Source organism: Diadema antillarum, unplaced genomic scaffold (assembly GCF_040938485.1).
Source record: "Diadema antillarum isolate AM-2024a unplaced genomic scaffold, OU_Dant_1.0 seq00001103_RagTag, whole genome shotgun sequence".
Classification (NCBI taxonomy): Eukaryota; Metazoa; Echinodermata; class Echinoidea; order Diadematoida; family Diadematidae; genus Diadema; species Diadema antillarum.
The window spans coordinates 1,346,216-1,490,394 of record NW_027271919.1 but is presented as its reverse complement, the minus strand read 5'-3'; the positions used below and the strand labels follow the sequence as shown (position 1 = coordinate 1,490,394).

At 37.7% G+C, this 144,179-nt stretch overlaps 6 protein-coding genes across 6 annotated transcripts; 3 read left to right on the top strand and 3 right to left on the bottom strand.

The window, feature by feature from the left end:
* Positions 1-4,726: 4,726 nt before the first annotated feature.
* LOC139743700 (uncharacterized) lies at positions 4,727-6,040 on the top strand. The gene has a single exon (XM_071654159.1). The coding sequence runs from the start codon at positions 4,727-4,729 to the stop codon at positions 6,038-6,040; it is 1,314 nt and encodes a 437-aa protein (XP_071510260.1).
* Positions 6,041-44,444: 38,404 nt separating this feature from the next.
* Positions 44,445-48,086, bottom strand: LOC139743699 (5-hydroxytryptamine receptor 4-like). Its single transcript, XM_071654158.1, has 2 exons — positions 47,331-48,086; positions 44,445-44,816 (listed from the first exon to the last, which is right to left on the bottom strand). Exons 1-2 carry the CDS (start codon positions 48,084-48,086, stop codon positions 44,445-44,447), a joined length of 1,128 nt encoding a protein of 375 aa, XP_071510259.1.
* A 7,265-nt stretch (positions 48,087-55,351) lies between these two features.
* Positions 55,352-58,842, bottom strand: LOC139743698 (G-protein coupled receptor moody-like). The gene is made up of 2 exons (XM_071654156.1): positions 58,087-58,842; positions 55,352-55,723 (listed from the first exon to the last, which is right to left on the bottom strand). The coding sequence occupies exons 1-2, from the start codon at positions 58,840-58,842 to the stop codon at positions 55,352-55,354; spliced, it is 1,128 nt and encodes a 375-aa protein (XP_071510257.1).
* A 5,050-nt stretch (positions 58,843-63,892) lies between these two features.
* Positions 63,893-65,963, top strand: LOC139743697 (carbohydrate sulfotransferase 11-like). The gene is made up of 2 exons (XM_071654155.1): positions 63,893-63,905; positions 65,005-65,963. Exons 1-2 carry the CDS (start codon positions 63,893-63,895, stop codon positions 65,961-65,963), a joined length of 972 nt encoding a protein of 323 aa, XP_071510256.1.
* Positions 65,964-73,708: 7,745 nt separating this feature from the next.
* On the top strand, positions 73,709-86,886 carry LOC139743696 (NADH dehydrogenase [ubiquinone] iron-sulfur protein 2, mitochondrial-like). The gene is made up of 12 exons (XM_071654154.1): positions 73,709-73,812; positions 78,285-78,388; positions 78,595-78,704; positions 79,430-79,631; positions 80,426-80,538; positions 81,181-81,255; positions 82,993-83,070; positions 83,716-83,921; positions 84,590-84,719; positions 85,058-85,153; positions 86,145-86,286; positions 86,849-86,886. The coding sequence occupies exons 1-12, from the start codon at positions 73,709-73,711 to the stop codon at positions 86,884-86,886; spliced, it is 1,398 nt and encodes a 465-aa protein (XP_071510255.1).
* A 3,424-nt stretch (positions 86,887-90,310) lies between these two features.
* LOC139743694 (uncharacterized) lies at positions 90,311-121,957 on the bottom strand. Its single transcript, XM_071654153.1, has 17 exons — positions 121,659-121,957; positions 121,264-121,300; positions 120,589-120,686; positions 119,315-119,590; positions 112,618-112,779; positions 111,564-111,725; positions 106,824-107,050; positions 99,760-99,923; positions 97,789-97,938; positions 96,754-96,896; positions 96,112-96,236; positions 95,326-95,489; positions 94,555-94,624; positions 93,985-94,077; positions 92,550-92,712; positions 91,253-91,396; positions 90,311-90,465 (listed from the first exon to the last, which is right to left on the bottom strand). The coding sequence occupies exons 1-17, from the start codon at positions 121,807-121,809 to the stop codon at positions 90,353-90,355; spliced, it is 2,442 nt and encodes an 813-aa protein (XP_071510254.1). The 5' UTR covers positions 121,810-121,957; the 3' UTR covers positions 90,311-90,352.
* Positions 121,958-144,179: the final 22,222 nt, after the last annotated feature.

Genomic DNA, 144,179 nt, shown 5'->3' with positions numbered 1-144,179 from the left:
GTTTTTCAGAAATGAAAAAAGGATTCTAAAGACACACCTAATCACACTATTCTACCAAAAATGTTCGAGATAAACTGCTAAAAAAACACACTTTCCTGCCCGTTTTATGATACCAAATTTTAGCATAATGGAAAAGAAGACCCGCTCTTTTAGAAAATATGAAAAAGTCAAGTTCGGCTAGGTTGACCCATTTCAATTATTTTCAGTCCTCACGCAAAATCAGTGTGTGCGACTTTATGTTCGTTTTGAGGTGCACGGTCACATATGGACTTATCGGTTTTTGCGAACAAACTCTTCAAATGTTACATAGACTTCTGAGCAATGTCTGGGATTGAAACTATTCACTGCTTATGATGGATTGTGAGGCATTGTGTTTTCAGTTCAAGCATAGCCTCAAGATACAGATTTTTTATGATCCGTGGCAAGCAAAGATTGTGTACATGATGACAGAAAGCAAGAAATACATGCACAAATGTGTACATTCCAACATCTCTCACATACTCACATTCACAAAACGTGCCAGTAAAGTCATTTCTGCAGTAACAGCTCAACACACTACCAGTGGATATACAGGTTCCTCCATTCATACAGGGGTGACTGTCACAAGGATCTTCAGCTACTGAAGCTGCCAGTTTGCAAAGCAATGGGAAGCAAGAATGATGATGAACAATGATAGCAGAATGATGCAATTTTTCAAAGCAATGAAGGCAGGAATGCAGGTGAAATAAGAAATTACGTCTTCAGAAGAATCAAGAATTGTTGCATTCTGAGTAGAAGCTATGGATTCAAGTCGAGGACTTCCCTTGGTAAGTATAAACTAGTACTTCTTCTGTCTTATAGTTGGACCCTTATTCAGTTTGGATGCTCAAGGTAGACGAGCAAGGTTCTTGATTGGTAGAGCATATTCACAAAATAGAAAAGTTGACACTATAACAATTAATAGATAGCATGAAACTGATTACCAATCAAGGTAAAGTCTTTGGGATGTCTCAGGTCAGCTTTACGGATGTTGCAGAAACACGAATATGAGTGAAATTTAAATGCATTGAGGAGAAGAATTGTTTTTAATAGAAAATTCAGAGTTGGAAATAGGGAACATCATGTCGGCAAGATTTAACCATTTATGGCAGACAATAAAGTTATGAATGTTGCACACACTTCTGAGCAACATCAGGGATGGAAACTACTCAGGGTGGATGATATTGTGAAGCATCTATTTGCAGGGCAAGCATAGCCTCAAAATATAGAATTTCTATGATCTGCGGCAAGAAAAGCTTGTGTACATGATGATAGAAAGCAAGAAATACATGAACAAATGTACATTCCACCATCTCTCACATACTCACATTCACAGAAAGTACCAGTGAAGTCATTTCTGCAGTAACAGCTCAACACACTACCAGTGGATATACAGGATCCCCCATTCATACAGGGGTTACTGTTACAGGGGTCCTCACCTACTGAAGCTGACGGATTGCAAAGCAATGGAAAGCAAGAATGACGATGAAAAATGACAGCAGATGTAATTTTTCAAAGCAATAAAGTCAGGAATGCAGGTGAAATAAGAAATGATGTCTAATGAAGAATTGAGAACAAAGAATTCTGGGAAGAAACTATGAATTCAAGAGTAATACTTTCCTTTTCATCGAAGAAAATCTTTTGTCATGTAAGGCAGACACTCACTCAATTTTAATGCTTCAGGCAGACAAGCAAGCTAAATGTCATTGATTACTGGTCAAGGTCAGGCAAGTCTTTGGGATGTTTCAGGTCAGCCCTATTGCAGAAACACTTGTGTGAAATTTGAATGCATGGAGGAGAACATTTGTTTTTGATAAAGTATTCAGAGTTGGAAGTAGGGAACATCAAGTCAGCAAGATTTAATCATTCATGGAAGAAAATAAAGTTATGAAAGTTGCACAGACTTCTGACCAACATCATGGACTGAAAAGTATTCAGGGCTTATGATGGCTTGTGAGACATAATATTATGTTTACATGGCAAGCATAGCCTCAAGATACAGAATTTCTACAATTTGTGGCAAAGCAAAGCTTGTGCATACGATGATGGAAGGCAAGGAATACATGCAAAAATGTATATGCATTCCAATATGTGTACAATAACATGCAGGTTTTTTTTTTCTTTCTTTTCAAAGCAATGAATGAATGCGAGTGAAATAAGAAAAGATTTCTGCAGAAGATCTAAGAATAAAACATTTTGGATTGAGGTAACAAATCCAAGTCTAATATTGTCCTTGCTGTTAAAGGAAATCTTCTGCCATTAAGTCAGACACTTCAACATCTCATACATACCTTGGTACTCACATAAAAACTGCCAAAGTTACAATAAGCGATATAATAACAGTTTTGACAAAATGCAAGTGAAAGAAGAAACATTATGTACTAATAGAACAAAGCATTCTGGGTAGATATGATGAATGCACATCTAATATTTGCTGAAGAAAGTTTTGCTGTCTGGGTTGGAACCTTTCAGTCCAACAATGCTTAGGTACATGTAGGGCAGACAATAGTAAACCAAGTGGACAAGAGACACATTAAAATCATGGAAAAGATGTTGGTAGGAAACACATGTCACTGATGATCACGATCTAGGTCTAGCAAGTCTTTGTGATTTCCCACGTCAGCTCTGAGGATGTTGCTAAAACATTTGTGTAAAATTTGAATACATTGAGGAGAAAAAACAAAAAAAAAGATTTTCAACAAATTGCAAAGAGTTTGAAGAGAGGAGCATCATGTCAGCAAGATTTCATCAATTTATGGAACTCAATGCAGTGATGAATGAACCTACTGTATAAACTTCTGAGCAACATCATGGATTGAAAATGGTAGGTGATGAATTGTGATGCATATACATTTGCCGGGTATTATTTGAAGGGTTTGTTTGCAAAAACCGATAAGTCCATTTTTTAAGATTTTGAAGTACGATCTTTGTCATAAAGTACAAAATAATACCTTTTAAATGATATATTGATCACTTCATATAAAGGTATTTTTTAATTTATGGTCAAAAGAAGCAAAAAATATCTTATTATTCTCTTTATTCTTCTTGACCTTTAATCGCAAATATCTCCATTTGGCAAATATGGACTTATCGGTTTTTGCAAACAAACTCTTCATTTGTATAAGCATATTCTCAAGATAGTTTATTTTTATGATTTTGGGGGCAAGTAAAGCTTGTGCAGGCCTTTGTTGGTATTTATGCAAGGCCTACACTGCACATTCCATCATCACACATACTCACATTCACAAAATGTGCCAGTGAAGTCATTTCTGCAATAACAGCTCAACACACTACCACTGGATATACAGGTTCCTCCATTCTGGCAGGGGTCACTGTTACAGGGGTCTTCGCTGACCGATGCTGCCAGATCGCACAGGAGCAAGGAGCAAGGATGATGATGAGCAATGACGGCAGATGCAATTTTTCAAAGCAATGAAGAATTTGCAGGAGAGAGAAGAAATGATTTCTACACAGATAAGAGCAAAGCATTCTGGGTAGAAGTGACAAATTCAAATCTAATATTTTCATTTCTTTATCTGCAGAAGACTTCTTCTGCCAATCCCCATTTCAGTTTGGTGATGTCTGGAAGGGAGGCTAGGAGGCAATCAAGCAAATGGGTGTGAAGCATTGCTATTAAAAAGACTAGCAAGGATGTTGGTAACTAGCAGAGATTATGATGGTGATTACTGGCATGTCAGGCAAGTCATTTGGATGTTTCAGATTAGCTTTAAATACGGTGTGGAAACATTCACTGATCTAAGCATGATCTCGAGAGCTGGTCAACATTTATAGGACAATGCAATGATGAATGTTGTACAAGCTTCTGAACAACATCACAGATACAAAATAGTGCAGCAATGAAATATGAGGTACATACAATATGCAGAGTTGTATTTGCAGCTTGCAAGCAATTTAGTCAACATTTTACATTTGAAGAAAGGTTAGACATTTATACAGAAAAGGCTCCTTTTTCATGGTTGCATGTGTGTAAGCTTACATCAAAATTATATACTAATTAATTACTTTCAAGAACCTGCAACATACAACTTTAATAGCGCTTTGTATCAAGTGGAAAAGGCACTCTAAGAATATCAACTATTATTACATCTACATGAGAGGATGAAAAGTTATGCAGCAATGCTTTTTGTATTTATAACGTAGAGGATTTAGTGTTGACAAGTACATGTATGATATTCCCACCATCTTAACAACATGCATACATCTGTAAGTCTTTAAATACCAGCATGAATTATTTGGGTTTATACAACACCTCAGAATGATGTTGAATTGTGATTGGCCAAGAACATGTCACATGACATTCAATAGAAAATACCTATCAAACTCATTGAGAGTGACAGCCATACAATAGGCCCCTGGCATGGGCCTATAGCACGGCTCGAAGGTACTATAGCACGGCTTCGCAGGGGGCTACTATTGCATGGTTCACTTCCGCAGGTACGGCGTGACCTGTACCAGCTTGCGCTTAGCTACGTCCTTTCACATACAGGATGCGCGGCCGGGCACCGTATCGCGTAGGCTACGTGTGCAGCTGACCTACATTTTGCGTGGTATGGTTTGCAGACGTACTTGTGTGTACAGAGTAGTTCGTAGTGGGTGTAACGTTAGAACCGAAACGTTAGGCCTATTTGTAGCGTCAAGTTTTAGATCATACAATCTTGTGTTAACGTTAGCGTCCTAACTCTGCAAAATGGCGACCAACTTTGTACTACTAACTGACGAGGAATTAGAAGGTCTTCTGGATTGTGATGCTTCGAACACGAAGAAAGTAATAAGGTATTTACTTAAAAAACTCGAGGAATTTGCCAAATTGGTTGGATATGAATCGATCGACGTTGTGAACAGTTTGACAGTAGTGGAGTTGGACAAATTCTTGTGCAGGTTTTACGCTGGCCTTAGGAAGGATGATGGTACCCGTACTTTGTATACAAAGAAGAGTATGCAAAGTATCAAGTACGGGATCTCCAAGCATTTCATCTCAAGAGGTGTGGACACTACTTGTTCTGAAAGCTTCCCTGAAAGCCAACAGCGTTTCAAAGCCATGATGAAAAAATTGAAGCAAGAGGGAAAAGGCTGTGTAAAACACAAGAATCCGATCAGCAGGGAAGACATGAAGAAAATAGCTGAAAGTGGACAACTTGATATTGATACACCACTTGGGTTGCAGAACAAAGTTTTCATGGACGTCATGGTCTACTTCGGACAAAGAGGTAGAGAGTCCCTCCGAGATATGAAGCCTGATGACTACGTCTTGAACACGGATGAACTCGGAAATCGTTATTTTGAGCGTCGCGACACTTTCACAAAATCCAGGAGAGAAAATGAAAACGAAGAGTTTGGAGGTCGGATGTACGAACTCAAAGGTTCTCGTAAATGTCCAGTCAACAGTCTAGTCAAGTACAAGGAACTACTCAACCCATCTTGTACAGCATTCTGGCAGAGACCCAAATCAAAGCCAACAGAAGTGGGTCCGTGGTACGACAACGCTCCTCTTGGAATAAATACAATTGGATCCAAGATGAACAAAATCGCAGTAGGAGCTGGATGCATCACCAAGTATACCAACCACAGTCTGAGAGCCACGACCGTAACTTCGCTGAACGATGCAGGTTTCGAGAGCCGGGATATTATGACCGTCACTGGACATAAGGCCGAATCTTCTCTGAAGCATTACGCCAAGACCAGTGCACTCAGGAAGAGAGAAATGAGTGCCAACATAGCAAAGGGCCTAGCAGAGGGCGGAAACGAAAACAAAAATGCAGGACCAGGGGATGTTGTGTCACATGCAGGAACGGTCGTTTCGGCTGTGTTTGACCTACAGAAAGTCCAAAACCAAGGTGCTGTTGATGCCGACGGCGAAGGACATCTGACACTATCCCAAGAACTGCAGATTCAGTCCAACATGAACATTCAGTCGTCATCTTCATCGACCACCAAAATTGCCAAGAATACAGTCCAGCACTTTCATTTCAACGGGCCAGTGACTTTCATCAACAAAACTTAATTTGGGGCTGAAGGAATTGTGCGTAGTGTACATATGTTGACTTTGTTTTGCTTTCAAGTTTGGATTTCAAAATAATTAACTGTTCATACTTCATATGAACTAGAACTTCAGCTATTAAGATTGAGGTCTAACGTTTGTGGTCTAACGTTAGATAGACTCTAACTGCTAAATATGTTCAGCATCATCAATATTTTCACATGGATCCTGGATTTTTACTATTGACTTGTTGGATCTTGGATTTTTAGACCCTACTTGGAATTGACTTGACATTGGATCCGCTACATTTATCATGATATGTGGACTCCTAATGGACCAGTGACCTCAATACCAAGCCTTCGTCAAAAGGTGAGAAACTGATTTGTTTTGTTTTCTAGTCTAAAACCTCTTGTCTATGTTTTCAAATACAAAATCATCGGAAATGGGCTATTAAAAGTCTATAGACGGTGTAGGCCTAGACGATCTATTATTTATTTACAGTTAAAGTTAAGTTAGTGTTAACGCTAGCTAGGCCTAGACTACTACTAGAAAAACACTACTAGCAAGTTAGAGTAGGACCCGTCTAGTGCGTTCTCGATCCACTGCACTAGAATTTAGAAAGTACAATGTAACAATAGTCTAATAAAGAATGTCGCGGCTAGATCTAACAGACCAGGCTCTATTGATATAGGTCTAATAGAGATAGAGTCTAGACCAACTAATTAAAGAAAAAAAAACGGTGGGACAGGACAAGGTGTTGTATAAAACGAATAATTTATGATTTTGTTCGTGCATTGGGGCACGTAATATCGCACTCGGCGCGAGATTCGCCACTGGTCTATTCAACGCGGCGCTGCGCGCCTTGTTGAATAGACCAGTGGCTCATCTCGCGCCTCGTGCGATATTCGTGCCCTATGCACTCACAACTCATAAATTATTTGTATAATCATCATTTTGCTACATGTACACTTTCATAAATGTAATAATATTGTTATATATATATATGCATGCAATATACATTGTAAAATTTCCACAACGTATTCACCAGCAAAGAAGAAAGTGTTCAACAAAAATGCACATTACACAATCCAAGACTGCCTTAAAAAAGAACATAAATGTCTATATGTAATAATTCAGAGTCTATGATACTCCAATTATATAAACTATTAAGGCAGTATTCTTCACATTATAGGCCTAAAGTACTACAAGTGCTGCATATTATTGGACCACTGAATGAACGCCTTCATACTCTCAGTAAACATATTAATCTGTTTGCTTTTTTTTTTTTGGTTTTTTTTTATCCTACAGGTCTATTGATCTCCACATCAAACCAGACCGTTCTTCTGAGTCAGAAGAATACAATGTAGATCTTACTGTTTCCTTTTAACTCAACATTTGTGGGTTTCCTGCGACCACACCTACAATCAATCATTTAGTAACTGAAATTCTTTGTCCCTGGATCTATATCTCATTAACCAAACTCCTATTCCTTGAATGAAACAAATAAACTTATAGTCCGGGAGCCAGCGGGGGTCAGCCTAGCTGAAAAGGTTACCAATTTTTATGTGTATAGCAATTTAGTACATATGCCCCTGAGTATGGAAATGCACGTCTGGCTGGTCATCGGTGGTGGGTGTGGCCAGGAGGGCCACAAAAAGGACCCCCCAAAATTAGGCTAGCCTAGCTGGAAAAGTAACCCCATGAAAACAACTGGAACTTGTTCGTTACACTTACAGGATAAATGAATGACCATTGCCAGACGTTTTAAGTGGTGGGGGGTAGCCGCCAGACGCTCTTAAAGGCCCAACTCCAGCTAGGCTAGCCTAGCTGAAAAAGTAACCTCATGAAAACCACTGGAACTTGTTCGTTACACTTACAGGATAAATGAATGACCATTGCCAGACGTTTTAAGTGGTGGGGGGTAGCCGCCAGACGCCCTTAAAGACCCAAAAATTTCCAGCTAGGCTAGCCTAGCTGAAAAAGTAACCTCATGAAACCTACTGGAACTTGTTCGTTACACTTACAGGATAAATGAATGACCATTGCCAGACGTTTTAAGTGGTGGGGGGTAGCCACCAGACGCCCTTAAAGACCCAAATTTTTCCAGCTAGGCTAGCCTAGCTGAAAAAGTAACCTAATGTAACCCACTGGAACTTGTTCGTTACACTTACAGGATAAATGAATGACCGTTGCCAGACGTTTTAAATGGTGGTGGTGGGGGGGGGGGGGGGGGGGGTAGCCGCCAGACGCCCTCAAAGCACAGAACTCTTAGAGTTCTGTGCCTCAAAGACCCAATTTTTCCAGCTAGACTAGCCTATATAATTATAGCTGGAAAAATAACCTCTTGAAACCCACTGGAACTTGTTCTTGTGATACACTCAAAGGATAATTGAATGATTGTTGCCAGACAATAGCCGCCAGACGCCCCAAATTTTACCAGCTATAAGGTTCACATATTTCAGAAATGATAACAGTGTAATTCCATAACAATACCGCTTGCTTGCGAGTTCACCCGTCTATAATCTATGCATGCCTTATTCTTTTGTTCTGCTTCCTTGAGCCCCAACTCATGCATTCTTATGGTGACTCTCCCATGTCATCATCCTTGTTCATTGCAATTTGTTCTATTTTTTGAAAATATTCTTATTCTTCATCCCAATTATCACAAATTCTGAAACTCTGTCCTGAGTATAACTAATTCATAGTTGTACAAATGTAAAAATCTGAGAATCACCCAGAGGTCTCCTTTAATGGGGGAGTTTCTTGAGCGCACAGGGAAACATGCTTTGAAATATCAATAGGGCAAGTGTTGAGACGAAATACTGTAGAAATATGAGAATATACAGTGCTGTGGTTTTGGTAGAAGAAATAGGGTATCTGTATTTGTCCTCAGTGATAACCAAAAAACTTATTAGGAAAAAATGATAGACATCAAAAAAGAATTGCCCAACCAAACATGTCGGGATTTTTCTCAAACATCAGTGTTCTCATTTTCTTTGCAGTGTAAAACAAAAAAAAACAAAAAAACAAAAAAACAGGGCCGGGTACAGTATCCGGATGGAAATTGGTGGGATGCGCGTAAACCCGCGGGTATTACAACATAATGATGTGAAAAAAAAAAAAAACCAAAAACTACTTTCTTTCTGTGCCCTGGGGAGAAATATTCATCAATTGCATTTTGGAAATGTTGAAAATCACAACTTTTGATGAAATTGTCAGTATCTCTTCTTATATGAAGGCTTTTTTATAATTAAGTTTCTTTCCTCTATGACCATGATAAAACAAACCCCTGATGATTAAAACAAAAGACAATCAAAACTTGGCAAATGAACTCTTTGGACATTAGCAAAAGGGAATACATTAACAGTTTTCGCAAACACTTTATACAATTGTCTAATACTCCATCAAGCTCATAAAAAATACAATTCTACTGCAACAAGAAATCCATTCAGTAAGACTCGTCCTCGGTGTACATAGCTTAAAATGCCAACTTTTTAAAAATAATTCCCCAGCTCTTAAATTTACTTTAAAAAGGGGAAGTAAAGCTCAACACCTTTGGCCTATGACTTTTTAGGTACCGTATCACCTTACGGTTGAGGAGATGGGTAAAGAAAAATTATTAACGAAACAAAACTTATAGGAACATGCTTCACATGACCTCACCGTTTTCTTCTCTTAAGAAAGAAACGAAATCTGAAAATTGTTCAAGAGTGTTTTTGAACATAGTACATTGCAAAAGCAGAAAAAAATCAGTGTTTTTAAGAAACATAACTCACAACAACAAGGAATTCCTGTCGTGTCTAGTATTGCACGTTTTTGGTTTGGAGGGTTTTGGATGCTAATATTTCAAGACAAGTTTATGCTCCGGCACTTCAATGAACTTAAATGTAAAGTAATGATCAACTCTCTTGCCAATAAACTAAACATTTGCTGTTCTTCAGTAAAGCATATGACAGAAACATATGAGAAACATGTCTAAAATTCATATGAATAAGCTCACAGCAACAACAAAAATATTATGTTATCTATAAACTAATACTGCATGTACTTAGTTTCGAGGGATTAAGATGCAAAATGTTATGACAAAAGCCCCTACGTGGCTACCAGCAATTAAACATCCTTCAACTTCTTTAGCAAATGAGCTCATGTGTATCATCTTCTTGTTGAGAAGACGAAGGTGAGTAATGATAAAATAACCAAACTATCAACTTTCCTTAACATGTTTTACATGAAATCATTATTGCCTTCTCGTAACGAAATTGAAAAAACCAGAACATCTGAAATTTTTCAAAATCGCTTCTTGATAACGATGAAAGCAAAGGAAACTTAGTGTTCGTAGCCACTATGACACGTGTCTACAGATCTGTCATGCTCATAAGAAACGTAACTCACAGGAATATAATTTTATACAGTAAGTACTTGGTTTGGAGGACATTACAGATGCCAACTTTTCAAGAATAATACACCAGCACTGACATTAACTGATGAAAAAAAGGAATGCTCAGCTTCTTTATCCAATTAGCTCATAGGTAATTCCTTGTAGTTGAAAAAAAAAAAACGAGTACACATAAAAATATAGACTTTCCGTAACATATTGTATCACAGGTCATGATCTCCACATTTGCTCCTCTTAACTTAAAAGAAATAAATATATATTTAAATTTGTTTTAAATGACCTTTAAACAATATGAAGAAAAAAATTCTGTGTCTGCAAAGGCTTGACACGTGTCTAATGCTGGGTCACGCTCATATTAACCGTAGCTCACAGGAACAAGGAATTCACGTGTGTATAAAATAATACTGCAGAGAGGGTGCAAAGTTGAACCCTTTATTGAGGGTGCGAAAATGTTCCCTTGGGTAACATCTTTCCACCCACACTAAGTGGTGCTAGATTGCACCTCTTCTTGAGGGTGCATCTTTCCACCCACACTAAGTGGTGCTAAGTTGCACCTTTCTTGAGGGTGCGATCTTGCACCCTTTACCTTTCGGCGCACCTTTGCACCCCGTGTAGCTTTACATCTTGGTGCAACTTTACATCTTTTCGTGAGGGTGCAAGGAAACACTCAAAGTTCCAAGATTGTGCCTTGTTTTGAGGGTGCAATCTTGGAACTTTGGGTGCTACTTTGTACCCGCAAGAAAGGGTGAAAGTTACACCCTCGGGAGCAACTTTGCCCCCTTGAAAAAGGCGCAACCTCGTACCTTTAGGTGCAACTTTACGCCCGAAGGATGCAAGAATGTACCCTCTCTTGAGGGTGCATTCTTGTGCCTTATTGGTATGATGTTGCACCTATGTGGTGCTTATTTGCTCCATGACTGCTGCAAAATTGCTCCTTTAAAGGAGCAAGTCAGTGTCACTGCCTGCTCCTTTATAGGGACAATATTGCCCATCATCTCTAGGTGCAACTTAGCATCACATAATCGGGTACGATTTAGTTCCTTAACTACTCTAAACCTTGAATAGTGCAAACTGATGTAAGCCTATTTGCTCAGTATATAACTTATGTTGTTGTTGCACTCTGCAAAGTAAATAGGATTAGTGTAACTTGGATCTTGAGAATCATGAAATGTGTGTGCGTGTGGAATTTGTGAGTTGTGAAAATGTTAATGTAAAAGTTAACTTAGTTGTGTTTGAATATTATACTGAAACCAAAAATTTACCCAATTACCTTCTCAATAAGGTGAGCACTATATCTATAGATCAAACAGTTAACCTTCTCGGCAAGAGTATACATCTGCATGAAGGAAGAGGTGAAAATATGATATGCAGTAGTCTGGATACGTTTTATTCAAAACGTTCTTGAATGCGTACTTATTCACATAATAAGAATAACATATTATGCTTCTTACCAGTAGTCAAAGCCTCTAAAACAAGAGCATGCTTCTTACACTTCTAAAGTATACACCATTATCTTAAAAACAAAATGTAAGAGGATTTAAGAAGCTGTTTGTATACATTCAAACGAATCCATATTTCTATCTAAAATCTAAAGCGTGTCTTGTAAAATGGGAATTCGTTTTATAATGACGATGCCAATTGTCTTAAAGTCCTTATCACGACATGTCTTGGAGTTCACGCTTATTGAAAACATGAGATTCTTGGCACGTAGATTACAACTATGGTTTAAAGAGTTAACTGAGATACGCATACCGTATACGGGCAATTCGATGAAAACATTTAAATACAAGGTACTGTAAATGATATGAATATCAAACTTGATACCAGCCCTTATCGGCAACCAATACAGACTATGGAGGACTGCAGTTATAATTGTGTTCAGATATTGTTTTGGGTGATACACGCATGCCGACTGATTTGGGATCAATTTGAGTCCCTCGAGCTGAGATTCCGGAACTGCAATGAGCAAACCATCATTATGCATAACAGAGTGACTGAGAATAATGCATGCACCAGTTTCTGTTTCGTTGTTCTATACACAGAAAGTTGTTTCGTTTTCCAATCCTGTGCAGGCACACAGAGATTTACAGAATTCAATCATCCTTGGCTATAACGCCATGGTCGCGTGCAAAATGAATGCAGCTTATCTAACTTAACCTGTAGTTACTGAATAGGGGACTACTGTATATTCAATTTATACACTATTAATCGGATGATAGAACCTGTCAAAGAGTAAATTGCGGATATCATATTATACCATTGTCAAATTCACTTTCTGTTCTATACATAGTATCAATGGAATGTTATGAACCACTTCAGCATTACAATCATCATAATTATTTCCCTGAAACGGCTGCATTTGTATGAGCGGGAAGAGTTTGGCATCATACATAGCAAGAGTCGTGACTACAAAACTAAATAGGGCCTACATGTATTATACAAGGTTTTAGAACACTTTGAATCATGCCCCCCCCCCAAAAAAAAAAACAAAACAAAAACAAAAACAAACAAACAAACAAACAAACAACTTAGTGAAATGTTGTACAATGTATGCCCTACTTCCATTAACCTATGATCTTTGACCTTCGAATACATGGCCCGCATTTTTTCAACGAATAGGCATTTGGATGCAACGTAGGTATTATATAAAAGAAAAAATGTTTTAGGAAAATACATTTAACCACTTCAGAAATAATTATGGAACAAATAGCAAAATATTGACACGTTCACTTCTTCCGTAATGACATGACAGAAAACTTTCCTCACCGAATCGTTCTGCCGTAATTCATGAGCAAGTCATGGATATAATTATACTTAGTTCGATTAAAAGTATACATTGAGTCATTGCAAAAGCATTTAATGAAAAGTATGCTTCAGAACTACATCATTGTCATTTATTCTATAACACTAATAATATAGAGCTATTGGTCCGCCATATTGCCTAATGACAGGTCGTTGTCCTCCTACCACATTTGTTTAGCAAATAAGGCACAGAATTTAATTTTGCACTTCTTGCCAAAGACTCTAATCTTCTTTACCGCTATTTTCAGACATGACAATATTGTATGCTGGTGCTGTATGAATTAGAAACGGAAGCTTACAAATATTCACCATCTAACAAGGCAAAAGCGAAGTGATGTCTCGTCCACGTATATCGACTTTGTGATTACAGAGATTTTCAAATGGAATAGGCCTAGTTCATTGACTTTTTGACTGTTGTCGTAGTCAGACTTCACCAATATTAACACTTGACAGCAATCATTAGATGATCTGAGGAGTGAATTTGGTGGTCTAGCTCAAAAGTGTGGAAAGTTATTGAAAGAACACCAGAATACTATGTCGACAGTGTTTATCAGGTGAGATACAAACATAGAACAAGTTCCAGTGGGTTTCAGGAGGTTACTTTTCCAGCCAGGGCTATAGTCTAGCTGGTAAAATTGGGTCTTTGAGGGCATCTGGCGGCTACCCTCCCCCCCCCCCCCCCCCACTTCTTAAAACGTCTGGCAACAGCCATGCATATATCCTATAAGTGTAAATAACAAGTTCCAGTGGGTTTCATTAGGTTATATTTTCATCTAGGCTAGCCTAGCTGGAAAAAGTTGTGTCTTTAAGGGCGTCTGGCGGCTACCCCCCACCACTTAAAACGTCTGGCAATGGTCATTCATTTATCCTGTAAGTGTAATGAACAAGTTCCAGTGGGTTTCATTAGGTTACTTTTTCAGCTAGGCTAGCCTAGCTGGAAAAAGTTGGGTCTTTGGGGGCGTCTGGCGGCTACCCCCCACCACTTAAAACGTCTGGCAATGGTCATTCATTTATCCTGTAAGTGTAACGACTAAGTTCCAGTTGGTTTCATGAGGTTACTTTTTCAGCTAGGCTAGCCTAGCTGGAAAAATTTGGGTCTTTAAGGGCGTCTGGCGGCTACCCCCCACCACTTAAAACGTCTGGCAATGGTCATTCATTTATCCTGTAAGTGTAACGAACAAGTTCCAGTGGTTTTCATGAGGTTACTTTTTCAGCTAGGCTAGCCTAGCTGGAGTTGGGCCTTTAAGAGCGTCTGGCGGCTACCCCCCCCCCCCCCCCCACCACCTAAAACGTCTGGCAATGGTCGTTCATTTGTCCTGTAAGTGTAACGAACAAGTTCCAGTTGTTTTCATGGGGTTACTTTTCCAGCTAGGCTAGCCTAATTTTGAGGGGTCCTTTTTTTTGGCCCTCCTGGCCACACCCACCACCGATGACTAGCCAGACGTGCATTTCCATACTTAGGGGCATATGTACTAAATTGCTATATACATAAAAATTGGTAACCTTTTCAGCTAGCCTGACCCCCGCTGGCTCCCGGACTATTAACCCACATCTCACAAAAGCTCTAAAATATAACAAAAGTTCTCAACAGCCCCAAAAATTTGTCATCACAGTGCAACTTCCACATTCCAACAAAATATTTGTTGCCCTTTTTGATAGCAACCCTTCGGCACTACAGGAAAGAAATAATTACTCAGCATAGAATTTCAAAAGGCAATATGTTTTCGTGGCTCTGCAAATTGTTATGTGATAGCAGTCCTCTGGATCAGTAACTTTTAACAATACAGACTTTTTGGTCTCTGGCGGGACATGGTGCAATGAGGGTGAATATATTACAATTTGTGTGTGTGTGTGTGTGTGTGTTTGCATTTTTTGTGGTTTGTCTGTGAGTGTTTGCGTGTTTGCATGCGAGTGTTTTGTGGCCACATCAATAAAAGCATTGAAAGTAGATCACTGGTCAGAAATCTAAAATCACCGCCTGTGAGATTCCATTCCAATAATAGTGAGTGCGAGTCAAGGGCTACATGCACTGCACTCTGCCAATAATTGGCTTTTGTGATAAACTTTGTAATACCCCATGTGTCTACATGTACACGAGACAGGCTCATGGGGCAAATTATTTGTATAGGGCTCCATTTTTCTCTCTCCTCTTTCTTTCTATAAAACAACAACGACTAGGCTCATGCAGTTATGTTGTGCAATGGACTGGAATTTGATAGAAAACGAACTAGAAAGATACTTAAAAGAAATTACTTTTGGATAATGTGCAGAAGTATGCAAACACATACATGTACATAATATACAGACATGAGTATGCAAGCACACATAAATATGCACTAACTGTTCAAAAGAAACAGACACACATCATATGCATCATCATCATCAGAAAAAGAGCAAGAAGTATAATCTCTATGCTTCCATCTTTTTTCTATGGATCACTTAAGTATCTTTTTTTTTCAATACAAATTGTATTTTGTGTGTGAAGACAACTTCCTGATATGAATGGTGAAATCTGCCAACTACAGGGCCTTAAAGGACCCACTAGCACTGAAATATGATGGAGCTGGAATTAGGATGGTCCACCTCAGATGTATCAGATTATCAAATGCCCATAACAAATTTTGTACAATCAACTTTACCACTGATCTCTATGTAAGTACATGAACATCGAAAGAATTTCGACAGGAGTTAGCTGTTAGCCATGACCGTAATTCATAGATGCACTCTTTCACTGACATTGGCTATTAAGCCAGAGCTACATTTGTTGATTTTTTAATGGACTGCACTGGGCAATGAATGAATTGGGCCTCCCATGATGTATGAATCCTACTTTCTAAAAAAAATCGAGTGAAAATATTCACTCTTAAAAGAGTGAATACAAAAAAGAGTGAATTTAGAGTGAAATTGGAGTGAATTTTGAGTGAAAATGTTCATTTTCACTCGATTTAGAGTGACCTCAGAGATCACTCCAAAATCTTCGAGTGATCCCTGAGGTCACTCCAAAATGAGTGAAAATGAACATTTTCACTCAAAATTCACTCCAATTTCACTCTAAATTCATTTTTTTTTGTATTCACTCTTTTAAGAGTGAATATTTTCACTCGATTTTTTTTAGAGAGTATGCTACTGGGTCATTTATAGAGCAACAAGAGCATAGACACAAAAATACAAATACACATACGTACACACACTAACAAATATACATATTGTGCATCATAAATAATCTTGATCACTCACAATCACAGTATGGGCCACTGAAAGGTTGAGCACAAATGCAGGTCCCATTTCTCATCGGGTCACATGTTCCCCCATTCTGGCAAGGTGGATTGGTGTTATCCTCACAGGGGTTTATATCTGTTCACAAAAACCACAGATGGTAAAGAAAAGTAAGCATTCAAAGAGAACATGGAAAATAGAATATCATCATCACTTCAAAAGTTAACATTTTCTTTAGTTTCACTTTAGCATACACTTAAGGTCAGACAAGCTGTACTTAACATGTGGAACCCTGCAGCTAGGATTTTCTTCAAAATGGAAATTATTTGTTTGATAATGCCTTTTAGGTACATACAAATGATTTGCACACGAATAATTACATTTTGAGATTTAAGCAAGCAAGAAATAGGAATAGCAAGATATCATGCATAATGATACATCATGCTACTTGTACATTGTATTTTGTATAATAAAAGTCTATTGGTAAAGCAAAACCTCTTGGAACAAGACCACCAGTACTCAGTTCTGTCAATTTTGCCATCTTAAAAGTGTGCTGCCATTCAGTTCATCACAGAAATATACTCATACATATATGTACAATGTATATCTCAATTCAAACAAATTTCAGGACAAGCTACAATAAATTTGGCTCTCTGACACTTCCACAAAAAAGAACTTACAGACAGTGTAATGATATTGCACTTAACTTATTGACACACTCAATTTGGTGTAAAGCAAATTGACTAGTAGGTTGTATGCCTAGTGCAGTAATCCCCCCCCCCCCCCCCCCATCAATGACCTTGTATGGGTAAATCTGATACTCCATTAGCCACTCAGGTCTGTTAATAACACAATGCTGATGTAGGCCTTACACTTATGACTGTGTGGCACCAGCATGTCCATCAACTGAGCGGGCAAAGGAAATCCGGGTTATCTTCATTCTAAAGAACTTACACTGCTTTTTTAATAACTGTTGTTTGCTTTTAAAAAAAAAGGAGGCAGCACTCTCCACTTTTGTTTGCAAACAGACATTTACATGTATGTTCGCATGGCATCAGATATTTCATAATTTCATCTCATTTGCTGTCACAAAAAAAGGCCATAATCTGCTGCATTTTTTTTTCTTACCCAGGCAGAGGAGCCTAGTATAAAGTTAATAACTACAAGGGATGTACACCACGTGTACATAATATATTACCACTAATTTTCATTGGCAAATGTTTGAAATATTACAGTTGTACATGTACATGACAGTTATCAGCAAGCACTTCATAGATGCTTCAAATGTAGTTATCTAAGTAATGTCTCAACATTTGTTATCATGGTCAGAGGTGACATTTATAAGCAAAAAATACAAAATAAAAAGAAATTGAAAACAACAATGAAGGGCACTTTGCTTCCACAGTCTTATATCACACAAATGCAATAGAAAAGAATATACCGGCAAAGACGAGACAGTGCATTTTCAATGAGATAACAACAACACAAATAAGATTTATAGATCACATACTATTGTACATGTACAACTATGGTTTTACCCTTGATCAAATTGCAATTTTAAAAAGAACAATCAAATAACTCCCAAAACAACGTAACTGAAGGGGCAAAAAATCACCATGCATTTTAGCATTACTACATGTACATGTACATTGTATACTGAAAGTCATAGATCACATAAAATCAAATTCATGAAGAGTTCAAAATAATTATGTTCCTTATCATCTCTGTCTCAAAAAAAAAGAGCTATAGCTCTGCATTCTAGTTGCATCCAGTTAGCAGTTAACACCTGGATAAATTCAAGAAACTGTTTAAAACCTATTTGTTCAAAATGTCAGATCTCTTTATAGCTTTGACTTAATTTCATTGCATACATACTATAGCTGGTTAAGTGATCGGACAATTTTAACGTCACTGTTTGTTCCATTTCACTGCACTGTCTTATTACCAATGTCCACAAGATCATGCCTAGATCAGTGAGTGTTTCCACACCATATCTAAAGCTGATCTGAAACATCTAAATGACTTGCCTGACATTTTTAGTTCTGTAAATATTGTTGATTTCTTGCATTTTTATCAAAGTTGTTGAAGCACTTTGATTCTGTGTAGAACAGGCACTAAATAAATATTGGTTATTACCACTTATTATATACATGTAGCTACTCCCTCATAATAGTGTGGTTGACTGTGAAAAAAAGGGGCCTGTCTAATATCAGATTCTCGCATTTTGAGAATGTGAATTCTGGAAGAAACACACACATTAGTTGACTCAGTGTCAATAAAGTTGACTCAACTCATATTTTGTTGCCTGTATGTTTTAACAGAGAAATGGTGCCCGAGGGAGGAAAAATCTTGGAGATACAATGTATGTCAAGCTAAAACAAAATGACTTTTCTCATCAATCTCTGTTAAATGAAAACTGACTACTCACACAATCACTTAGTAAAAACACAACTAGCACATAGTCAGAGGGAAAAAGGAACAAGTGCCTTATCGCTTGGATGAATAGAAAAAAAAATATAATATACAGCAATGTATTGATACAGACCTGTGTATATTGCATGCATACACACAGCACATAGAATTTTAAAACATCAATTGGAAAACTTTTGTAAAGGGATGTAACAAATTATAAGCGCAGCTATGATCATATCATGCAAAACTATTTAACTAGAAGCACAAAATCAATGCAGCAGATATATACATATGTACATAAGCAAAATACTGGTGCTCCTCAAACATGCTACAGTGTATGTTCACATGAAATGCAATGAAATACATAAAATCATGAAATTTGAACACAATAAACTATAGAAACAAAACGGAACACAGAACATCAAACACACAGTATAAACACATTTGACATAAAAATCATTGCATTTATTTTCAGAGTAACAGAGGAGTTACAGAGGTAACAATGAAATTGTGTCACAGTCGGTTGACAACAAATAAAAGAGGTATAGAATACACTAAAACCATGGAAAGATGCTTTATTGTAAAGACCGTTCTAGATGAATAACTGTGGAAATTGCATGGGATATACATTACATGTAAAAGCCAATTCAAGTATAAACATAGTGTAGCAAATTCAAGTATGACATGTTTGATTTTACTATAACTAAACATTTAGAGGAACAGATTCACAAAGACAGTGTTAAACATACAAACAAAGGTCAAGTCAGAGAATAAAAATATTTTTGTCCTATGTCAAAATTTCAAGCAAATGTATTTGAAGCAAACAAAGAAAAATCAAATTCAAGATTCAAAGAATCATATCTATTTCCATTTTCAGCAAATAAGCATAGAAATTATATACCATTTATGCAGAGGATATTTGTAATATCTCCAAAATGTGATTGCACAAAGTTTATGTGAAAATGAGTAAGAGATGGAGAAAACACAATTTCTCAATATATATTATGCATAAAAAGATACATAACATTACAAGTTGATTAAGGATGGGGATGGAAATTGAGGGTCCCACTAAGAACTAAAGCTTGCACAATATGGAACCCTCAGAAAATACACAGGACAGCGAAATTAAGCTACAAATTGATATAAATCAAATATATTAATTGATATGAAATCAAATTTGGAAGGGAAAAAAAGAAGAAAAAAGAAAAGAAACTACAGCAAGTCAAATCAACTTTACCAAAATCAAAATACACAGTTTCCATAGGAGACCATGTAAATAAAAGAAAATAAATGAACATGCAACATCATCCCTCATGACAGCAAACAAAGCACAAGTAGATCACTGTTTCACAAAGAAACAAGATACATGTACATACAGATGCATGATTGTATTGCATATAGACTATACAAAATTTTGAAAGAATACCATAACACACTCACACCCATCTATGGGTGCGTTTATAAGATTTTGCGAGCCTAGAATCACTGTTTTGAAACACTGTTTTGAAACACTGTTTCAAATCACACTTTCATCAGGAGAGCGTTTATAAGATTTTTTTCTCCGAGCGTGTTGGGGCTCTCGCTCAGACTGCCATTGCGCAACTCACTCTGCGCAGTTTTTCCTCGGCAAAAGGCCAAACAGGGTGCGCGCAAGGCATTGACGTCATTATAAACAGTGTTTGCCATCGCGGTTGCGTTTATAAGATTTTTGAAACACTGATTCTACAGAAACACTGTTTACAAACGCACTATTTTGTGCGATTTGAATCAGTGTTTCAAAACACTGTTTCAAATCACGGCGAGCGTTTATAAGAATTTTTTTCGAGCTAGAATCACTGTTTGGCCAGAAACAGTGTTTCAAAGCACTGTTTCTGGCCAGAAGAAAAATCTTATAAATGCACCCTATGTACAGTATAAAGACAATCTTGTGATAAACATACTGTATAGACTTGAACACCGAAAGGTGGACCTGTGTGCTACACAAGATGTGCTACACAAGACAGTTACCAGCCACTATTAATATTCTCATTATTATTATTGTTATCGTTATTATTATTATTATCATCATCATCACCACCATCATTATTAGTATAATCATTATAACTATTACCACCGTTAGCATTATTAATATCATTATCATTATTATCTATTGAAAAAGGTTCAAAAACAATAATGAAATCTATGAGGTAGCAATTACTAAGGTCTGCCCTTAATTTGTGAAAATTTCTGTTTTCAGTGTTGTCAGTATTTCAAAGGCAACTTTCATCAGGATAATTGTTTGACATCATTTTGCAGTTTGTCTGAAATAGCAGCAACTGATATCAATTTTCCAAGTTGCAATACAGGAGTTTTGCAAAGTGATAAATCCATTGCCTTTGATGAATGTCAGGCAGGTTGAAATACAAACTTCAGTTGCACCACATGATGATTGAAATCAAGTTTCTTATTTTTTATTATATTCTACAATGATACATGTACATTTTCTACACATATCACTTGTTTCAATCTCCTCTAAAGAAAAAAAAAATACTGAATTAGTGTATTGCTGCTGGATTAATTTGAAAAGATTTGTCAAAAGAGCTAAGTATTGCCAGCATGATATAAGAATCCTTTTGATCAAAGTCACTCAGAGAACTGGTAGTGGTAGAATTTCTTTCTATATATTCTATTACAGCACATACATACAGGTACATTTAAGTATGTATAGCTTCCACAGTTTTTCCTTATGCCCTATCCACTGCATCCCAACTAATGCAAGCAAAATAACATTTCAACCACTGACCTGATGTAAGCTGGTGTGATAATGATAATGTATCAACATACTAAACTGAAAAAAAAAATAAATTGATTAAAAAAATGTCACTTTTGAGATCACTGGCCCAATATATACTGTATTGAAAATGACAATTTCTATCAATGACAAGTGCATTGCAACATGTCTTTATTTTAATAGTAAAAAAAGTACAAAATTAGAAACAAGGAACATTGATTTTCATTACACTGACCAAGTTTTAACACTGATTTTAACCAGAAAGGACAAAATCAAATATCTTGCTGGTCTTTATAGAGAGGTGGACATCATGCATGTATGATGTGCATTAAACATTCCTGGGGGTGTTTCATGTTCTTAGAGTTACGAACGACTTAAGAACAACTGGAACACGTTCTGGTGTGCTATACTTATCAGAATTTTGATAATTCAGCACAAGAACTGATCCCCAGTCATTCTTAAGTGGTTCGTAACTTTTAAGAACAGCTTAATGAAACACACTCCCCTGGTTCCGTGTCAGCTGAAATATGGCAGGTCTCTCCAGTCCACTGAGGAGGACAAATGCACATCCAGTCGTTCATCCAATCATAACATGTGCCACCATGCAGGCAGGGGGAAGAGGGACAGCCTGTCACTCCTGTTAAAAGTGTGCCACAATTCAAGAGAAAAGTCAGGTGGTACGTGAGAATATTTTATAACCATGCAGTCATATATCTACCTTATGAGCTCTCTTCTTGTCATTATTGTTTTGTCTTTTTTGTTTTTGTTTTTTATTTGAGGCATCAAAGGAAAACTTCAGCCCATTACAGCCTTGATTTCTACAAACAGGGTACATTCATTGCTGCCTTATGCTTTTGAACATGATATCATAAAGTTTTGATGAAGATACCGCAGTACGGTAATCCTAACATGTCTGAAATTAGATAGATCACAGGTGAATGACCCATTAACCCACCCAACAAGACTAATTAGAATGCATCATTTGCATCACTTTAATTTTCTTTTCTTTTTTGGCAAAAACTTTGAAAAAGGTGACCCAGTTAGAAGCATGTTTAAAATAATAATAGGCTATCATGATTGAAATCATCATTACATATCATCTTATAGTGGTTGCAGCTGACATACTATGTATCACCCATATTTCAACCAAGTGGAACTTCTTGAGAATTTCTTGCTCTGTGTCTAACTTTGATGATACTGAATATGCTAATTTGTTTATTCAATCCTATTTCATTTGTCACATTCTACATGCACATACAAGTAGGTGCAGCAATTCAATTAAAAGCTGGATTTTGAAAAGGACAGGTTAATTTGTGAACATCACCATCCACAATCCATGCATCTAATTTACCCATAAATCAAGACACTCTCCTTCATACATTGATCTATCCACCTGTCCAGTCATCAATCCCATCAAATGAATTAAGCTCAAAAAGGTTTCACTAAATCTCTCTCTAAGGAAAGCAAAGTTATAAATGGAACAGGGTATCATTATGAAAGTGATTCAGTACTCCTACCAGATGATTGATCAATACAGCATTTAATCTTATTTTGTTAATACATATATCTTTTTTAATGAAAAGTTAAGAGTCAGAGTGACACATGTACAACATGTATATTAAAGTTGATTACAAATGCATAAATTGTGTTCAAAATTTGGCTTAACTTCAGCTGCACTACAGGCTACAGATGTACAAAGATGTAGGATGAATGCACGGGCGATGTAAACTTAGGGATCCACTCAGTCATTATACAATTATGTACTATCATTAGGGCCTATGGTATATCACACTAATTCTGGCTAGCACAAATTTGTACATCTACTTAGTCAAACGGATGACCTCATGCTAATGTGTAAGTTGAATGCTGTAATGCTGTAGTGGGAAAATAACACATGGTAGTTTTTACCGGATTCAACTTTAAAGCTGGAACTCAACATAAAGTGAACAGGTGTAGCACTTAACCCTCTTGCAACTACCTCATGCAAAATTTTGTGGACTTACAATGTAACACCTAATACATAATTTACATAATTTTCCACAAGACTGTTAGGGTTGAAGGAAATCATATTATTGTATTAACACAAATAGGATATGACATTTTATGCATTACTTCATTGCTATACAAAAATTTGATAATAAAATCTAGATTTAACAAAATTTGAATAATTTCTAAATTTGATAAAATTATATACATAACAGCTTCTATACAATCTATCTCACCTGCTGGGTCCTTTAAACAGGCATGCAAGTTAGAATTTTTCCTTTACAAATGGGTTCTTGCTTCTGTATAAGGATCTCTTCACTTTTTGAGAAGGACAAAAGAAATTGGGCTTTGATCTGAATGCTAGATAGCCATTTATCCATATCCATAATATGCACTCGGTGTGACCCCTCTGGAACTGCTACTGATGTGCACAATGTAACATCCCAATAGAACATGAAATATGATGAAACTACAGCAAAAATGAAGGACTTCGAGTTTTATACCTAGCGAGCAATGAGGACCCTTAAAGCCAGGGCTGCACATGCAGGAATATTCTTCTCCTTCTGATATACAGTAACCCCCATTCATACAGGGTGCCGACACACACGGGTTGGGTGGAGGTGAGGTAGGCGTGACAACTGAGGGCAGCAAACATATTCAACATTGATATTTCCACTAATCACAACATTATATTTAAGATACGCACAACTAGGGTACGTAGCATGATATCAGGAACTACTATAGATTGTAAAGTTGATTGTGTATTTATTAATCAATTATGCATTTTTACCATCAATGTGCCATCATTCATATTCCTTGACACGGCATGTATTGCTTTGAATTTCTTTTTTGTTTTTTCCACAGAATCCTTTATTTATCCTCACCCCTCTCCAAGAAAATAATAATAATAATAATAATAATAATAATAATAATAATAATAATAATAATAATCTTGGTACCATATGATCAACTGCCTGCATAGTTAGTATTCATGTTTCTCTGAATAAAACATGAAGTATGTTCATTCCAAGTGATGGAAGTGATTAAAATACAAGCAGACTGATGATGAGCAACAAACCAAGTCTACAAATTGATTCATTTCAATGTGAATTCCCTTTTTATTTAATCTCAATGGATATTGGCTTTTTGGCAGTTTAATTTAAGATTTTGTAGTTTCCTACATCAGAAAGTAGAGTACATGTAGTCACAGACAGGTGTTAGGGCCATACACTGAATTGCTTATCCATAAAATGTATGTACATGTAAACTGATTTAAAAAAATAAGAATAATGTATTTAATCCATTGAGGACGGGCTGATTTTGATACAACACACATTTCCCAAAGACACTTGCAAGAGTAAACTCGGGACTAGACTGGTCCTTAATGGGTTAACACTGCACATCATCACACACATATTCTTGACTACATCTTTAGCAATTTGCTAAATTTCACTATGATCAAGTCGACTTAGGCCGACACAACTGAACACACAGCATATTTCATTTGTTCTGGCTCACTTAAAATGGCAAACTTTGTGAAACTGATTTGACTGTTACAGTATTTTGGTCCATGAGTTTTACTCCATTTATAGCTGAAATTTTATCATACATGTATAGCCATTTTATTAAATCTTTGAATCAGGAGTGCAGTGTACAGTATCTCTATAGCAAAGGAAACTTACCTGATTCACAGTGACTGCCGGTAAACCAAGCACTACAGATACACGTGTAGCTGTGGTTGCTAGCAATGTTGCAGACGCCAGAGTTCATACAAGGTTCGGAGTAACATGGACTTATTACTTTCAGAGAGTGAATCAAAGTGAAGTCCACAATATGGGTATTCCAGCATAGGGTGCGTGGAATAAAGACAGTAAAAACTTTGCAGAGTGAAAAACATGGACTGTATTGAAACTCTACTGCCAGTGATGAACACCGCAACAGAGGGTTAACAAAACAATGCAGCAATCAAAGTCATTCAAATGATTGTCAATAACCTAGCTGTTAGCCACAAAACTTTGCAGGATAGTAAAAAACACACACACACAAACAAACATATAAATGAATACATGTAAAACTCATTGTCCCATATTGCACACCATCGAACCTCCTGAATAACGAACAGCTGCCCAGGATACTATGAGAGCTACATCAGCACCTTTTGTTGTCAGCCATGTCAGCATGTCACTGCAAAGCTTATAACAACATTTTTGTCTGAGTGGCTGTGTTTATATTATCTTTCCCATGCTTGAGACCTGTTTCAATACCCACTATCAAAACGCATAAATTTGCAAAGGCCTTTCGGATCAAATACTGTACAATGTATGTTACGTTGTTGTATCGTTATTCCGAAGGTTCATTCATCAGAAATACACAAATTCTCTATACCTAGAGGTTCGTTAATCCGAAAATAAAAAAGGGTTCGTTAATCCAAACATTTGTGGCGTTATTCCGAAGGTTCGTTATTCTGAAGGTTCGTTAATCCAAAAATGAATTAGGGTTCATTATTCCGAAGGTTCGTTTAAATAATCTGAAAATGAAATAAGGTTCGTTATTCTGAAGGTTCGTTGAACCGAAGTGAAATAGGGTCCGTAACAAACCTGCGGACAAACAAGCTTTGTTCCATTTTCAAAATAAAGAACCTTCATTTTCAGATTAATTAATAAACCTTCGGAATAACAAACCTTATTTCATTTTTGGATTAAAGAACTTTCAGAATAATAAACCTTATCACATTTTCGGATTAACAAACCTTCGGAATAACGAATCTTCGGAATAATGAACCTTCAGAATAACGAACCTTCAGATAAAAGAACTTTCGGAATAACAAACATTCGGAATAACAAACTGTAACCGTATCCTGAAGCTGCCTGTTGAAAATGTACCTGGCATATCACTGTAAATTATTTTGCTTGTCAATTGCGATTATTGAATTGGCAATGACTTTAGTGGAACCATTGCTGTAGACCCCATGTAATTTTTTTGCAACAGATATGGATAAGAATATTGAAAAAAAAAGGTTCAAAAACATGAATATCTGCAAAACTACCAATTAGTAGAATGCTGAAAGGTAATAAAAAAAATAATGTTACTTGTACAAAATTGTAAGTAGGTACCTATATTGCTGACTACACACAGAATTTTGAGCAGCACCATACTACATGTACCTACAAATGTACAGTGCTTTCATCCTGTTCCTATGTAGTCCAAGTCCATGAGACCGTTTTGAAAGTCAAGGTGAGGGGCGAGTTGTGTCCCCAAAAGGCACTCAAAACATTGGCCAAGGGACAATCCCAGGGTGGAACGAAGCATGACATTCATTGAGACAATTGGCAGTCGGTAAACATTCACGACAGGGAGAGTGTGATTTCTGTCACACGATGTTTAGATCGCTACCCGCGGCAACACACAAAATGTGCAGCTACAGTATACGCTTACTTACAAGGCTACCATCAAGGCCAAGTAGTGCGCGCAGAACTCTACTAGTAGACAATTGGTCATGCAACTTTGTTCGAAAGCATCCTAAAAATAGAATCATGTTTATTTTGTTGGGCACTGTAAAGAGAGTTTCCAAACTTCAGATTTTGAATTTCATAATTGATATCATAATTTCCTGATTGGAAGAATGGGCCTGAAAATGGGGTGCTATCACTGTACTGAATAAACAAAAATGGATATAACAGTTTGCAATATTGGTTTGTTTTCTCTGGACTTACCTGAACACGTTGGACCAACATACATCGCCGGGCAATCACACATATCTGTCTGCAAGTTACACGTACCTCCATTCTGACAGGAGCCACCAGTACCAGTACATTGACCTGATAACAAAAGAATATCATAACAGAACATACCGGTAATGGCCCGAATCCACGAAAGTGGTACACAAATGAAATCATGGTTTAAACCATGGACAAAAACCATGGAGCACCAAGTGTCGCACAGAATATTTTGTTACGAAATAAGTCATTCCATTTAAGACTAAATGACCGTTTCATATGCAATTATCATTTCATGGACGAAATGTTGATTTAGTTACAAAATGTCATTTTGCAACAAAATAATCATTTCATCAACAAAATGACTGATTTCGTAACGAAATATTCCATGCAACACTTGGCGCTCCATGGTTTTTATCCATGGTTTAAACTAAGGTTTCATTTGTACCAATTTCGTGAATTCGGGCCAATGACTTCAAGCTAGACAGCATTCCATTTTAGCATCAAGTAGCATCATGCAGTGAAATGTAGTAAACAAGTTTCTTTACATAGGTTAAAGGGATCATTTACTTTCGGCTGAGACCTACAACTTCAGGTTTCGAACATTCTTTGGTGAGATAATGAGAAACCTCTTCAAATGAAATTATGAAAGATCATGTGATTCCAAAAGGGATTCACCATTTATTTAATGAAAACTGGTTTGAAAATGGCTGAGATATATCCAAAACAGGGTGATCCGAATAAAAGATGAGACCCATCTTTTATTACAGTCTTTGTTTTATTTTGTTTTTGGATTTCACAGCCATTCTAAAACCAATTTTTATCAAATGAACTTTGAATTCCTTTGAGAATGGTATGCTCTGTACTATTTCATGAGTGGTTTCTTGATATCTGTCAAAAAGTTGAAAGCCCAATCCTCATCTCTACCAACACTAATTACTATATACCATCCCTTTAACTACAAAGGTACAAGCTTGTATAATGTACAAAAATTGTAGGCCTACAACAATGATATTGTAAGAACATTGTTACTTGAATAATCTCTCTTCTTCTTTTTCCTCTTGTGTCATTACTTACAGCTTTCTGGATTGATATCATTCTGTACATGTATGGTTCAAATTTTCCAGCATTTTTTTTTCACTCATATTTGCCCTTCCTTCACACCTCTTTTTTGTCTGGCCACCCTGTGTACCCATTCTTCGTCTGACCTTTTTCCGAAAATCCCATTCTTTCTTTCTCCTTCCACTATGAATGCCTATCACCTTTTTTAGGTTCAGTTTGACATAAGGATTAAGATAAAAGGGTTAGGGTTATGTTTGTGGGTAGAATTTATATTTCATAGGAGCAATTACTATATCACAGTCCTCTGAGCAAGTGTCATGGAACACTGTGAAATACCAGTCAGATTGACATTGCAGCTGAATCTTAATCTAGATATTTTACAAACTGTATCTGAATTCTTTAGATCAGTATAACATTTCAAAATTATTGGTGTTTGTACTGTACATTCATGTTGTCACAGTAATCATTCTGATCCTCTTATCACACTGAGGAAACAAAACATTTAATTGTAAATAGACAGTTGTAAAATACTGTCCCATTTGAAAAATGTAGGCCTATTGATATTTTCCATGTATGACCATTAATCATGGATCCCTAAAAGTGAATCACCTCCATTTAATTGTATTGGTAATGAATGGATTCAACACTCAATACACAGTGGATTTGATTGAATTCTCAATCACCACCTTCCAAATGCATAGAATTGAAAGACAGGGCTTGGTGTCCTGCATTCAATATGTACACTAGCTACCGTGTACCAGCAAAACTTTTGTTTGTCAAATTGCGGCATTAAGTCTGATTCCAATATGACCTCTAATAGTACGTATGGGGCAACTTAGCGGAAGTTAAAGTGTGTATGAGTTGACTAGGAAAAATTATCCTGATTCTATGCAGGCCTATACATTAACATTTTTATCATGCATCAAAGTGTTTACCATGAGCTGTTAGCACCTTGATGATAGGAAATCTTTATTTTATATTTACTCTTTCAGCTTAATTACAATTTACCCTTTTCTGTACAATGGAGACCTTTTGAACTTAAGAATACAACATACATACAATGTATGTTGTACATTAGGGATGCCTAACTTCAATAACAAATCTCACAGAAACTTACAGTATGTACCAGGCCTTAAAAATGTATGATCAGCTATACAATTTGTATGTATTAAAGGGTGTGTACAGTTCTGGTCGAGGTGAAGATTTAGCTTTTAACGTTTTGTGAGATATTCAGAAACCACTCTATGAGATGTCAAAGAGCATGCAGTTCTAAAGGGTATCAAAAGTTTATTATATGAAAATCTGTATGAAATGTCTGAGATATCCAAAACCAAGGTGAAACAAAGAGATACTAATAAAGTTGGGGCATGTCGCCTTTTATTATTAGCACTTTTTTGGATATCTCAGTCATTTGAAAACCAATTTTTATCAAGTAAACGTTGAATCCTTCTAAATATTACATGCTCTTTCATATTTCATAAGAGGTTTTTCATTATCTCACTTAGGAATGTTCAAAACATGAATCCCTACCTCAACCAGTACTGTACAGTCCCTTTAACCCTAACCTAAAACTAGTAAAAGGACATACAAATGCATGTGCCATCCTAATCAACTTTAAAAGTTAAGCCTACTGCAAGTACTGAAAGTGATAAAGATTTGAGAATTATTTTAGTATGCCCCACACAACATACACACACACACACACACACACACTCTCTCTCTCTCTCTCTCTCTCTCTCTCTCTCTACTGACTGAATGTTTCAAGCAGTCATATAAAACAAAAATCTTTTGAGAACTGTGTGAAATCCATGGCATACTGTACATGTACTTATACAACATGAATGCATGGTAAACATATCTGTTCTAGTTAGTAGTGTGATTTCATGGGGGAACCATTGACTTTATGATTGTGATGAACTTTTATCTGATCTACTCAAGGAGTCAAAGTGGTCTCCTTGGTTAGAATTCTGCTCTGCAAAAGCTAAATACTGGTTTGTTTAATTTAATCTCCTCTTGGTAATTTCATGGGTATCTCGTGGGTATGGATCCTCCATGCATTTCTTCAAAGCCTAAAAGGCAAAATCCATCCTTTATTATACTACACGTGGATTTCAATGAATAAAGGGGGATGCTTGATTGAACATAGACATATAAAGAGAAATAATATGTCAATGTTTCAAATCTTTTCTTCAAAATGTGACAGCAGTGTTTTACCTGGTTGGTCAACAAAGCAGTTTAGTTTTAAGGTGAAGAAAAAGTCATTCAACTTACTTGTACACATATTTTCACATTTTCCATTGAAAAGGGGATTAATGAGAAAAAATGCATTCATGAATGAAATTATGGAGTTGTAATGATTTAGCAATGGGGAATGATAGTTTTGTGACATGCAGGGAGACTATACACGCAAAGTGTACAGGCAGCTGACTTATGAGATGCCCACAACAATGCTTTAATAGTATACCAGTACTTTTATTTTTTTTTATAGATCTCAGAATTGTCTGATTTGCAAGTGTGGTTGGGGCACTCCATCCCCATTGCGAGGAAACAATGTGCTCCCAAACTCACTAGGCCTTCATGAATTGACATTAAAACCAACTTTTCTGAACTAATCCTGTTTGATTTCAATAAAAATGCTGTTTGGCTACAATGTTTGTATATCATTGAAGTCAACCACAGATGTGCAGGGTCAAATAACAAACAAAGTATTTCATTGAATGCTGTTTTTGTGGTGTAATTGAAAAGTTTGTTCGCAAAAACCGATAAGTCCATTTTTTAAGATTTTGAGGTACGGTCTCTGTCATAAAGTACAAAATGATACCTTTTAAATGATATATTGTCAATACAAATAAAAGTAAATTTTTAAAGTTATGGTCAAAAGAATCAAAAAATTTCTAACTATTCTCTTTATTTTTTTCGACCTTTAATCGCAAATATCTCCATTTGGCAAATATGGACTTATCGGTTTTTGCAAACAAACTCTTCAATTCTTCATTGTCTGGCACTAGTCATTTTTTAAACCATTTTTTTTATGTCACTGTATGCCTATAGCTAAAATCTCTCTCCAACAGGGGGATAATTGCTGGACAAATTATATATGTCACCACTGTATGTGTTTTGTAAATTTTTTTTAATCATTACTCTATTATCTTACCAACAGTTGAAGTTGTTGATCCTACATATGTAGTACATGTTTCTCTCTTTCGACCCAATTCAGTGCTTGATTAATTGTTAACTAATGTTGGGGAGGCCTAGATATTCACAAGACTTCAATTCCTCCAAGAACCATGCATATCATGGCCCATTAAATGCACATTGCAGAAATCTAGTAATACCGCACATCAATTACTTTGGAAACCTTTAAATTAAGTGAAACATACATTGTATTTCATATCATAATGAAATAACCACATCTAGATCTAACTCTTCTCTGGAATTCAACTGTTCCAATTTAGAATAATTATTCAGATTGCACTGATAAACAGGATATCTTCCTCTGTGTCATGTGTTGTATGCATGTGTATGAATACAATTGTACATTTAAAAAAAAAAAAGTTTTGTAACAGGCATCTGTACTCACCAAGCACATCATTGATACAAAGTGCCGCCAAGCAGGTACAAACTAGCAGTGCTGTCCGGCTGACACTCCAACCCATGTCACTGGTAATTCCACTATAAGCTTCCAACTGGCAGCTAATTCCAGGGAGGTGATCCCCTGCTAATTCTCAACTCAAGATTCACACCCCTCCAGTAGAATATGACAAATTTAGGTTCGCTCGCCACCTGCCGTACAGTAGGGAGTGATGTATGAATGCAATGGGAACAGTCCGTACCAGCTGCAGTGATCAATAAATGATACACCCTCCGCAGCACTGTGGCAGCAAAGTCCAAAAACTTTTTGATACTACACACTGTGATTTCCTGTCGAACAGCGGTTTCGCTATTCCATGGTGGTTCAGAAAGTCGTCGAAGACCCGAGACCTTTCTCGTTTCTTTAAGTACTCCTTCAAATGTTATTAGGCGAAATGAGTAATCACGATGGAGCAGCGAGTAGGTAATACGTGAAATTTACGACACAACGCGACCTCAATAACCATAGCTGCGGGTTGATATAATCGGTCCTCACTGATAAGTAATATCCTTGGCAAATGAAAGCTTCTCCGCTGAAAGAATTTTGGGGGTGTGACGATACTGGGCGTGACCAGTGATGCGGAGAGCAGGTTGAATGGAACACGGAGGCAGACAAAAGCGGCGCCGCTGCCGCTAAAAGTGTACACAGATATGACGTTGTACCATGTACAGACCGGTAGAACAGAGACAATCATTTCGGAGACTTGATGACTACTCGTGGCCAATTATGTTTGGTTGTTGTTGTATTTTTTTTTTTCTGATTTGGTGGGCGGGGGGTCTCTCTCTCTCTCTCTCTGGTGTCTGAGAGGAGAGACTGATGGGAAAGGTTAAAGGGATCTATCGAGTTTTGGTTGAGACCTAATTTCAGGTTTCTAACATTTTTTGGGTGACATAATGAGAAATCCTCTTATGCAATATGAAAGAGCAAGTAATTCCATGAGGAATTCAACCTTTATTTGATGAAAATTGGTTTTGAAATGGCTGAGATATCCAAAACAGAGCGATTCTAATATAAGTGTGTGACCCACATTTTATTACGATCGCTTTGTTTTACTTTGTTTTTGGATGTTTCAGTCATTCCAAATCCGATTTTCATCAAATAAACCTTGAATTCCTCTTAAAATGGTATGTTCTGTACTATGTTCATAAGTGTTTTCTTGGTATCTCGCAAAAAGTTAAAAGCCCAATTCTCATCTTTCGATCTTTAAAGGACAAGTTCACCTTCATAGACATGTGGGTTGAGTGAATGCAGCAATATTAATAGAACACATCAGTGAGAGTTTGAGCAAAATCAGACAATCCGTTAAAAAGTTATGAATTTTTGAAGTTTCTGCTGGATGAAAAGACTACTATAGCTTGTGATGTCACATGAGTACAACGATATAAAGAAAGAATAAAGAAAATTCAACATATTTCCATTTTTCTCGCATAACAAAAGAACACTCGACTTCTCTCTTTCAGAAGGCAGGGGGAATAATATTACCCTTAACATACGTCAGTAGCAAGTCGAAGAAATGTGCACTTTATTCAAAAAGTAAAGTTTTGTGAAATTCTCTTTTTATTTTCCTTATATAGTTGTACGCTTGTGACATCATACACTGTAGCAGTCTTCTCTTCCAGCAGTGACTGCACAGATACTTAAGATATTCGTAACTTTTGAACGGATTGTCCAATTTTCCTCAAACTTTCACTGATGTGTTCTACTAATATTGCTGCATTCTCTCAATCCTTATGTATATGAAGGTGGACTTGTCCTTTAAAATAACAACAACAACACAATTCTCATCTCCACCAATACTGTTTCGTCCCTTTGAATGATATATCAAAATAGTAAGAAGACTTCAACAATTCGTGATGTCAATATATTTTATTTCCCCCATGATGAAAAGAGCTCTTAACTCGCTTCTTATAGAACGTAGGAAAATCAATGTTACCATATCATTACTTTGTCAGCTAGTATAACAAGCTCATATAAGGAATATGTACTTGTAACGCAGAAAATAAAGTTTGTGGAGTTGTCTTATGTTGCTGCTCTACTGTGACATCAGGAATGCTGTCTTCTTAGTAGAGGGATGACTGTTTAAAAGTTACTATATAGGGCGGATGATTCTTACTGACGCCTTGTGTGATATGCACTGTCATACTTTTAAGCCGGCATTAAAGAAGATAGGCCTACTTCACAGACTAAAAAGAAACAGTAATGTTGTGAGATATATTGTGCATAACGGGGTGCGTTTGCCATCCCCACTCTCAATGTCCTGCTTACGGCCTTGCTATCATCATCGAACTCAGTGTCACAGACTAAAAGGGGAAATCCATTTCAAATATAAGTAAGTCTGATAAGAAAGAGTAAAATTTTATGAGTTCAACGGTAAACTTTGGATCGAAATCGGATGAAAAATAGGGAAGTTTATATGACATTTTGAAGGTCTGCTAATGTTTCAGGAAATAGTTCTTGAACGGTCGATATGAATATGCAAATGACAAAATGAGCATGTCATTCCCTCACAGCTTTCCATATAGCTACTTTGTAAATAAAATTTTGACATTTCCAGTTTTTCATTCAAACGCAATTATGCCCGGGGATGGGGGGGGGGGGGGATCTGCAGCCCCCCACCCCACCCCACACACACTCACACACAATCACACAAACACACTCGCACACCTTTGGCTCCTCAAAAAAGAGAAAACAAAATCACAAAACGCATGAATTTCAATTTCCGAAGATTCATTATTCTCCCCGTCTAAGCAGGGGGGGGGGGAATTGAACTTGCCGTAGTATTAAAAAAAAAAAGTAGTAAAAGAAGTACAATTAGAATACTTCAAACAGAAGCAGTGGTATCAGTAATAGGACCATCTCATACTGGCTTCGATGAATAGTGTATATCGGCCTATAGTAATCTCTGAAGAACAATAAACTAGTAAAAGTTTCATCAGCCAGGAAAAGTTGTGTATTGTTAAATTTTCGCATGTTTCTGCGAAAGAGCAAAGTTGGAGGCAATTGAGAGGAATGATGACGTCATCTCCTTCCTTGCCTCCCATTGGCTTTCATGGTTTTCACGGAATAATGAACCTTATTTCATTTTCGGATTAATGAACCTTCGGAATAACAAACCTCATCACATTTTCGGATTAACGAACCATCGGAATAACGAATCTTTGGAATAACAAACCTTCGGAATAACGAAACTTCGGACTAAAGAACCCTCGGAATAACGAACCTTCGGAATAACGAGCTGTAACCGATTTAGCTAGGTGCCGCGAAGGGGGACTTGGGAGATGCATTATAAAATCAAAGGTGCATGATAAGTGTTAAAATTTCGTAACATTCCTATGTTTTATTCGATTTGCTGAAACCTCACGAGGGGGGGGGGGGGTTAACAATATCCTTCTGACTTGACAATGTCAAAGAATTGTACATACATCGTTGCTCCCAAACGTTTAGGATTGTTGTGGTGATCATGTTTTGCAAATGTTAAGAGAAAGGGACGAAATACATGTACAGCTGAAATAGAAGAAGATTCCCATCGTGATTGGATAGCCTGCTTTACAGTTCGCTATTCTGTATTATTTGTTTGAGCTGGTACAATGCGATTTCATAGGCTCGTTTAGATTTAGTTTATTTATTTATTTACTTATTTATTTATTCATTCATTTATTTATTTATTTATTTATCCATCTATCTATCTATCTGTCTATCTATCTATTTATTTACCTCTTTATCTATTTGTTTAGGCCTATTTGTTCATTTATTTGTTTGTTTGTTTGTTTGTTTGTTTGTTTGCAGGCTTGCTTGCTTGATTTTTTTCTAGTGTTATTATTTCCTTTGATTGATTGCCAATCTTTTCCGAAATTCACTAATGTGTGTAAAGGTGTGTTTATTTAGGGTTTCATCGCGAAAAAGTGTTTAGTCCATTTTTGTCAATTTGAGATATTTGCAACTGAACATGCCACAAGATGAATAAGATTTTTTTTTAAAAATAGCATATGGGATGATTCTAATCATCATCATAATTTATCAGGAATATTCAATATATGAAATATATTCTTCAACAAGAAAGAAATCATTGGAAAGGTTTATTTTACTCTGATAATGGACTTAAATTAGATCGTTTGAATAAATGGCAGTTAACACGTTTTGCAATCACACTCATTCAATGTATAGGCCTATAATATAATTATATTCATAATATATTCATATATTCGTATATTCGTATATTCGTATCTTCAATCTTTATTTTTGTTACAAAAGAAATTAGTGCGTGTTATTTGCTTCAAAGGACCTAGAGAGCATACTGGCCCTATCCTTCATAGTTTACCCCCCCCCCCCCCCCCAAAAAAAAAAAAAAATGCTGAATGTTTGTAACAGGCTATACCAATTCGAAATTGGAAGTGTAATTTTGACCTAATCCATCATGCTTTACTGCAACAAGTTTCCGATTATTGTCTTAAAATTGAGCATGATTGTGATAAACTACAAGGTTTAAAAAAATATATATATGAATTGTTAACCAACAAAAATCAGATCTGAAACTGGTAAACACTCTATGTTGTATGCAGGCAGTATGATTTGGAGAGGATTTTCTCAACATGTATAAAAAGATTTTCGGAAATCATTACGAAAGTATTCAATTCAATTCAATTCAATTCAATTTTATTTCCATTTCCATTGAATAAACAGAAAAAAATATATACAATACATTTACAGAACAAATTTATAACAATTTCAAAGAAAACGTACAAGTGGTCACGAGTAACAACAGAATTTTCGTTTCTAAGGTATATACCTAATACAAAGATTAGAATGGAAATGGAGGGTCCCACTTAAAAAGCAAAGCTTGTAGGGTATGGGACCCTCAAAAAATACGTACACAAGGTCAAAGAAACCAATGTCAACTGACATGAAATTAACTTAGGAAGGGGAAAAAAAGAAGAACAAAAAAAAAATAACAAAAAAGGGGGAAATAAGACTATGGTACAACACGCGCCATCGTGGACACAAGCATACTGTACTTCATGATTAAAATGCAATAACAAAACAATACAACGCTCCCTGGTTTGAAATTGCGATTGATTGGGTGCATATGCCGGTATGAATGCATAGGAACGGATATAAGAAAAAAGAGAAAGAGAATAGACTCACTGTTACTGGTACAATAAAATAAATATCTGAGGTAAACTTATGTTAGACAGATTGTTTTCCTTAAAAGATGATTTCTGTGTGATATCTTAATACTTGTAAAAACAAACAAACAAACAAACAAACGACTTGATTGAGAGAATGAAACCGAAACTAATTTGGTTGTATATCATAAGATTTCAACAGAAAGAATTTTAATTTATTCTTAAAAGAATTCAAAGTTTGTGCTGTTATTATGTCGTTGGGAAGTGAGTTCCAATACTTAGGCCCCTCGTAGATGAAGGTTTGCTGAGCCAGCAAAGTCCTAAAAAATGGTAAATGAAATTCGTTGGATTGCCTTGTAGGATAATTATTTGATAGTATCCCCTATCAAATAATGTATAAATGATCCCTTATGAAAACCTGTAAATATGTACGAAATATAACATTGTTTCTGTGAATGTTGTAAAAACGTTATCATTGAAAGGACTGGCCTCGACTGGTCCGCACGCTATTCCGGTTCGTTTTTGCCAAATCTGTACTTTAACTATTGACTGTTTTGACTACCGTGACGATGTTTGTTTGGTAAATACATTTCTTTTCATTTCATTTCATAATACTGTCACAAATACCCGAACAGCGTATCTCACGGTCGAAGTTAGTGCGCCTTTTGATTTTAAAGACTGCATAGATTGTTGAAGGTAATATCCGTACCTTGATCTGACTTGATCCCAGTATACCACATAGCATAATTATTATAGAATTGGATGAATTCACATTTCATAAAAGGAAGCTAAGCTTTGAGGTTTTCACCTGAACAGAGGAAGTGGCGACATGCATCATCTTTGTTTGTTTTTTTCCTTCAGGACCAGTCTAGAAAAATTTCAGTCATATGTGTTACTGTTATGGTTACCGTCGGTTTATTTTCCGTTTGTTTGCTGTTTTTCAGTGTTTTCTTTTGCTTTGTTAATCATCATATTTCGGTGCTTTTCGGTCATTTTACCATTCACGAAGTTTCGAGGTACGGCGTGCCCCTTTTCCCCAGCAAATATACCAGTGGTGACTCATTGCTATCGCCGTGCAACTCAGCGTGCTCCAAAGGACATTACAGATTTTTGATAATAGGCTAATATTATACAATAATATTTCTGACGTTAAATTCTATGAAAGACAGTAATGGCGTTCTGCGTAATCATTGATGGTTACTGAAGGCAAAAAGTCATATACATTAAAGGGCTTTTAGCTATAGGATAACGCATTTTTTATTTATGTGTTTATCCACTTTTATAGCTTTGAGTATTGGCACTGATAAAGAAGGTTGAAATGTAAAAAGGGAATGTTCTGTATGTAGTGCAGATATTGCAGTTTTCAAGACCAAAACTCATTCAAAATACTCAGTACTGTATGCTTCACCTGAAACGGGGGATAAACTCGATGAGTGTTTGTTGTATCTGTTGCCCCTATTCACAATATTTCTTCTCTAATTTTCACTGTTGTGATATAAATGTGGTTTATGGCCGGCGCCACGTTTTTAAAAGTGCAGGGGCAGTTAATATTCTGCTGTCACTTCCGGGTATTATCAGCTAAGCAAAATAAACCAAAACAAAACAAAACAAAACAAAAGCAAGAGAGAGAGAGAGAGAGAGAGAGAGAGGGAGAGAGGGGGAGAGAGATCTCAGCAGTTCAGAGCAACTCTCTGATTCCACTTCCTGGTTTCTTCAAAAGTTTTCTTACCCCCGCCAAAATCCCTCTGGTACAACTTGCAATCGGCAAAAGCTTTAATAATAACTTTTTATTCTGTTCTCGTACCACTTCCGGGATTTAAACAGAAAAAAAAAGGTGGGGGAGGTGAGGTCCAAAGTCGTTACACGCTGAGTAATTCCTGTGTATTGTGAAAAACAAACAAACAAACAAACAAACAAACAAACAAACAATTGGGGGCCCGAGTTCCCTCCCTCCCCCTCCCCCCCCCCCCCCCACCTCTTGGTTCCGTTAGCCCTGGCCCGTTTTAATCATGGTTATGATCACGTCGCTCTCAGTTTCCAGACATTCCCACTCTTTCGAATGTGAAAAATGTCACAGATTTCTGCTGCAGCTCTCTCGGGTAATTATTAGAGCGCCATCTACTGATGGCGTCCCGCTGTATGCACGCAATAAAATGCATGCAAAAGAAGCACGTACAGTTTAAATCCATTACATTTATTCTATTCCACATGATAGCAAAATTTCAGAGGTTCTTCTCTATACAGACGACAATACTAATACATTCATCCCATTGGAATCCAATGACTAAACGTGGAAAATTAAAATGACAGGCATAGAGTATGTTTAAAAAAAAGAGGGCTGAGGTAGCTGTAAGGAGGGCGTAAAGACAGACAAACATTAGACTCATTTTGGCAATGTGTTATACATGTTGTTATTGTTTCATAGAAAGAAAGAAGAGAGAGAAAAATGGGGCCCTGTACAAATAATTTGCCCCAGACAGCACTTAACATAAAACAGACATTATAAATCTTAGAAAAATATAAACAAGATTATCAAATATAGACCGATTCAAGCGACAGTTCATGGAAGTGCGCCCTCTTAAGGCGACGCCATAACTGGGGGCCAACCTGGGGACCGTTTCATGAAACTTTTCGTCGGTGATTTACACCGACACCTGTTAAAAGCTACTGAAATCCTTGCGTCTGATTGGCTGATAGCAAATTCGTCGGTGAAAACTCCGACGAACTCGTTGATGAAACGCCCCCCAGGCCGGGTCGGCAAGCGCCGGGCGTGCGTGGCAAGGGTGCCAGCGGCAGCCAGTGCTTTTACCACCCGGCGCCAGCCGGCCAGCTAGCTATCTCTGGCGCTGGCTGCAATCGACGCATCTGGCTTTGTGATAACTAGAGTCTACTGGGTTTTTTTCGCTAGCTAATAAAGAAAAAAAAATCAAATTGAACAACTTATACCGACTATGAGCGAATGGGAAGATGGCATATACGGCTGTAGCAAAAACTTGAATTTCAAGGTAAATATCGGTTCGACAATCAGTGAATGTTTGTAGACTCTTATTTCTTTTGCGATGACTTGAGTACTCGCGTGTAAGCCCCATATAGATCTATTCACATTTGTGTAAGAGGATAAAAACACCTGGGGAGAACTATAGCTAGGCGCAGGCAGACGTCTTGCTAGTACTAGTAGGCCTAGACTGTTGAAAAGTTAACTGATATAATTCAATACAAATAATGAATCAGAATCTTGAGCTAGATATGGCACTATAAATAGCAACTAATATCAGTTAACCTAAACCTTTTCAGGCTTGTGCCTTTTCTCGGGCCAGCGGGGTAGAATCTGTCTACAAAACGTTTTATAGATCTTGTCTAGAATTCTAGGCAACAGTCCAGACTAGATCTAGACCCGTCTAGACCTATTGACTTCTAGAATCCATAGCTACCATTTTCGGTTGTCACTAACTTCCGGCAATCCTAACTAAGTAAACCAAATGGAAGGCAAATCTACGCGTTTCTATAAGCCGTGTAAACTTGGAAGTTAATTTACGTCGCCTGATGTCAACAACCAAAACTTCTAGTATACTGTCTAAGTCTTTAGAAGTAACCTTGCATTTAACGTCGCGCTAACGCCTAAGATTATAATCTACAAAAGTGATTTTCAAATCAAACTTTCTTAATATGATTAGGAAACGGATGTTTGCAAACCATTCATGGCAGTTTAATATTTTATAAGTATCACTTTATCAAAAATTAATTCAAAGTCAGAGTTCCAGACCAAAATTGAATATGGTCAATTCAATGCTGAACACTTAGTGAAGAAGTAAAAACAATACAAGAATTTAACACATCTTGAAACATTCATTTAGCTGTAGTGTAGGCTTTAAAATGTTTGTCATAATAATAATAATTTATGTAGTATAGCCAGGAAGTGTAAACTTTGGTAAGTATCGCACCAAGCATGAAAAGAAAATCAGTGAATTATCAAAATCTTCGATCTGAACTTGTCTTCTGAAATGAACAACTTTATTTTACGAATATGCAGTGATAGCCTAATTAAATAGAGAATCTAGTAGGCATAGGCCAAAGTTTGTTTCGAAAATCTGTGCATTTTTTATACCGCTGTATTTCACTGAAGTGTAATGCGTCAGTGGTGTCTGAATTTCACACACTGACGTACAGCTTCCATTTCCGGTTTTCTGTTATTTGTGCACCCGACAACTGCACAATATGCCTGTTTTTTCTGATCCTTCCTTTGAAGCTTTCGTTGTAGATCAATATGTCTGAATTTCTCAATTTGTAAAAAAAAAAGGCATTAAATGCCGCTGAATGACTTTTCCACAGTGAGTAAACAATCACAATTTTAGCGCGGCGGTCGCCGACGCAGCGGCCGCCGGTGGCGCATGCGGCCGCGCCCGGGTAACTATGCGCGATGGGTACGCTAGGCTGCTGAGCTGCCAGTGCAACTCGCTGGGTAGCTAGCTCGCTGGAAGCCCCCGTTGGCCCCCAGTTATGGCGACCGTTACAGCGCCGCTAGCGGCGGTAGGTGAATAGGCCATCGAAATTGAATCGGTCTATATATATATATGTACCAAGTCTCCACGAGGGAGCTGATAGTGATATTGTCTCCACAGAGGAGCTCATGTTATACATGAACGTTAGACTGCAGCTTTTCTCTTCGACATTCCCCTTAGATTTTGTTGTTGAACTTTAATGGATTTCATTGGTCAATGATATGAAGCGTGATGATTAGTTTAGATATTACTGAAATGTTACTACATATCATGAGAATTGAGGGAATAATATCACAAGGAAAACAAAGACTTGTGTTAACTTTCACTAAACACATTCACTGGCTGTATGGTGCAGCTGTATCCGGGTGGTACACTGTGGAATATACAGTGTATTAATCCATATAAAATCAGTTTGACCCTGGATAGTTGGATTCTACAGCGTATTCTGGGAAGTGTTATTTTTACTCAATGAAAATGAGGACTTCTGTCGATAGGATTATCTCGATCGATCATTCATTCTTCTTTCTTTTTTGCTTTGCTCTGAAATATTATCATTCTTGAAATATTGCATACAATTTACGTTAATTCCCGAAGAGTCCAAGAGAGATTTATCATTAATATTTTCCGCAGATTTATCAATCATCGTCTGGTGGTTTGTTTGTTCTATCAACAGTTATGTGAGTGAGGCACAAGAACAGTGGCGGATCCAGACGTGGGCGCACCAGGCGCCACCCCTTTTTTAAAGAAATGATAAGAAAAATGTTAATTTTGTAAAGGTGCCTCTTTTACATTAATTGAAGTAGATTCGAAATACTTTCCCCTGCTTTTGTTTTTTCTGCATACACATGGTGATTACAGAATCTTGATGAAATCAAGATGAAAATGCGACTATCACACCTGTCGAACGGATTATGGGCCAATAGAATCTTCCTTGTATTTTAATCGTATGATGTATATCTGTAGCAAACTTATATATCGTCATAAAATACAAACGCTAACAGATGACAGAGTAGAGCAACAAAATTTCAGATAAAAATGAATCATTCTGACCTTTAAAACCGTTTTGTGATATTTATACACTGAGAAGAAGATGAAAACGACTAGTAAAGACTTATTTCTTATCTGCCATCTAGAGCAAGAGATTTAAAAGAGTTGTTAGAATATTTTAGTAAAAGGGGTATGTTTTATTGATTTGGGTTTTTTTCTGGATTCGTGGTAATTCCATATTTGATATATTCTATATTATGATATACACACGTGTATTTCCTGTTTCTCACTGTTGTGCGTGTATGCGCACAGTTTATTTACATGGTATGTCCAATTGCATACTACCACCATGTGGTATATTCTTTTTCTGAAGTGCAGTGCAATAGTAATATGATACCAATGATATATAGAGCTGAAAGGTGATTTGATATCAGTTTAGTGGAATGTCTGTTTGTTTTTTGAAGGATATGAACTGTTGTATTTTCGTTCTTTCCATATATAGTACTATACATCCGCTGATTTAATGTTGTTGTTTTTTATTCGTTTATATGCTGCATATGGAAATTTATTCTGCTCTAGATAGCTATAGTACGTGATTATTGTCTGTTTTTGAATGTCTGCATCTATATGTATGTTTACAGCAATATCACCACATATGTATCCAGTTTTAATCTTGTGTAAATGCAATGCGTAATTATAGGACTGTAAGAAATATGATATTGGTATGACTGAATAATTCAATAGGTTTTTTAACTTTTTGGTTCTTTTAATTGTGAATGTTCTATAATCATGCATGTACTTTTATTCTGTACGCATGACATTATTAGTCTGCGGACTTACTGTTATGCTTCTTTTGATTTGAAATAAAACCGAATTGAATTGAATTGAATTGAAAAAAAGCAGCATGATAATAAATGAAGCATTCTGTTAAATCATGTAGATGAAAAATAAACTGGAATATCATTCGTATCACAGTATGCTCTACTATTCTTCTGAAGCGAAATGTTTCCGGTTATTTGTTCATCCAAATACAAAGGTCAGATAATCTTTAGGAATCCGACAAACGACAATCCGACAGACTTTGTGTGTATGTGGGAGGACGAGGAGGAAAAATAAGGGGACTACTATACTCCTACTCTCTAAAAAAATCGAGTGAAAATATTCACTCCTAAAAGAGTGAATACAAAAAAGAGTGAATTTAAAGTGAAATTGGAGTGAATTTTGAGTGAAAATGTTCATTTTCACTCGTTTCAGAGTGACCTCAGGGATCACTCCAAATCTTCGAGTGATCCCTGAGAAAACTCCAAAATGAGTGAAAATGAACATTTTCACTCCAAATTCACTCCAATTTCACTCTAAATTCACTCTTTTTTGTATTCACTCTTTTAGGAGTGAATATTTTCACTCGATTTTTTTTTAGAGAGTACACTTGTCCCAACAGATACTTTATTCATATCATTGGCAACTTTTTCTTGGAAATACTTGGTGACCATTTCAGGGTATTAATGACAATAACACTAGGCTCTCATAAGCGATTTTTCTAACGTGCACGTGTGAGAAATCGACAGACTCTTCTCTAAGGTGGAATTTTGCTGCTAGGTGATTTTTACACGCAAAGGTCTACAGTAAATAGCGTGATCGAGAGGGAAAGAGCTATTCGACATTTCCCAGTTGGAGAGTCCTTTTCTATCTCTCGTGATAACAGACTACACAGACTCACAGAGAAACAGCCACTGGCTGAGCAAGAATTGGAGTGACCCGTAGTGAAATGAACTAAACCGTTGTGATATATTCTGTTCTCCTGTACAGTCGTCATAGTTATTCAGAGTCACCCGTTCACGATGTTTGCTTCACTCTGGGATAGACTGGGAGTGGCCGTGGTTCGCTTGCCAGCTTGAGAAGTACCACCAGGGGTGACGATGATGTTGGAGTCGCGGCTGAACCTCGCCTGGATGATGTTGAGGAGGGCGGTCTTGAAGTGTGGGTGCTTGGTGCCGTAGATGACTGGGTTGAGACAAGCGTTGAGGAGAAGGAACACCATGGCCAGGGGAACCCCCCGGAAGCCAAACTGGGCCAAGATGCACACACCGTATGGAATGATGCAGAGGAGGAATCCAAGGACCACAAAGAAGCAGTTCTTGGTGATGCGGGAATCCATCTCGTACATTTGGCGAGCTCTTCTCGATTTCTTTGTAGCAGACTTTGGGGAACGAGAGCGGGAGAAAAATGAGAGGCATTAATTTCGACAGAAAATATGATATATGAATGAAAGCAATGATATTAATTCTCACAATTGGAATGGTTCAGGCGGGCAAACGTATTGTTTTTGCTTTACAACGCTCATCAACAAGTTAGTGGAACTATTTTCATCGAAAATCCGCTTCATGATAAATGCAGTGAACAAACTGAACGCAAACGCTGGCCTTAGCTGTTCTTGTTAGTGTGTGTGTGTGGGTGTGTGAGTACGTGTGTGCTTATGTGTTGGAAAGAAGAAAATAAAGAAAATTTGAAACAAACTATGCATAGTCATGATGAACTTGTAATACTTTCCTATGACGTCACAAACAGGGGGGGGGGCGTTCACCAAAAACTCAGTGCAATGCAAATACCAACACACAAAGAGCTCCTGGAAACTGTAAAATGTCTGTTCAAATATTAACAACAAAACAAATGACTTATATTGAGAGCATCTTCTATGATGATTTTTTTTTTTTGTTGTTGTTGGGTGTTTTTATTTTCATTCTCTTAAAAACGTTTCCGAAGCGTTAGGCTTAGCCGGAAATTTCAAGAGTTATTCAAATCAGCTCTAGGTTCTGGTTTCCGCCGCAATTCTTCTATGATTTGACCAGGCCTCCCAAAGGAAAGTCATGTCCGAAAATGGGAAAGAGGATATCGCTTCCTTGCACCATTCCGTTAAACATGTGCAATAGTGATTATCGTCACAGCGGTCATGAAAATGTTGCATGACCAGGCATAATATTATACAGCCGTGCAGCGAAGCGTCTATAATCACCTAATCAGGAATATGCAACTCCAACTCTTGTGACAATGTCTTAGAATCAAAATTATATGATATTCATTTAGATTGATTATCAAAATTTGCAATGGGGTCCTCCCAAAAGACATACACCCACGAGTCATACAGCCCATGAGTTCGACACTATAGGCAAATAAGGCCCATGAGTCCGACATTAGGCAAACTATCGGCCCGCTATCAGACGAAATTCAGCACAAAGCAAAAAGACCTTTCGAATTCGACCCTTGATAAAAAGAAAACAAAAAAAAAAACACACACAAAAGCCCACATCATGGGGTTTAATGAAATGACTAATAAAATTAAAGACTCCGGTAATATGCAATCTGAATATCACATGATAAGGCGCTCAATTCAATTCAATTCAATTCAAAGTTTATTTCATTTTTCGACAAAACATATGTTCACTTCTTTTGGTAACAGAAAATGAGGTAAATGGAACATAGTGAAGTGAAAAGACTGTACAACACATGAGGACCTATAGTAGTCATACATAGTATAGTACAAAAGAAACAGAAGTGATCAAAGTGAAATACATGTATACCGTTGCATAAAGTGCGAAAAATGGAGGGACCCACTAAAAAGACAGAGCTTGTAGTGTGTGGGCCCCTCTGAAAAAGAACATCGATGGAAAGATAAATTGAATCATCTTAGATTAAAAAAAATAACAAAGTGGAAGAAGTCTGGAAGCCCACTGAAAATTAGATTACAGATATACACTTTCATAGACGCGAACAAATATGAAACAATCTATAGATGGTGTAAAACATTTTGTATAACATTAATCGAGTTGAATATACAAGTCTAGTAGATTTAACGGGATGATACAATATTGGGGGAGATGAGAATTGGGCTTTTAACTTTTTGCGAGATACCAAGAAAACACTAATGATATATTATAGAGCATACCATTTTAAGAGGAATTTATTTGATGAAAATCGGGTTTGGAATGACTGAAACATCCAAAAACAAAGTAAAACAAAGTGAGCATAATAAAGTGTGGGTCCCACACTTTATTAGAATTGCTATTTTTTGGATATCTCAGCCATTTCAAAACCAATTTCCTTCAAATGTTGAATTCCTCGTGGAATTACACGCTCTTTCATATTTCATAAGAGGTTTCTCATTACCTCACCAAAAAATGTTAGAAACCAGAAATTAGGTCTCAACCAAAACTATACGATCCCTTTAAATTAAGTGTCATCACGACTTTTTCCAGCTTTATGCATCATAAAAAAAGATTACAAAGTCTGATAAATGCTAGTTACACAATCATGGATTGTTCGGGCCATTATTGTCATGAAACTTTTTCCTTGGAATGAAGAAAACGAATTAAAGCATATAAAGAAGGCTTCAAAAGATGATGATTTGAATATTGATAATACCGATTGTCTAATATTGTGTCGACGTTTGTTGTATTGGGCATGTTGGGCGGTTTAACAAAATTGAGCTGCACACTTTTGTCTATAGGGCCGAGAGAGTAAACCTTTACTATCATAAGTATGATATATGAATGAGTTTCATTTGCTCATACACTTTGAATTAAACATTATGATTTACATCACTTTGAATGATCAACAACAGTATGTTTTATCATATGTGTTATCTTTTGTTGTTGAATGGAAACGAAAATATTTTGATGATGTTCGTAAGCAAGGGAAGCAGTATTTTAATATGTACCTTACTCTCCACCACGTCAAAGGACTCTGATCGGGAAACACCAGGGGACGGACCGAGGTCGATTTGTGCCTGGCTTCGTCGCCGAAGATGACGCTTTACGAAGACGAAGATGCGAATGTAGGAGGAGAGAACGATGGCCAGTGGAAGACAGGACAGGAAGATGCCTTCGATGTAGGCAAGGAGAGTGGTTTCCCTCCCGCTGGCGTCGACCTCGAGGTCGCTGCATAGTTTCGTGTCGTGGTCAAAGCCCAGCGTGATGGCGCCGCTGATGCACGGAATGATGACGACGATGAAAGGTATGAGCCAGGTGGCTGCAATCATGGCCGTGATCGGACCACGCTGATAGATTCGCTGGTAGACGACGGGCGACATCGTGACGAGGACCATGCGATTGACCCCGATGGCTACGAGATGCCATACGCTGCTCCCGAGAGTGACAGCCCGGGCGATGGCGATCGTCACGCAGAACCAGTCGGACAACGGCCATCCTGTGGGAGACAAGATACCCACCACCATCCACGGGATCACCAGACAGGTGGCGATATCACTGACCGCCAGGCTGCAAATGAAAACGTTGGTGACGGATCGCATCTTCGTGAAGTTGATCACGGCCGCGACTACCATCAGGTTGCTGACCAGCTCAAAGAGGCATACCGCGATGAAATACGTGGATATCGCGATCCTCCCACCATAGTTTGTGAAATCGACATCGACATCATTATCGTCACTCATTGTGTCATTGCGATCATCTGCCATGATTAGTCCAGCAACTTTCATCCGTCGTCCTATTCTTTTATAATAATTCCCTGCCAAGTCTTTCTCAAAGTTTAATTCTTCACATGCAGGAAGAAATGGAGCCTTCGTTCGCGTCAACCAAGTCGTATTTATTCACGTCATCCACAGTCACCAGGACATGCGAAATCAACACCGCCAAGAAGTCCATTAGATAGGGACTTTTTAATTTCCCTTTTCCCAGAAGAGAGAGTAAAATGCACATAGATGCACAGCGTATCTACACAACCGAGTCGGAATATATACCACTTCCCACTTATAACACGGAAAAGTATCAAATAACTGTAAATGAGATAACTGAGAATGGATCGCGTTCGACAACCAACGTGTACATCAGTGCCAGAAACCACTACATGGCGGCTGTCACACTTTACGGGATATTTCGTGGCCAAAGGTTGCTTGGCTGTAGATCCTGTTCATATTTTCATATCTAGACCAACAAGGCTTCAGCGTGTGACTACTTTTTTTTTCGGAAAATAGGAAAGTTGCGGGCCATCCTGTCAAACGTGCCCGCATGTTTGTTTGGCTGTAATACATTTTCCTCAGATACATGAACCGCAGTAATAACAGCGACCAGTATGCTGCCATTTTACTGATTTCTCTTTAAGTAATCCCAACTTCCGCTTAGTCTATCAATATTTGTAAATACAAAGGCTAGTGGCACATGATCGGGAAAAATATGAACGATAGCGCATTGCTGAGCTGGCGAGCAGCTTGACCAAGAACAATGCCTTATCAGAAACTCAGCTTGAAGCTACCTCAATTCAATTCAATTCAAAGGTTTTATTTTCACTTCTTTCAACAGAATGTACAAAAAAATATAGATTCGACATGCGTTTGAAGGAATGATACATAGATAGCAAAGAATAACATTTGTCAATAATCATTACAAAATTACAAAACCTCCCCCCCCCCCTCCATTTCACTCCTAAAAGATCGATGCTCAAATAATTTTCTCGAAGCCGGTCTAGAAGCCCTTCAAGGCTCTACTTGACAAATCATACATAATGCAGCTTTACTTGATAATAGCATTATATACGAATTAAGCATCAGCAGCAATACAATACAGGCATAAATTCAAATAAGGCAATACCTTTTATATTCCTATTTTCTTGACACATTGCATCTGAACATTTGGCACTTTAGTTTCGTTTCCCTTTATGGTACTATTCGAAAATAAACATGAGTTAAATTGCCTTTTTCTCCTCCTTTTGTGAGTGGGGAAATAGTAAACTTGGTTGAAATTTGAAAAATAATCTACAACTTTCCACGAGTCATGTAAAGGCCAATAGTACTGTCACTAACACTCGAACACCGGGGTACTCACGGTCGAAGTCAGAGCGTGCCTAATTGATTTCAAAGATTGCGTAGATTGCTGAAGGTAATGATATCCGTACTTTGATCTGATTTGATCCTAGTACCACATAGCATAGAAAATGAATTCTCATGTTATAAACCTTTGAGGTTTTCACCAGAACAGACTGCCGGGGAAGTGGTGACATGCCTCATTCTTTTTTTTTTCTTTTTTTTATTTCTTCCAGGGCTAGTCTGGGAGAGCTTTAATCATTTATCATGTGTTACTGTTGTTGTTACCTTTGGTTTATTTTGTTTGTGTTTTTATTTTTTATTGTTTTTTTTTCGTTTTCTTGTTTGTTAACATACTTCGGTGCCTCTTCGGTCATTATAATAATAGTTTTATATATAGCTTATATATAGTTGTAAGTTTTTATATATATATATGCAATTCACGAAGTTTCAAGATGAGGTATTCCTTTTTCCCCAGCAAAGATACTGGTGAATCATTAATATCATAAATAACTGCCATACAACACAATGTGCTCCAAAGGACATTGAACGTTTTGATAAGTATACACTATAGCCCTGTCGCTGTACACTACAGTCGCGCACGACGTTTGGTTGGGCTAGTTTTCATATGACTATTATGATAATAATGACGTTATATTCTATGAAAGACGCTAATGGCGTTCTGCATAATCATGTATGGTTAAATAAGGGAGATATAAAGTCATTAGCATTAAAGGGCTTTTATCTACACTGTAGAATAACGTATTTTTATTAATGTGTATACACTTTGTTATCAGTAGTTTTGTGTATCAGCACTAACCAAGAGGGTTGAAAAGGTACAAAGAAAATGTCCTGTATGTGCCGTAGATGTTGCAATTTCAAGGCCAAATCTCATTTAGAATACTATATGCTTCAGTTAGAACGGGGGATAGACTCGAAAGTGTATTTTAGATCTGTTGCCCCTATTCACAATAATTATTTCTTCTCTAATTTTCACTGATTGTGATATAAATGTGTTTCATGGCCGGCGCCACGATTTTAAAAGTGCGGGGGTGCAGTTTATATTCCACTTCCGGGTTTCCTCAAAGGTTTTCTTACCCCCACCAGAATCCCTCTGGGGCAACTATCTATCGGCAAAAGCTTTCTGTTCTGGTGCCACTTCCGGGGTTAAAAGAGTGGGGGTGCAAAGTCGTTACACGCATTCCCATGTATTGTGCAAAAAAGAAAAGAAAAGAAAAGAAAACAAACAAACAAACACACAAGTCACCTGCTTGTTTGTTTGTTTGTTTGTTTGTTTTTCGCACAATCATTGGGAATGGGGACCCGAGTCCCCCCCCCCCCCCCCCACCCCGTTCCGCCGGCATTTAGTCCGTTTTAATCATGGTTCTAATCACGTCGCTCTCAGTAGAGGCATTCCTACTCATTCGGAGGGGAAACATTTCACAGATTTTTGTTCCATGCAGCTCTGTTGATGGCGTCCCGCTACAAAATAGTACGCATATTAAAATGGAAACTTGATTGTGTAATTTACACTATTGTATTTATTCTATTCCACATGATAACAAATTTTACAGGTTCTTGTCTATACAAACGACAATGCTTACAGGGTCGGCGCAGCCGTGGGGCCGTGGGGGCTAGGGCCCCCACACTTTTTGTGCACCATATAAAGGTAAGGTGTTATCACTTTGGGCCCCCATACTTTTTCAACCCGGAAGTACGCAAGTGGCACTAAAATAGAAATAGATAGAGATCTTCAAGTATTGCGGCGGTAAGGTTATGTGTTTTCTCTGAAGACATTTTTTTTTTATAACCCCCGGAAATGGGAGGGAAGAAAATGAAAATGAGTTGAGGACCTTTTTTTTTTTTTTTTTTTTTTTTTTGCTTGTCAGCTGCAGAAACCCGGAAGTGGACGGGGAGAGATGAGCTAAGGACCTCTTTTTTTTTTTTTTTTTTTTTTTTTTGCTTGTTAGCTCATGAAACCCGGAAGTGGACCCCCACTCTGTTGAAAACACTGCACCGGCCCTGACTTATACATTCATCCCATTGGAATCCCATGACTAAGCGTGGAAAATTAAAAGAACAGACATAGAGTATATAATATAAGACTTTAAAAAAGGAGGGCGGGCTGAGGTAGGTGCAAAGAGGGCTTGTAGACGAAAGGCTCATTTGGCAATAAGAATGACAAAATGCTCAGCTTTTCTCTTTCAGCTTTCCCGTAGATGTTGTTCTTGTTCTTCAAATGGATTTCATTGGTCAATGATATGAAACGTGAAGATTAGTCTAGATATCACTGGAACATAAACATGTTACTTTACATGGAATATTACAACCACAAAATTTACTACAACAAATGACTCGTGTTAAAGGACAAGTTCACCTTCATAGACACATGTGGGTTTTGTGAAAGCAGCAATATTAGCAGAACACAGCAAAAGTTTGAGGAAAATCGAACAATCTGTTCAAAAGTTATGAATTTTTGAAGTTTCTGCTCAGTCACTGCTGGATGAGAAGACTAATATAGCTTGTGATGTCACATGTGTACAACGATATAAAGAAAAAAAATAAAGAAAATTCAACACATTTTCACTTTTCTCGCATAACAAAAGAACACTTGACTTCTCTTTTTCAGAAAGCAGGGGGAATAATATTACCCTAACATACATCAGTAAAAAGTCAAAGAAATGTGCACTTTATTAAAAAACTAAAGTTTTGTGAAATTCTCTTTTTATTTTTCTTATATCGTTGTACGCATGTGACATCACACACTGTGGTAGTCTTCTCATCCAGCAGTCCCTGCACAAATACTTAACAAATTCTTCACTTTTGAACGGATTGTCCGATTTCCCCCACACTTTCGCTGATGTGTTCTATTAATATTGTTGCCTTCACTCAATCCACATGTTTATCCTGGTGGACTTGTAAACACATTCACCGACATCTGTATACATGGTGCTGTACCCGGAAAATAGTACACTATATTGCTAAAGTAGAATTTTATCTTTAAATGAATTTATATAGAATTAATTTGACCCTGGATAGTTGACTGTTCAGTGTATTTGGGGGAATTCTATTTTCACCTATATATCAAAATTTATAAAATCTTGTATCTATCATGCTTGTTCGATTAGAAGTAAAACACCAAGGACTTCTGTCCATAGGAGTTTATTGAGTACTCATCAATTATTCCTCCTTTATTACTGAATTGCTCTGAAATATTGTTCTAAAAATTCAATAATAAATAGATATATAAATAAATGTAGTATACAATTTACGTTACCTGAAGAAGCGTCCAAATGGATTTTATTAGTATTTTTCCCTCTCGTGGTTTGGAAGAAAAAGAAGGGCAGAATTTTTACTCATCGTCCTGTAGTTTGTTTGTTCTATCAACAGTTATGAGAGCGGATCACAAGAACATTACTCAACGTAGTTTCCAAATACCTTCCCCTGACTTTTTCTTTGCGTATACATGGTGATTGAAATTAATTTGAAATAGAATCAAGATGAAAACGCGACGACCACACAGTCAAAACGATTATTGATCAGTAAATTTCTGGTCATATGAAATTACCGACGGATCATCTCCAGCAGAATGGCATAACTAATACAAAGGCTAACAGATGACAGAGTAACGCAACAAAATTTCAGACTGAGTGAAAATTAATCATTCCGACCTTCAAACCCGATGTGTGATAAACGACCTATCTCATATACACTGAGAAGAAGTTTCGTTTTTGATCAACTTAATACACACAGCAAGAAACAAAAGTAAACACTATTTTGAGGTCATATTTTTCGTAGAAGATTTTGATATAATTTAATGTATTATATACCATATTGTATATTAAAGATAATTTCATTGGCTATTAAGATAATAGGTCAATTAAAATGAAAGCTTTACCATAAGTGAGCAGATTCGTTTTTGTCCTCCAAGGCACAAAATAAAAAATTGCAAAAACTGGCATGTGTTCTTTCATTTGCAAATGCCCTTCACGATAACATTAATAACAAAAGACTACTTTAACACAATGAAAGACGTGAATGAAATAGCAAAAATAAGTTTTCGTTCCCTTTATCTCTTTATAACCTCTAAGAAAAGCAAAGTAGGGAACTAATGGAGAAAATAAGAATTTTCTGTCAAGTCAAACTTCAAATGACATAGGGAATAATAAGCATAAAGATGATTGAATGAGCAGAATTTCTTTATTTAATTCTGCTAATCTAGCGATTTAAAAATTCATGAGACAAATTCAATAACCAAACATTATTCACAATTTGCTAATTTGAAGAAAAAAACCCTCAAATTTCTACCAATTTTTATTAATTATTAGGTCTTCTGGTATTTCAATTGAATTTAGATTTGATAAAAGATTTTTTATTTTCCTCCTTTTTTAGGCTTCATTGATCATTTTGGCTTTAAAGATATCATAGAGATCAAAGGTCTATTTTTGCAACTTAATTCATGTTTCGTTTTGTGTGAGATGTGTTGTTTGTTCTTATTGTTCTATGGGAGAGCGCATACGCATGAATGCCAACTTGCTCAGTTTTGCAATTTTTACTTTTGTGCCCTGGAAGAGAAAAACAAAGGTGTTCACTCATGCTTAAAAATCTCCCTTTTTGATGACCTACCAGATTGATAGCCAAATACCTTTAAAGGGGATGGCTAGTAACTGATCGGTGGGAATCACTGGGAATGCTGGGGGGGGGGGTGATTGTTCCAATCCTCGTGGGATTCATTTAAGAGTACATTATAATTATATCTATTGTTGTGTGACATTTATCTGCTTCAGAATGGTCTCATATGCAAGTAATGTGCAGTTTAATGTTTCCAGATTAGCATGCCTGTACAGTGACGGGGCGATCGTTAACGAGTAACTGCACATTTCTTGAATATGGGACAATTCTGAAGCAAACAATTGTCACACAACAATAGGCATATAGTGTACTCTTAAATGAACCCCACAAGGATTGTAACAATCATCCCCCAGCATTCCAACTGATTCCTACTGATCAGTTACTAGCCATCCTCTTTAATATTACAAGAGGGGCCCACACTCTACAAGCATTGTCTTTTTAGTGGGTCCCTCCGTTTTTTCACACAGTGCATATTGACAACTCTTTCATTTTCGTTACTTCTGCAACAATTGCAATGTATTGATACTATTAGTTTTTCTCATTATTGTTGGTTTCTCTGTACGAATTTACATACATTGTATCTGTCACTCAAGAAAGTGAGATTTATGTCTGTATGATTTTATTGTGGAAAAACGAATAAAATTCGAACTTGAACTTGAACTTGAACTTGAATATTGTAAATAATACATTAACTTTTAGCGAAATAGTCTATGAGAAAAATAAACTTAAAAAAGTGCTTACTTTTTTCTTTTTTTTTTTTGCTGAGTGTACAAAGATCAGATAATCCTGATGAATCCGACAAACGACAAACTTTGTGAGTTTGTGGGAGGAGGACGAGGAAGAGAAAGAGGAGGGGGAGAAATAAGGGGATCACTTTTAATTCCACTCTTCTTTCTCTGATGTCCTCTGATAGGCCTATGTTATACAAGATTTTATTGTCAACTTTTTGCTTGAACTTTTTCTTTGTCAACATTTCAGATTATTGATGACAATAACACTTTCATAAGCGATTTTTATAACGTGCACGTGTGAGAAATCGACAGGCTCTTCTCTAAGATGGAGTTTTGCTGCTAGGTGATTTTTACACGCGGGGGTCTACAGGAAATAGCGCAATGGAGAGGGAAAGAACTGTTTCAACCTTTGCTGAGAGCTCTTTTCTATCTCTCGTGATAACAGGCTACACGAACTCACAGAACAGCCACTGACTGAGCAAGAAGTGGAGTGACCCGTGGTGAAATAAAATAAACCCTTGTGATACAGTTCTCCTGTACAATCGTCAGAGGTATTCAGAGTCACCCGTTCACGATGTTTGCTTCACTCTGGAATAGACTGGGCGTGGCCGTGGTTCGCTTGCCTGCTTGAGAGGTACCACCAGGGGTGACGATGATGTTGGAGTCGCGGCTGAACCTCGCCTGGATGATGTTGAGGAGGGCGGTCTTGAAGTGTGGGTGCTTGGTGCCGTAGATGACTGGGTTGAGGCAAGGGTTGAGGAGAAGGAACACCATGGCCAGGGGAACCCCCCGGAAGCCAAACTGGGCCAAGATGCACACACCGTAGGGGATGATGCAGAGGAGGAATCCTAGGACCACGAAGAAGCAGTTCTTGGTGATGCGGGAATCCATCTCGTACATTTGCCGGGCTCTTCTCGATCTCTTCGTAGCGGACTTTGGGGAACGATAGAGGAGGAAAGTGGAAGGAGTTTGACAGAAGATATGATATATGAATGAAATCTATGACATTCACTGTAACAATTGGAATGGTACAGCCGGGCAGACGGATTGTTTTTGGTATAAAACACTCATCAACAAATTAGTGCGACTATATATTATTTTCATCAAAAAATCCTCCTTACGACATGCAGTGAGCATACCGAACACAAACGTTGGCCTTAAATACCTGCTCTTGTGAGTGAGTGTGTTTGTGTGTGTGTGTGTGCACGCGCATGTTGCATTTGTGTCCATGTTTTGTAAAGAAGAAAACAAAGAAAACAAATTGGAAAAAAATCATGAATATAACATAGTCATGGTTAATTTGTGATGTTTTCCTATGACGTCACGAACAAGGACGGCATTCGACAGAAACTGCAACGCAATACCTATACGTGTAATTCAATGATCTCCATCAAACCGTAAAGTGTCTGTTCAAATAGTTACAGCAAATACATGACATAGATATTGAGAGCATCTTCTTATAATGATTAATAAATTTTGTATTCTTATCATTCTCTTGGAAACATTTCCAATGTGTTAGACTTAGCCGGATATTTCAAGAGTAACTATTATTCATATCAGCTCTAGATTCTGGTTTCCGCCACAATTCTTCTATGATTTGACCTCCCTTAGCCATGCAGGAGGTAATAATATTATCCGAAAAGGGGAAAAGAGGATCTCGCTTCCTTACACTCTTCCGTTGAACATATGCAATAGTAATCATCACAGCAGTCATGCAATAAAAGACTTTGCATAACCAGACATTATTTCACAGCCGAAATACGACCGAGCGCCTGTCACGGTGATCACTGATCCTAAGGAATAAGCCAACTCATCTTGTCTCGTCACAATAACAGCTACAGTTCGACCTCGATCATTCGGCTATGTCGGGACCGGCGTCCATCCGGATAAGCGAATTGGCCGGATATGGATGACACAATGTTAACGTATATAGCTGCCGTCCAAGCTGCCGTCCAAGTGCACTGGCAGCTAGGCAGGTAGCGTACCCCGCAACGGTGGTGTAATCTATGCTAGCCTGCGCAAAATTGTAGTCCCTTCTTCACAAAAATAAAGTTTATCTTTATGTGAAAATCATACATGTTTTACCTCATTAGATATTGAGAAACCTATCATGCACATCTTATGAAATTAGTGAAATAGATCATGAAAAGGTGTTTCAAAATCACTGTTTTTTCTCAATTTTTGGATGATAAAAAAAGTCCTTCACTACGTGAACGCGTCCGGATAATAGAGATTTCCGGATAAAAGGAGGCCGGATAATCGAGGTCGAACTGTACTTTCAATAAAGGCGCATTGTAAGCAACAAATCACTCCATTTGATTTGAGGCAATTAGCCCGCGCACATTCAGTTTAACTTAAACGAGATCAATCAAACAAATAGAAAAATAGATATTAATGAAGTCAGACGTATAATGAAAAGTGGTATAGATATAAGGTGCAGATGTCCCTTGTTTTCACTATCATGACAATGTCTTAATATCAATCACAAGCACACATAATAGGCCCTATACAAATTCGTTGATGTGATCTTTTCATTCCCTTTGAAACAACTCTCCTCTATTTCACAGCCTCTTCTCAAGCACCCTCTTATTGTGTAGGAGTATATCATTGATTAACAAGCTGTTTCTTTTTAAAGATTGCTTCATATTTTACACATTCTCAGTTCTTGCTTGTAATTTTTTCTTGGTATTTTAACGCTTAAAGTGAAGAAAGGATTCTTCGTATGTTATTAGTGGTAAATACCGTTTGCACACACACACACACACACACACATAATGGCATATACATATACATATATATTCTTTTTTCTGGGCAGATATTTCCATTTGCTTCATGGACAGAATATTGTTGTGTATCACCAACATCAACAACTCAAGAATGATGTCTTGCGCGTTTATATTGTACATAATTGTGAAAACGTATGGCAAGTCTCAAACCAATTGCTCAAATTAATATGCATGTGTATACATAACATGTATAATATGAATATTATGTTTACATTGGTCGTCATGATAAATGCTAGTTACACATGCATGGTTCGAGCCATTAATATTGCCATGAGACATTTCCTGTTTATGAAGAAAACCAAAGAAAGCATGTAAAGAAGTCATCAAAGATGGTAATTTGAATATTGATAATACCGTCCGATTGTCTACGTTGTCTCGACTTTTGTTGCACTAGTCAGGTTAACAAAATGAAGCTACATGCTTTTGTCTTTGTGTGCTATTTTTTGTTGTTGGATGGAAATGAAAACGCACAATCAGCCATTTTATGAAAAACAGCATTTTAATACGCACCTTACTCTCCATCACGTCAAAGGACTCTGATCGGGAAACGCCCGGGGACGGACCGAGGTCGATCTGTGCCTGGCTTCGTCGCCGAAGATGACGCTTTACGAAGAAGAAGATGCGAATGTAGGAGGAGAGAACGATGGCCAGTGGAAGACAGGACAGGAAGATGCCTTCGATGTAGGCAAGGAGAGTGGTTTCCCTCCCGCTGGCGTCGACCTCGAGGTCGCTGCATAGTTTCGTGTCGTGGTCGAAGCCCAGCGTGATGGCGCCGCTGATGTACGGGATGATGACGACGATGAAGGGGATGAGCCAGGTGGCTGCAATCATGGCCGTGATCGGACCGCGCTGATAGATTCGTTGGTAGACGACGGGCGACATCGTGACGAGGACCATGCGATTGACCCCGATGGCCACGAGATGCCAGACGCTGCTCCCGAGCGTGATGTCTCGTGCGATGGCGATCGTCACGCAGAACCAGTCGGACAACGGCCATCCTGTGGGAGACAAGATACCCACCACTATCCACGGGATCACCAGACAGGTGGCGATATCACTGACCGCCAGGCTGCAGATGAAGACGTTGGTGACGGATCGCATCTTCGTGAAGTTGATCACGGCTGTGACTACCATCAGGTTGCCGACCAGCCCAAAGAGGCATACCGCGATGAAATACGTGGATATCGCGATCCTCCCACCATAGTTTGTGAAATCGACATCGACATCATTATCGTCACTCATTGTGTCATTGTGATCATCTGCCATAATCAGTCCAGCAACTTTCATCCGTCGTCCTATTCTTTTATAATAATTCCCTGCCAAGATTTTTCTCAAAGTTTAATTCTTCACATGCAGGAAGAAATGGAGCCTTCGTTCGTCAACCAAGTCGTATTTATTCACGTCACCCACAGTCACCAGGACAGACGAAATCAACACTACCAAGAAATCCATTAGATAGGGACTTTCTAATTTCCCTTTTCCCAGTAAAACAGGGGGCAAGATGCACATAAATGGACAGCGTATCACAGCCGAGTCGGAATATATACCACTTACCACTAATAGTAGGGAAAAGTATTGAACAACTGTAAATGAGACAACTGAGAATGGATCACGTTCGACAACCATGTAGATCAGTGTGGAAAACCACTACGTGGCGGCAGTCACACTTTACGGGATGTTGAGGTGGACAAAGGTTGCTTGGCTGTAAATCCTGTTAATTTTTCATATCTAGATCAACAAGGCTTTGGGGGTTTTTTTTCGGAAAAAAAAAAGAAAGTTGCGGGCCATCCTGTCATGCATGCCCACATGTTTGTCTGCTTGTTTGTTTGTTTGTTTGTTTGTTTGTTTGTTTGTTTGTTTAACTGTAATACATTTTCCCCAGATATATGAACCGCAATAATAACGGCGACCAGAATTTTGCCATGTTACTGATTTCTTTTTAAGTAATTCACAGCTGCCGCTGCCTGTCAATATTTGTTACAAATACAAAGGCTAGTGGCACATGATCGGGAAAAAAATATGAACAATAGCGCATTGCTGAGCTGGCTAGCAGCTTGATCAAGAACCATGTCTAATCAGAAACTCAGCTTGAAGCTACCCCCCCCCCCCCCCTCCCCCCATTTCACTCCTAAAAGATCGATGCTCAAATAACTTTCTCGAAGCCGGTCTAGATGCCCTTCAAGGCTCTACTTGACAAATCAATGCAGCTTTACTTGATAATAGCATTATTACGAATTAAGCATCAGCAGCAAAGCTATACAACGCAGTCGTAAATTCAAATAAGGCAATGCTTTTGATATTCCTATTTTCTTGACACATTGTATCTGAACATTTGGCACTTTAGTTTCGTTTCCCTTTATGGTACTATTCGAAAATAAACATGAGTTAAATTGCCGTTTTCTCAGCCTTTTGTGAGTGGGGAAATAGCAAACTTGGTTGAAATGTGAAAAATATGAATTACAACTTTCCACGAGTCATGGATGCGTTTTTGAATTATGTACTTAAAATAAAGAAAGATACTGCAAGAAAATTCGATACAAATGAATATGGCCACCGTTGCCATTTCTAACAATTATTCAGGGGCGGATCCAGGGAGGACCGCAACCAGCGCACGCCCCCCCCCCCCTTTATTTTTTTGTTGAAACAAAAGAAATAAAAATAAAAAAATGGGGGAGGGGTGTGTGCGCCCCCCCCCCCCTTTAATTTTGTAAACGCGCCCCCTCTTTACGGAATTCCTGGATCCGCCCCTGATTATTTATCCGAACGTAACAAAGACTTGGTATGTTAATGTCATGAAGAATCAAATTCACTTTGACAGAAATACTTTTAAGGAAACTCCATCACGTCTGTTCGACTTTAGGGCGTGACATGAAATTATATAGTTACATTTTGCTGGTATGCTCGACAAAGGCGAACGATCAAGCGATGGGATATTGTTTCTGAGGTGGGATATGGATACGTATGTTGTTACTTGAAGAGGCTATGTGGGAGAGGTATGTTGACAGTCTCAAGTCTTGATTTCATAGAAAATTGCACTGGGCGGTGATCATTGGTGAGTTAGGGTTCCTGGGAGCGTGGGAAGCGTGGGCAAGAAGTGGAGATTCAGAGATCATTATAAGGAAGCAATTATAAGGAAGCAAGGAAGCAATAAGGGTAACCATAATCAATTCTTATTTGTTGGTATAATGTAAACCGCATTGATTACTTGACCGATTTATAAGGTATGTTATGTTAGCTCAAGTATTTCCTCCATTTCTTCTGGCAGCAAAGACAATTAAGCGCTCTTTGGGAAATCAATGTTTTATAATGAATTCCTCTGAAATTCCTTTCACATATCTTCCTTAATTTCTAAGAAATTCCTTTTATGTCTTCCGTCAATTTATTATTCTCCTTCTTTCGCATCGTGAATTATTGCAGGGTTACATCCGGAGAGTGTTGTGTAGGCCTACATGGAATGTTCCAAAACTTTAAGAGCCTTGATAAAGCTTTTTGACAAACTCTCAGATTTCCCTTAAACTTTTACTGATGGTTTTGCAAATATTTCTGCATTTACAAGTTTCTACTTGTAATAGCTTTGGGGATATCTCCCCTTTAAAACACAATACACACTACTCTGCGTAGGACGCTCCCCTTTAAACACAATACACACGACTCTGCGTAGGACGCCTCCTGTCGTCTGTGAACCAGTTATTTCGAAAAGGAAATATTGCGAGGGGTTTTACATTTCCATTTTTATTATATTTGTGCGCAACGCCAACACATTTTCAATACGATTATAAAATCATTCTGTTACAGTTACACTTTAAGGATACAGAAACAAGGCTGAATGCAGATTGCCTACTGTAAGAACAGTATGGTAGCGGTCAAACTGTTATACACCAGCTAGCTTTCATCATGTTCATAAGTTCTACTTTGCGAATTCATCGGATGAACAGGAGAAGGGTCATTTTGTACTAACAAACATGTTGGTTTTTAAATTCACTGGGGTAAGCATCTGTGATGTAATAATTATTCATGTAATCCTTATAAATGCTGCTTTATAGCACGTCCACCTGACAGCAAAAGTGGTATTTGGCAATGTAATCTAAATAGAAAAGAAAAACAACTTTGTAGACTTTGAAAGTTTCACCGATGTGATTTGGCTGCAAAAAAAGAAAAAAGAAATGTATATATAGGCATAATTATAATATTTGGAAAGACGTTGACCTCACACTTCACAATTCTCCAATTTATCTGTACACGAAATCTTCACAAGTATTTTCTACGGCGATAACATTGCATCTTAAAGAATTTTCTCTATAAAAGTCATTGATAGATAGGCCTGCTACGTTATTACTAGTCTATTATGCCATAATCAAAATCCCCATAATAAAATTTATTCTAATTTGTTTCATGTTTGAATAAAAAAAAAAATAGTAATAAAAATACTTACAGTGGACATCAATGTGCTGGCCAATGGGAACTAGGTGCACTGAGAACCTCCCCATCCAATGTGGTCGCTTGTAATAGTATTCTCTCGTATAAATATGAGAAAATTGAGAATTTCATAATTTTGCTTGTCTGGGCTTATTTTTTTTTCAAAATCATTGTCATTCTGTTTTTCTGATTATTCTTTATTTTGCCCTCATTTCAGTGTATTAAGCTATAACAACTTAAACATGAAGGTCCCTATGCGGATGCTCGTGTTTTTCACCGATATCCTTTATCTTCTCAAGTAATACCTTTTTGAAGGCATGGTAAAACTCGCCCAACTATATATATATATATATATATATATATATATATATATATATATATATATGTATATATATATATATATATATATATGTATATATATATATACATATATAGAAAAAAATAAATTCCTATCGCGAGAAGCTATTTCAAGTTGCTTTTTATCCCCCAATGAATGTGCAAATTAACTCTCAGACTGCTCCCATGCACGCGAGCACATCGACCAAAAGACCATAATAGACATTGAAAGAATGTGCTCTATTTTGACCTTTAAAAATAAGGCGCACCATTTCCTTCCTGAATGTCTGGTTTCTAAATTCTACCTTGATGGATATCTACCCCTCCCGCTCCTCATCGTATAGTTGTCAATGTGCAGTTCTCACTCAGTGTCGGTGTTCATGAACTATTATACTGTCAGACTTCTTCCCTCATACTCTTTTTGCCTCGTCCTTTACGCTGTGACAATGCGATATAACAGACTGACAGAATGAATTACATCCCTCCACATACACACCAACACACACACACACACACACACACACACACACACACACACACACACACACACACACAAACAAACAAACAATAAGCACAAGGGATGGGGCATGCCTTGAGCCTCTAGACAACACCATCTAGCACCTATAGCTACCAGCTTGTAAAGTCCGTGTTCCATGGATCGATTTGTAAGAATAAAAGGCATTATTGCAGTGATGGGGAAACGTCGACAGCCTTCACCCACCTAAATCCCGAAAGCCCGACCCTCACAGCTTTTGTTCCCCACTTGAATGAGTAGACTGTAAAGGGGGAGGTATAATCGTGGCTATTGACGCAACTTCGAGTCTTCCTAACAGGAGTTCATGTACTCAGCGAATGAACTCCCCGGCTTGGCTACATCTTCAGCATCGGAATATTGTTGACTGCATTAGATAAGATTACAGATTGATTCCATCAAGAGAGTGGATTGATTATGCTACCGTCATGGCCTATGTTCCCATTCGAGTGCGTGTGTTCAGAGCGCTAATTCTACTATGGATATTATTTGTAGCACTGCTAGCTATCTGGCACACACGCTTCCCCAACAGACAAGAAAATGGTAAGTCCATAACAATAGTGATGTTTTCCTATTGCTTTGACTTGCGAGCAGACTTGGAAATTTTAAGAAAGCTTACACAGTCACCGGCGTGTCGTGTCGATCACCCCATCCCGTCCCTAATTGGGCCTACTCCAGTACAAGTTATATATAAGGTGCACCAATGGCACTATATTCTTAAACTAAGTTAGTCGTATCATACGATTAGTGCTGGTGTCAAATCAACTAATCAAGATGGTGGAAGTGTACATCAAAATCGGAAATGAAATGATGAAGTTTTGGAATGATAAGAGCTTTAGGCCTACAAGCACTCTATAATTTTTTCACGCAGCGATATAGTGTAGCCAAACAGGTCGCTACCACAAGGCTAAGATGCATAAGGGCGTATCTTCATCCCACAGCTCTCCTATCAGATTGTAAACAAGGGTCATAATATGAAACTCAAAGCTTTGTTCACATTAAAAACTTTCAACCCCTTTCCTTATTGAAGAAATGATGATGTTTGGTAAGTAATGCAACATATAATAGAGAAATTGAATTCACCAACTCTCTGAAATACATCTATATTATGGCCAATTGCAATATAAAGCGGCTTGTAACAGAGGATTCAGCTTGTTATTCCATATCGGTCATTGTCAGTACTCAGCAGGTTCTACACTGTACCCCTATTAATCCATAAATGTGATATTTCTCATGTTTCTGATGTACACTCTCTGCCGTCATGTAGGCCTACATGTTGTATACATTTGTAGGCCGATACACTTTGTTGGAACACCAAGCTTAGACCTCCTACGACTGCAAGCGCATTACCAACACGAAGATCAATACTACATATACTACTGCAGGGGCGGATCTAAGAATTCCGTAAAGGTTGGCGCAAACAATATTTCTGGTGCTACTTCCGGGTTTCATCTCATTTTTGTCTTCTTATTTCTTTTGCTTTTACAACAAATGAAGGGGAGGCGCGCGCCCGGTGCGTCCCCCCCCCCCCCCGATCCGCCACTTATCTGTGTATCATTACCGAAGTGTTTTCGTTAAATTCTATTCATTCTACTCGGTGTACTTGTATATACTATGCTTTGTTTGTAACTGCTACACTACGAATTAAGCCAATTCCCCCTCAAACAGCCCAGTACTTCCATCATTAGAGGTTAGCTTAAAGATTCGTAATGACATAATATTATCTCACAGGTATTATAGTAACAGTCGCGGCCATGATTGTTGAATATCATTATGTTCATTTTTATCTTAATAGATGATAGTATGTACGTATTTACAATTCTTCTACAGATCTGCCGTCATTAAAGATATATCGCTCCGGTTGTAATCACTTATCCTTGAATTACGCACATTGTTTGAGGCTTAAAGTCCAAGAAATTAGTGGGAAATTCCCTTCAAGTATGAATATAATTGCAGGATTTTTTATTTTTTTCATCAGTGAACTCATCATCAATCCAGGCAATTTCTGGCCCTGTATAATCTGCACCGTGCCTGTAGTTATAGTATGGACTTGACCAAATGCCTCATAAGATCTCGAATGACATTACGAGACCCGGAATGAGACTTTAGTGATAACCGATGGTATTTCTTGTTCATTTCTCTAGAACTGATAAAAGGCCAAGAAGTAAGAGCTTTCGGACAACTTGAACAGCGGAACGAAGGATCTCCAACAAGTAGAGCTCCAGTTGATCTTAAGGCCAAAGTGGAGAGCATCCAAGCAAAGCGCCACCGCATCCTTGCTGAGCGGTGTCCGAAGAGAAACGACAACGAGACACAAATAAGTTCCTTCTCGCTGAAACATCTGTTAGTTCTCGAGAAGCACAAATTAATATATTGTCTCGTTCCAAAAGTCGGTTGTAGCAACTGGAAGAGGATTTTGATGGTTTTGGATGGACAGAGAAAATCGGTGGACGGCTTGACGTCTGATGAGGTTCATATGAGGTCGCGCTTCAAATATCTTTACTCTTATTCCGCTGCGGATCAAAATCGCATCCTCAGTGAGTACGAGAAATTCCTTTTTGTGCGACATCCATTTGAGCGGCTTCTTTCTGTGTACAAAAACAAACTGGAGGATTTGGCATATTACCGTCACAATCGCTTCTTCCATCAGTTTGGGCGGGAAATCATCAAGAGGTGGCGTCCGGATGCCAGAGACGTCGCTGTGGCAACGGGAGAAAACGCCACCTGGCCAGAGTTCATCAAATACGTCACGGACACAAAGCATCGACAAAAGTTCGAGAAGTCGACCGCATACCTCAGCGACCATTGGACAGAGATGAACAAGATATGCTCGCCCTGTGATGTCCACTTCGATTTCATTGGTCACTTGGAGACTGTACCGGAAGAATCGCAGTACCTCCTAAAAAAGTGGGGCGTTGAGGATCGGGTAGCCTACCTTGGAGCGCAAACGAGTCGGCCGACGAACAGCTCACATTCGAGAACTTACGAGACGTATTTTAAGCAACTCGATGATGGCGAACTAACAACACTGTGGAATTTATTCAGGGACGATTTCACCCTCTTTGATTACCCCAAACCTTGGTTTATACCTTCGGGACATTAGTAGGCCTCATGCACTTCAGTTAGCACTTACATAGCATGTTTTCCATTCATTGATCAGCACATGTAGATAGAAAACTTTGACAGCCCATCTATCGACAACATATCCATGTTTAACAAGTTAGTAGGTAACTTTTATGAAAGTGTCTCATTTTTAACATCAGTTGTGACAAAAACGTCATGACTGCAAATCAAACAATAATAGTAATAATAATGATAGCGCAATACTGACTAGTTCTTTCTTTCATTTACGGTGGTGGTCAAACGCCTTTCCTTATGGATAGGTGTAGATTTTTTTTTCATTTTTGTGGCAAAAGAAACACAAATGTGGTCTCATGTTTCACTAACAAAATCTTAAGGCATTGTAAGGACATTGGTATAGTGCTACGATTTTATTGATTTTCTGTTAGCTCTCCATTATAATCATACTATAGAGAAAACCGGTTATTGTTTTCAAACAATACAGACAGGTGTACTAAAACAGATGAGGACAGACTCGAGCTTTCATTATTTGTCGAAATGTTTGAATTAAACGAACAACAACAACGACAAAAATGAGACCGTGATATCTCAATCACTTGATCATACAGTGTAGCTCAACAAATCACACAGAATTCGCTAATATTACACTGCAAAAAGTCCGGTGTTAAATAGTGAACACCGAGCTGGTGCTAAATTTTCGGTGCTCATTTATGGTGTTAAATTAACACCTCCTGGTGTCATTTCCAAATTTTAAACTGTTTTTTGAAGAGTTTCTTAGTAACTGCACTTCTTGTTGATTTTTAATTTAAACAAGACGATCAAGAATTTTACATTAAAATACTAGATTTTTGAAAAAATGTGCAAATAAATTTACACCACAGTAACACCAGCTGGCGTGGTCTCTTATTGAAGCTGGACGGGTGTTAAACCATTGATATTAACACCAACAAATATCAAATCAACACCATGTGGTGTCATCTTTTAATTAACATCAGTACAGTGTCAAAATAACACCAGGTACAGTGTCAAATTAACACCACGAAGTGTCAGGTGAACACTTTTCAACACCGTCACAGTGCATTTTCAACACCTGTGGGTGTGGTCCTTTATTGAAGTTTGACCGGTGTTAGATTTAACACCCGTGGTGTTAAATCTAACACCGATGTTTTTACAGTGTAGGGCACCATTCCTGCCCTTGATTGTCATATACAATCAGCACAAATTTATAAAACATCCAGCATTGTATTTTTTTTTTTTGTATATTCTTTGTCGTCCACCCCATCCCCTTCTCAAATATTGTAGTTCTATTTTTGTTTTTACATGATTGTATTGTATTTGTTACTAAATATTCAGTATACATAAGGCCTATTATCATGAATCTCATCATACTGTTCTTGCTGTTGTTTTTAATTCTGCTGATGCTGGTCTATCTGTGGTTTGATATACATGTAACACCCAAGAGTATTTTGCATGAAACGCGTATAAAGTGCCTTGGCTAGGGAATTCTGCACAGGTTGAAGCAATATCCGTCCATATACTATTCTAAGTCATGATCATCATAAAGAAAACAAAATCAAACAAAATATCAGTTTGAAGGCTGGGACAGTTGCTTCTTTTGAAACTTTTGGAATACCATTGATACAAAGCAGTGACTTAATTTTGATGGTGAAATGCCAAACATCTAACAAAGGATCAGTGACTTAAAGGCGATTTCACAAATCATACATACATGTCTATACATTTAAGAATAAAAACTTGCTACTGTCATTTTGTATTGTCTATTTATGCAGAAAACTGGCATTGTTTATCGTTGACATGCTTAATAGCGAGCTGGACTACAGGTAATAAGTTAGAGGGCTAGCCCCTATAACGCATTGCGTATAAGAAAATCAGGTTCGCTACGCTAGTGTTGAAGACAAACACGACTTCATGCAAGGAAAAGAAATTCTAAACTGCTGAAATGTGTTCGTCTTTGACGTTAAAAATTGACGAATCTGACAATCACTTTTTGCTTTGTGATTCTAAATGTTAGGAAATGCGAACTTGGGCCCTTGGCTTCGAGTCTGCTCTGAAAATCTAGTGCTTTATAGTATACCTGCAACCACAAACTTTTTTAAAGATGTTTTTAATGTACATTTTTTTCAACGAAAGAAATATGAATAGAATTAGGAAGCACATGTTGATAATCTTTAACAGATACGTTACGTACCGACTTTCTGAGAGAAAGAGTGGAAAAAATAACGAAACACTCACGAAAAATATTGTAATATTTTTATACTTTTTGCCCGGATATTAGTCAGCATACTATAATCTTTAACGGCATTAGATTCATTGGAAATACGAGGATTTATATGTAATCTGTTTGACAGATTTACTATTTGTGACAGATATACATACGTTACCGTGAATCAAAGTAGTTATATTGACATAACATGAACGACATCAATATTAATTAGATTTTATTTGAAAAGTGTTAACATTACACATTTAAACATCTTTTCCTGGAATTAATGACAATATAAGAACACGTGATGTATTCTCTTAACACATTTCAAAGAAAGTATGATGTTCCGTAACAGATACGTTATCAAAGACACTTTGAAGTTTTCGGGTACTTATCTTTTAACAAAACTGTAAATCTATGTTTACATGACCCATTTCAGATCGGATATGCCATTTTCCATGATATTTTGGCTTCAAAACGCTACTTGTTAGCAATATGTCGATCATCCTCTCTAAAAAAAAAAAATCGAGTGAAAATATTCATTCTTAAAGGAGTGAATACAAACAAGAGTGAATTTAGAGTGAAATAGGAGTGAATTGTGAGTGAAAATGTTCATTTTTCACTCGTTTTAGAGTGACCTCACGCAGGGATCACTCGAAAATCTTCGAGTGATCCTTCAGGTCACCGCGAGTCCAAAATGAGTGAAAATGAACATTTTCACTCACAATTCACTCCAATTTCACTCTAAATTCACTCTTGTTTGTATTCACTCCTTTAAGAGAGAATATTTTCACTCGGGATTTTTTTAGAGAGTAAAGTCAATCTTAAAGGGATCGTATAGTTTTGGTTAAGACTTAACTTCAGGTTTCTATCATTTTTGGTGAGATAGTGAGAAACCTCTTATGAAATATGAAAGAGCATGTAATTCCATGAGGATTTCAACGTTTATTTGATGAAAATTGATTTTGAAATGGCTGAGATATCCAAAACAGAGTGATCCTGATAAAGTGTGGGACCCACACTTTATTACGATCGTTTGGTTTTACTTTGTTTTTGGATGTTTCAGCTATTCTATACCCGATTTTCATCAAATTAACTTTGAATTCCTCTCAAAATGGTATGCTATGTATTATTTCATAAGTGTTTTCTTGGTATCTCGCAAAAAAGTTAAAGCCCAATTTTCATCTCCACCAATACTGTGCTACCCCTTTAAGCTTATTTACTTTAAAAGAAACCTTAATTCAAGCCCAACGCACAGAAATAATGTCTGGTATTAAGCGCTTGCTTTAGCAGGAACTTCTAAATGTTTTTATTCTTTAGGAGGACTACATCCTCCAAATGACCAGTACTTAATTTCTTACAAAGAAATTGAAACAATAAAGATGAATGTACTAGGTGTTTCAAAAAACATTTCCCACTTTTGATCATAAATATTTTAAAAACTATTCATTCGATAAAAGTGTCATTGATATGAGTAATAGCTGGATAGTGTACAATTTGGTTGAAGGTAATTTGCACGTGAAAGCATATATCAGTTTCATTAAATCTAAGATTGATTTTGAAGCAAGGTTTCACATTTTGGTCAAATTTTAACCCTCTGTACAAAATTGAACTTCGCACAGGAACCAATGATGTGTATGTGAGTGTGTGCTGACAATGCCCTGAACAATGGACATGCCTGAACCACCTGTTGACTAGGCGTCAGTCTGGCACTCCCTAGCCTTTAAACAAGGCGACTCGCTCTGCGTGCCCCCGCATAGCGCGTTTACCCCACAAACCTGTTGGCCGGCGAGTGGAGCGAGCCGCCTTTATCCACTCGTTCAGGGATGTGTACACAGATGTGTACACACGGCACCAAGGCAAGCCTATTATACGAGGCTTGCCTTGGTGCCGTGTGTATTTTATGCGTCAAATTTGAACGCAAATTTGTCAAAGAATATAAAGCAACAACAACGACAAAAGTACACATCCCTGAACGAGTGGATAAAGGCGGCTCGCTCCACTCGCCGGCCAACAGGTTTGTGGGGTAAACGCGCTATGCGGGGGCACGCAGAGCGAGTCGCCTTGTTTAAAGGCTAGGCACTCCCTGGCACATGAATGCGTAATCAATAATTCATGTGGATTGCCCTGGGCACTGCTAGTCTGAATTCATGCACGGTAAAGTGCTTGCAAACACCACATTTCATTCCAGCTGGCAATCATTTTCAAATTTTGCTTCTGACATACAGTATCACTAAATTTGGGATATAAATAAGCATAAATGATCTAAAGTTCCTCATTTTAATACAACTGTCTACTAATTAAATAGTCTGACAAATTTTTCGCTTTTTCGATAAAAAGAGATCATTTTTGGTAAAGAGTTCAGCAGCATTTATCATTGGGGCGATTTGTTTCAGAGTAGATTTATTCAAGGCTCCATATACACAAGTGTATACTCTAATTGATTTTCTTTACTTCCTGTCACCACGTTAACAATAGAACAGAAGGTATTCATTGTAATTTTGTTTTTCAGAAGTAGGGAGAGCACTGACGCGACTCAACGACAGTATCGACAGGCGTTTGACTTTACACAGATACTGCCAGAGGCTGAATAAAGACTAGCTGTGATAGTGGAATTTCTCATGAATGAATAATGAAGCGTTCAAACCCTGGCCATTGTTCAGGACCATTGTCAGGGTGTTAACCACACACTCCCATACACACCCATAGACCCCTGTGCAAAGTGAAATTTTGTACAGAGGGTTGAAAATAGAGCAAAGTCTGGAACCTAACTGTGAAATTAATCATGGATTTCATGAAACTTATTTATGCTTTCATATTTAAACCACCTTCAACCAAATTGTACACTATTCAGCTATCATTCATATCAATGACAGTGTTATCTGATATATAGTTTTTGAATTATTAAGAATCAAAAGTGGGAAATGTTTTTTGAAACACCTAGTATGTCCCATTTGTAAGTACATTTCAAATTGGTTACTTTTGGTAACGTATCTGTTAGGAAGTCATATGCTCTACTTCAAGTCATTTTTACTCTTTGAGTGGCCAACTTTTAGAATGTACCATTTATTGTTTCGTATTTGGCATGTTCTCCGGTTGAGAACTTTCAACAGGATGAGTGTTGGTTATTTTTGGGAGTTTGCTCGGACTGAAAATGAACGCTTTATCTGAGAATGGACCATAACCTCCTCCCTTGGCGGAGGTAATTGAATATACTGCGTTCCAGCTGCTGCACGTTTGTGGAAAGAGCGCTGTATAATTCTATGATAAAATGTTATTTCAAGGAGTCAGGTACATGTATGTGAAGAAGCGGGTGGTTTCTTAAGAGGAAACAGGAAAAAGAAATATCTTCCATAATAGACGATCTATAAACAGACTTTGCCTGCGTCATACGGATGTTGGCCTATCGAAATATGAGACATTAAAGTAAACGTATAATAATTTTATGACTGGATTCAGCGAATGTAAACGATATGCCTTCGTAGGTGAAAGGTTGAAAAGAAAAAAAAACCCGAATTTCTGAGAATGTCTGGTTATTTCAACGTGTCACCCTCTCTCTATAGGGTGAGAACTTTACAACACATGCAGACGTTTAGGCGTATTAACTGTATACTCCAATAGGCCTACAACACCCCATCTTATAGTAGATTATAATACAATTTTGTGTTGATAATATATGATCAATATGTTTCTTTGATTGTTTGTTTGTTCGTTCGTTCATTTTCCATCTGAGAAGATGGCTGGATAGCCCATATTCAGCTATGCTAAGTTGGTCTTCCATGGGGTCCAGTTGGATGTGAGGCGGGACCACTTCACCGGGTTAAACACCCAGCCCTTTGTGATGAATGCAACAATGAAGGGGGAGAACGAGAGAGACATGATAGGAACGGGAGAATAAGAGATACGATGCAAAACGTGCATGTGTGCGTGTGTTTGTATATGATATAATGATAGGTGTTTCTCGAAGGGAATTTTATAAGTTTTCTGTATAGACCTACCGGGACATCGAAGAGCAATGTTCTAGGACTATCTATCCTTCCTCTATCCACCTGCTAGCTCATGGAACATACTTTCTAGTAATATTAATATCTTGGTTGTATCTCACCTCCTGTATCATGATAAATGTCTCTATTATCAGTGATAAAAAGGTCGAGTGTTTGCAATTGCATCTTACAGGAATATATGCATGATAATGGTTAATAATTATGATTATGATGTTTCAAAATGCCGACAAGTACGTAAGGCAGTCATGGCAGTATTCGGGTCTGTTTATAACATTTATGTTTATTACACATAAACTGACAGTCAGCCACTGCCAATAACGACTTTATCATCTTCAATTTATACATGAAGATGGGTTATCCAAAACTTACATGCTTATGCAATTTCCTTAAGGGATGGTATACGGTATTTGTGAAGATGAGGATTGGGCTTTTCACTTTTTGCGAGATATCAAGAAAACACTATAAGGAAATGATGCAGAGCATACCATTCTAAGTAATACTGTCGGAGATAATAATGTTCCGCGGAGACTACGTCTGGCTTTACGGAATCCGGAGGAGAACCATGAATAATAGTAATAGTAATAGTAATAGAAGTAATAGTAATAGTAATAGTAATAGTAATAGTAATAGTAGTATAGTAATAATAATTGTAATAGCAATAGTAGTAGTAGTAGTAATGATAATAATAATAATAATAATAATAATAATAATAATAATAATAATAATAATAATAATAATAGTAATGACAATAATAATAATAATATTAAGGATAATTGCATTTAAACGGTGCTCCATATGTCTGGTGTTTTTAAGCGCACTGGTGCTATTCATACAAGAAGTCTAGAAAACACAATAGCATTAGGACAATTCAAAATCAACATAACAGTAACAAATGAAGAAGAAGAAAAAAAAAACACTACATGTGATACGGAGATACAATAATTAAAAACTGACTGTGTGCGCCTCCAGTAAAAAAAAAAAAAAAAAATACAACTCATTAAACAGATGAGTTTTGAGAAGAATCTTAAATGATTCAACAGATGAGGCATTCTGAATATAAAGAGGTAGTTTATTCCAAAGGGTAATAATGATATCAATAACAAAATAACATCATAATTGTAAGGATGATAAGATGATGTTATAAAACTCCTCCGGAAAGACGGATTGTTTCTGTCTACTAATACCTTTGGCATATGAGTGGTGGTCGGTCATCTGAAACTACACTGTCCTGTAAGGACTAGAAGAAAAAAAATAAAGGGGGGGGGACCTTTTATCATCCTGTCACTAAATTAGGCCTGTGAGCCTTGAACTGTAGGTCATTAAGTTTCTTCTTTCTTTAGTTTACAACCTCGAAGGTTCTGAGACTGTGAAGAATCACATCCGTATAGGCTATATAAACACCAAGCCACTTGCTTGCATAACGTGATTTTCTGCACACTCTGTACATAAAAAACAAAACAAAAATGAACACATGCAAAATCGCCTGGCTATCGTATCGAGCTATCGGCATAGATCGATAGTGATGTAAGCTGTGTCAAAATGGCGTCGATTTTGGGCCGTGCGACGTACAGCTTGGCGTCAAATTTCCGCACGGTTCTCACGAACCCAGCACTGAGTAGACTTCCCATAGTTTCGTCAAAAAGGTATGAGTTTCAATTTCATGAAAATAATACGTTATGATCTCAATATTGGCTTGTTAATCGTTAGAACTACTGAAAAATGTGAATCAGCGGGTGATTGTTCCTGTGTAGTCCCACGTACTTATTTAGGTGTCGGGTAATGGAAGACATGCCTTCGACTCGTTTAAATTACCTAACTCGTCACCGGTTAGCATGGTTAGTTAGGGTTCTAACGTAAGACATCTTACTTTTCAGTGTTGTAGCCAAGATCTGACGTTAGATTAGATATGTTATATAGTATCGGTAAACATTCGCCGTAGACAACGTTGTCTAGTACTACAGTACAGTAGACTACAATAAGAAGGCCAGGCAGCCAGGGCAAGGTTAACCGCAGCAGCGACCCCATACGGACAAATACGTACTAGAGTAACTGCGTCAGTAAGCGGCCGTGCAGCCGTTCGCGGCAGGTACAACATACACGGTACTAATATACATCTAAACACAGCATTGCACTGTGACATGCACACTACACATATACTAACACACTAGCAATCAACAAAAATCAACCGATAAAATGGGCACGATCTCTGACGAAAGTGAAATTTTCTCACCTAGAGTAAGGACCCCAATTTTCGGCCGGCCTCCAATATCCGGACACTTACCACTTATCACAAGGCAGCAAAGTCGACTGTAATAGCACAAGCATATCACATCGTTTCACATACTAGCACACTCGTTCACCACACGAAAATGCCCGAGTCACCTCCAAAAATCCATCTAAAATCCCAAATTTTGCCGTCAAAATCGCGGAATCGCCGCGACTTTTCCAAAGCGCGCGCAAATTAGGGCCCGTGTAAAGAATCGGGGTCGCCGAAAAAGCACTAAAAATTGAAAAATTACGCCGTTCCGTTGCGAGATTTTTCGCTTATCGCAAGCTCAGAGTGTGATGGTATCCTCAAAAACACAAAAGAAAAACAAAATCTCCGTACGTGCCGATGCAGTGAATAAATGTAGATCTACAGGGGCTGAATGCAAGTGCAGAGGCCCCAAAATTCGGACACGAACGGGCGCCGCAACATCCCCAATGCAACCTTGCGTCAACAAGGTATGGCGCGCGCGTATTTTTCAGCGGCCTTGTGTGCGTACTGACAATGCACGCGTGTCCGGATTTTGGAGAAGCTGTCCGAATTTTGGGGAATTGACATGGTGATAATATTTGGGGATTTTGTGAAATTTTATGATCGGTTTAACAAAATCAATATTGGGAAAAATTAGTTTAATATATGTAACAAACATTGTTATAGATTTCATTTTGTGGAAAATTATTTGAGTTGAATAAATATTGCAAAAAAGTTTAAGTGTCCGAAAATTGGGGCTTTTACTCTAAATGACAACATATCGCATCCAAAATGAAATTTTCGGTACTTCGTAACATAACAGTTAAGAAACAATGGTCCACGAAACTGGATTTTTTGTCGTTTTCTCGATGTTCATGGATTTTGAAAACATATCCTCACGTAAAATAGAACTTTCGCGAGCCGATGTGGGCCGCCATTTTTTTCGGAAAGTGGATGTTACCATCGAAAAAAATGAGAAAAACACGAGAAAGACATCAACAACACCGCCAGAATTGCGATCTTGTTTGCGGCCAATGCATGTGCGCACGCTATTTTCATGTGCTTTCGCAATGGGAATTGGCGCTTACGCAATGTTCGCGAGACATGTGAAGGCGTTCAGCTAAAGATCGCGGAGCACGCGTGTATTGCATAGGGATTGTACATCGTGCCGCAAGCAGAAATATTACGTCGCATATCGCCCTTATCGGCAAAAATTGTGCCGGGTTTTGCCCTGGTAAATCATGAAAACTGCGTTGGTCAGTGGTAAATTTCTTTCATGAAAACAATTGTGTTAATGGATAATCTTGTCTATGATATGAAATGGTTGAAAATAATTTGCCTGATTTGTTTACAAGTTGGAAAAACCCTTAACAATGCTTAAACTGCCGCAAACGGGATATTTTACTCTACATGTATGTTACAGCGTCCCGCGACGGGGTTAGGGCAAGGTGAACCACAACCACGCCACACACTGAGCAGCTGGCCGGCCTGCCTGGCTAGCGAGCATCTCTTGCTCTGCATGCTGTAGTGTAGGCCTATGCCTGTATGGAACGCTGATTGACAAGTGATAAGGTGACTAACTAAAAGCCCGCCTCACTTGAATTTACTACACTTCTGTGGAGCTGACACATCGAACACTGGGCGATTTGCGTGCCTTTGGCTTTGCTCTCCACTGCAGGATTTTTCGAGCTTTTTACATTGTACCCAAGTGTAATATGATATATACAAAAGATACAATGTTGCAACGGCAAATCGCTGAAAATTGCCATGATCATGGCGCAAAGTGTGAGAAAGTTGGCAGTAGTCTGCGATACAACAGATTCCATTTTTTAACATCCTTATTCCTAATGTTAGCTTGCGCCAGTTCACCACAACAGTTGTGTGAATAGAATCTGAATACATTTCATGCCTCCTTCATCCATCCTGATCCAACCCCATCACAAATTGAGCAAACTAACCACGCGGGTGAGCTACATATATGTACGTGAGGCTTGTGTGTGTGTTGCTACAGGTACATCAGTATATGTACATGTATGTGGCTGCCCGTAAATCGTTAGCTACGTAGCCTAGTGTAAAACCCCCAGTTTTCGGCCGGCCTCCAGAATCCGGACACTTATCACTTATCACAAGCCAGCAAATTCTACTGTCACAACACACGCATATCACATTGTTTCACATGACATATATTGTAGATATCACTACTGGCATACCCGTTCACCACAGGAAAGTGCCGAAAAATCCATCTAAAATCCCAAATTTCGCCATCAAATATACAGAATCAGCGCAACTTTTCCAAAGCGAGCGCGAATTGGGTCCTGTGTAAAGGAAGAGGGTCACCGAAAAAGTGCTAAAAACTGAAAAATTACGCTATTCTGTTGCGAGATTTTTCGCTCATCGCAAGGTCGGTGTAATGGTATCCTCAAAAACACAAAAGATTAACAAAATCTCCTTACATGCCGATGAAGTTCTAAATGTTAACCGTCTACAGGAGCTGAATGCAAGTGCCGAGTTAGCAAAATTCGGACATGAATGGGCGCCACAACATCCCCGATGCAACCTTGCACCAACAAGGTGTGGCGCGCTCATTTTTCAGCGGCTTTGCATGCTTTATTGACATTTAACACACATAGCGCGTGTCCGAATTTGGAGAGGCTGTCTGAATTCTGGGGATTTGACAAGGTGGTAATATTTGGGGATTTTGTGAGATATTATGATGTATTTAACAAAGTCATTATCAGGAAAAAATAATGTGATATATTCAACATTCAATATACATTGTTACGAATATAATTTTGTAGACTATTACTTGAGTTGAACAGATGTTGCAGAAAAGTGTCCGAAAACTGGTGGTTTGACTCTTTACGCACTTTGCACGGTGTCTGGTCGGGCTCGTTAAACGGTAACTATGTAGACAAAATAAACTATAACAGATGAATCGGGATACGATTTTGGTTTTTTTAATTATTATTCTACAGAATAATTTCGGCAAGGCCGCGAGTGGACATAATGTCCTCTGCAATGTAGGTTAATTATTGATCCCCTGCTTAAAAAAACCCACAAAATTCATTCATTTAAAATCATGATGAAAGCACAGAAGTTTATCATTGATTGCGTTCCGTTGTGTGCCATTGCACAGCACCCTGCTTCTAGGGTCTGCTCGCGCTCGATAGCGCCGCGCAGGGATGGGCGTTAGAGCAACCATATGGCGTACCGTAACTGGTCCATAAGTTCTTTCATCACGCACACACACGTTGACACATTCACACACACTGCATCCCAACGTGAAATCTGACACACATGCACACAGTACAGTGCCGGAAGACACGCTGTCAAACCCGGGGTGCCTGATAGGTACCCTAATTCACATGCACTGCTCAATTAGGGTTAAATCTCACACCGATGATAAAGGGCCATGAAGTGCACAATTGCCCTACCCGTAAATTACTTGGATTTGTATCGAAGGTCTACAATGTACGTATACATTTTGTATACATGCACTAACGGACCACCTGTCCTTCTCGATTCTAAATTACATTGTTCTTCCAAGTAAACTATGGATAGCTGGTCCGTATTTTACATAATATGGTCCACTGGTCCAGAATACATGATTGGGAGAAAAAAAAAATGTGGTTCCTTGTCACTGGGCTCATGAAAACTACGAATTTGCTCATCGTTAATGGGCCGTCATGCCTAATTGCGTTTGTTGTTATTGTGGTAAATTGCACAATGACCAGTCAACTCATTGTTTTGTGACGTGACGTAGACAATCACTTCACACATGCAGACCTACCTAAGACTACAATTGTAAGACCAAGAGTGAAGCCTGTGACCCAGAACAGAATTACTTGACTCGTAATCAATGGTTTTTCCTTCTCACAGAAACAAACAATGGCAGCCAGAAGTAAAGGATATCGAGCAGTACTCCAAGGCTGTGATGTATCCTGATGACGTCACGGCAAAATGGCCCGCCCCTCCCTGGGATGGTAATTAAGCAACAGACAGATCCAGATTTTTGTTTGAAATGATATATTTAACTTAGACTCTAGTCATTTTCATTTTCCTTTGCAAAGCTACAATTGTATAATGAATGGCATGGCAACAGTAGTGCTGTGGTGCGCAAGTATTTCATGCATCATACATTTTCTGTATCAGTGTCCATGTATGATGTGCTACTTCTTTTCTCCTACAGATCGTGATCCCATCGCAGAGAAAGATGTTGCCAATTTGGTGATCAACTTTGGTCCCCAACATCCAGCAGCCCACGGTGTGTTGCGACTTGTGCTAGAATTGAGTGGAGAGGTGAGTTGAAATTTTGAAGACTAATAATGATTTAATTTTTTTTTTCTGACATCGTCTCAATGAAAAAAGAAAAATAATTTGGCGTGTTTATCTCATTGGTGATACAACGTACCTTCATAATACACACACAACACACACATTTATATTTTGAATACAAAGTCACTGAAATGGTTTATTGCCATTTGGTCTAATATCAGATGTTCTACTTCCCAATTTGTCTAATGCCACTACAGCTATTAAAACTCATTTGGTCTACTACAAGTGTATCAATTTCCTGTATTGCCCATTTGGTCTAATCCTCACTTAGCCTGATGTCCAGTTTGGCTAATTATCATTTCGTCTAATGACCAGATTGTGTAATTGCAATTTTGACTCCTTGGATTTTTTTTTTTCTCCATTTTGTCTAATAAACTGTGGGTATTAGACGAAACGGGCAAAGCCCATCCGGAAGTAGACCCACTCGCAATGAGGCTACATTTGTAAGTTGCAGTTGGACTAGATGATCATTAGACAAAGTGGTTGTAGACGAAATGGGATTAGACCATATAGGTTGAGATTAAATTGCTGTTGGATGAAGTGGGAGTAGACCAAGTGATATATCACCACTGAAATTGGCAAGGATTGTTTTCCTCAAAGCCTTGCTAGATGAGTATAGTATGACTATAATACTGCTTGATCTCAGAGACTGATCAGTGATAGTGATAATTCCCCCCACTGCCCCACAGAGCATCGTCCGTTGCGACCCCCACATTGGCCTTCTGCACCGTGGCACGGAGAAACTCATCGAGTACAAGACCTACATGCAGGCCCTGCCCTACTTTGACCGCCTGGACTACGTCTCCATGATGTGCAACGAACAGGCCTTCTCCCTCGCCATCGAGAAGCTCCTCAACATATCCGTCCCCAAGAGGGCGCAGTACATCCGCAGTAAGCCAAATTAGGGTCTTCCTATCAGAAGTACTGTTTTTCACAGGGACCAATTAATAAAAGGGATGGATATCATAAAAGTGATGACTGGCCTTATTGGACTCTGGAATTGCTCTGGCTTGCAGTAATTGAGTAGACTTGAAATTGATTGGACTTTGACATCGTTGAGAAAATTCCCACTAGCCGTGTTATCTTTGTACACTCTCATCTTTGTTTGAATGTTGGACAAGAACAGTTGTGGGAGGGGAAACCAGGATGACATAAAAAAGATTGAAATCATCTCTGTTGGAAACATGCAGCATTTTATGAGTCATTGACAAAGTGTTTTGGAATTTATGAAACCGATGCATCTAGGTATGTTCAGTTCTTCCAACACAGAGAGACAGATTGGTATCTGTTTTAATGCATAGGATGACATCCAAAGAAAAGATAATGCAGAAATACAAAGAATGATAGCAGGAAAACTCTGCTGAATCAGCAAGTGAAATGCCTCTGTCAGAGGAGTTGTTATTTCATTCAACTGATTGACAAATTGCCCTATATTGACATAAATAAGTACTGAATTGATCATTATTTTAATAGAAGCCATGATCATGGGCATTCATACGTAGCGGTACTCGAGTAGAATTCAAACCTGCAACCTCCTGATCACCAGACAGGTGTCTTATCCACTAGACCACCAAGCTTCTGCCCAACAGTCAGTGCTGGTTCTAAACCTTCAATAAATTGACACAAGAATTTCATCAATTTGAGTCGTTATTTCATTGTGCAATTTTGCCTCTTGTGCTTTACAGTCATGTTTGGAGAGTTGACGAGGATCGCCAACCACATCATGGCCGTTGGTACTCACGCCCTGGACATTGGAGCCATGACACCTTTCTTCTGGCTCTTTGAGGAGAGAGAAAAGGTAAGAATTTGATTAACCCTTTTTGTTTGCTACTGAACAGGAATTCTAATAGCATGGTATGCAGTATGATTACTAGTGGTAGTATGTGGGACTAACCTCTTTTATGTAAACAAGTTACCTTTAAAAGTAAAATTTCCACATCAAGGTGCAACTGGCAGTGGAATGATGTCTATGCTGCGATCAAAGCTTCTTTTCTTTGTAAAGTTTGAACTTAAAGTATCTTCTCGTGTGATACAATGAATGGAGGTGCATCGCCTTAAATAAAAGCAACCCATGAAATTTAAAAACTTTCTTCGTTTCATTTTAACAGCATAGTTGCATGTACTATATTTCCCTTTAATAGGTAGGAGAGCATTTAGTTCATCTGAGAGTCTATGTCTGTATTCTTACAGTATTGAACAGGAGTTTGGATTAAATGCTTTGATTTTAAAATTCTTTCCTTGTTGATCATCATCGTATCCAGAGAAGGACTTGTGCACTAATGCATGATGGCAAAGCTAATTTAAAAACAAACAAACAAAGTTACAAAGTTTCTGCCAATGAGGATGATGCTTATATCATGATGCTACAGTTTGTAGATAGAACATCATGAATGGCAGATTCCTGGCCTCATGTTCATTTCTTGTATGCTTTTTCTTCCAGACTTTTGAGCTCTATGAGCGTGTGTCTGGCGCCAGGATGCATGCTGCCTACGTCAGACCTGGGGGAGTCTCACAGGTGAGATCAGCAGTACAGTTTTAATGAAGTCCTTGGGACTGGCAGTTTTCTTTCTTTACACGTACATGTATATCTAAATTTTGTTGTATTAAACTAAACAAATAATAACTAGAAAAGCATTCTGAGAGCGCAGACCTCCGCCAAGCATGCAGTTCATTTCCACCACTGATCTTGTTCTTCCATAGAGTTATCAGTGATTTCCACCAATACATACTTATAGCATTGTGTGCTGAAAGTCACCCGATTTCCCAATATAGAAGCCTTTGTTACGTCATAAACCCTCAGCTGCATGGCGCGCCTCGTCCTAGCAGAAACTAGAGCACGCACTTTAGTGCGCGCATGCAAACCTCAAATACGCGCAGCCTGAACTCCCAAGTTCATTGCCCCTACCTGCTAAAATATCAAAAATTCTTCATAAATTCCCCCAAAATTCTCAGATCACTATCAAAATTTAATCATCTGTTACTTGTATCATTCTAAAGCTCTCCTGCAAGTTTCAGCCAAATTCATTACCTACATTTTTAGTTATTTTGCACACGGACAAACTAAGTAACTAACTAACTAAGTAACTAACAAACAAACGAACAAACCAACGGTAATGAAAACATAACCTCCTCCCTTGGCGGAGGTAAATACACAAACATAGAGTGGATAATGTTGTAGCCTGAATTTTTACATCGTTGTAACCAGAATTTTGTTATAGCAATGTTCACTATAACGGGAGTGCACTGTAAATGATAGCATTGTGAATAAGTCTTTCTTCGTGCCAATTTTCTTTGCCATGACATTCCCTGATGGATTGTGCGTAATACATCTCTGTGGAACTTTCTCCTGTGATTAAAAATCTTTTATGTTGCAAGCTACCCTTCTTGAACACATTGTGGTGTGGAGATTCTGAAGTATAACCTTGATTGGCGTGCGATGGGGAACCAGAACTAACTTATGATGATGTTTAAGAAAAAAATGATAGGCATAGGCTCCTCCAAGAGAGTTAGTAATTGAGTGTCTAGCAAAAAAAATGTGAGTCTAGAGTGCAGCTTTGACGTCCTCCAGTTTGTCAATTTAATGGAGAATTAGACGAAAGGGAGTTCCATTGACAAGGAGCAATAGAGGAAAATGCGTGGTCTTCTTATCCCTCGAGATGTTTAATGGGCATCTGATGAGTTAGGCCAGATAAGCAAAGGCCAGGGTGAAGATACATAAAATGATAATCTACTGGCATAGTTCTTGTTGCTCTGGTTGATTTTGATATTGCAATGTTACACCACGTCATGGTGCATAGAACTTATCATTACCATCATCACTGGAATGAATCTAGCACTTACCCTGCACTTATTCCACAACCTTACAAGGATTTCATCCAGGTTGTCTGTTGTGGTTCACACAAACCTTAGTCCCACAGCATTATCCCTCAGCTTGCTACCAGGTTCCCATGTCGTGGATTCTGTAGCTCAAGGACGCATGTGCTCTGGCAGGGCCTGATCCTGTAGTGAATATCCACCAGACCACAAGATCCGCAACACAATTCTGTAATGATGCCACTTACATGTACGTCGATGCCCTCATAAGAGTGGCTATGATTACAAGCTTTGAATCTTCCTTACCAGAAAGTGACGACAATCCTTCCTACCACTTTTGCGGGAACGATACAACCCCAAATTGAAATTGAAAGTATTCTATCAGACAAACTTCGATACTAGTTCTTGACATGCACTGTATTTCATTCCCAATGTACAGGATCTGCCTCTGGGATTCCTGGATGACATGTACGACTTCATCAAGAATTTCTCTATCCGCATTGATGAGCTGGAGGAGGTAAGTACTTCCCAAGAAATCTTGGCATTAGACATTCTTATATCTTTGCATCATGAGGATTAGGTTAGGCAGATGGTGTAAGCTTGAACAGTGGTTGAAGGGGATCGTAGTACGAGTATTCTATATAGGAATGAGAAGGAGAAATATGCTGTACTGTTCCTACATGTAGCTTGATATCTGAAGCTGGATTTTGATTTTGTTGTTTGGCTTGTTTGCGACCTTCATACATAAAAGTCATGTGCTCATGCATTGATAAGTTCATTGTGTATGTGAGATTAGGTGAATCACTTTACAGGAAAGCCTGTGTCCAAAGCCAGCATTCATTTTATTTTCCCATCATTCCTTGCTGATTACTTCCTATGTAGTTGAAACTTGTCACATATAACTTCTTACTGCCATATTCTTGTGAATACTGTGTAAGCTGTTATTTTTGCGAGGGTTTAATTTTTGTGATTTTCGCAAGTCAGGAATTTAACAACATGCGAAAATATGTGTACGGGAAATAACAGTTTATACAGTAGTAAGTATCCTTGTCAGTTGCCTCTCTTGCGGTGCTTCATTGATGATAATGCATGTGATTTGTTCTTGTACTGCTTCTGTTGCCAAAGGACAGCGGCTCATGTTGCCTTTTATTACCTGTACTAGATGCTGACCAACAACCGTATCTGGAAGGACAGAACCGTCGACGTCGGGGTCGTCACCACTGAAGACGCTCTCAACTATGGCTTCAGCGGCGTCATGCTCCGAGGGTCTGGTATCAAGTGGGACCTGCGCAAGGTGCAGCCGTACGACGGTTACGAGAACATGAACTTTGACATCCCCATCGGGTCAAAGGGCGACTGCTATGACAGGTAAGCTGGGCGGAGCTCTGATCCGTTTGCCATTTACACCAGACAGAGTCTACGAGATTGAACTAATAGATAGTTATACTACGAGTACAATTTCTATTTCATCCAGAATGCTAATAATGTGACCACAGCTTTTTTTTCTCCATTGTAAGCTGTGTTCTTCATTTTATTGGCATAAAAATTTTGCATACTGCTGGTCTCATTTCTGTGGATGAGTCAAAATGTTAATGGATTTCATTGTCACATATACATTGTAGGCAGTTAATTTTCATGTGTGCAATGTACTATATATGTTGCATAGTCATGCGCTACAACTGTGAATGTGCATGAGAAATATAAGGATAGGTATAGAGACATACGTGTATAACAAGTTTTATATGTTGTGCAATCATGCTCTGTATCAAATAATTCACATGAAAACAAAATGTTACAAATTCTCCCTCATGAACCGTACTATGTGCACTCCAGTTGTATAATCAGCGTCATGCGAATATAACCGCAGTAAGCATAATTGTCCATAATGATCTGGTATCACTCCTGAGTACTATATTGCATTCTGCCTGCAGTCCACTATAGTGCATTTCATATCAGGCCCTGAAAATAGAACGTGTGAACACTGATGATGAATGGACTTCTCCCTCTTTGGGGAAATTCCCTAATCTGTCCTCCAGGTATCTGTGTCGGGTAGAGGAAATGAGACAGAGTCTTCGCATCATCCACCAATGCCTCAATGAGATGCCGGAGGGGGAGATCAAAGTCGACGACAACAAGATCTCGCCTCCCAGCAGGGCGGAGATGAAGGTAGGATACAGTGGAACCTTGGTATGAAGAGTTCATATATGACAAAATCCTCGTCCCAAATTCACAAAGGTGGTTTAGATTCAAACCATAGCTTGTGCAAATTTCTTCTGTGCAAATACCCTCTCATCATACCTCTCTGTTTACTCCAGCTCTTGTGTAAACTTCTGGAAGCAGTCGCTAAAATGATTTTAAAAGTCATATCCCGAGGACTATAAAATGGCAGTTTTGATTTACGGTTGTCCTCAATTCCACCAAAGCGATAATATTTTGTCACATTTTCTGGCATAGAGAATCCTGTTTTAATGTAACTCGTCTTCGTTTATTTTCTTCTCCCTCAGGATTCAATGGAGTCCCTCATCCATCACTTCAAGCTCTTTACCCAGGGCTTCCAGGTTCCTCCGGGTGCAACCTATACTGCCATTGAGGCCCCCAAGGTCAGTATCATAGGTCAAAGGTCAAAGGTCATTGTCAATGTCTTTAAAAATGAACAGTGAGGGATGAGTATATGGGAAATGAAACAGAGAAGAGTGGAGAATATTGTTTGAGCATCTCTGTTAATCCGAGATGATATGATGCATGCTTGATTTCATTTGAAGTACTAGTAATGCCAACCTTTTCTTAATGTAAACGGCTGGGATATTGTGTCAATGTTATTTGCTGTACATGGATAATGCAGCTTTCGTTCTCACCTGTCAAAGAGTTCGAATGCAAAAATGTATACATTGTATCCATTTTCATAAAAGTTTGAGATATTTGAGTTATTCTGCTGAAAAAAAGGTAAATAAAATGTATGTGATTATTTTGATAACTTCAAAAATGTTTCTTGTAATGTAATGAATACAGTATCACTGAAAAAAAAATTATTTCTCTCCATTTGATGATGACCTTACTGTAAAATATTTGAAAGTGTTGTTTATCTTTTTTTTTTTCATTCACCTGGTGTCAGACGGCTCAAGCGAGTTGTATAGGTGTGAGATTTGTAAGTCTGAAGTGTGTGTTTTTTTCCCTCTTGGGTATTTCTTTTCCCAGGGCAAGTTTGGTGTATACATGGTGTCAGCTTTGGCATGACTTGCAGGTGTATTCTAATGTGAATACTTTTCTTCTATGATTCTTCCATTTGGATGGGTTAGGTGTATGCTTGGTGTAGGACTGCGCCTGTGAGCCCAAACGGTGTAAGATTTATCATGTACAAGTTCCTGCAATAATCTTTTCGACATGGCGAGTTTGGTGCATACCATGTGTCAAATGACTACAGCAAGCCTATACCGGTGTAAGATTTGTATTAATAGCGTACGTATTATTCCCTTGGTTCATCCTACAGGGTGACTTTGGTGTATATCTGGTGTTGGACGGCTACAGTAAGCCGTACCGGTGTAATATTTGTAACATAAGAAGTACATATTACTCCTTTCATTTATCCTACAGGGTGAGTTTGGTGTATACCTGGTGTCCGACGGCTCCAGCAAGCCATATCGGTGTAAGATCAGAGCCCCAGGATTCCTCCACCTGGCTGGTCTGGACAAGGTCAGCAAAGGTCACATGCTGGCAGATGTAGTGGCCATCATTGGTGAGTCCAGTTCAAATCTCTTTTCCACATTATTTTGTCAATGCAATAGAACCTTGCTATAACAAGGTTGGATATAGTGAGCTTGATACCTGATATAATGAGATGATTTTGCAGGGCCTGTTCCTTTTATATTATCTTTTTTTTAAAATACCTGATATAACAAGAAACTTGAAGTAACAAGAGAATTTCAGTGGTCCCAAGTAGCTCTTTTTAACAAGGTTTCCAGTGATACACTTTGTAATCACCCTCAGAGTTTGTGTTTGGGTTTTTTAATGTGTATGTTTGTCTGTGAAAGTCATACACTGATTAATATTTCTCACATGAAGTGTAAAGTGTAATCATGGATAACATTTGAAGATCAGGCATGATCTTCACCATACAACTTGTGTTAGATAAACCATTATAGAATTAGAATTTTTGTATGAATTGACTTTTCCCAATGTACATATTCACAAACCAATTTCTTAATCCTACAAATATATACATGTATATCTTTTCATAATGTATGTTATATATGTATAGTATACTATGATTATATATTTGTCTTTTATATCTTTCACAGGAACTTTGGATGTTGTGTTTGGAGAGGTGGACCGATAGAGAATATTTCCTGTTGCCAAGAGGCAATGGGTGTAATGTGGACATAGAAACATGAAACACAAATTTGCATCTATCTACAGCTGTATATGAATCAATGTCACTCACAATGCATGATATCTTGTATTTATTTCACCAGGTCAGGGTTCATTACACTCTCAGAAGTCATGAAGTTGATACAGTTTGTTACTTAAGTCTCCTTTCCCCTCACTCAAATTAAATTTCAAGATGTCTGTGCATGTATAAACTTAAGAGTCCCAGTAGGTATACTGTAATGAAGTGATTTGCCTGAACTAAAATACTATTTTTGTGGGTCCTCCATATGATTTGCACAAATTTTGTAGAGAGTATTTTCCCATCTGTCTCTGTCTATGCTCATATAGTTAAAGAGTTCTTTTCAAGGATTTGACCTCCAATCACACATTGTAATTGCATCAGCAGCACAGACATTTGTCTACTGAGCACTGTCTTTATGCAAGTTGGTACTGTTTGATAAGTTAGACTTGCTGTGATTGTCAATCTATTACGTAGATCATCTGTCCACCAGCAGTTTGCAGAGTTGGATTCGCATACAGAAGTTGTAGTACATCGGGGGGGGGGGGGGGGGGGGGGGGTAAACAAGCTATGAAATGTTCCCTGTTTCGCTCCTTCCACCCCTCCGATGCAAGATTATGTGACTTTGTAAATAGAGAGCAATGATATCAATGCTATGACAGCCCCAAGAAACATGTGGGTGCGTTTTCCCCACATACATTGTATATTGTGAGTGCCAATGCATAATACTGACGGCAAATCGGTTAATACAATGTAGTTGGACCTCTTTCAAATTATTTCTACTTTATCGCCCATTTAAACATGATGACAAATCTTTACCAAAGTTTCCATCATCAACGATTTGTTAGTACAGAAGTTTAGGTAATGCTCTTAAGTAAGTGATGTCCAGTGTACATAACAATAAAAAGTGATATTAACTTGTATACAATGCTGGGGTGTTAGTCTAAACATGTTGCTCAAGATGTTTACAGAAGACAGTGGATAGCTCTCATTCCTGTCACGTGATTCTGATTCTGATACTCTACTCCGGCATTTAGAGGCAACTACACCTGATCTTTCTGTGGTGAGACCACTAAGTTCTGTGCTTGTGAGCTCCAAAACCCAGCTTTTTGGATTGTGAATCTTTTCTTTGCAATCTTTGTGAAGTTTGAATTGCAAAGACAGGTTTGCCCTCAAACATTGAAAAGAAATGTATTAAAATTTGAATGAAGATATTACTCTGTGATTTGGTGTATTCTATATCCTTTCTCAGTTCTTTTTTTTCCTCTTTGCTGTAATCCCCCTTCCTTACCTGTTTGACTCCCTACCTTTGACTTCTTACCTATTCCTTTTGTCTTCATTGTTCTGTGTCCCCTAACCCTCTTCAGGCTGTACCTGTTGTGTGTGTCCCTACATGTTTGTCAATGTGCCTCTGACAAAGATTCTACTAGGAGCAAAAGCCCAGGCTCCTTTTGACTTCACTTTTTCTTTTGATTGATTTTGTGAGACAGCTGTACTGTGTGATTTGTGCAAGAAGAGTGTTTGAGCAAATATGGTGTGACTTGGTGACGCCTGAGTATTAAAGTATAGATGCATACACGATGTGTTGTGATTGTTGATTCATGATTGTGTTTATTTGAGCCAAACTTCAATGGTTGTACCTCTGAGTCTTGTTTCAAAAAACATGTTATAAGTGATAACTACATGTACAGTACCACATTTCTATGACAAATTATTGCTCTCAGATGCAAGGAAAAGTAGCTTAAAACAACTATCACAACTTGTTACTGATAACACAGTTCTTACTGAAGTTTCATGAAACAGGCCCTGGTATTCAAAATACATGTACAACAGTTGTATGTCTTTGTAGCAGACGACTCTTGGAAGATACAAACAAACAACAGCAAGGGAAAACAAAGAAAGAAATTAAAACTACAGAAAGGTTTAGGATTTCATCTTCATCCTATGCAAAATTATTCTTTATTTCTCATTTGCACTTTAATGATCTTCATCCGTATATCAAATTCTCATGTAACGATAGATACTGTATTGCTATATCTGTTCAATTGAGAGCTACTGCATTTTTTTGAGGGGAAATGAGAAAAGCTCACAACACAATGTGATGCCTTGCACATGTTCAGCCATTTTTATATGGTCAGTCTTCTCTAATGCTGGTGAAAATCACGAAGTTCATGAACATAGTTTTACCTGTAAGGAGGAACCCATGCTTAGAGCTGGCGATGTTGCATGGACCCACACTAAAAAGCATCTGCCATGTTATGCCTATCTAAGTGAGCTAATTCATATGATGAGATGTCAAAAAGAGTAAAAACTTGAAAAGCACTCTGAGAGCGCAGACATCCACCAAGCAGCTACTTTCCACCGATGATCTTGCTCTTCTCAAAGAGATTATTCTCCTCTCCACTACTGGGGAAAAGCTCTTCGGGCTCTTCCATAGAGATCAGTGATTCCCACCTATAGGTATTCATGCTGAAAAATCGCCCGATTTCCCAATATAGAAGCCTTTGTTATGTCATAAACCCTCAGCTGCGCGGCGCGCCTCGCCCTAGCAGAAACTAGAGCATGCGTGTTTGAAAACCTCAAAAATGCCCAGCTTGAACTCCCAAGTTCATTGACCCTTCCTGTCAAAATATCAAAAATCCTTCATAAATTTCCCAAAAATTCTCGGATCACTACCAAAATTTAATCATTTGTTACTTGTGTATTATCAACCTTTCCTGTGAGTTTCATCCAAATCTGTTGACTACTTTTTGAGTTATTTTGCACACAGACAAATAAACCAACAAACCAACAAACCAACGGTAACGAAAACATAACCTCCTCCCTTGGCGGAGATAATAATATCAACCTCAGTTTGTCTCCTGATTCAGCCATTGTTCCTGGCTCATTTCACCTACAACCTGTATCACATATGAATCCTCTGAAGAGAAAGTACATATATGCCTGCTAGGTAGTATGTGATCGATTTTTATTAGCAGTCAACTCTACACACTGTAAAAGTGGAAATTTTCATGCATTTTATGCAACCAGAAGATAGCGCGAAAACAAAAGCATATTATGTGAATATCATTGCATACCATGCATGTTCCAGTAGTTAATGTTTTGATACCACGGAAGAAAAACATGCAAAATTCATCTTGCCCAGCCAAACATGAAAAATTACTTGCGTGAAAATATCCACTTTTACAGTAGTCTGCCTTCATAATGATGATGGCTGTGGTCATCAAGCCACACAACAGCACCCTCTTGAGTCCCAGGTCTGTTGAAGTCGATGTAAGGTAGTTTTAAACTTCACTTTCTGTCCCAAGTTTTCTGGAGTAGAAGGCCCCAGTTTTGTCAGAAATCCAACATATGAATCCATCCCTTCTCCATTCATCCCACCTTGCTGAATCTCATTCCAAGTGTCAGTCCTCACTCAGTCCAGTTCTTCAATAAGTTTCTGTGATGAGCTATCCTTCACTTTTGGCAGATTTTTCTCGACGAGTGTCTTGACCTGAGAGTGCCTGATTAGATCCAATTCCATAGACCCTGGAACAAAGTCAGTACAAAAACATGATTTCTTGTACAGTTACATTGGGGAGGATGTTGTGGGAACAAATACAAGCAAAAACGTTACAATGCAAAACAAGTGAAAATTCCTCCCCCACCCCTCCCTGTCTCTGTCTTTTCATACATACACAATATGTATGTATATACATACATAAAATGTATGTATATACATACATGTAAACTGTATTTTGTTTGTACTGTATATCATAGAGAAAGACGATCAGAGACTCAAGCCCTGAGTACCTCTCAAACTCGAGATTCTCCTACCGGGTCCTTTAGCAACTGGCGTCTTTGATTGCACAAATATGCTTATACAATAATATTATATGCATGTAGCAAACATCGCGAGCAAAAAGCGTACAATGTTTCATGTGGCCAGGTTCCAGGATTGAATGCTCTCTGGTGCCATCTCGCATTACTTTTGAACATACAGGTATATGAGAAAACTAAAGTTGGCCAGAAAAAAGCTTTAATCTTTAGCAGAAGAAAATACATTTTGGTATCTATTCACACTATTTGTTATTGTAAAGTATCATCTCATACACATCATCACCACCATCATCATCATCATTACCACCATCATCACCTTCATCATTACCACAATCACCATCATCACCATCACCATCACCTTCATCATCACCACCTTCATCATCACCATCATCACCATCATCACCATCATCACCACCATCACTTTCATCATCATCACCATCAAAACCATCCATCACTATTATCATCATCAACACTCTCTTCTACAGGCCTAACTCACTGTGGAGTAGTTTGACATCTGCTGCCCTGTCCTTCAAGACACCAGGGTTTTCTCTTGTCCACGCCAGATAAAAGAGGACCTTCTTCTTGGCCTGAAATATTGCTGACTTTGACTTGCTGATGCTTTCCTGTTTGGACTCAGGATCTGCAAATAATATGAATGATGGACAGCTAAATAAACTGTACTGACTAGCATTAAATAGCATGTTTCTTCTCTTTACAACTTGCTCCTACGTTTTGGACACTTCACAGTTAGTTTTCTATCAGTGTTACAGATATTGGTGAAGCAAAAAGAAAACGGGAAAAAGCAAAGGGAAAATGAAGAGAATATGAAGGAGAAGAAGGGGAGAAAAGAGAAAGAGATAGAAGAAAAAAAGATGAAGTACAAGAAAGGAGAAAAAGAAAGAGGAGAAAAGTATGCAAGCAAAAAATATTGAAAAGAAACTGAAGATCTATAGACCGTATGGATGATATGACTTTATATTCAAATTCCACTCTAAAATTTGTGTGTTCTTCATTTAAGTCTTTGATCATCCTTTTGGTGTTCTGCATAAGCGTAGGCACCACAGGCTGAAATATTCTAAACATTTATCTCTACCAAATCAGCGACATGGCAAAACATCAGCTTATACATTTCTTGCAACTGATTGACAACTTGCCCTACATTGACGTAAATAAGCACTGATTTCATCGAGTGTTATAGTAAGTACCCATGATAAAAGAAATCATGTGCGTAGGTGCTTGAATGGGATACAAACCTATAACCTCCTGATTTAGGGACAGGCATCATCTCCACTAGACCACTGAGCTTCCGCCTGACAGCAACTGCCGGTGCTAATCCTGATAGCATGCAGCGGGCACTGAATAATTATTCATATTTACGAAATTCTTACGTCGAGATGCTTAATGCAGATGATTGACATACAGTGCACTCCCGTTATAACGAACACGGATGTAACGTAATTCCGGTTACAACAAAGTAAAAATTCAAGCCGCAGCATTATCCACTCTACATATTTTTATTGTTTATTTGTTCGGTTATTACGAAATTTTGATATAATGAAAGAAAACAGCCAGTCCCGAGGACTTCGTTGTAACGGGAGTCCACTGCATTGCCCAACATCAGGAGGTCGTGTATTTGAATCCTGCTCAAGTACGTGCGCCCATGATTTCTATAATCATGGTTACTACAAGAAACACTAATCAATTCAGTACTTATTTACGTCGATGTAGGGCAATTTGTCAAACAGTTGCATAAAGCATCTCGTAGGAAGAATTTCATGACTTTGAATACTTACATTTCTTGTAGATTGCTCTGCTCCGTTTCAGAAGTTCATGCAGGTCAGAGAGGGCAGCCTCTACATAGACAGCAGGAGATGAGCGACTCCTCCCCAGTAGGATGTGCACAACATCCTTCCCCACGGCAACGAGCCGCACCCTCGCACTTGGTAGACTCTTGAGCTGATACAGAAAGAGAAAGTTTGTGATGAGGAAATTATTCAATTTTACTATCATTTCACATTGTAGTCTTTGAACTTGCTCTCATAATTTTCCTCAGGGCAGTACAAGAACAAAGAATAGTTCACACTCATCCATCCACAGATTAAAAGATGTGACTCAAAAGTTGCCAATTTGAGTCATATGTGACCCTGCACCACAAAACAAACAAAAAGTCGCCAGACATGCATTTTTAGTTAAGACCATATGCTGAAAGAGCGGACTTTAACCTGTTGAGGACGGACTGATTTGGCAACAACACGCATTTCCCATAGACACCTGCCTGAGTATACTCGGGACTCGTCTTCGACGGGTTAAGCTTTGAAATAACGTATAACTCAAATAAAATGGACTCTCCTAATCTATATAAATATTGGGAAGAAAGCACAAACTCAGGAAAGTGTGAACTGAGAAAAAGGGCTCCGAATTACAGTGTCTAAGCAAGCGCTTACCGGTAATCTTAACCTAACCGTGCTGGCTGTGCGATGAATGGGACAAAAAACAGGAAGTAATCCACAAGAGTAACAACAATGAAGGGATTATCAGATTAAATTGAAATTAAGCGTGCCTCATTAACACATTCTGTCCATAATCAATGCCAACTTTCAAAGCAGTAGCATTATCCTTTCAAAAGTTATTAGAGTTGAAAGTGAAGAGTGTGTACAAGGTTTTCCAGAGATGAAAAGGGGACTCTAAAGACACACCTAATCACACTGTTCCACTAAAACTGTTTGAGATAAACTGCTAAAAAACACACTTTTCTGCCCGTTTTATGATCCCAAATTTTAGCATGATATAAAAGAAGACATGCTCTTTCAGAAAATATGCAAAAGTCAAGGTCGGCTAGGTTGACCCATTTCAATTATTTTCAGTCCTCACGCAAAATCAGTGTGCGCGACTTTTTGTTCGTTTTGTGATGCACGGTCACATATTGTAATTAAAAGGATTTCATTATCTTGATCTCTCGCTCCTAACCTGGGTTACTTTACAGGTGAACATGTCTTGCCAACTTAAACTTCTGAGCTGTTGTGTGTATCAAAGCTCATCAAAATTGCTTGAAACTGTGCAATCAATTTGCTCCACAATCGTTTGTAATGGACTGCCTAACCAACTGGCCACATGCTGACTTTACATCCCCTTCAAAATTCAGTTGATAATGACATTACAGGAGCAATATTTCCTGATCACATAAAGAAAACAGTGACAACAGGCTCGATTAAAGACTAGTCAGCTCACCTGTGTAATTGTGTGGATTGCACTCTCAATGGCATCTTCTGTGCAGGAAAAGCTAGCCTTGGCACTGATGACAGAACAGATCTCTAGAAAACTCTGTAATGTAATATAAAGACAATAGTTTCATGATTATTTGTAGAATTTCACAAAGACAGACATATAATCGACAATGAAAGGGTATAGTGATGATAAAACATGGAGAATTATGCTTCAATGCTGTAACCTAGCAATGCACATTATTGGATGAGAAATGGCTGTGGTAAATAATCTGTTGACCAAAACATAACTTCGTAGAATTTTTTGTGCCCAGCACAATTGTCGAGTTGTTGGTTTAACATCATCAATTAAACTACATTGTAGTTTGCATATCGATGATGTGCCCAATACCATATTTCAGTGAAAACAATTGAATCTGTCAATTTTGTCAGTCTAAAATTTTCAAATGGGAATTCAAGGAAAACTTTCCCAATGATTTCATATGATTCTACTCCATTCATTCAAGCCAACTGGAGTTGGCTTGAATTGTCTATTTTCCTTCATGTTCAGTGTAACAGTGCAATTTTTTTTCCTCACCTGTACTGCATGCAAAGGAATCTCCATGTGTGAACCGTTGTACAGCACTGCAACAAATGCATAGCAATATCTAAAGGGAAGAAATGGGGTCAAAGAAATTACCAGACAGTTGAATTTCACAGACTAAAGAATGCAGATGGAGTCTACTGCTCATTGACATCTCTCAAAAGTTGATAATTGCAAACCTTGTCTGAAATTTTGTGGTCGCAAAGATTGTGCTTTCAGCATATTATCTTCACGATCCTGCATCACAAACTTATCAAATTATCACATTGATAACTAAATAATTGTTTAGATTACCTATACCACGCAATGTTTACAAATCCTGAGGGATGAATAGAGTTCAGATCTACCAGGTTTTTTTTATTCATCTGAGAATATTATGCACAGCTTTTCACAAACTTTGCCAAATTAAAGTTTAGACAGAATAACCCGAGTCAATTTTCCTAAGACTCTGGCAGCATTCTGGAATTGAAGTTCCCTTGTTTTCAACTTCTGTTTATGGTTGTTTGGTGCTCTATATCTTCTGTAGTGGATTTAATCAGGAAGCACATACTACTCAAATTCCTGCCATATACTCACTGTAAACAATATTAGCAATAACATGATTGTTTACTCTTTTAACCCCTCGAGGACGGGCTGATTTTGCAACAACACACATTTCCCATAGGCCCTTGTCCAAGTATACTAGGGATTCATCCTCACCGGGTTAACTGCAGCACGATTATTCACATGGAAATAAACACCTCAGCACGTCATTGAAAAGGATACAGGATATTGACAAGGTTGAATGCCACCAGAGGAGAGGGCCGCGTCTTGATCAACTCAGAAAGGCTGGGGATGGAGTCTAATGTTTTTGGTGGCTGGCCAACTGGAACTTTGGGCCTTTTCTCTGCTTCTGATGCGCTTCCCAACTCACTTATTAGCTCACGATCCTGTTTAATTTGTCAGAGAAAATATGAAATACACAAAATACCAAAGATAGCAAACATACAAGTAAAAAGCACAAAATATGTAATCACTGGATGTCCTTGTTGAATTACGTACATACACTATAATATTATTCTACACCTTATTATTCATGCTGTACTGTTTACTCTTAACTCTGTAATCTAGTTTGATATTGTATGAATACACTATGGATATGACTAGACATATAATTGATATTCATAATAACTTGAAATGTGTCAGGTCTGTTATGATTGTTGCTACAATTTTTCCTTAGTCTAAATTTAATTTTGACCAAGGAAAATCAGCCTCACATGAGAAGTGAGCCAACAAAGCCTGGACATTTTTAGCAATAAGTCTTTGTTGAATCTAGAGTAAATTTACCAGAGGCGGATCAAGGAATTCCACTAAGGAGAGGCGCCTTTACGAAATTAAAGGGGGGTGCACGCCACCCCTCCCCCCTTTTTTTTTTCTTTTTATTTCTTTTGTTTTAACAAAAAAAAACAGAGGGATCACAAGCCCTGTACGCCCCCCTCTGGATTCCCCACTGGTTTTACAGAATCAGAATAGTGAATATTCCATTGATTTCTTCAATGGAGGTTCACCCACATGATCGGTCCACCAGGGATCCCATTCTTCTAACATGGCTCCTATCCCTCCACCTCGGAGGACCTCGTCAAATTCTCTCCGCTCCTCTGGAGTCAGCTTGTCCCACACCTTCTCTGGTTCCTTGTCTGAAAACATGAGGGAGAGCGTCAGTTAACTTTCTGTATGCCCTCTTGTCTGTAATAATCATATTATATGTATGCTATGTTGGTGATAAAGAGAGGCCGTTCAGCACATTCTAGGGTTCTAATCTGCTTGAATATACCGGTATTCATTTCCAGAGTAAAATCTTTGTCTACTATAATTAACACTCTACTGCTTGTACATCAATTTCATATGTGCACTCACTTTGAGTCAACATTTGTTCCATGATTCTCAGAGGTTTGGGGTGTGTTGGTTGGTTTGTTTATTTTTAAGCTCCTAACTAGAAATGAATTTTTGCTAATAGACATAACAAAGAAAAAAGTAAGCTACTGACACACAATAATTATTGACAGATACGCATATTATGAAAGTCAAGCTACATATTCAATGCAAGCATTTTGGGGAATAAGTTACAAAGATGATGGAATACAGGTAAAGGGAAAACCTGGGGTTGGGCTACTGATGGCATAATGTCAAAGAAAGGCAGTACATTGTTATTACCAAGGTCAAGACCAGCTAGCCTTCTCTCCAGGCTTTCCACCTGTCCATTCTGCACCTCCTCATCTTCATCATCACTGTCAACTGTGGGTTCCTCCATCTCAAGTCGCCTCAGCATCTCTAAGACTCGCTCCTTGTCTTTGTGGCTGATGGAATGCAAAGCAAATCCCAAATCTGAAGTACAGTCCAGCTTGCTGAAGTCAATCTCCCACAAGTCGAAACGATGGCCTAAGTCGAAGATCTTTTCAAGCCCTCTTCTCTCTGTACTCTATCAATTTTAATCCCTCAGAAGTCAAATTTTCTCTAGGTCGGAGCTATTGCTTCAGTCCAAATACATTTGATGGGATAGGCAAGGTTGACTGTATTGATGCCTAACAAGCTCAGATTAACTTTCGAATGATATAAAATCAAACACACAAAATGGAAGAGGTTGTCTTTTGAATTGGATGTGATTGGATGTGTAAAAACAGTGAAACTTCAAGTGACTGGGTTAGAGACTAGATGAGGTGATGATGTCATCACCTTACAACCCTCCCATTCGTTGTACACAGAAAAAAAAAATCATGTATGCTTTTGGTGAATAACACAGCAACATTAATTCCCGATTTTCTCTAAACAGGAGCTACAATATCAAAGTTATTACAACATTTCTGTAATTTGATGAAAAGGATATAAATTATTCTCCTTAAATGAATTCAGTACAGGTTAATATTGAGATGAGAAATATTGATTTTATAAGCAACAGTAAATGTTTAGTGAACATTAAGCTAATAGCTTACCATGAGTTTGATCACAAAATGACTTAACTCCATTCTTGTCAATTTGAACTTTATGTAATTAAACCTGCTAAAAATAGAGAAAATAGTGAGAAATATGAAATTTTTTCTTCATATCTTCAAGAACATTCCTTGCTATGCACCAAGTGAGATATCACTGGAAAAGTTTGATTTTGTTCTATTAGATGACGGACTTAGTTCAAAATGTTTAAAAATGACGCTTAGTCCATTTTGTGATCAAACTCTTCATAAATGTACATACCTTCCTTTTGTCTCCTTCAAAGCCTGAATGAAGTTTTGTTTGTAGAAGGACTCAGAGCACTCAGAATGCTTCTCATCCTTGTAGCAAGACAGAGAGCAATAGGAGACATTGCAGCGGGGACATGTGTAGGACGCCCTCGCTCTAAGGCATCTGAAATGAAAATGGGATGATGCAAGGTTACATGGACAAAACATTTGTCAGTAAGAAAACTGACTAACAGATGATTACACCTGCCTTACTGACCAACCTGTATTACTTAGCCATATGGACAGCTGACTTGCGATAAAGTCAGACCTGCCTCATGAACAAACTGTGTACAACAACAACCTGCCTTCAGCAGCTACATAATAAAAAAGCAATGATAATAATGTTTATGTAAAAAAAAACAGGTTTAAAACCTCTGAAGATACAATGAATTGACATGCCTTTTGCTTTCGCTGTTTTCATCGAGTCAGACACTCACTATTTATGGATTAACCAGTAAAGAAAAGGAGTATGAGAGTGATGGAAACTGATGCAGATAGCACACAATGCTCATTTAATCTTTCACTTGCTATATTAAAGGTATTAGCCCACATTTGTAAACCTGCAGCAATTGGTCTCATAGTTAGCATGGAGTTTGGGTATGACTGCAGTAACACCTGTGCAAAATTTCGTTCCAATTAGTCCATTACTTTCATAAAAATAAATGAAAATGCACCGTATGCATGCGTATAACGCTCGCTAGCTCCGGTCCACGTACGTACTACATGCATGCGATACATGTGTAAGTTACATGTACGTAGCTAGCCCGCGCTCGTCGATTTTGGGTCGGGTTGACCCGGTTTGAAAATTGATTTTAAAATGATGATTTTCTCTCTTTTATCGAATGGTATAGACAAAGAGCAACAGGTGAGTTATGTTACTGTTATAACTTGTACTTGAAGTCATATTGGACCTGTTTTATGCAGTTTTGATTTTCATGGGTTTGCAAATTTGGGCTAATACCTTTAACGGTTAGACATTGCATTCTATACCTGTAACCATCACCTACAAAATTGTACCAAACCTGATAATGGGCAGGTCACTACTAGCAGTCAAAGGGAAAGTATCTATTTAGATTTCACAACCTCACAATTAGTTAAAAGAAATGGGTTCACAGATTATCGTGTTCCTGGCAGAACAGAATGAACGGATGCAATTCAAGAAATGTATTCATGTTGATGCTTAACGGTAAGATGTCCGCATTTCAGCCTGCGGGCTGCATGGGTTGTTACTGGCAAAATCGTGAAATAGGCCCCACCGCAGTGCGCGTGCACCCGTGCGTTAGCAAGCAAGGTTAGGTTAGGGTTAGGGTTTAGGGTTAGGTAGGGTTGTATTTATGGTTAAATTGGCCATTAAATTAGTCAAGGGACATTAGGGAGTCCTTCCGAGAACAAAAAGTAGAAGACCAAAGAAAAAAACGGGAGAAAGGGAGGACGAAAGATGCTATGCTGTGGAAATCGGCCCCACCGCCGTATGCATCTCGCGTAAACGCCGTTTGGTGGGGCCGCATTCACGAGTATTATACTGTGGAAGAAAGCCCCACCGCCGTGCTTATCTACCGATGAACGCCACACGGTGGGGCTGAATTCACGAGTATAAACAGGCGAGCCGCCGTAGTATTTGTACGGACACGCAGTGGTGGGGCCTATTTCACGAGTATGCCTTGTTATTCAATAAATACATTTCAATAATAAGAAAGATGTGCCCAGCAGAATGCCATTAGGATGGGACAGGTTATGGGGGCCACGGGCGCGCGCGCGCGCGCGTACTACTGTTGCTGCTTTCCAATAATACTATCGCACTTACACCAAATCAGGCCCATGGGACTGAAGAAGTCGCGTCGCAGTAGTCTCGTTATATTTGAGCATCACTTTCTCACTCTTTCTTATTCCATCATGTATCTTTAACATGATTTCCTTTATCAAATGAAGATAAAATGTAACTTACAGTTTACAGATGCCAATTGACTGCTCGAAAGTGTCGAGTTGACCCAGTAATTGCTCGACAGAGAACGTGTTTCTTTCATCACAGGGGGCCGCCATGTTTGAAATGCCGCCCTCAGCGCCCAATAACGGGGGACTTCCGAAATCTTTCCAGAGACTTTCTAGCAGCTGCTCCAGAGGGGGTGTACGTTTTCAAAAGTGGGGGTGGGGGAGGGGGACACTTCCGGGTCTCATGAGTTAATAAGCAAAAAAAAAAAAAAAAAAAAAACACCAACAACAACAAACAAACAAACAAAACAAAACAAAGCAAAACGAAAACGAAAAAAAAAAGGCCTTCAGCGCTACAGTAGCTTCTGGGGGTTCCTTTAAAAAAAGAAAAAAGAAAGGTCTTCAGCGCAAAAATATAACCTTACTGCGCTCACACTTCAAGGTTTCGATCTATTTCTTTCTAGTGCTACTTACTCACTTGCGGGGTAAAAAAAAAAAGCGGAGGAGGGGGGAGTGATGACACCTTTGTATTCCTTTGTAGTAATATGATGCAAAAAAAGTGGGGGCGATCTGCTCTCATTGCTACTGACTTTGCATATCAGAAATCTTCGGGTGGCTAAATGAAAAAATATATACACGTGTATTGCATAGTCATGGGCGGCATGCGTGCTGTTCGTTTGGTGCATGCTTGGACGCACTCCATGATACTGCAAGACTTTTAGTGTACATGTATTTGCAAAATTACGTCACTTTTTTTTTTTCATTCAACACTTTCTGAAATAGTTCATGTAGGCTAATTGAGACATCAAAAAGCAATGTTGAAGGACATCATCCTGGGTTTCTCCATCTTTTACAAAAATAAATTTCATGACTTTCCTAAATAAACTCTTAGAAATCCAGAACCCTTTTCCTAGACAATAACTTCATGAAATTAATCTAAATGGTTTGTGGTAAACAAACGGAAATGACTAGGCCAATTACTATCATTTACGGCTTGTGTATTATTACATCAACACTGTCGTTGGACGACAATTTGGTCTGAGCTTCTTGACGAAATTCTTGTCTTAGAAACAATATTTGCTACTATTATTGCAAAAAAAAAAAGGTGATCATTGAAAGGCAAAAAAAAAATGAATGCATAAATTCTCCAACTTTTCCGTAATATATCCATGATTCTGCATTTTCCATGACTTTTCAAGGCATGGGAAAAATATTTTAAAAACTCCATGACTTTTCAAGATTTTTCAGAACCGCAAGAACCCTGATCATCGCTCGATGCAAGCTTCGTATACGACAGTAAAAGATCCCTCTATATATGATTTTTCTAAACAATTAGTCTTCTCATATCCATCTCCCCTTTTTCATATGAATTTGAACCCCCCCCCCCCCCTAAAAAAAAAGAAAGTACAGTAAATGAATGAATAAATAAATTTGAACATGGCCTATATTCTACTTAATTTCGAGCTCCTGGTCAGTTACTATTATGGAACTCGCCGAGGGTACAATTATCTTCGGGCCGAGCTGCGCCCCTCATATCCATGTAGACTCCTATTTCGAAGAAAAGAGTATGTTCATGGAGTATGTTGATTATCACTGAAAATAATATGCTTCAGTGTAAGACCTAATGTTGGTTATGCATTAATTTTCATCTGCATTATCATGCCACATTCTATCAGCAGATTGTTCACACACAGACACACAAACGTACACACACACACACACACGCACACACACATACACACACACATATACACACACACAAACACACACACACACACACACACACACACACACACACACACATACACACAAACACACACACGCATTAACACAAATCTATATTCATGGGCCTACTAGCCAGACCACCCGAATGGACTCTGGCTTTACAACTTCCGTTTGTTCCAAGCACATTATACTCATGCTCTTACAGGACTTGACTAATTTAAAGTTATGCCGATGTTTTTCATTATATACGTTACCCAGGTCTAAATGGGTAAAAATGACTATTATGTATTGTTATTCTTTCTTGAAAAGTTCTCTTTAGGGCGGACGTCCACTAAGGCGCGGACAAGCCCAGGAAGGGTTGCGGAAGAAAATTCTGTCATTTCGGCATCCTGTCCGCGTCAGACGCGGAATAAGTGTGTGTATCGGCTTGTCCTGGGACATTCCTAGGTATGTCCGCTGACTGTCCGCGGACTGACTGCGGACATTCCAAGGAATCACTCCGGAAGAGCGCAAAATACCTCGGAATATGCTAATCGTAGCCGAGCAGCGTGGAAACATCTAGGATTACACCAGGAATGAACGCGGACAATCAGGATGCCTTCCGGACAACATAAGTTAGGCATGCGGACAAACTGCGGACATTACCAGGAAAATGGAAAGGTATAAATTTGGCGCTGACTTTGACTTTTCCTCATTGACTGCTAGCCGTCATTGATGCTCCTTATTGTACTTCCGCAGTAGCTGCTGATATCATATTGATATGATTGGTCAATATTATTTTACAAATGTGACCACCAAAAGTCGAAGAATAGGACTGTCTGCATGTCGGCTGACGACTCATTTTTTTTTTATTATTATTTGTCTCATCTGGGAGAACAATCTTTTCTCTGCCTACAGTCACATGGATGATAATCGTATTCGCAAACTTTTTGAACCATACTATATATATATATATATATATATATATATATATATATATATATATATGTGTGTGTGTGTGTGTGTGTATACATATAAATATATATGTGTATATATACATATAAATATCAATGTATAAAAACGAAGAGGTTGTTTGCAAAAACCGATAAGTCCATTTTTGAAGATTTTGAAGTATGGTCTCTATCATAAAGTACAAAATAATACCTTTAAAATGATATATTGGTCACTACATATAAATGTAAATTTTTGAAGTTATGGTCAAAAGAAGCAAATATTTTCTTATCATTCTCCTTATTTTTCTTGACCTTTAATCGCAAATATCTCCGTTTGGCAAATATGGACTTATCGGTTTTGGCAAACAAACTCTTCATATATATATATATATATATATATATATATATATATATATATAGACTGCGAGAAGGGGTCTCGACCATTTACAGTACCAGTGTAGCTCCTTCATTTTTTACATTCAGTGTGAAAAGAAGAGCAAGGTGGACGTAGCTAGGGTCAACGTGCCTGTTTATTGCCGCCGAGCTTTCGGTCCCAAACGGACCTTCATCAGGGCTGTAACGATACAAAAATGACTCACTCGTATGGCTACACTAATAAATATATATTCATATATATATACTAATATAAATCTAACTGGCGTGAGTCTATAATGACTGTGTAATCAATCAATCCGTAATTACAGCTGTATATAACATATTCCGATAATAATATACATAATCAATTGCATATTATTGAATACATTTCATATCAAACTCGTGTTATTAATTGAGATGAAGGTATATAACAAAAACACCAATTCAGTATCCTCATCTTATGTGTTGTGTGACAGACGACTGTAATAATATCAAACTAGACATTTTTATGTTGTCGACGATAATACAGCACGTGGCAGCATTGCAAGACGTAAGTGGCTATATAATACAGTACAACAGCCACGCGTCGTCTTCTGGCTATCGTATAATGAGGTAAATAATACTAATATACCACAACCATTCATATACATACAGTTGTATTATAACATATAACAGAATATTACATAAGGTACAGAATATGAACGGTTCACATAATAAAGAAAGGATTTACCTTATTAATGGCGGATATAAAGGCTTGCGGCGGTGTCTGTGTGGGTTGAGTGTGTCTGTTCGTGTGTGTGTGTATGTGTGGGTTGGCGTATGGTTGCATATGCGCATCACATTGTTGCGCATGTGCAGTTAATGCGCAAGCCTTTATATCCGCCTGTAATAAGGTAAATCCTTTCTTTATTATGTGAACCGTTCATATTCTGTACCTTATGTAATATTCTGTTATATGTTATAATACAACTGTATGTATATGAATGGTTGTGGTATACAGTATTAGTATTATTTACCTCATTATACGATAGCCAGAAGATGACGCGTGGCTGTTGTACTGTATTATATAGCCACTTACGTCTTGCAATGCTGCCACATGCTGTATTATCGTCGACAACATAAAAATGTCTAGTTTGATATTATTACAGTCCAGTTACAGGGATTCCAGTTTCAATAAAAGAGAGGGCATGGAATACACCTACATGAGGCACCTTTGTACACACACACACACAAAGACTGAACTTTGATACTACCAGGGCCTGAATTCAGGCTTTTGTCTGACAGCTGGCATGTATACACAAAATTTGTTCATCTAGAATGAGCTCAACACAACTGAAAGACAAAAATGCATTGAATTGCACTGGGATAAAATGATACACATGAAGGTATATACATTGTATTCCAAAAGAAAAGATACGACATGACGATCATCACAGTATACAATCCATTGCAATAGCATGTCATAACATCGTTAACATTTTAATTCCCCTAGAAGAATAGCTACTTATTATACAGTCATAGTCGGTAGTCGTGGTTCTGAGGGGGCTAAACAACATCACCTGTTGCATATTCTGCAATGTAAAGCGTAAAAAGTTTATGGAAAATGAAATTCATCTTCAACCTCATCATTTTTTTTTTTGTTGCTTTCAGCCAAGGTGATATTGTAGTCTTCTATACTACACCATGATTTACAAACAATTTCATAAATAATGTAAACACGTACATGCATGTCTTTCGGAATCAAATTACTGTTCTAAGGTGGAGATCGGCAGTGAACACTTACAGGGAGACGGTTTGTGCACTCAAATTTGCCAAGTCGAATCCAATGTGACCGGGAAAATAGCCTTCAACTTACGCATACGAATTTCGTCTTATAGAATGTACAAATCTTGAATCCATTATGGGTAAAAATTTTCCTTCGACTTAGCCAGCCTTTCACCATTTTTTTTTTTTTTTTTTTTGGTGGGGGGGGGGGGGAACAAACTCAAGTAAGGTTGACTGTAATAATTGATTTAATGAGTAAAAACTGGTTGTTATGGTATTTTGTGAACAAATCAATGGAAGAGTTGAAAGTTGGTGTCGCTATCACCTTATCTGGTTTGCATAATATATGCCCTATAAGTTACGAAAAAAATATCAAGGTACAGGTATAACAAGAGGATCATTGGATAATCCAATAACTTTTTTAATCATGTTAATGTACGCAAGACTATATTTCTATAACTCTGTGTGATTCTTCTCATAGCTCGATATGACCGATATGAATTGCGACTTGAGGGTGCGGGATTTTGTCAAGAGCGACATATGATGTTTTCTAAATCAAATAATCCTTGGTTCTGTTCATTTTCTTATCTACACAGGTCGGAAGGCATATTATAACAATTTATGTTTGGTCGCACCAAATTCAAATTCAAATTCAAATTCAAACTTTATTTTCACTTTCTTTCTTCAACAGAATGTATAAGAAACAATATCATGAACTTGACATGCGACTCGTTGTAAATATATATAACCAGACAGGATTAACAACATATTCTTGTCTACATGATCAGTAAAATAAAGATACATACACACTGAGGAGAAAAAAAGTGGAGGTACCCACTCAAAAGACTAAGCTTGTAACATGTGGATACCTCTGAGGGAAAGGGGGAAAATGGGGTGAAAACTTACAACTACAAAGAGTGCGGGAAACTGGGGAAGCGGGGAATAGAGAAAAAAAGAAAGCAAAAGTGTGAAAAAAAAAGGAACAACAAACAGGGAAAAGTGGAAGAGAGAGAGAAGAGAGAGAGAAACCAAAAATTTGTTGATGCATACACCAAGGGCGAAAGCCCACAGAGACAATTAGCCAGGTGTTTTCTAAAGTGACAAATTGTCGAGCAGCTTTCCAGCGGAAGAGATTCAACTGTGAGGACGAATAAACGAGAGCACGTATAGAATACTACCAGGTAGTAAAAATAAGTGATACCTCAAGAAAACGCAGCCTTTCAGTCAAAGAAGAGAAGATGATATCGTGCTCACAAAATATATTACAAAATTAAAAACATTCAGTTACATTATAAGACTTCAAAAGAAGCATTTTCAATCTCGTTTTAAAAGAATTCAATGAAGGGGCACTTTTTATATCCATAGGAAGGGAGTTCCAGAATCTTGGACCTACATAAATAAAAGTCTGTTGAGCTAACAAGGTTCTTAACAGAGGTAAATGAAAAAAGATATGAGCGTGTATTAAAAGCTTCTTCTTTATCTAGAAAATCAAATTCCGGCGTAACAGGTCTAAATAAATCAAAAAAATCATCATCTAACATAGAGTGAAAAGGTACATCTTCTATCCTGTCATTCATTCTGAATAGGGGCAATTCTGACTAGGTGTTATCCGAGCCATTGCTGCTAGAGGGCAACCATGGCTAACCAGTGATGACGAGACGGCTGGCTAAATCATAAACCCCTCTGGTGCCCCGTAGTTCACTTTTTCAGACATGTTTGTTACATTATATAGGTCTGCAGATGCGATCTTACAAATTTCATTTGTAGAGGGAGACAAATTGAGGAAAATTCACAAATAAGTTTACCTTCACCCCTTTGCGTAATATTCTCTTGCTTTCATGATAAAATCTTTCGGGTGGAATCACAAGAAATCATTCTCTTGCTTTATTCTGCAACTTTAGTGCGGTACTATTCACCAGACTTTAACGAGTTTGTTTGTTTGTTTGTTTGTTTGATTTATTGTTCCATGTTCCACATTTCAACAAATAAAACATAAACAAAACAAAATGCATTGGTGAATTGTCGAACACAGCATTTAAGAAAATAAAACATGTGAAATATGAGGAATCTAAATAAAAGCATTGCTTGTAGGGTGTAGATTCTTAGATGCTGATAAACATGATTATCAACCTTGACAATATTGCAGGTGTTATATAAATAGCAGTGCAAGGAAACGTGATCACAACTCGCTAATCAAACTTTGGGTTTTCTTTTGAAAAAAATTCCGTAACCGACGAGGGTTGGTTTGCATCCCATTTTCTTTCTCGTTGTAGGCATGCCGAACAAGATTGTCGTCGGCAAATTCCAGAAGCTTGAGAAACACGTTGAGGAATTTTAGAGTTCTCTCTTCAAGTTCTGGGCCATTGTCTTCTAGCCTTTCTGTGAAGTTTTCGACAAAGAAGAGTTTCTGACCCAAGCCAGCGACTGCTTTGGCTTCATCCCTGATGGTAATCTTCCTGCCAAGGGCTTCGGCATCGTGACTGTGGGTTAGCACTAGGACAGGGTAGCTTCCTAGAATTATAGAATGGATGATGCACACCTGTCCAGTAAACTTACTCCCTGTTAACCCATTCATGGCTACAGTTTCAGCATACAATCAACGTTTTGCTAAGGATAGTTAAAGGCGGTAATAATGGAGTAACCAATATCCCATCACGCTGGTTTGGTAGGCATTGGTTCTTTTTGTGGCTAAGATGAGGACGATGATGTTAATATTGAGAATGACTGATTTATACGTGAACCGTCCAATACTACTACATAAACTGCTGCAGCTTTTTGCACAACTGCTGAAAACCACCTTGGGAAATCTTATGTACACACACACACAATGTAAGAGACATTAGCTTACAGGAGAACACTGCAGCAATATTCAAGTAAACTCATTTTTTTTTTTTTTTTTTAGCTCGGTCCCTCACGCCAATACATTTAAACTTCATTACCGCTTACAAAACGTTTCGAAACACTGAACAAGAAGTGCAATGCAGCGATACTTTGGTATTATAAGGACATAATAGATAACGTGAATTATTAAAAGTTACTTAATTCACAGCTACAAATTTGATTGCAAAACGTATATTTTGAGCATCAATATTGTTGAATAGCTCATGGATTCAAATTTAAGTAACTCATCACAACAAAAATAATGATATTATACTTGTGAATTGATCTGAAGTATCTACTGCGCTCGTTGTCTGACATAATTTTCTTTTAATGAAATTATCAATCAAATCATCAATTTATCTAATAGAGAGTGCCAAAAAGTACTTACCGAAAACCTCGCAATTCCTTGAAATGAGCTCGGAAAGAAAGTCGTTCAGTGAAGCAATGGGCTGACGGGAGCTAAGTGTTCAAAGCATACAGAATGAAGAACGATATCAACAGTCTAGTGATAATAATCATAATGGCATGGATGATTTTCAGGCATGTGGATCGTGTAAAGTTTCTAAGGAAGTAGGCTTATACTCGATTTTTCAAAATTTGTGTTCTTCCAAAGATCAAAAGTGTTTAAAACTCAGGTGATTATAACTAATAAATTTATGTCATGGAAACTATTTTTTTTTTATGTAGTAGAATGTGTTGGCATAATGTATCCCCATACACTCTAAGATAACACGTACTTGACAAACATTTTTTTTTCTCACAGTATTAAAAGACACTTTTTTACAGTTATTGATTCTCTGCAAGCCTTTACCCATATTCTGGGATAGACAGGATACTTTGCATTGTTAATCTGGTTATTGTGTCTTCTTTATATCCACGCCATTTACGATAACATCAAATTATTCGATTGTTTTGATATCTTCGCGTTATTAAGCATCGCTTCTTTGATTAAACATTACATTACCTTTACTTTGTCCGATCACGAACCAGAAGGCGATCGTTGTAAAAGCAGGTAAAAAAAAAAAAGCCAACTGCAGGGACGGATCCAGGTAAAGGGGAGGCGCCTAGTTACAAAATTAAAAGTTGCGCAGCCCTCCTCCCCCGTTTTTATGCCTCCGCCACGAAGTAGTGCCGGAGGCATTATGTTTTCGGGTTGTCCGTCCGTCCGTCCTTCCGTCCGTCCGTCCTTCCGTCCGTCCGTCCTTCCGTCCGTCCGTCCTTCCGTCCGTCCGTCCGTCCGTCCGTCCGTAATGAATTTTGTGGACAAGGTAACTATCAAAACCTGTTGAGGTATCCTAATGAAACTTGGCATGTATGTGTATTAGGGGGTGAAGTTGTGCCTATCAACTTTTGGGTGCACATGCTGAAGGTCAAAGGTCAAAAGGTCAAGGTCAAATACATAAAATTTCACTATTTCCACCATATCTATTGAATGCCTGAAGATATTTTCTTGAAACTTAGTGTATACATGTATTACCCAATTAAGATTCTCTGGTGATAGTTTGGGTCATGAGGTCTAAGGTCAAAGGTCAAAAGGTCAAGTGAAATACAGACAATTTCACTATTTCCACCAAATCTATTGAATGCCTGAAGATATTTTCTTGAAACTTAGTGTATACATGTATTACCCAATTAAGATTCTCTGGTAAAAGTTTGGGTCATGAGGTCAAAGGTCAAAAGGTCAGGGGCAAATACATAAAATTTCACTATTTTCACCATATCTATTGAATGCCTGAAGATATTTTCTTGAAACTTAGTGTATACATGTATTACCCAATTAAGATTCTCTGGTGAACGTTTGGGTCGTGAGGTCAAAGGTCAAAGGTCAAAAGGTCAAGTGAAATACAGAAAATTTCACTATTTCCACCAAATCTATTGAATGCCTGTAGATATTTTCTTGAAACTTAGTGTATACATGTATTACCCAATTAAGATTCTCTGGTAAAAGTTTGGGTCATGAGGTCAAAGGTCAAAAGGTCAGGGGCAAATACATAAAATGTCACTATTTTCACCATATCTATTGAATGCCTGAAGATATTTTCTTGAAACTTAGTGTATACATGTATTACCCAATTAAGATTCTCTGGTGAACGTTTGGGTCGTGAGGTCAAAGGTCAAAGGTCAAAAGGTCAAGTAAAAATACTAAAACTTCTTCTTTTTCTCCGTACCTTGGAAAATTGTTCAAGGTATCTTCATGGAACATAGCATATACATGTACTGACTGGAAGTGATTATCTAGAGAATGTAGGGTTCATGGGGTCAAAGGTCAGGGGTCAAAGGTCAAGTGCAACACTTCAAAATTTTACTATTTCCCTCATATTTATGCAATGCCAGCAGGGTTATTTTTTTTTTACACTTGGTGTATGCATGTGTAACCTAATAGAAATTCTCTGGAAAGTTTTTTTTTTCTTCTTTTTTGCCTCAAAGGTCAAAAGGTCAAAGATCAAGTGAAAGTGCTGAACTAACTTTTTCCTCCATATCTCGGAAGTGGCTCAAGTTCTCTTGAAACTTAGTACATATTATGCATGTTCTACCTGAAAGTGATTATCTTATGAATTTTAGGGTCAAGGGCCAGATGAAAATGGTAACAATTTACTATTCAATTCAGAAATTGCACTTTTTCTCCACACCTGTACCTTGAAAATTACTCAATGCCTAAATGTATGAATGGGTCAAAGTCAAGTTAAAGTCCTTAAATCCCTAGATACATGCTCTCCTATTCATCCAATTAAACCTAGGTCAAGGAAGGTGAACATTCAACACATTTGTGACAAACTTGTCATTTCAATATTTTGCCAATTTTGTGAAAATGTAATCACACATTGTCCACATGTACTATCTACACCTATTAGGAAAATCATGCATTATGGCGGAGGCATACCAGTCGCCAAAGCGACATTTCTAGTTTTCTTTTACTTTCATTTGTTTTTATAGCAAAAATAAAGAGGGGGCGCGTGCCCTGTGCGCCCACCTTTGGATCCGTCACTGAACTGTAAAATATTCTTTGATTAAAATTGCCATTGGTTTCTCTTTGTGTGTTTGAGCCACTGTTACGATTGCATATTACGCTGTTAAAAACAACTGATCAACAACGGTAACACATAACCTTGAGGAAACATGTAAAAACAAAATTGAGCGTAAGGTTATGTCATACTCACTTGAATACTAAAATAAAGCAATGTACTCCTCTGCATCCTTCACAGCCACCAGCGTCATGAACATAGGTGAAAATGCATGTAAGCTTATTAATACATTTCAAATTGATTTGGCTAACATCGTCCTATAATTTATTTATAAGATTTAGGTATGAAAACAATGGATGCAACAGTTGAGTTCTGGGTAAAGAGAAAGCAAGAAACCACAAAACGATGCAGGTTGTATTTCAGCCTGTAATGCTATATAAGACTTATAATGACATGATGTTAACATATGGCCCTTCGCTAATCAATTGACAGGCATTATTCTTACTAAACTTTTCTATAAAAACTTTTTCTTTTTCAAATCAAAATTATTCTTATAACCACCTATCTGACCCCTTGTACAGTAAGTCTCATCCCTATATTCTTCAATTACAAACGACCTGACTGAATCAAATGAATTGTTATTTGAATGTATTGTTGCTATGCTAATGTTATATGGGAGTTATCCCACCATTGCAAGCTAGATATTAAAGAGATATGTAAACATGTCTGAATCAAAACCAGCCGTAGACGCCCCTGTACAAATCCCGCATACCACAGATTGAGATATCATAATGTGGTCAATATCTATTTCCAAGACAGCAGGAAAGGTCTATTTTCTTGTCTTGTACCCACCCTCTTCTCAAAACTCTTGGCTACGGGTGTGAACACTGAGCACAAAATCTACAGTTGTTTCACAGGAAATTTAATTGCACTGAGAGACATAATTACAGTATTACCTATGAATCTGGGTAGTACCGTATAATGTTATGCTGCATGCATAGCTACTTATGCTCTTCTCAAAACTTAAAGCCTGAAGCAAATGAATGGTAACGGACACTTTGATGTATAGCACAGTACAGACATTGTGTCAGTGATTCAATCTGTTAATCAAAACAGCGCCAATCAGTTTTCTGCTTGGGTAAAACAACGGTGAGATGATGCCTCGTTATTGATAGACTTACGGAAGAACTTAAACAGGTCATCAATTCGCCTAGAATCGAGATCCTTAAGTTCCCGGTTCTCCTCCACGACGATGAATTTAGTCAGGTCGTGTGCAGTGATATCCAGAGTATTCCCATCAAATGTTATTTTACCAGCATCCTCAATAGTGTCTGTAAACTTCCCTGCGACATCACCCAAAAAAAAAAAGAGAGAAAAAAAAACCGGTTTCATATCACAGTAAGTTTTTCTATATTTCAGATATGATGGTTTCATGTTCTAACAAGTTGTTCCGCATGTCGCATTACTTTGTTCTCGTTTCCATTGTACACAAGAGCAAGAGAAGGTTAACATGGTTTATATGATTTGCGGCATTATCCACAGGCGAGATAGTTTAAACTGCTGTTACACAATGTATACATAGTCGAAATTGGGCTAAGGTTATTCAGGGGCCATATCATGAAGCTTTTGTCAGGTTTTTTTTTTTCGCCAAACTCTAATAAATTACTGAAATCCTTGTATCTGATTGGCTGAGAGCAAATTTGGCCGACGACTTTGTAGGACAAAATGCATCATGAAGTGTCCCTCTTGTCTCACACACCAGTAAATAACCTCGACAAAAGACTCGTCTTGAAAAGTAAACCCCTGAAAAGTTTGAAATAGAAGAAGAGAATCGATATTTGACGTGTTGAACATCCTAGTAAACAAAAAGATTAATTTAAAAAATCCCTTCGGATTGCTATGGTTGCAGAGTTTCAAATTAGCTTATGAATGCTTCAAGCTTCTTACGGGATAGCACAACGCATTTTTTTCACTCTTTCACAAATAACACAAGTCATAAACAAGTTTCATGTTAGACAAAAAGAATCTACCGTTTTGGTTTGCAAGCAGAGTTGCAAACCAAAATATTTTGGAAAGCAATCATTTTCAATTCAAAAATCGGCGCAGGGAAGAGACAAAAACAAGGAAACTTGGTGTTTGGTGCTATTTTTCAAAATGTCAGGTGAAATTTAAAGGTTTACACATTGTGGTCCCACGATTATTGTTGAAGCAGTGTCAAAAAATCAGTTAATTTACCAGTGAGGGCGTAGTCCAACGACCTTATGAATGAGGACTTCCCGGCTCCCATAGGACCAATTACAGAGATTTTAACCTGCCTTGGAAGTTGCACATCATCAGCTCTATGGGGTCCAGAAAACCCCCCTGGTCTATAGTCTCTGATCTTCTTTTTCTTTTCCTCTGAGCAAGAGACAGAATACAAATTAAAGAAGGAAATTTTCATCCTTACTTCTCTATCTGAAATTCAAATGTGTATGAACTTAGAGAAATAAAAATAACAATTCATCATTTGCACACACAGTGGACGACTGGAGCTTTCGGAATTTACCACGAGAACTTACAGAGCTTGTCAAACCAAGCGATACTGTCCTGGACTGGGTCAGTAGCTTGGACCTAAACTTCATAACCTCCCTTTTGTATTCCATCATACGGTAGAAGAATTTTGTGAAAAAAAGGACGGTAAACTGAAAAGTCTGAGACTCTTGGTGTTATACAATTTGCAGTCCATACTCGAGCAGGATTCGGTGGTCTAGTGGAGATGACGCCTGTCCGGTGATCAGGAGGTCGTAGGTTCGAATCCTGCTCGAGTATGTACGCCCATGATTTTATATCATGGCTACTACTAAAACACTGATCAATTCAGTGCTTATTTACGTCGATGTAGGGCAATTTGTCAATCAGTTGCAATGAAAACATCTCGACGGAAGAAATTCATGAAATTTGAATAACAAAGCAGTACGCGCTGCATGCTATAAGGATTAGAACCAACACTTGCTTTCGGGCGAAAGCTCGGTGGTCTGGTGGAGATGACGTCTGTCCGGTGATCAGGAGGTCGTAGGTTCGAATCCTGCTCGAGTATGTACGCCCATGATTTTTTATCATGGCTACTACTAAAACACTGATCAATTCAGTGCTTATTTACGTCGATGTAGGGCAATTTGTCAATCAGTTGCAATGAAAACATCTCGACGGAAAAAAATTCATGAAATTTGAATAACAAAGCAGTACCCGCTGCATGCTATAAGGATTAGAACCAACACTTGCTTTCGGGCGAAAGCTCGGTGGTCTAGTGGAGATGACGTCTGTCCGGTGATCAGGAGGTCGTAGGTTCGAATCCTGCTCGAGTATGTACGCCCATGATTTTTTATCATGGCTACTACTAAAACACTGATCAATTCAGTGCTTATTTACGTCGATGTAGGGCAATTTGTCAATCAGTTGCAATGAAAACATCTCGACGGAAGAAATTCATGAAATTTGAATAACAAAGCAGTACCCGCTGCATGCTATAAGGATTAGAACCAACACTTGCTTTCGGGCGAAAGCTCGGTGGACTAGTGGAGATGACGCCTGTCCGGTGATCAGGAGGTCGTAGGTTCGAATCCTGCTCGAGTATGTACGCCCATGATTTTTTATCATGGCTACTACTAAAACACTGATCAATTCAGTGCTTATTTACGTCGATGTAGGGCAATTTGTCAATCAGTTGCAATGAAAACATCTCGACGGAAGAAATTCATGAAATTTGAATAACAAAGCAGTACCCGCTGCATGCTATAAGGATTAGAACCAACACTTGCTTTCGGGCGAAAGCTCGGTGGTCTAGTGGAGATGACGCCTGTCCGGTGATCAGGAGGTCGTAGGTTCGAATCCTGCTCGAGTATGTACGCCCATGATTTTTTTTTATCATGGCTACTACTAAAACACTGATCAATTCAGTGCTTATTTACGTCGATGTAGGGCAATTTGTCAATCAGTTGCAATGAAAACATCTCGACGGAAGAAATTCATGAAATTTGAATAACAAAGCAGTACCCGCTGCATGCTATAAGGATTAGAACCAACACTTGCTTTATGGCGAAAGCTCGGTGGTCTAGTGGAGATGACGCCTGTCCGGTGATCAGGAGGTCGTAGGTTCGAATCCTGCTCGAGTATGTACGCCCATGATTTTTTATCATGGCTACTACTAAAACACTGATCAATTCAGTGCTTATTTACGTCGATGTAGGGCAATTTGTCAATCAGTTGCAAAACTTATACTTGGAGTGAATTTCCCCCTTTTATGATCCTATCAATCAATTCAACCCCTACATTGTCTAGTGCAAGCACAGAATTATTATGGCAATATAAGATTTTGTTTACAAGATTAAAACTGCCACTGAGAATAAAAACCTCTTAATAAGATTTTTTTTTTTTACTTGTGGAAGGCTGTAAATTTGCTTGCATTAACCACACTGTATTGTTGAGTAAACTGGAGTTTTTGGAATAAAATGTATATCTTTCAACTGGTTAAAGAGTTATCTTTCAAATCGTGTGCAATATGAAACATGAAATGGTCTTTCTTCTCGTGTGACTGTCGATATCGATGTATCTCAGGGTGGGTGCATTACGTTTTACTCTGTACGTAAATGACAGCATGCTAGCAAATATTTGGAGATGATTTCATATGCAGATGATATTTTTTTTTCGTTCATGTATTATACAAAGTATCAGTGCAATCTCGGGTTGTAAACTTTAGAAATTTAATCAGTGGTTCATGGTTAATTACTCTAAATTAAATACACATATTCGTAAGTTTGTATGAAAGTAAGACTAAAAATAATGCAGGAAGTACTTATGATATTGATGTTAATGTTAGTTTTACCAAATTTCTTGAAGTTATCATAAATGATCACTTAAAGGGATAGTACAGTATTGGTGGAGATGAGAATTGGGCTTTTAACTTTTTGCGAGATAGCAAGAAAACACTTATGATATAATACAGAGCATACAATGTAAAGACGAATTCAAAGTTTATTTGATGAAAATCAGGTTTAGAATGACTGAAACATCAAAAGAACAAAGTAAAACAAAGCGATCGTAATAAAGTTTGGGTCCCACACTGTATTAGAATCTCCCTTTTTTGGATATCTCAGCCATTCTGAAAACCAATTTTCATCAAATAAATAACTTCCTCATAGAATTACATGCTCTTTCATATTTCTTTAGAGGTTTCTCATTATCTCACCAAAAAAAAGTTAAAAACTTGACATTAGGTCTCAACCAAACTATATGATCCCTTTGACATGGAAATATCATGTCAATGAAGTATGCTGTAAAGTCTCAGGAGCAATTTAGATGTGATCAGTAGTATACGTGCAATCGGATCTTCTGAGATTCTTGTAAAATTATATCATACTGATTGATTATGCCTCATTTATCTTACTATAACATTATATGGGAAAATTGTGCAAAGTATCTCGTAGACCGTATCTTTATCTTACAAAAAGCGTGCATTTCCCATGATAAGTAATATACCACTTTTTGTCACACAGGTACTTTATTCAAAGAACATAACTTAGACTATTTTTGATATGAGCAAATTCCTTCTCGCTGTTTTCATAAACACATAATAATATGAACAACATTTTGCCAAAGTTTCTTGATATTTCTTTCGTCCAAAATAAGAATAATTACAATACTATACAGAGGAACAGATTGTATATCGCCAATCTTAAAAACTGCACAAATTTTTTCCTGTTCATAAAGATATAAGATAAAGTTCAAGTTTTATTCAGTGTAAAAGCACATCACTTTGATGACTCTTGCCTTCTTATATGTATTTTGTTTTTTGTGTAGTAAAGTTTTTGTTTTGTATTGCATTAATGTAATTACTTTTACCTGTAATACTTTTGGATCAGCCAAAGAAACACCAACGGTCTATTGATCCCCCCCCCCCAACTGAAATAATTGTTTTATGTTAACTTGTGTTTGTCTATTGTGAAATTGTTATAAGTCAAACATTTTTCTTGTATTGTTCCAATGTTCTATGTATCATTCCAATATTCTTTGTAAATGAGTTTTATCAGGATGTGGAAATAGATGTAATGAATGAAAAATGAATGAACATAACCCCAAAGCTTTCCGCCGATTTCACTAACAGACAAATGTTCATGGAATGTGTTTCTATTGTAAACTAACCATAAGAACGTGTATCCATCATATAAAATTAATGCTTTATGGTGACAGTCTAGCCCTGAGGACATACATGGGGAGGTTTGTACAGTTGATTTGTACAGTCAATCTCGCCCGGGTGGAATTCACAAGGAATTAACTTCTTTCAATTTATTTAATTTTTGACTTGTTTAGTGTAGAATCAACAATGCACACACACAAAAAAATAATAATAACAACAAACAGTGGAAGGGTTGAGAGATCATGCTACCATCATCTTAAATCTCTCTCTCCCTCTCTCTCTCTAGCTTACTAACTCCGCATTTTACAATATTCCGTATGGTGCTAGTGTACATACATAATATGTGTACAATATTAAGCATATCTACACTGGAGTTCCTATCATGCTGTGAATAGCTTCTGACGATCCGCACATAAATGGATGTGACGAATTAGCGATTATTCCATTTCATAAGCATGCATGTTTACTGTATCCATATTTGTATTTATGTATTCTGTGAATAAATCAAATCAAGGTAGAGAGTTAAATGCGGAACTTTGAAATCTAATTACTTTCTTATTCTACGTATGAATACTTCTTCCAATGGCAATACTTTACCTGTCGTCGGAGCGAAAGGTGTTAGGTGTTTAGCATGTTGACAAACACCTGCAGGATTGTGTTATTAGTCGTACAATACTTGGTTACATAGAAGTTAAAAAAAAACGAGAGAGAAAACGGAATGCATTGGTACATATTTACGTGGTAACATTCTTGTCGGCCAAGAGTGCCAGCACAGTCAAATTTGCAATGACGTATGTACACATTCTATATACAATTTACAAAGAAAACACACTACATTGATGTTTACTGTTCAGCGTTTTCCCCTTTTACAACCATGGAAACGGAATGATTGTACATTCCAGTACTGTTATAAACTGAACAATGACCATGTACTCTAAACTGTTAGAGCCCGAGAAACCATAAGTAGCATATAACTGTTTCTCAGATAATACATGATAACACACTTATATTACAATATTATTCACTGTAACACAAGATACTTCTTTTTTAAACAACAAAAACGCAGAATTTATATAGAAAAATGCTGTTGGCAAGATTATGGATGTGTACCTTTCAGACCCACAAATTATTGCAATTACACATTATCGCTCGCATTACATTTCGACTGCTTATTGATTTGCTAATTTCAGAAAGAAAAATCTATGATTTTTTTTTCCACATATCGAAAAATCATGTTCAAAATGAATTGATATGCAAGGCCATCCCAAAGGGCAGCCTCAACGACCACGGCAGTTGTATTTAAAAATGGCCCCCGTAGTAGTGTTTTTATCACTGAATGACAAAGGAAGAGAAGAAAAATTTGCATACAAGTTGACGATTACATTCAAAGGAATTAAGATATTGAGCCAACATTAACAGTGTCCACAAAGGTTATGGAAGTCATATGCTTCAAAACAGTCTGAAAATTTGCTGTTTGCAGAAGGAGAACGCAAAAGTACTGCGGGTACACAACCTTCATACATATGCAAATAAATCATTGAGGGACAACGAAAAATGGTTTGTTTGTTGGTTAATAGTTCAAAATAACTCATGTATTCAAATTGATTCTGATTATAGCATGTCGTTGTTGAAGGCTAACAGTATACCTGTTTAACATATTTTTTCCTGTTTATAACAAATGCAATCACTTCTTTTCTAAACTGAAAAACTTTTTTTTTAAATTCAGGTCTTGTAAACGTTCATCAAGTAACATTCTTTTCAAGTACGTCTAAGTCATATAGTCCCATGTATCAAATTCAAGGGTCAAACTTAAAATGGTCAAACTTAATATACCACCATTGCCGTCAATATTCATAGCTCATGTGGGAGAGGGATGCCCCCTCTCACACCCTCCCCCTTCGGCACACCTCTTTGGACTTAGTATACAGTGGAAAGACACACGGAAGGAACAAGAAGTAATTATGTAGTCATTTGCGATTGTCCCCGTGTGTTTATTTTTCTTATATTTTTTTCAAAATATGCCAACCAAAGTGCACATTCGCTGAATATCAATTTTGAAGAAGCAATAGTTCCGTCATGTGGAAGGCGATACACCCTACCCTTTTAGTCCACTTCCATGGACTTACACACATAAAAAAGAACACGTGGATCAAGAGGTAAAAGATCCCCTGTCTTATCCACAAACAATGTCCATGGATATTGATTTTTCTTATACTTCTTGACTAAAAAAATTGCAAATTTTGCACAGATTCTCGAATTGCATATAAAAATTTGGAAAAACTCCCGCTCCAGCTCCCGTATAGGATACAGCTTATGATGGTTCAATATCTGAATTTCTTTGAATGTAATTGTAAACTTGCTTACATCAGTTCATTGTCTTCTTCTGACAGTGCAAATCTTAAAATAAAAACAAAACATATTTGGCAGTCATTTTGTGAAAAAATGGCTGCCATTGCTGTTACATTTTTCCTTTTTTTTCTTGCATTTTCCTTGAAAATTTACCGTGTCATAGTGTTTGTTTAGATCAAATAATCAAATAGCAAAGACTGAACGTTCTCATTACTTGGCATTTTCCTTACAAATTTACGAGTCCCAATTCTACCAAATTGGAAAGTACAAAATCGAATTGGATACTGTAATCATTCACTTGGCAGTGTTATGAGATATCGAGTTTAAGGATTTCAGAAATGAATTCACTTAGACTAGTTTGACCCCCTTATACCAGGGACTCAGTTTGGATTCCTTCTTCGCTGCCTTTACCATCCGTGACAACGTCATACGCGTTGGGGTCATCTGGCTCACATGCGTACTGAACGAGATTGTCATCGGCAAAGTCCAGAAGCTTGCGAAATACGGTAAGAAATTTTATCATTCTTTTCTCCAGATCCTCATCGTCGTGTTCCAGTTCATTGGTAAAATTTTCGATGAAGAAGAGTTTGTCATCAAAGGCGCCGACCGCTCTGGCTTCATCTTTGATACTATCCATCCCGCTCTGCGTTTTGTCAAGTTTGGTGAACACTATTACCGGATGACTTCCTGAAATAGACAATGTACCAATAGGTTACAATCCGTTAACCACTTAAAAACGACTACATGTCAATGCTTTAACTTACGATTTTGAGTCTCACATAGTATAGTAATCGTAGGTAATGATGGCGTTACCAATACCTTAGCAAGCATGTCGGGCATTGGTACAGTGATGGTGGCGGGGAAAATGATGATGTCATTTGTGAAAACGATAAAGTCGTCAACTGAATGCTTCCCACTTGTACTGCTACCGCGCTACAAGTTTTAGACAGCCGCTGAAGAACGCACCGCCTTTTTTATGTGATGTACTATTATAAAACAAATCTGTTCTACCATCGAAGTTGCTGCGATCATTGGGCTGATAATCGCCAGCTTCTTGATTGTGATATTTTCGTTTGTGCAGTAATAGGTAATGCATTGAAGAGACGATTACGAAAATGATTATTGGACTAATACCATTTGTCGGCAGTCATCCGTACCGTCGTATAACCCGATTTTCGGTCAAATTTTCGATTGTAATATTTTCAGTCGTTTCGATAGTGGACATTCCGTTATTCACGTTATAAAAATAATGTTTGGTTTCTAATCTGATGTGATTTTTGTGTAATTATCACTTTTATAGAGTCCTATCATTTTATTTTGTTCAGCTCCCCATAGGCCCCTTTTGAATAGCTTTGTACACAATGTTTCAAAGCTCTTCAAAACGCGAAGCAACCATGCTTATTAATTAAGGAAATTGTACCTCAATAACCTATTATGTTAGTCAATACAATTATGGAAGCACAAATGAGACAAGTTTGATTTGGAGGTCTTGTTGAATATTCTCATCTGCAGTTAGGGACTGAATCGTGTTGGTTATGCAATGGGCACCATTTCAAGGAATATGTGTAAGGGCCTACCGTTTTGCTTGCGATCTGAACGGATCTTTGTTTTTTTTTCCTTAATTCCGATCTGAATTGTAGCAAATCATGAAAATTAATAGTTATATCAAGATGAATAGTACTTACCAAATATCTTACGATTCCAGGTGGTGAGCTTGGAAAGAAATTTGTTCAGTGGGGCAATCGGCCGAAGACAGCTAAAAGTCTTGAACATTATAGTATGACTGGGGAGATACAATCACATTGGAGTATGAAGGATTTACAGGTAAAAGGGTTATGATAATGATCTCGCTGTTGTCATGTTTCTAAAGTTCCACAAATCATTCCTAAGAAACTTTGTGTCTTCAAAGATTTTACAAAAAGGTCATACTGATTGATGTCAAACAATTTTTTTGCTAGTTGAGTAGAATACATTTGACGATCATGCGATTATAATAAAGCTTTCTAACTTAACTCCCATAGTGGCCAAACCTGACTCTTTCACGTAGCAATACCTTCTACGCTTAGACCTTTGTTCATATTTTAGACAAACATGCTTCTTTGCTTTCGATAATAATTCCAGTTATTTTGCTCTAAAGTGCTTTGTATCTACTCTAATTATACTAGCGTAAATCAATTGCTATGATATTTTATCTGCTTCATGAAATGTCGTCTGTACGTGGCTATTACCGTCTGAAATGAAAAATACAAAGTTATTGTTGGGTATTACACTTGCAGAGGTGGATATGAAAATATAACACAAAACGTATGTTACAGCTTAACTTGAAAAATAAATGCATGAAGCAAAAATATCATACTCACTTGTACATAAATATCGGGCAATGTACCCCTCTGTCTCCTTCACAGATGCCGAAGTTGGAAGAAATAATAAAATTATACAGACGGATAATTAATTTTAGAGAAGTTTTTATTCTGAATGTCTTACAGTTTATTTCAGAGTTTGAGCATTTGTTATTAAAATTATATATTTTATGCACTTCTCAAAAATAAAAGAAACACGCAATCATTGTCAAGTTCTTTCAACAGTTTGTCATCTGAATATTATTTCTTTCATTCTTTTTTAATTGTAAACTAAAATATTTACTGACATGCAGATTCGAAAATGGTTCATCGAGTTTATTTGTTATTAAAGGAGATACTCAGTCAATAATATGTTGGGTTAGTCCAAATGACATTGACCTAATTCATGGACTTACTGAGGGTCTTAAACAAGTCAGGAATGCACTCTGCATCGAGATAGTTAAGTCCTCGGATCTCCTCGACAATGATAGATTCAGTGATCTTGTATGACTCGGTCTCCAGGGTAACCCCTCCGGATGTCAGTTTGCCAGCATCCTCAAAAGACATTGTAAAAGTTCCTGCGGCACAATCACAAAGAATAGCATTAAAGAAGATCAAGTGCTTCGTAGTAGTTTCCGTTTTCCACAACGGAGAGGAGAATTTTAGTAATTTATACTGCTTTGTTTACTATAGAAAAGTATAGTAAAATCGGCCCCTGACCTCCGGGAACTAAGTTGCCTTGAGAAACGTAATGAAAATTGATTTTACGAAAAAGTACAAAACGCAAGAAGTCTTCAATGTCTTAGCATGTCAAAGTAGAACATTTTGTGTCACTGTAGTCCTTACTGATTCGCAAATATCACATATCATGTTTGTTTTTGTGTTTTTTTGTGGGGTTTTTTTCTCAATTTCCACTCTGACGTCTTGTCTAAGAAAAAAAAAGACTATAAGTCCTTTTTATTACTGAAAAATTGAACTCATTTTCATGTGTTCAAGGTGATAAATCTATGACGAAGCATAGTCTCTCAGTATCAGATGAGAAAACTGGACTAATCTTTAAATGAGATGGATTGTGTAGAGGAACCTATCTTCATTAAGTACTGGTAAATAAGTTTTACTCAGCTGCTACTCCACATTCTTTATATTCTTTTTTTCACACAATTGTTAAACGTCTTGCTGATGAGGTTTGGACTTCTGCATTCTATACACTGAAATGTACGCGTACGTTCGTGCATTGCAGCATATGCAGAGTTTGTTCGCAAAAACCGATAAGTCCATATTTGTCAAATGGAGATATTTGCGATTAAAGGTCAAAAAACAAAAAGAATAATAAGAAATTGTTTTCTTCTTTTGATCATAACTTCAAAAATGTACCTTTATATGTAGTGACCAAAATATCATTTAAAAGGTATTATTTTGTACTTTATGACAGAGACCGTACTTCAAAATCTTCAAAAATGGACTTATCGGTTTTTGCGAACAAACTCTTCATATAAACCTATACATTGTTGGCACGACCCACAATCTGCATTTTGTTTACATTGTGTGCTTTTGCTTGGTTTCATCCTTGCTTGGAATCCGCAAATTGTAAAGATATAAGCATGATTAATATTAACAACGTAACCGCAAAACTAGATACAAACTTGCAGTATAATAAAGAGTCCTTTTTGAGTGAAACTGAACTTCCTTGTATTACAGCAGTTGGATCTTATTTTGATTATTGGCTTCCAAATAAGAATGTGTATTGTAAGGATATTTTCGGATTGTGAATAAGGCTTTGGTTAGGTAATTATAACCTGGACTTTATCATGCCTATATCAAGAGCTATGAATTTGGGGGATGTCTGACAAATTCTGTGATTTCAACTCATTCACAGTCCCACACGTTATGACATTGTAACTGATAGAGCAGTCTCACATCAACGCTCTTATTTTAACTTACAGTGATCATTAGAAGTAAATTTACCAGATGGGGTTGTCTTTGATTTATCCAGAAAATAAGTTTATCGTGGATTGTCATTCGAACAAACCAAATTATAAGTATAGATCTTTTACAAAACTAATGTGTATTGACAGTAAATAAGAAATATCGATATGAATCTTGGTTCAACGAAAGCATTGAGGAAGTTTGAATGCAAAGTGCAAATTCCAGACCGAATTATCTGATAAACAAAATATGAAGTACATAATGTGCCGAGAACCTTATGTAAAAAAACAAATGTAATTTTGAATTTAAGAGCCAAGAAAGAATATTGCAATGAAGATTATACATCTGTATCGGGCAACATAAGAAACAAATTGGAATTAGTAAACTGGCTTGTCGGTTCCAAATCATACCTATAAGTGCAAAAACAAGCATGTTATCCATGAAATCAGCCACAGAGCTGCATCTAATTGTAATCAGGGCAAAATAATAACCATGAAAAATATGAAAGGGAAAAATAATTCTGCATACTTTACAGCACTCTCTACATACAAGGGCATGTAGTCAGCAGTCCAAAACAAAAGTCCAGGTTATGATAGAGGTTCAAGCTGTTTTCTAGATGAATAGGATTCCATTGTAGTGTTGTTCCTATGTCACATCTGTCTATTTTGCCAAATATTCTGACGAATATATATGAGGCACATCAAAAGATATGTGTAACTGAGCTATCAACAAATCTCTTTTAGCCTTGTGTTTTGTTTCTTTTACGTGAGAAAATGAGAATGGTTCGGTCTTAGACATCTGATGAAACATTTGATTCTCTTGACAATCATATTCTTTTGCAAAAACTGTACTGCCATGGTATAGTGTCTTAATAATGGTTGCAATTTCAATATCTTACAGTGACACGTGTTATAATCTAGGATTCCATCCTTGCTTTGATTTTTGTTTGATTTTGTTTGATTCATTTTCCATCTGAGAAGATGGCTGGATAGCCCATATTCAGCTACGTTAAGCTGGTCTTCCGTGGGGTCCAGTTGGGTGTGAGGTGGGACCACTTCGCCGGGTTAAACACCCTGCTCTTTGCGATTTAATGAATGAAGCGGGGTCTTTTACGTGCATGAGTTGTTACTCTTTCATACACGGGACCTCCATTTTATGTCCTATCCGAGGGACAGAGTGTTTTGCCTCTTGCTAGAGGGGACGCTATGCTTACACACAACATTGCTCAGTCCAGACTCGGGTTCGAACCCGGGCCGCGTGATCGTGAGGTAGACGCGCTACCGACTGAGCCAACTCACCGCCCATTGCGCTTGATTGTACAGGAATAATATTTCCAATGTTTCTCAATTATTGCAATTAATTCGTTTTGCTGACGACGTCGATGTGTTTATGTCACATAAAGATATAAATTTTCTTCTTGACAGTTTTCTCTTAGAACTTCACAAACTCTTTACGTTGTCGCTATTGAGTCGTGCAATTTCGTTTGAGCAAAAATGAACGGCAAAATTTATATTTATATTACATTTGACGTCACCAATTTATATTGACTACCGGATCAACTCATGATCAACTCGTAGTTTTTGCACCACTAAAACATTTTAATATTTAAGCGCGTATTCAGTTACTCTGTCAACAACTTCAACCCGTCACTTCCGCATACGATTGACTGTTTACTGTGTGCCACCTATTCGCCTCTCACGAAAAAAGAAAAATGGTTGTAATTTCTGTATTACATTCAAGAATTTGTGTGGACCATATTATATGGTGTCCGAGTAGTTATACAAAAGAAACAGTTTATAGGGTTTTTTTAATGACTTTTCAACTCGGCACCGACCGCCACATTGAATAGAGCGCCTCTTTCTTTCACCCCGTGCGAAATATTGCACCATCGCACTCATGACCGTCTATTGACCATTGCTATAAAGGCTTTGCAAAGTGCGCATTCGCAGAGCTGAAGATCAGAGACTTCACTTACCACTGATGACGTAATTCAGCGACCTTATAAATAAGGACTTCCCAGATCCCGTTGGACCAATGACAGAGAGTTTGACCCGCCTTGGAAGTACCACATCATCAGGGATATTGAGAACGGAAAACATCCCGGGTGTATAGTCTCTGATAATCTCCCTCTTTTCCTCTGAGTAGAACATATTATTTTAAAGAAACAAGTATGTTATTGATCTCAAAAGAGAAAGTGGACTAATTAGAGTCAAGACATATGAATACATTTTAGCACTAATCGTACATTCTTCATTGTTTTTGATAAAGTTTGATCCGTACAATGACTGACTAAGAAGCGAAAAGATGTAAAATTCATACATATTTTGTCTTACAGTGAAGCTTCTAAGCTTAACCCTTAAAGGCCAATGACAGAGAGTTTTACCTGGCTTGGAAGCTGCTTGCACATCTTCGGGATTTGGTGTCTGTAAGAAAGACTAACCAGTTTGCCTGGTCTGCGGTTCTGATCCCTCGACCAACCCATATTTTTCCCAAGGAACAAACAGTGCAATTTTATTCAAAGAAACAATTTCACCTCTTTGTTCTACGGGCCCAGGTTTTCGTAATAAGCCCTGATTACCTGGCACGTCAGGCAAACGACAACAACCTTAGCAACACCCATCTCATTAATACAGCTAAAATTTACACGCGCTTAAAGTATGTACCCGGGTGGCAACTCAGAACACGTATTTTTCTCATGACTGGCATCGAAAGATGTCATAAGAGTGTTGTCACTATGCTGCAATTGGATTTGGACAGTCTTCCAAAACCCAAGATATCTATTTTCAAACACTTACGGCAACCCTTCTTCAAGAAAACCATACGGGCTGCAGCTCCAGATTTGAAAAAAAAAGAAACAAACAAACAAAAGAAAAACCTGGTTATAGCTCCGGCAATAGCATAGGGAGTGACATCCACTGGAAAGCCACCTCTGACAGGAACTCAGTAGGTCTATGGGAAAGCGACTGCCACCTCCCTTCCAGACTTTTTTGCGGAACGGACAGCCATCAAACTGAAGGCATGACATTTATTAATTACCAATCAAATATTTCTTTATAGATACCACTTCTGCCTTTATCTCACCCTGCTCCCTGCTTGTACGCCGGTGACTTAATTTGGTGCAACACCGCCTGAGACTACACGTTATCTAATCCTGCATTGACAGAATCACTCTCGACAACTAAAGGCTTCAGAATCCGGTGCCGTGCCCATGCAACCATACAACTTCCATTCCTGAAGGTGGAACATCACCTCTAATATTCATCTTGCATTTTCAAAATTCATTGGTCCTTCACCTGACAGCATTATCCCGGATCCCTCTCCCAGGTCCCAAAACAGGTTACCGCTAATTCCCCCAGTCAACCAAGTCGAGCCACATTACTACCGGAACGAGTAAAGAGATGGAACTTCCACAAGGCTATAGATGGGACCATCTACACTTCACAAACCCGCTGGAATCGGGGACAGTTCTTGCCCACCAATCACCTCCGACTTCGACCTTGCCTTCTCAGCCTTTTGCCAACTCATCATCAGTTTAGCAAAAGAAAGTCATACCTCGCGCCTTCCACCACTGGCACATGCCAAATTGGAATAAGGTGTGGGATACCTGCATTCTGAATCTGGTAAAAAGGAAGCCAAAGAGACACTAGCCAGTTGAGGACTAGTCCTGAGTATACTCGGGCAAATGTTTGTTGGAATTACGTGTTTCAGCAAAATTAACCTGTCCTCAACGGGTTAGTTCAGAATACCTAGACCTAGTTGGGTGGAAGCAGTCCAAGGCATCAACTTCCCCGACCCTAGTTGGCTGCTCTGAAAAACTTCAACCGGCTCATAGGCACAAGTCACAGACCAACACAATGCCCTGTAACGGCAAACTCATTGGCTTTTAAAGCAACTCCTCGCGAGCAGTCTATTCAAGGACTCTGACAAGGACCGAACCCGCTTCATCAAGCAGAAGACCTTCGAAGCCAAACTATTGTTCTAGCATGCCAGCAGAACCATCGATTATTACTCTAAACTGTCTAAATATGTGAAATAATGCTGCAATAACACGATTTCATTTGGGTAGGACGAAAGTCCGAAATGTTCGCTGAGAAGGCTGACCGGAAATCCAAATTCTCAGAGCATACCTCATCATGGTTGCTGCGTAATTTTTCGTAATCGAATATTGTTAATGGATAAATTGGACCTCAGCGATATCCATACATTTTCTGCGCTAGAGTGAAATGCATGCAGCTTGTTGGAAGATACGATTGCAAGTACACGATCGATCATCACTTTACGTTCTACCTTTCCACAATGCTGAACGCGGGGCTAATGGGGAGGCTCTTCTCAGAATACAAGTTGTCTACTATGATCAAAATCATTCTACAAATTTGATCTCAAAATACTCAAAAACAATTCATCATCCCGGCAAATCGCATCAGTAAGGTAAGTTTTTTGAGAGACCCTTTCGATGTACTGGAAGCAAATTCTAACCGAAACTGTACGTTACATTCCTTTGAATTAAGACAGGACGCTTGGAGTTGGATGGAAAATACATGTTGCCAGACATGATTTTTATTTTTCTTCTAAAAAAAAAATCTTTTTACGTCGCATGGAATATGTTGAGACTTACCTATCTCGGCTGTCGTTCTGGGAGATTTTAGAGGAATATCTTCCCCTTCATCATGTTCATCTTTTGACTTCTTTTTCAGGACCTGCAATACTAAAATGTATAGTTTCATGTATTCCACGTATGACTCACATTCAAAGTGTGTAGGCCTTATCATAATTGGATACTTTGATTGACGAAACAAGTTAACGAAATAATGTTTGTTATGTGTATTTATAAGATATCAAATTTCTAAATATTTCCGATGCCTGAGAATTTATGAGAGTTTGCAATTCACACAGGCCTATTGCTTATAATGATGAAAATGTTTGACATTTGCGAAAGTTCTGGCAAGTACATGACACATTTATAAATAAAGCATACTGGAGGGGGCAGAGACTTAGGGACCCGATGAAAGCCTCAATATGGTGTAAGACATTAAAAACCGAAAACTTGTCTACTAATTACTTTGAACTAGCTACAACCATTGAACACTTCCCCTTCTCGCACTGGATGAATTAGAAGCAAGATTGATTCTGTTTTTAGACATATGGGGTTGGTGTCTGGATATGATATACATTATTATTGGTGCGCTTGCCTTCATACTTTTGAGGTAATTGTTGGTTTCCATATGCTCATTACTATTATGATAATACCAGCAAGTTATTTTTCAGAATTTCTCTACATAATATATGGAGACCATTAAGACAGCATCTGTTACGATGAATCACCAAAACAAAACAAAAAGTCGCCCGACTTGATTTAATGTGAGGATTCAAAAATCCGTGAAACCTGTCAAACTTATCATTTTTTATTTGTTTTAAGCATTCTCTGAAAAATTATCAAAGTTTAAAAGTTCTGAGTTTTTAGAAAAAGAAGGGTTTTTGGGTGGAGGGTTATTTGACGCGGGCTTCCTTGGATTACACACTTTCACACCTTATCCAGCAACTTTTTGAAGATTTTTTAAAGCAGTGTTCTATCTGCCCTGTCCGTCTTCGTCCAGTACTTACCTCGACCGATGAACCAGCCTATTACTGCCGCAACCACCACCACAAGGACGAAAACTGACAACAAAGTTGCCACTGCAATTGCTGTGACATTCTGATGTTGTACCAGTTCAGCTTTTAAGACAAGGAAATGTTATTAAATACAGGTTTTTCGTTTTTGCCCAAGGTTGCCAAGGTCGCAAGTAAGCAACCAATATCAATTTACTTTAAAGGGTGTGAACAGTTCTTGTTGAGTTGAGGATTTAGCTTTTAACGTTTTGCGAGATATTCAGAAACCACTCTATGAGATGTCAAACAGCATGCAATTCTAAGGTGCATCAAAAGTTTATTTGATGAAAATCGGTTTTGAAATGGCTGCGATATCCAAAAACACGGTGAAACAAAGAGATCCTAGTAAAAGGCATGGCCTGTCGCCTTTTATTATTATCACTTTTTTGGATATCTCAGCCATTTGAAAACCAATTTTCATCAAATAAACGTTGAATCCTTCTTAAAATTACATGCTCTTTAATATTTCGTAAGAGGTTTCTCATTATCTCACTTAGGAATGTTCAAAACATGAATCCCCACCTCAACCAGTACTGTGCAGTCCCTTTTATACATATCTTTAACATGAAGCAACAAAAAGCCTTGTACTTACCTTTTGCGGGACATGTACATGGCATATGGGCTAGCATCTGCTGAACTTTTGTACATGATTATGCAAATTAACTCATTATGCTACTGTGTATTTAATCTGATGTCACGAAAAGATTCCTCATCACAGAAAACCCTTGAAAATCGTATTATTAGTGCATGCATTTACGGAGTACAAACCTTTACAATATTCTTTGCTTGCTGGCACACCTTATATACTTCAAATAAGTTGGCTTCGTCATCTGGGCAAACCAGATTTTACGACTAAAAATACCACATACATATCAACACTAGTGAAAAGTCAAATTGTTAAGAAATTCCAAGAAATTCTTGCTATCTAATATCATTACTTAAACATAAATCTTCCTTTTTCAGACGTATTATTTTTTTTCAAAATTTCAGTGAACACATTTTCCCGGGAGAGATTTGCTACAAAACATACACACACATACACACACAAAATGCAATCATGACATTAGTAAAATAAACACCTCACTTATCTCATCATTGTTGCAAACAAGGGAATTCATTAGTTTCACCTTCTCGGAGCACTTTCTATACTTTGGAGTATTACTAGTAAATGTAGTGTTTTATTAAACCAGCATGTTCTTACAAAACACGTTTTCAAGTCTGCAGAATGCAATTTGTTAGTATTATTAAGTAATCTTCAACCTGAAGTGTCATTTAATGTAATTCCAGTTGACACAATTTGAATAATCATGAAACTTACTTTACTTACTACTTTGAATGCAAGTATCACCCTATCATAGGGCGCTGCGATCTACCTAGGATCTCATTTAAACGAGTTTTTAACCTTTAAATATCCAATACACGGTACAAAAGCTCCTATAAACGCCCCCTAAAATGTATACATTAAAGGGTGTGTACAGTTCTGGTCGAGGTGAGGATCTAGCCTTTAACGTTTTGCGAGATATTCAGAAACCACTCTATGACATGTCAAAGAGCATGCAATTCTAAGGGGTATCAAGAATTGATTTGATGAAAATCGGTTTTGAAATGGCTGAGATATCCAAAAACATTGTGAAACAAAGAGATCAAATAAAGTTGTGGCCTGTCGCCTTTTATTATTATCACCTTTTTGGATATCTCAGCCATTTGAAAACCAATGTTTCATCAAATAAACGTTGAATCCTTCTTAAAATTACATGCTCTTTCATATTTCATAAGAGGTTTCTCATTATCTCACTTAAGAATGTTCAACACATGAATCCTCACCTCAACCAGCACTGAACAGTCCCTTTAAGCGTCGCTTAGCTACAAACTAGTCTTTAGGCAGTATGACATCCCTCTGCTATCTGAAGTCACGCACTCAACCCTGGTTTCGGTTTCAGGGGTAGCTTTGGATAAAGTGCCATCCCAACAGCAAGGTCAAGTTCACTCTGATTAATAAAGTATCATCAGATGAACAGAGCACGCGATTTTTTTTTATCCTGTTCATTTCAGTCGTAAATAAATAATTGACAAATTTCAAAACTCCACATGTAATGTTTCATCAACATCAATGATAAGAGTCATCTCACAACTTTTCAATTATTGATTGCAAGAGCGACTCGAATAACCGGAAGCCATACTAGTCTGGCTTTGGAAACCATTGCAAGATAACGCGATAAATACCTTGGGGTTCCTTCAATAGATAGACTGTTAGATTGGACATCCCTCCAACTGCTTCTCCGTTTGCTTGGCACATCCGATCCTTGCCGATGTCTGATATGGATACCTGCAAAATAAATTTCAAGATATGTTCAGACTACCGTTAACTTTGTAAAAGCATAACATATTGTTCGAAAAGCGTCCAATCTCGTTGATTTAGAAGAAAACAAATATATCATTATAATTTGCTTAATGACAAAGAGGAGATTGTGAAGATAATGACATTTCCACTATTGACATTCTGACAGTGAGGTGTAGGCACTATTATTGTCTACATCAATCACAGATGTTAAGCAAAACGTTTGTGTTCTGTTTATCCTTAACTCTAAAGCTGGTGTAACTGCAATTTGAGGCAGGTAAGTTGTTACGCTGCCTTTTAAGATAAAAGGATTATATTGTACTCAATTACACAGACGTGCGAACATAAAATGTGTAAATGATAAGAACAAGTTGCTCCTTACTTGGGTAACTCGGTACACAGTTGTTAGTCCCGTCTCCCAGTCCAGCGTCCTATTAGTTTTTCCCGCTAGTATCACTTCGCCGGTGAGGGCGTCGATCCATGCCAAGTTTACTGCTGGCCGCACACCAATCACTTGACATTTCAGGTGAATCGTTGATTCGGATGGGTCGATGTAGTAAACACATCTGTCAGTACCTGTCTTCCGACAGTTTTCGACTACAATCGGGTTGAACTCATCGGCAAGAGCTACAATAATAGAGAGGGGAGGATCGACATGCATCTTATCTTGTGATTTGTCACTGAAAGGCATACGAACATTATTTATTACAGCAGTTGAATTCAAATCAGTTTCTGTTCATTATCATGCAGGGAATGCAGGACACATTAACCAACACACACACACACACACACACACACACACACACACACACGTACATTATTGTCTTAACAAACAATACATCTCGAGCTTGTCACTAGTAATGCGAGTGTATTACAAGTTTAGTATGAGTTGCAGCAAGTTGCAACGAGCTGATAAAGCTTTTGAATATGTTCAAAAACTGAGGACTTGCTCGCGACTTCAAGCAGAGTCGTGCCGAGTTTAAATAAACCGAACTGTGTCGAATTGTAGCGAGTCGTCTCGAGTTACGTGAAGATCGAGCTTCCGAATGCTTCCTTTTCTTATAGTCGACTAGCCGTAACTCGCCGCGTCTCGCCATTACAAATCGGCTATAAAATTGAAAGGAATTTTTTTCACTCGAGTTTATGCGAGTTAAAGCTTGTTAAAGCTGGCGCTAGCTCGCCATCACCTGAGCCTGCAATTCGGCTTCTGAAAGTAGGTAGCCTATCTGGCGACCTGGTGGTAACTTGGTGGCGACTTTAGTCTCTTTAGGTAGCGGAGACGTCTCCTCGACGTCTGCTTGAGGCTGGTATGGTCTCCAGGGAGTCACAAAAGGTTCAATTAATTATACTCGAATTTTACGGAGACAATGTCCAGTTTCCAGCTTATCTCGAAGACGTCTCCGCGATGTTTCTCATGATTCCTTCTTAGTCTAGAGACTAATTTCTCTGTGACGTTTCCGAGACGCCTCCATGATCTCAGCCATCTCAGAATCGTCGCGACGACTTTCAATTCCATTCAAATGGAATTTTATTTCCAATATCACGTTCTGGCAACGTCTCGGTGAGATTCGGGAGAATAAGTTGCCACCTTGTTTCGAGACATCTTGGATGTTGCCCTGGTCAGGAGTTGACTTCTTTTGGAGAGTGTAAGACATTTTTTGTTTATTTATTTCTTATTTATTTATTTATTCATTTATTCATTTATTTATTCATTCATTCATTCATTCATTTGTCTTTCCAGTTGCACGAGTCGCGACAACAGATCTTCAAAAAACATCTAAAAAAATTACTTGTTTCATTAATGTTAATAATCTAATATTGAAGTGCATTTGAACATGTACGTAAAATACGTAAAAAGGCAAATTATAGGGGCTTCATTCCATAAAGCTCGATCCTGACGTAGCTGGTAATGTTTGCATGAAAGACGCGGTAGCGAACGGGATAAGTTATATTCTGTCGCTGAGTGTCACTTTACTAAACATCCTTTCTGTCAATATAGCTGTGAGAAGTACAAGACCTCAATGAAATACAATTTGCCCACATCCCTGAAAGAGAATGAAGCTCAAATATTCATGTCAAATGAGAAAATATAAAAATTTCTGTTGAACACAATAGTGAAGAAAATCCCTTGAAGAGTTCTCATTCTCTATATTTTCTTTTCTTTTATGTCCAAATGTGACATCACAAGTTGCTTGAGTGTTCTTATCCAGGAATAGTGTTTGTAGCAAATTTTAATGCATGTCTAAATACATTGACACCTTGAATCTTGTCGAACTACAAACTACGTGAGACAATTAAAGGGAGGTAGAAGGATACTGAATGGCATGTTGTACATAGAAAGTGGATGGAGTTGGCGTAGTCTTACCCACTACTCTGAGATGAGTGTAGCTCGTCACCTTATCGTCAGACCACCCAACGCGACATGAATACGTTGTCTCATCTTGGACCGTCACGTTGTGTATCATCAGAGAAAAATTGGAGGTGATTTCGAACCTCGGCCCTATCCCAGCTATGCCTTCTCCATTGAAGCTCTGCACGATTCTTGCTTCATTATCCGGGGCTCCGGCGAAGTTGTGTTGATACCAGAAGACTGCATAGGGTTGTCTAGAAATCTGGCACGGGAGTTCCACTGATTTACCTAAGTAGGCGGTTACGAGTGGTGGATTGGTGCTCACTTGTCCTTCGGTCACCGGTCACAGAATAGGTGAGTGAAGGGAGGAAAGGTCAGTGACTTTTTTTTTAATCAGTCATATATGTGGGTTCATATAATACTGGCCGTAAGAATAAAACACATACATTGTGAGACTGTATGGATAACTTACAGACTAGTATCTACGAATTTAAAGGGATGGTATAGTATGGGTGAAGATGAGGATTGGACTTTTAGCTTTTTGTGAGATATCAAGAAACCACTTATGAAATAGTACACAGCATCGCCATTCTATGAGGAATTCAAAGTTTATTGGATAAAAATCGGTTTTGGAATGGCTTTGTCATTAAAAGACAAAGTAGAACAAAGCAATCGTAATAAAGGTTGAGTCCAACCTTTCATTAGGATCGCTCTGTTTCAGATATCTAAGCCATTTCAAAAATTTTTGTTTTGCTCTTTCACATTTCATGAGAGGTTTCTCATTATCTCACCGAAAAAAATGCTAAAAACCTGGAGTTAGGTCTCAACCAGAACTACGATCCCTTTAATTGAATTGGAAAAATGAAAATAGTAATCAAAGAGAAAGAAGGAATGCGTTGTCATGTACAGTAGTACAAAAAAAAATTTATACTCAATATGAAGTTTGTTGATGACGATGCTGACGCTAGTAATCAAAACAGTAATCACAATCAGTGGCATCAATTTCATGTAACGAAAGGGGGAGGGTGATACGAGTGAAATTGTGGATATGAAAGATAAATGATAATCGTTTCATTGACGTTTTGTTTATAATTTATGGATGGATTTGATGCTTGTATTTCTCTCTCTCTCTCTCTCTCTCTCTCTTAATAGCAGAATCTAAAAACGTGGTAAACCAAATTCACGTTGATATTTTCAAGAAGTTATCAGCGATTACGGAAATCACCAACTAGCCTCTCTCTCTTTCTTTCTATATGTATGTATATATATATATATATATATATATATATATATATATATATATATATATATATACTGTACATTTATTCTTTAAAAAAATATAACTTTATATGCACGATAACTGTATATCGCTTAGAATGGCCTCTGAACGTCTTTTGGCAACGCAATTGTGAACTGGAAGAGATAAACATCTTGAATCTCAAATTTGCTAGAGGCAGTCATCTGAAATTATCTTAGTACAAAATTTTTTCATGAATCAGATGCATTTAATGCATTTCTATTTACTCTAAAGTGAAAATATTCCCTCAACTGTTTGTTTGGTGAGGAAAAACTTAAAACAATACTTTTTCATGTGATTATGATGATGATGGTGATGATGATCCACAACTTTATAGCGCCATTATATCTGTTATAGAAACACTCAAGGCGCAGTGTTGTGAATACCCCGTGATTAATCTGTTGTGGGATGAGCTCTTATTCATGATAAGTCGCTCAGAAACATCCTTCAAACATCACAATTTCTTCTTTTGAAATGTTAAGGTGACACATTCTTACAGTAAATAATAGTTTGTCTTCTTAAAGTATAGTACATAGTACAGTTGTATATAGGCCTACCCTATCCACTGCTGCAAAATTTGATAACACCTCCTACCACCACCAACTTAGAGCTTGCCTGAAATATATGAGGGACATATAGATTTATATGTAAAAGAAACGTGATAAAGATTAAAATTACATTTTAAAAAGTGAAGTGATATTTTGGATAGAGAATTTCAGGAAATAGAGAACGAAGTCCGTGGAAGCTCTGTTATCATGCTGTAAGGAGCTCAAATGTTTATTTCTCCGTGCTTCATCGCAGGTTTTGAATAAGTCTGGAATCACTACCTTTAACCTAAACAGTGTCGCCACTAGTTTCAGAAAAGAAAAAGACTTTTTTTGTTACAAGGTAGCCTAAGGAATTGATAAGTGATTTACAAGACTAATACAGCCGTTATTTTGGGTAAAAAACTACAATGAGCACCAAAAACGCGCACATAATACAGTGCACGAAGGACTAGCCCTATCCACCATGAGCTATATACTCCCCTAGCTACCTTCCCCTATAGTTTCACTATCCAATGTGTATCCTCATCTTACCCTCAGCAGACGATGCGATGATGACCAGAAGGAGCAGCAACAAAATCTCCGAAAATACCATTGTCTTCTTGATAGGATATTATACGGCTACATGGAACCACCTGTAGTATCGAAGCTACCCATGGAAGATACGCTGTAAAACATGAGCGGTGCGGGCTCACAACTGTGCTTGCAGTACGGGAAGTGCACTTCAGACTCTCCTGCAGTCGTTTGTTCAAGGCCGACATTTTCTGCAATACAGGTGCAGGGTATTGTACTTTGTACTAGCACATTACGGATTAAGAGCAATTATAGTTTATGTTATTTGCTGTTCAATGTCCTTCGATTATAAATGTTTGCACTCTTTTAACTGTTGGTACGCTTAGTTGTTACATACCAATTCTTAGTTGTAAATGTAGCGATGGGGTGTATACTAAATACAAATTTCGGCTAAAATATGACTTTTTGTGAGTAAGATATCTATGTTTTTTGTACTAGGTGTTTTTTGTTGTATCATTATTATCATTATCATTACTCAGTGTTCTTATTATTATCATTGTTATTATCATTATCATTATCATCATTATCATAAAAAAGCTTGCCTGACCTATATGAGAAGAACAACCGAGACTGATTTTTACGCGAGATATGGTATAGGTCTGACATCAATGTTCCTCAAATTTTGTGCATTAAGATTACAAGGTTATGTTCCACACATTCATGATTCATAATTGGTTAAAATGTATAAAAAAATAAAGGAAAACCTTATGCACACCAACAAACAATTCCATTTGATTTAAAAAAATGGTCAGCCAGATTGTGGTCACCTCAAGACCTATATACCTCGAAGAGCCGACCGGTATGAATTAGACAACTTGGGAAATGTTTACAAGGGATGCCTTTCATAAGGAAATGCTGACAGTGACACTATCCATCCAATATAGCTACAGTATATTCCTATTCGTACCATGAAAACAATAACACAAGCAACTTCTTGATATCGTTTTCACCTGATATATCTTCTGTATATCTTCTGACTCTTGTTCTGAATTAAGCGGCGAACCATCGCTCTGAATGATTATCACTAGTTATTATAGTTGTGCGATCTAATTCAACATTTCATGTTCTTTTTGCTTGTGAAATAGAATGAAAATAAAGTGAAATAGTAGATACTAATCACTTTGGGACAATGAGAATCAGAAGGATCTAGCTTCTCTACCATGTCTACAATCACTGACAAATTAAGAACTTTGCAACAGCGGTGGCACTAAGTGGTCAATCTCATAAAAATAATCAACTAGATAATAGAGAAATAATCAGTTTTCTAATTCATTAGGAGTTTGTGTTTTATTCAAAGCCAAATTTGTATAAAACTTCAAGTTCTTATTCTTATTTTGGTGAACTTCCCTGATAACTGAATAGTAGACACCTGTTTTTGTTTCTCTCCCTTTCTTTGTTATGCCTATCTTTTTTGTTTTCCTGCCTGTTCCGTCCTTGCTTGTGTTCTTGTCCTTGTCATAGTCCTTTTTATTTTCTGTTCGTTTCGACTGACGTCAGGATATCAATTTTTCATACATGGATTCCTTCATTGATCTTGAGATGCCCTCATCTCCGAAAGTAAGTCACAAATTTTTCAAGCTATGATTTTCTTGTGAATTCCTCTTTTCCATAATAGAGTTACAACATAAAAATGTATTGCTTACTTGTTTATTTATCTAAAAACCAAAGTTGATATCATTATGATATTGTATCCATGTTTTGTTGAAACTTATTTGATTCAAATTTCCTTAAAATATTACGTACTAATGAAAGCGTAATGTATGTTGCTTTGTATTATATATGGAAATTAAGTCATTTGAACTGAATTTGAAGTGAAGGGGTGATTCACCTCTCCCTTTAAGCCCAGGGCTTTGTCAAATACATCGACAAGATGAACGAGTTGAAGTACCGGAAGCAAACATGGTAGCTTTTTCTCTTTACCATAAATGTTTCAATGAAGTGACTTCATGTCACTGAAGTACTGTGTCTGAATGTAACATTCTACATCTTTCAAATTTATTAGCTTTTCTTAGAAAATGTCTCTAACTTTTCATTATGTCGCGTTGAATAAATCTTTGATTTCGATAACTGTTTTTAAAACGATTATTTTCATTATTGTTATTATTGTTATTATTAATGCAAAATAATACGCAGTACTATCATAGGTATTCTGATTAATATCAACATCATTTCAGAATCTCTGTCTTCAATGAAGAGAGGAAACTTACATCAAAAATTGATGTAATGTGTGTGTGGAATTCAGGTAGACATCAAATGTATCATTATATTGTGTGTATGTGTGAGTGTGTGTGTGTATGTGTGTGTGTGTGTGTGTTTTATGTATGTATGCATGTGCCTGTGGGGGGGGGGGGGGCTAATTTCACTTACATTCATATACCCAATTGGTTGTTAAATAAGAATTCTAAGAGCATTTCACTGAACGATGTGATTATGTCAGATACCATTTGCGATTTATCATGCAACATGGTCACGCAAAGCATTTATTCTATAGTCTTTTATTAATCATATATTTTCTCCGTATATTGATATACATTGAATGAAGACAAATAAAACAATGATTCGTTGTCATTGAAAGCGTTTAAATATACAACCGATGTGAGACGTGCCTTTTTGCTCTTTTCTGTCTGTCTGTCTCTCTATCTCTCTCTTTCTCTCTCTTCATCCCTTTTACCCCTAACTCTCTACCCCTCTATCTTCTGACATATATAATGTAATACAATATCATAATTATGGAAACCATTTGAATACTCGTCATCTAATGTATGCAGTTCATTTTTATTGTGAAAACTTTAACTAGCGTACAAAAATGCAACTCTTAAATGAATTTCAAATAAATCAACAGACATTGTGGTCAACAGAATTAAGTACGATTAACTGCATAGAAAAATAACAAATGATATCCACTATGTTATCAAAATTACAAATGATTTCTACTCTCACAAAATAACATATACACTAATAGTAAATACAAACTTTACGTTATTACCCAGTATATACAATCACTAGCAAAATGTTTCCACTCCTCGAGTCACATAAAGATACCAAATTTCGCCCTTTCAAAGCCGCTCAAACGTCATTTGGTGTCATTAATGCATGGATCATACAGACAATAACATTAACAAGGTAATTCATAACCTCTTATCACATTTGAAAAAAAAGCACTGCCATTGAGCATGAAAAGCTTAATTCGCGTTTCACTTCGAACACTCCAGATTGAACATGGCCGGCGCAGCCGTGGGGGCCGTGGGGTCTCGGGCCCCCACACTTTTTGTGCGCCATACAAAGGAATCAATAAGGTGTCATCACTTTGCCCCCCCCCCCCCCCCCCCGGCCCACACTTTTTCCAACCCGGAAGTACGTAAGTGGCACTATAATAGAAATAGATAGAGATCAATGAAGACCTTTTTCTTTTTTTTTTCTTTTTTTTTTTTTTGCTTGTTAGCTCATGAAACCCGGAAGTGGGCTCCCACACTTTTGAAAACGCTGCGCCGGCCCTGTTGAAGACTGCAAAACAGCGATATATAGCTTACAACTTATACAGCGGGAAAGAGTTAACAACAGTTCCTCTCGCTGCCCACGGAGAATAGGTTTTCAGAGGGTTTAATGGAATCACCTGTTGCATGATTGGTAATGTGCAGCGTAACAGCTACTGGAAAATTACACTCACTTTGAGCCATAAAGAAGAAAAAGAAAATTGAAGATGGTATGATGGCATCACAGCCTCCTAAACCACGCAATGACTAACACACAATACTTCATAAAATTTCCCTCTTTTTTAACCTGAGAAAACGAACGTGCATCCATTACATCAAATTTACTGTTTTGTGGCGATGATCTATAGCAATGACTATCTATCTAGGAGATAGTTTGTACATCCGTGTTGTGCAGTTACCCTTACCCGAGTCCCATCCAATCTACGTGAGTTTTGACTTTGAAACTAGTAGAATTATTGTTTATATCAATCCGGGGTTGAATTTCCCTTCGACTTAACCAGTTTGTTGATTCGCGGGAGGTGGATTTAGGTAAGATTAAATGTGACCCTGCACCTCAAAACAAACAAAAAGTCGCCAGACATGAACTTTTAGTTAAGACCATATTCTGAAAGAGCAGACTTTAAGCTTTAAAAGGATGTATAACTCCAATCAAATGGACTCTCCTAACCTATCTAAATAATGGAAAGAAAGCACAAACTCAGGAAAAGTGTGAACTGAGAAAAGAGGGTCTGAAGTACAGTGTCTATTCAAGCGCTTAATCTTTACCAAACCGTGCTGGCTGTGCGATGAACGGGACAAAAAACAGGAAGTAAACCACCAGAGTTACAACAATGAAGGAATTATTAGATAAAACTGAAATTATGCATGCATCATTAACACATTCTGTCCATAATTAATGCCAACTTACAAAGCAGTAGCACTATCCTTTCAAAAGTTATTAGAGTTGAAAGTGAAGAGTGTGGACAAGGTTTTTAAGAAATGAAAAAGGGATTCTAAAGACACACATAATCACACTATTCTACCAAAAATGTTCGAGATAAACTGCTAAAAAAAACACACTTTCCTGCCCGTTTTATGATACCAAATTTTAGCATAATGTAACAGAAGATCCGCTCTTTCAGAAAATATGAAAAAGTCAAGTTCGGCTAGGTTGACCCATTTCACTTATTTTCAGTCCTCACGCAAAATCAGTGTGTGCGACTTTATGTTCGTTTTGAGGTGCACGGTCACAAATGAAACATGTTAGCTAAGTTATTATGCACAAAAGAACAAAACTTATTTCATTGCATGGCCAAAAAAAAAAAAAAATCTAATGGAAGATCTAGAATTATTGCCATTACCTTAAATTCTTTCTCTCACTATCATTATGCTGAGGTGCATAAAGCGCATAAGGTGCATAATAGATGGAAAAGTTATAGCTACTAGACGTCCAAGTGAAGTCGTGAATTGCTTATGACAATTTAAGTGTAAATGTGTAGGCCTATAAAGTGTACAAAAATGATTATTTCATTTACGAACTATTATGTACATATGTATATAATCATGTATGCTTATGCATTTTGTAAAGAAAGAAAATTAGGGGATAAAATGAACAAGTTTAGAATCTAATAACTTTTCTTCATTTCTTACTCTACATGTGACCTCTTCTAAAACGACTCTTTTCGCTTGATTCGACTCTTCAAGTGTACCACGGCAATGACTTGCATGTCAGAGGGTGGGAATTTTGTGGGGGGGGGGGGTTCGGGGTGTGGGATGTTGACAGAAACCTAAAGGAATGCTTTCTTAGTCGGACAATTCTCGGTTGCTTAGAAGATTACAAAAATCGGAATGCAATTGTATTGATATACATATATGTGGTTACATTCATGCTGGGCAAGACTGCTAGCCCAATCAGACTACATGCAATGGACGTCCATAAACATTTTACCATTCACATCACAATGACAACACACTTGAATATCGTTGAAAGTTGGTGCACTCTTGCAACAATGGAAATGTATTTTGTTGTACCTTGCCGCTGTTATGAATTGACTAGCGACGGCGGACATTAAGGTGGTCAGAATTCCAGGAATCACAAATGATAATTATAACCGTTCCTCACAGTAAAATCATATACAATTAAATCACAGCGTTGCCACACTTCTCTTTGATACACGATGCCAAGTACTCTTCCTCATTAAAACAAAAATATTGCATAGATTACAATGTTGATGTAAAGTTATGAAAGATTGCCTTTCAGACCAATAAAATATTGCCACCACCCGTAACTGCTTGCCCCCCCCCCCCCCCCCCATTTTCTTGGGGATACAGCACAAAATTCAACATGTACACAGTTTTAAAAGACTGGCAAAACACTTGCGGCGGGTAGCGGAACGCAAAGGTAAATAACGTAAACTCACTCTTTGATAGTTAGGTTTCATAGCTGTCTTAATAATCAATATCACGTCACTGATAGTCCCATATTGGACTCCCAATGGTTAGTCAATTCTCTATTGTAGTTTACAAAATATCGACAGACCAGTTAGTGTGGAAAGACCATCTTGGCATTAATAGTAAAAGGTTATCCAAATACATGTTTGAGTTGACTTTATAGGGGAGGGTAGAATGAAAGAAACAAAATGGTAGAATCTGTGTCAAAATTATACAGGAAAAAATAAACCAGTTATCGGTGTTGTTTTTCAAAATGAATGTATACATTCAAAAAACATGCTCACAACTCGCTAGCGATGTATCATAATTCTAGTTTTCTTTTGAAAAAATCCTTGAATCGACCAGGGTTTTGTTGTATTCCATCCCCTCCCTCCGTGTTTGCTTCTGAGGATGATACAGCCCCTGATGCATACCGAACAAGATTGTCGTCGGCAAAGTGCAGGACCTTGAGAAACACGTCAAGGAATTCTAAAGTTCTCACTTCACGTTCTGGATCGTCCTCGTCCAGCCTCTCGGTGAAGTTTTCGATAAAGAAGAGTTTTTCATCCAGTACGCCTACTGTTTTGGCCTCAGCCCTGATGCTATCCTTCATGCCTTGCTCTTCGGCCTTGTCACGGTGAGTTAGTACTAGGATAGGGTGGCTTCCTAGAATAGATAATGCATACCAATTCAGGTACTCTCTATTAACCCTTCCATTACTACAATAGATACAGCACATGATCAAGGTCTTGCTGAGGTCGTTATAAAGGTGATGAAAATGGATTTACCAATATCCCAGCAAGTCGATTTGATCATGGTACTGGTGGTGTCTAAGATAAATATGAAGATGTTCCCATTGAAAACGTCTGGTTTAAACGTCAACTGCAGACTTCCACGACCGCCGCTAAAACCGTTACAGCTTTTTAAAGGACAACTCCACCTTCATAGACATGTGGATTGAGTGAATGCAGCAATATTAGTTGAACACATCAGTGAGGGTTTGAGGAACATTGGACAACACGTTAGAAAGATATGATTTTTTGAAGTTTCTGCTAAGTCACTGCTGGATGAGAAGACTAGTATAGCCTGTGCTGTCGTATGTGTACAACGATATAAAGGTAACATTCACCAAAAAAAAAAATCATCATATTTTATATTTTATATTATTCCCTGATAAAACAACGCTTGACTTACCTCTTTCAGATTGCAAGGGAAATTAAATTACGCTTAACATACATCAGCGACAAGTCGAGGAAATGTGCACATTTTTCAAACAAATGAAAATTTGTTAAATTCTCTTTATATTTTCATTATATCGTTGCATGCATGTGACATCATATACTGTGGTAGTCTTCTCATCCAGCAGTGAAAAATTCATAACTTTTGAACGGATTGTCCGGTTTTCCCCAAACTTTCACTGATGTGTTCTGATAATAATGCTGCATTCACTCATTCTATACGTATATGAAAGTGAACTTGTCCTTTAAGCCATTGCTGCAAAACCACCTTTGTCAATCCGATGCATACTACAAATTATTCCACTATTGCTCATATAATTGCGCCTGTAACTGATATTCATTTTCATGATTATTATGTTTTGCATGATACACCAGTATAGCTGAAAGAAAGGGTGATTGTAATAATGACTTTAAAGGTTTCCATCGAGATAGAGAAATGCACTAAACTTGAGATAAAAGAAGTGTAAAAATGAAATTTCTTTAGCTAGGACTCTCACATAAACTAGAGTAAGTGCGATATGAAAAACACCTATTGTATAATATCAGTTTAATACACAAATGCTTCGAAACATTTCACATGAAGTGTGGTGCAACGATACAAATGTATAGGGCCTATCATGGAAATTATTAAGATGATATTGCATGTTTTCAACGTTACATAATACACATCTATAAAACTTTATTTGAATCACAAATGAATAGGTATACATTCAGTGTAGTGTTGGATATGCCCTAAGTTGGGAAGTTAGTCATGTTGATAAAATGATGGGCACTAATTCAAGCACTTCTGTGCTGTTCTGCTTGTGGACTGGAGTATGTCTATTGCACTTACTGTTTGACATGAATTCACTACCAGGCTATAAAATGAAACCCCATCGAATCATGCAAATAAGTAATTATATCAATATCGTGAAGGCAGAGTTGTACTTACCAAATACATCACGATGTTTTGAAGTGAGCTCCGAAAGAAGTTCGTTCAGTGCAGAAATTGGCTGAGTTGAGCTAAAATTAGCGTTCAAAGTAGGTATAGCATAAAGTCTATAGCTAGATTAACAGTCCAGTGATAATAATCACGCAAGAGAATGGGTGATATACAGGCACGCAGATCGTTAATAGTTTCT

Coding starts and splice junctions, on each gene's coding strand:
- LOC139743700 (XM_071654159.1), top strand. CDS start 4,727: ATGGCGACCAACTTTGTACTACTAACTGACGAGGAATTAGAAGGTCTT.
- LOC139743694 (XM_071654153.1), bottom strand. CDS start 121,809: ATGTCTTTTGAGGATGCTGGCAAACTGACATCCGGAGGGGTTACCCTG. Junction 99,924..106,823: donor AATTTGCCGACGACAATCTT/GTTCGGCATGCC, acceptor CCTCTGGAGCAG/CTGCTAGAAAGTCTCTGGAA. Junction 95,490..96,111: donor ATCCCTGGTGGACCGATCAT/GTGGGTGAACCT, acceptor CAAATTAAACAG/GATCGTGAGCTAATAAGTGA.
- LOC139743696 (XM_071654154.1), top strand. CDS start 73,709: ATGGCGTCGATTTTGGGCCGTGCGACGTACAGCTTGGCGTCAAATTTC. Junction 80,539..81,180: donor TCTTTGAGGAGAGAGAAAAG/GTAAGAATTTGA, acceptor TTTTTCTTCCAG/ACTTTTGAGCTCTATGAGCG. Junction 86,287..86,848: donor AGATGTAGTGGCCATCATTG/GTGAGTCCAGTT, acceptor TATCTTTCACAG/GAACTTTGGATGTTGTGTTT.
- LOC139743699 (XM_071654158.1), bottom strand. CDS start 48,086: ATGGCAGATGATCGCAATGACACAATGAGTGACGATAATGATGTCGAT. Junction 44,817..47,330: donor TTGACGTGGTGGAGAGTAAG/GTACATATTAAA, acceptor CGTTCCCCAAAG/TCTGCTACAAAGAAATCGAG.
- LOC139743698 (XM_071654156.1), bottom strand. CDS start 58,842: ATGGCAGATGATCACAATGACACAATGAGTGACGATAATGATGTCGAT. Junction 55,724..58,086: donor TTGACGTGATGGAGAGTAAG/GTGCGTATTAAA, acceptor CGTTCCCCAAAG/TCCGCTACGAAGAGATCGAG.